At 49.0% G+C, this 121,896-nt stretch overlaps 3 protein-coding genes across 6 annotated transcripts; all 3 read left to right on the forward strand.

Moving 5' to 3' along the window:
* Positions 1 to 63,278: 63,278 nt before the first annotated feature.
* Positions 63,279 to 77,521, forward strand: CSF3R (colony stimulating factor 3 receptor). Of its 3 annotated transcripts, none has more exons than XM_027537805.1 (17): positions 63,279 to 63,428; positions 64,688 to 64,742; positions 66,462 to 66,662; positions 69,022 to 69,318; positions 70,477 to 70,600; positions 70,754 to 70,941; positions 71,715 to 71,884; positions 72,002 to 72,155; positions 72,248 to 72,327; positions 72,726 to 72,939; positions 74,026 to 74,214; positions 74,586 to 74,687; positions 75,265 to 75,411; positions 75,524 to 75,664; positions 75,904 to 75,997; positions 76,241 to 76,322; positions 76,742 to 77,521. In XM_027537805.1, the coding sequence occupies exons 3-17, from the start codon at positions 66,599 to 66,601 to the stop codon at positions 77,219 to 77,221; spliced, it is 2,526 nt and encodes an 841-aa protein (XP_027393606.1). In that variant the 5' UTR covers positions 63,279 to 63,428; positions 64,688 to 64,742; positions 66,462 to 66,598; the 3' UTR covers positions 77,222 to 77,521. The 3 variants fall into 3 exon arrangements, with proteins under 3 accessions (XP_027393606.1, XP_027393605.1, XP_027393607.1); XM_027537804.1 differs by having other exon boundaries at positions 66,579 to 66,662; XM_027537806.1 differs by having other exon boundaries at positions 66,579 to 66,662; positions 76,244 to 76,322.
* A 2,155-nt stretch (positions 77,522 to 79,676) lies between these two features.
* MRPS15 (mitochondrial ribosomal protein S15) lies at positions 79,677 to 85,476 on the forward strand. Its single transcript, XM_027537807.1, has 8 exons — positions 79,677 to 79,914; positions 80,208 to 80,252; positions 81,183 to 81,258; positions 82,045 to 82,093; positions 82,563 to 82,647; positions 83,581 to 83,639; positions 84,884 to 85,075; positions 85,324 to 85,476. Exons 1-8 carry the CDS (start codon positions 79,779 to 79,781, stop codon positions 85,459 to 85,461), a joined length of 780 nt encoding a protein of 259 aa, XP_027393608.1. The 5' UTR covers positions 79,677 to 79,778; the 3' UTR covers positions 85,462 to 85,476.
* A 5,182-nt stretch (positions 85,477 to 90,658) lies between these two features.
* Positions 90,659 to 121,399, forward strand: OSCP1 (organic solute carrier partner 1). Of its 2 annotated transcripts, XM_027537808.1 has the most exons (11): positions 90,659 to 90,888; positions 96,338 to 96,367; positions 101,294 to 101,448; positions 106,401 to 106,568; positions 107,107 to 107,187; positions 114,960 to 115,063; positions 115,984 to 116,112; positions 116,655 to 116,724; positions 118,223 to 118,362; positions 119,293 to 119,356; positions 119,603 to 121,399. In XM_027537808.1, exons 1-11 carry the CDS (start codon positions 90,777 to 90,779, stop codon positions 119,717 to 119,719), a joined length of 1,170 nt encoding a protein of 389 aa, XP_027393609.1. In that variant the 5' UTR covers positions 90,659 to 90,776; the 3' UTR covers positions 119,720 to 121,399. The 2 variants fall into 2 exon arrangements, with proteins under 2 accessions (XP_027393609.1, XP_027393610.1); XM_027537809.1 differs by lacking the exon at positions 96,338 to 96,367 and having other exon boundaries at positions 90,660 to 90,888.
* Positions 121,400 to 121,896: the final 497 nt, after the last annotated feature.

Genomic DNA, 121,896 nt, shown 5'->3' on the forward strand with positions numbered 1-121,896 from the left:
CCCCCTGGTGGTAATCATGGCAATCCAAAGCTTGGCGCCATAAAGCCTAGGCTGGAGAACACTTGGCCCAGAACAGGAAGAGAAAAGCCCAAGGCTCATCTGGCGCCGTGCACAATAGGAGATTTGAGGGGCTGACATTCATTTAGTGGGCCAGTGCCCACGAGAAAAGGTCATGCCCTGAGATGGTACAGGACTTGTCCACAGTCACACAGCGAGTAGATTGTACCTAGTGGCCAGAAGAGCACTCATTCATTCAGTCTGCTTCATTGAGTATATGCCGTATGTCGGGCACTCCTCTAAGTATAGACAACCCGAGAGTGACCAGGAGGAAGTCCCTGACCTCATGAAGCCTGCATTCTACCGAGGGAAAGTGATGATCAGCCCATGAACAAACAGAGATGCAGGGTGTCAGGAGGGAATAAGGTCTATGATGGAAAATAAAGCAGAATAAGAGGAGAAGCAGCAGGGTGCTCTCTTGGATCAGATATTCATGGAAGGGCTCTCTGAGGAGGCGATATCTGAGCTGAGATCCATGAAGAGATTGACACTAAATATCCAGGGGGAAGCATTCCAAGCAAAGAAAGAGTATTCTCTAAAGGAGGGGGGTCCTTGGCATGTTCTAGTAACTGAGGAGACAGGTGGCCAGAGTGCAGGGTGGAGTGAGCAAGGAAGAGAGGGGAGATGGGGTGAGAGAGGTGGTGGAGGTCATATCCTATAGGGTCCCGAGAACCACGATAAGGACTTTGGGCTTTATCCTAAGTTGTGTTAGAAAAACATTGGAGACTTTTGAACAGTCATGATGGGACTGGCATCTTTAAGGGCTCACTAGCTGCTGAGGGAAAAACAGACTGTAGAAGATGAGAAGTGAAAGCAGTTAGTTTGGAGTTGGGAAGCTACTGCAAGATTCCAGATGAGTAATGACAGCGGCTTTAATCAGTAGTGGGGATAATGGAAGGGTCTCAGAAATGAGACGCATTTTGGAGGTCAAGCCAAAATGAGTTTCTGAGGTACTGATAGAGGATGTGAGGGAAAGAGAAGGAAAAAGGATGAGATCAAGGCTTTTTTCCTGAACATCTGGGTGACTATTTGCCGGCATAAGGAAGTCAGGTAGGAGAGACTTGCGAGAGGAGAATCAAGAGTGCCATTTTGGACACGGTGAGTTTGAGGTGCTAACCATGACTATTTAAAACTCTGAAGTTCAGGGGGGAGTGTGGGAGCCATCAGCATATAGATGGTGTTGAAAAGCAGGGAGAAGCTTCTGCTTCCATCCGAGATGAAGAAACAGAGACCAGATTTATCCTTCTGCCTGAAACAACAAAAATAAATGATACAAAGTACATGGAACAATGGTTTTCAAGACACCAGACATCAGAAAACAAAATGCAGTATCCCTGAGAGACAGGAAGCAAACAAGGCAAGCCCTAAAATACTCTTATTTTACTGTTCTGGTAAGTTTCCAGATTGCAGCAGGAAAATAAAAAAAATGGGAATGAAGGTGGAACCTGGAAAACCCGAGGACTTGAGGAGACAGAGTTGAGAAACCAAGGAGACCGAGACAACCAGAGTTTGCAGGACAGAGTACTTGAGAGGAAAGACCTACTTAGAGAGAGAACCCTAGAGATGCAGAAAGGATCCCCCTTAAGTATTCACGAGAATACTGATCAGCACGTGTGTATAAGAAAAATACCTAAGGTCAGGCCAACAACAATTCAAAGGTATTAAAGGGAATAGCATCCAGGACTCACACAGGACCTGGAATAATATCTGTTCTCACCAAGACCGGAAAACCTCAAAATTCACGCAGCATTGGGTAGAACACTCAGAAGAATCTTCCCTCAACAGTCAGGAATAATTATCCTTAGCCTACTCTGGTCCCATCTAACAAATCTTAGAAGCAAAACTCAAACAGATCAAACTCTTCCTGCAAATAAATTGCATTCCAGAATAGAGTTCAGAACATTAATAGGAATACACAAACAACCAGTAATACAAAAACACCTAATGTGTGTGTAATTGGAGTACCCGAAGGGATACAAAAATGCTCAAAAAAGTTAAAATCACAATGTCTAGCAACTAATCAAAGATTACCAAGCATGCCAAGAATGAAGAGAAAATTCGAATGAAGAGAAACTGACCCAGAACTCACAGATATTAGCATTAGCAGACAGTGACATTAAAACTATTATTATAGCTGTAGTCCACAGATTTACATTGCTAAGTTGAGGCACTTAATATATTAAAAAGACCCAAATCAAACTTATAAACATGAAAACCACAATCTGAAGTAAAAAATACAGTGCGTGAGATTAATGGCAGATTAGACATTGCGGAAGAAAATAACGAATGAACTTGAAGACAGCAATGGAAACTACACAAAAGGAAACACAGAGAGAAAAACACAAAAATGTTAAGGTGGCATCAGTGACCTGGGAGACAGCCTCAAGCAGCCTGGCATGTGTGACGGTAGAGTTCAAAAGGAGGGATTAGCATGTGATTCCAAGTCCAGCAAAAATATCTTTCTAAACAAAGACTATTTCAGACCTACAAGAGCTTAAACAGTTCATCAATAACAGACGTCCATTGTAAGAAATAATAAAGGAAGCCCTTCAGTCAGAAGAAAATGATACCAGATAGAAATATGGATTCAAGAAAAACACCAGGAATGGTAACTACACGGGGAAACACATGAGTTTCAGTATTATTTAAACCACTTTTTAAAATAATTGATTATTTAAACAGGAATAATAACAATGTATACTGTGTGGTTTATAACATAAATAAGTTAAAGGTATGACAACACTAGAATAGTGGCTGAGAGGTGGGGAAGGGCCGCACACCCCACTGTAAGAGTCTTACACTTCACATAAGTAGTACAATTCATGTAAAGCAGACTCTTATGTTAAAGACATATACTATACACCCTAAAATAATGACTAAAATAATAATGAATAAAATAAAATTTCTAGCTAATAAATGAGATAAATTGGAGTCATTAAAAAATTCCAAAAGAAGAAAGAAAAACATTAAAAAGGAGACAAAGAACGGATGGTACAAATATAAAACAAGTAGCAGGATGGCAGACTTAAGCTTAACAACATGCAATCGCATTAAATGTAAATGACCCAAACACCCGCATTAAAAGGCAGAGACTGTTAAATTGGACAAGAAAGCAAGAACCAATTAAACACTGCCTCAAAAAAGACACATTTAATATAAAGATATACATATGTTATGCCATTTTTGTATAAAGAAAAGAAAGTTGGAGTAGCTGTATTAACATCAGACAAAGTAAATATCAGATCAAAACTATTACCAGAGATAAAGAAGTTCATTCCATAACAATAAAGGGGTCAATTCATACAGAGGACATAAAAAATCTAAAATGTTTATGCATCTAATAACAGGGCTTCAAAATACACGGTGCACAAAGGGATAGAGCTGCAAGGAGAAACAGACAGTCTACAATTATAGTTGGAGATTTCAGCATTCTCTCAACATTTGATAGACCCGAGTAGACAGAAAATCACTAAGGAGATGGAAGACTCGAACAACACTGTAAACAACTTAACTTAATTGACATTTATAGACACTCCACTCAACAATATTAGATCACGCGTTAGTTTCAAGTAGCCATGGAAATTTTAAAAGATAGAGTCATAAAACAAGTCTGTATAAATTTAAAAGGATTCAAGTTATACAAAGAATGTTCCCTGACCATAATGAAATTAAATTACAATCAATAATAGAAAGATATGAGGAAAATTACCAAATACTTGGAAACTAAATAACACACTTTTAATAACCCTTGAGTCAAAAAAAAGTAATCAAAAGGGAAATTATGAAGGATTTTGAACTGAATAAAAATGAAAACACAACACAAAGGAAAAACACAAAATTGGTAGCACTCCACTGTAATCATACGTAGGAGGAAATTTATAGCAGCAAATGCTGATATTAGAAAAGAAGAAAGGTCTCAGATCCTTGACTTTCTACCTTAAGAAACCGAGCGATAGAGGGAGATGTGAACGAAGAGAATCAAAAGGTACAAATTTCCAGCTGTGAAATAAACAAGTCCTGGGGATGTCACGTACAGCACGGTGACTATAGTTAATAAAACTGCTACATGTTTGAAAGTTATTAAGAGAGTAAATCCTAAAAGTTATCCAAAAAAACGTATAACTGTATATGGTGACAGACGTTAACTAGACTTACTGTGGTGATCATTTTGCAGTATATGCAAAACCCCAATCATTGTGATGTACCCTCGTAACTTGTTATTGCTGTTCAGTCACTAAGTCATGTCTGACTCTGCAATCCCACGGACTGCAGCACACCAGGCTCCTCTGTCCTCCACCATCTCCTGGAGTTTGCTCAAATTCATGTCCATTGAAACTAATATAACATTATATATAAATTATACCTCAGTTTTTAAAAGAAATAAAATAAAGTAATGGACAGGAGCAAATTAAGCCCAAAGTAAGCATTAGAAAGGAAATAAGATTAGAGCAGAAATCAATTTTAAAAAGCAGAAGCAAAACAGAGAAAGTCAATGAACCCAAAAGGTGGTTCTTTAAAAAAAAAATTAATAAATTTGATAAATTTCTAGCGAGACTGATAAGAAAAAAAGAGATAAGATACAAATTACCAACATCAGAAATGAGAGAAATGACATCACTACAGATTTTACCAATATTAAAAGAAATAAAGAAATATTATGAACAGGTTTCTGCAAATAAATTTGACAACGCAGATGAAACGGAGAAATTCCTTGAAACACAAACTACCAAAGCTCACTTGAAAAGAAACAGATCACCTGAAGAGCCCTATATCTCTTAAATAAATCAAACTTATGACCAAAAACCCTTCAACAGAAAGACAACAGGACCAAATGATTTCAGTGGAGAATTCTAGTAAACAGTTAAGGGAACTGTAATATCAGCAAAAACTCTTCCAGAAAACTAAAGAGGAAAAAATGCTTCCCAACTCATTCTGAGCGGCCAGCATTACTCTGATAACAAAGCCAAAGACATGACAAGAGAAGAAAACTCCAATACAGTATCCCTCGTAAATATAGATAAGAAATTCTAAACAAAATGTTAGCAAATTCAAACTAACAATCCTTAAAATGACTAATCTATCACAACCAAATGAGGTTTAGCGCAGGAATACAAGTTGGTTAAACATTAAAAAAGAAGCCAATGTATGGCATCATACTAACGAAAGCATTAGTGTTTTATTGCTGCTTTAATGAATTACCACAGCCTTTACGGCTTCCCCGGTGGTTCAGATGGTAAAGCGTCTGCCTGCAATGCGGGAGACCTGGGTTCAATCCCTGGGTCAGGAAGATCCCCTGAAGAAGGCAATGGCAACCCACTCCAGTACTCTTGCCTGGAAAATCCCATGGACAGCGGAGCCTGGTAGGCTACAGTCCATGGGGTCGCAAAGAGTCGGACACGACTGAGTCCGACTCTTCACTTCACTTCACTTTTGGTGGCTTAAGACAATACAAACTTGCTGTCTTACAGTTCTGGAGGTCAGAAGCAAAAAGCATTTCAGTAGACTAAAATCAAGATGACAGCAGGATTGTATTATTCTGCAGGCTTGAGGAAGAAAACACTTGCTTGCCTTCTATGGCTTCTGGAGCCAGCAGGCATCCCTCTCTCCCTTTCTCCATCTTCAAAGTCAACAGCAATCTCTCTCTCTCCTGTCCTCACATCTCTGACTTTTCTAAGGATCCTGATGATTACACTGGGCTCACTTAGATAATCTAAAATAATCTTATCTTAATCCTATCTGCAAAATCCCCTTTTTATGTAGAGTAACATATTCACAAGTTTCAAGCAGTAACATAGCCCCCAGAATGAACCCCTTCCTCCAAGGATGGTGGAAGGAGAGATCAGCAGGTTTCAGGGCTGGGTCACATGGTGACAAATTATGGGGAGACCTAGAGGAGTGTTAAGTGTTTCCCTGCCACAGAGGAACCCCAATGCCTCAGACACTGCTCAGGGCCCACTGTCCCCCACCCCACTCAGCCCCATCCCCACTCACCCTCTGGGGGAGCAGTAGAATGTCCTTTGTAACTTGCCCCTCCAGGGGCGGTGGGCTCCCATTGGAAGCCACTGGTGCAGAGAGAACTCTGGCTTCAGAGTCAACAGACCTGGGCTCAAGACCTGGGCTCAAGGATCAGCTCCTTCTCTCAGTAGGCTCCTGGGCAAGTCCTATTGCTACCCTCAGCCTCTGTTTCCTCTTCTGTAAAGTGAGGGGCTAATCCCATTCCCCCAGCACGGTGGTGAGGATGTCAGGAGATAATACACGTGCAGCTCCAGGCACACAGCAGGGCCCAAGCACGGGAGATGGATGGCAGAGCCTTAATCCTCTTCCTTCCAGCCTCCCCAAGGTTCTCCTCCCCTCCCTAACTCCCATCCTGGGTCCCCATTTGATCCCAGGGGTCTCCAGGCCCTCCCTGCTGCTGCCCTGATATGACAATGTCCCACCTTGCAGACCCAAACAGCAACCTCTGCCAAGGGCATGCCTGAGAGAAGAAGTCTCCCAGCTCCCCAGTGCCTCCAGGACCCCTGTAAGGGAGGGTGGGAGATTCAGGAGCCCCGCCCCAGGGGATGTTTAACAGAGTGGTTAAGACTCTCGCAGAACCCTCATTCAAATCTAGGTTTCCCATTTACTTGACCCTGGACAAGTGGCTTCACCTCCGTGAGCCTCGATTTCCTGTTCTGTAAAAGTGTCCACTTCAGAGCTTCAGGAGGATTCATTGAGATCATGCATGAAAGTGCTTCACCCCATGCCTGGCCCATCACTGTGGTTACTTGCTCCCTCCTAGCTCATCAGGAAGGTGGGTGCCCCCACCCACCTGCAGCCTGGGTCCTGTGAGCTTGAGTTCCGAGAGCCAGGACAGCACGAGGGTCCGATAATGCCCCTTCCCCTAACAATCACGCCCACCTCCCTCAGCTCAGCCACGGGCTTCACAATAGAGCCCCCTCATCCTGCTAATCCCTCCTCTAGTGCCTGGATTCACTCTGAGATCTCCAACCCGGCAGCTGCTTCTCTCCCAGCAGGGCCCCTGCCTCCTTGGCCCTGCTGCACCTGGCTTGTGAGCAGGCGGGGACCGAGCAGAGGAGCGGTGGGCTGAGTGCGGATTCTGGAGCCCAGCTGCCTGGCTCTGCCTCCTAGCTTTGTGACTTCAAGCAGGTCACTTGATCCGTCTGTGCCTTAGTTCCATGACCTATAAAACAGGGCTAAGAATGGTATCCCTTCAGAGGATTATTGTGTAGGTTAAGCCAGTTAATAAACATGAAGTGCTTGCAATGGTGCCTGGCCCCACTAAGTGCCACGTAAGTATTTGCTATTCTTATTATCGTGGTTATCTTTTTCCAGCATGTAGCCACACACACAGTGGGTTTCAGGGCATGCTTCTTGAATGAGTGGATAGATGGATGGATTAGTTAATGAACCAACCAACCTCTAAGGGTCCTCAGCTCACGGATAACTGATAACAGCAGCTATGGGTTTTGAGCGCCTAGCAGGTGCCAGGTGCTTCGTAACACTTGATCTGACTGAATCTTCACAACAACCCAAGGAGGCGGGTACCCTGGTGCCTGCTTCACAGATAAGGAAATCACGAGCCTTAGAGGTTAATGTATCCAAGATCACACAGTCATTTTTTTCCTCCCTTTAATTTTTAATTATACATAATACAAAATCACTGAAGAAAAAATTTAAATAGAGAGGCAAAATAAAACCAAGAAAGATTAAACCACCTGAGATTCCACACCCAGAAATTTCCATCGCTAAGTGCTTGCAGAGTATCATACAGACTTTTTTCATGCAAATATACATATTTTTTTTAACAAAGATGGGCTCACATTATGCATCCCTCTGCACTGCAACAGAATGTAGCTCTCTTTCTGTGTCAATAAATCCGTTCCACCGGCAGCAGCTAGTGCTCTATTGTAGAGCTGGATCACAATTTATTTAACCAATTTGCTGTTGTGGGATATTTAGGCTGATCCAATTTCTCACCATTTTGTGTGATGAATATCCTCTTTATCCATACAACTTTCTGAACTTGTCCAATTATTTCCTTAGGATAAATTCCTAGAAGTGAAATTTCTGAGTCAAAGACAATACACTTATTTAGGGCTTTTCATATATACACTCTGCCAAATTGTCTTCCAGAAAAGTTGTATTAATTTACATTCCCACTGGTGGCAAATGAGATATGGGCCACAATATTGAAGATGTACAAAACAGATCAAAAATGGTGCATTAGTCAGGAAAAGCTAAGCCAAGCTGCGTAACAAATTAACCCCAAATCTCCATGGCATAACACAACTAAGATTTACTGGTGGCCCACACTGCAGGCTTAGTCAGGATCAGCAGAAGGGGTGTCTCTGCTTGCACAGTGAAATTCAGGGCCCCAGGCTGACGGACACCATCCTATAGCTGCACCATTTGAAATACCTGGCCTCCACCGTTGCTCCAGAATTGGAACAGTAAGTATCCAGGTTCTTCAGTGCCTTGGCTCAGAAGTGATAGACATCACCTCCAATCATATTTCATTGGCAAGAACTATCATGTGGGATAGAGGGGCTGAAAGGGTTGTTTTCCATGTGTCCAGGAAAGAGGGGCAAACCTCTCCTCCATAAACACTAGTAACATCTGCTACAGATTGAAGGGGTAAAAGTCGTGGAAGGTTCCCTTTGACAAGAGAAATGTGAATTAATCCCCTTGTGATTTGAAAGGAAGGAAATGAATTGCTCAGTCGTGTCAGACTCTTTGCAACCCTATGGACTGTAGCCTGCCAGGCTCCTCTGTCCATGGGATTCTTCAGGCAAGAATACTGGAGTGGGTTGCCATGCCCTTCTCCGGGGATCTTCTCCACCCAGGGATCAAACCTGCGTCTCTTACGTCTCCTGCATTGTCAGCCAGGTTCTTTATCACCAGGGCCACCTGGGAAACCCATGTGTCCAGGAAAGAGAAGCAAACCTGATCTGTATAAACACTAGCAACATCTGCTACAGAAGGGAAGGGGCAAAGCCTTGGAAGTTTCCTTTAGCAGGTGAAATCTGAATTAAATCCCCTTGTGATTTGCCCTGGGCCCAATTCCACCACTCTGGTGTGGCTTTTCTTAGGAAAACATTGTTTCATCCCCATGTAATCAAGGGGGTGGGGGGCAGGGCCAGGCTAGTGAGCCAGAGAGTGAGCTGGTGACAACTCCCCTCACCCCTGCAAAGCAGTCCACCTCCAGCTTGTCCTGGGTTCCTCACCCCAAGCCGTGTAGATCCCAAGTCCCCTCCTCCTGCAAAGGCTATGGGAGACACAGGAGCAGGGTCCATGGGAACTTCTGCCCTTTGCAGCCCATTCAGCCAGCACCTGACTTGTCAGCAAGAGCAAGCACCTTGGGGTCAGCCCACCCCCATAAGTCAGATGCAAACAGGAAATCAGGAGACAAAGGCAGTAAAAATGAGGGTTCTGCACTGAGATTGCCTGGGTTTGTAAACCAGCTAAATCACTGATCACTTCTGTGAATTTCAGCAAGTTACTTAATTTCTCTGTGCCTCTGTTTCCCTCTAAATTAAGAGTAGCTACCTTCTAGGGCTTAATAAGTTAATATCTATTCCTTCAATTAACAAGCACACAGCAGAACCCCTGGTAGACACTGGGGATACAGAGATGGACAAAACAAAGCCCCTTCCTTAAAGGAGTTTATATTCTCTTAAGGAGACAGGCAACAAATACATCAATAAAAAATAACATTGCTTTTCAGGTGGTCATGAGTGCTATGAAGAAAAATTAAGCAGGGTAAGGCAAAGAGATGGTGATGGGGAATGCTATTTTATCCAAAGTTAATATCTCTGTAAAGTGACATTTGAGGAGGGATTTAAATGAGTAAAAGAGGGAGGCAGGTGGATATCAGGAGAGAAATGTTCAGACAATAGGAAAGCAAGTGCAAAGGCCCTGAAGCAAGAATGTGCCAGCAAAAAGGCATGTATGGCTGGAGCAAGTGAGCAGGAAGCCAGGAGATAAAATTAGAGAGGTCCACATGGTCATGATAAGGACTTCCAATGACCAAGATGATGATAATGATGGTGACCAAGGAAAGGCAGGGTGAAGGGCAGGTGCTGAACTCATATATACGAATAGCGATACAGTCAGGAATCTGAAAATACAAATACATAATTGTTTACATGAAATCAATCTCTCTCCTTCCGATCCCAGCCACACCCCCATACTGTCCTCCCTCCTAATCCCATTACCCTAAAGTAAGCCTCAGGATGGAAGGAAAATAAAATTATCTTCCAGGTATTAAAGGCTACTTGCAATGGAGAATCAAACAGTATTGAGAGTAGAGGCAGCCTCAGTCAATCCGGACACCAGGCAAGATGGAAGTTGCTGGCAATTCCATGCACCAGTTTCCCTTTGCCTTGTTTAGGGGATTTGAAGTGGGGGAGAAAGAAGAGGAAGTGGAGGGGTAAGAGGTGGAGAGAGAGGATGGGGTGAGCAGCGGTCTCGGGGAGGGGGCCCAGTGGCCCGGGGGGAGTCACCTAGAAAGCACCCAAGCTCAGTGGGGGGCCAAGGCTGTGTGACCTTCTCCAAGGTCATCCCGTTGATCTAAGCAGTCTCCTCCCAACCTCCCACCGCAGCTGTAGATGGGCGAGGGGGAGAGAAGGGCATTCCCTTCCATCTGCTCCTGCCCAACACCTGCATAGAGAACAGACATAGGGGGTCTGGGGATAGGATGAGGGTGTCTCCTTAATAAAGGTTCCTGCCCCTTCCCGCCCCCAGTTCTCTTTGAGCTACACACAGACACACACACACACACACACACACACACACGCAAAGCTCACACAGCCATACTTCACCTGAGAGACAATAGAGTCTGTTAGTGAAAAGCAAAGCCTCAGGAGCCAGACTGCCTGGGTTCACAGCCTGACTCTGCCTCTCACTGCTGCGTGATCTCAGACTAGTGACTTCCCTCTTTCTGACCCTCAGTTCCCTTGTCCTAGGGTGCTGTGAGGATTAAATGAGCTCCTCTGTATAGCAGCACCTAGAACTGTACCCAGCACGTCGTAAGAAATGTTAGCTGCGAGTATCGCACATATTTACACAGGCTCCCTAACCCCTTCAGTCTCACAGGTCTGCGGCCATTCACACGACACACAGACATAGAGCACCGGCACCCCCCAAAGCAAGAAGGAAGGGGGAGGCGTTCCTCCAGGGCCCAGCAGCAATCATCCCCTATCAGCCCTGGGGAGCCCCAGGCCACACAGCAACTCTCCCATGGCTCCCCCGCCACCAACACCACTGCCCAACCCCCACCCAAGAGCCCGCCCACCCACTTCCCTTCCACCTGCAGAATGCCTCCAGCCCAGCCCTCACACACGGGTTTAGTGGCACCCGGGGACCAGTATTCCAGCCTTGAGACCCTTGATCAAACTCTCCTCCACTCTTCCCGCAGCATCAGATGTGGCTTCTCCAGCTCTCCACTGCAACCCCATCACCTGCCTGCTCCAAAGCCTCCAGAAGCTCCCTAGAGAGTGGGGCATACAAGCCCAAATCTTTAATCTGCTACTGAAGGCCCTTCAGATCTGATCCCAACCCATCTCGCCGGCATCCGTGTCTTGGTACTTGTCATCATGGCCAGCGGACCCCAACACCCACCACCACTCCCACCTCCTGTTCCATCTGCCTGGAGTCACCTGTCATGTCTCCTCCCACCTTGATCAAACCAATCCCTTAAGTCGGGTTCAAAATCTGCTTGCTCTGTGGAGCTCTCTGTAAACGCCGCAGACAGAAGTGACCTTCTGATGCTCCACCCTGTAGACAGCTGCCTCTGTGCCCTGCCGGCCCAGCACATCACTTACTCCTCCACTGCCCACGGTCTGACGGTCTGTCACAGGTCTGTAAGGACAGAGACCTGGCTCTCTTCATCCCAGGACATCCAGCTGACAGCAGAGAAAAGGTCCAGAATCATGATTATTAAATATTAGTATGAGGAAGGAAAGAAGGAGAAAACAGGTGGAAAGAAAACAGTTCTGGACATGGTCAGAACCATGCCTGAGCCTCGAGAGTGATAAATGATGCTTATTGAGAATGTACCCGCCAGGCACTGCTCACACTGCCAGTCCTATGAAGTGGCTGCTGCTATTCTCTCTAGAATATAGAGGAGGAAACCGAGGCGCAGACCTGTCTGAAATCACACAGCTGGGGAGAGACAGAATTCAAACAGGGAATCTGGCAGGAGACTGTGCTGCCATCAGTGCTCTTGACCGCATCTGGAGAGGCAGGTTTCTTTCGAAAAGAGAAGTGAGACTTCCTGGCCCCTCAGGCAGCAGATCCATTCACTGGGGACCCACTCTGAGCTGAGCTGGTTTCCCAAAGGGATGCACGAATGAATGAGGGGCCTGAGCACAGAGCTGGAAGCTATGTCCCACCAGGCCCCAGAAGGCGGCGGTGCTCTGCCAGCCTGTCCCTCCTCCACCACAAAGTAGAAGCTGCTCAGCCTCTGTCTGGCTCACAGCTGTCCGATCTACAAGCGGGCAAACAGGGCAGAAGAAATGCAGCCAGAAGGGAGGAGAGATGGGAGCACAGACAGGAGGCACAGCTGGAGATGAGCTGCTGTCCCTGGGGCTAGAGGAATGATGTAGCCCCAGTGTCTGTGTGTGTGTGTGTGTGTGTGTGTGTGTGTGTGTGCGTGCCCGCACAAGCGCACACTGTCAACAGGAAGCCTTGAGCTTGGAACGGGCAGCGGTGTCCACATGCGGGGCCACAAGTACAGCTCCCCCATCCCAAAAGGATATGGATTCTAGAATCCACAGGCCAGGGCCCCCCTTCCTCAGCCCCACCAGCAGAACCAAGCCCTTGCACATCTGCTACCTGGCATTGACCCAGACCCTGTCTAGACCCATAAAGGGTGCTGGGGCCTCCCGAGAGGAGAGCCCACGGGTGTGACAGAGACCCAAAGACAGTGCTGATGGCCTGTCAACCAGGACAAACCAAATCCAAACAAGGATACAGTCAAGGTGTAGACCAGGCCTGGGGATGGGAGGGGGTGGGGGGAACCACAGAACGAGGGCTTTCCTTTAGAAGCTTTCGAGATGGAGAGCTGGGCCGGTGCAATGGCCATCTCTGCCATCTGGCTGGGATAAGCGAGGGTCCTCCAACATGGAGGTACAAGAACTCAGCTAAAGAATCCCCAGCTGAAGCGAGCCAGCCATCATCTAGTCTTCCCAGCTCCAGGCCAGGGATGGGACTCTAAAGTTTATGGTAAAAGGGCAGAGAATAAAATACGCAGCAAAAGATGATCCCACGGAGCCCTGTGGGAGCCTGGAAGAGAGAGAAGTTAATCCTGCAAAGCCCTAGCCAACTCCAGGGTGAATTATCAAAGTGCTGGACTGTGAGGACTGAGAGAAGGTTGATCCCATCTCAGTCAGACCTCCATTCGCTATTATGGAGTGACCCAGCCATCAAAGAAAGCTACAATCTCTGGGTATGTGGATTGCAGAGAGCTTTTTACACGACACCCCATGCTCTCCTCTGGGAACTAGATACACAAAGCAGAGGTGATGGAGAAAGGGGATCTTTGGTGACTGTTGAGTCAAGTGCCCTGTGCTTGGGTCAGGACGTGTGGCTGCAGCTTGAATACAGCCAGAGGAGGCACCCTGCTTCTATCTCCAGTCCAGAGGGAAAAGATGCAGAGACCAATGATACAGAGTGGCGGTGGCCTGAGAATCAGTGTCGGCTGTGATTGCCGTGTTCTAGGTGGGACCGCCAGTGTAGGACTCACAGAAGTCCCCAAGGGCCACGTTATCCTACATGGTGGGTTGAATTGTGGGCCCCCAAAGGATATGTCTGCCTAAGTCCTCAAGATGTGACCCTACTTAAAATAAGGGACTTTGCAGATATAAATGAGGTGAGGATCTCAAGATGAAATCATCTGGATTAGTGGGCCTTAAAGCCAACAACAAGTATCCTCAGAAAAGGATGACAGACTTAAGAAACAAGTACATTTGGTGACCCTGTCAGTTATCTACTGTTACATAACAAACTACACCCAAACCTTAGTGGTTTAAAACAATAACAATTTACTATTTCTGTCATTCTGTGGGCGAGAATTGGGACAGGAGTCATCTGGGTGGTTTCTCTGCTCTGTGCAGATTCAGCTGGAGTCCTGTACTGGCTGCATTCAGCTGGCAAACGGATCAGGCTGGAAAGCCCAAGATCTCACTCAGAGGTCTGGGGCCTCGGTGCTGCTCCACATGGTCTCTCCCACCACCACCACCACCGTTACCACCACCACCACCCCACCAGAATCCCACCACCACCATCACCACCATCACCACTGGCACTACCATCACCACCACAATCTCACCACCACCACCACCCCACCACCACCATCACCACCATCACTACCACCACAATCCCACCACCACTATCACCACCACCACCACCACCATCACCACCACCACAATCTCACCACCACCATCACCACCATCACCACCACCACAAGCCCACCACCACAATCCCACCACCACCACCACCATCACCACCATCACCACCCCACCACCACCATCACCACCACCACCCCACCACCACCATCACCACCGCCACCATCACCACCACCATTACCACCACCACCATCACCACCGCAAGCCCACCACCACCATCCCACCACCACCATCACCACCGCAATCTCACCACCACCACCACCACCATCACCACCACAATCCCACCACCACCATCCCACCACCACCATCACCACCGCAATCTCACCACCACCCCACCACCATCACCACCACACCACCATCACCATCACCACCATCACCACCACAACCCCACCACCACCACCCCTCCACCACCATCACCACTGCCACCATCACCACCACCATTACCACCACTACCATCACCACCACCACCACCATCACCACCCCACCACCATCACCATCACAATCTCACCACCACCCCACCACCATCATCACCACCGCCACCACCATCACCATCGCCACCACCATCACCACCACCTCACCAACACCACCATCACCACCACCTCACCAACACCACCATCACCACCACCTCACCAACACCATCACCACCACCCCACCACCACCACCACCACCATCACCACCATCACCCCACCATCACTATTACCCCACCATCACCACTACCCCACCATCACCACCACCATTACCACCACCACCATCACCACCACCCCACCACCACCATCACCACCACCATCACCACCATCACCACCACCATCACCACCATCACCCCACCATCACTATTACCCCACCATCACCACTACCCCACCATCACCACCACCATTACCACCACCACCATCACCACCACCCCACCACCACCATCACCACCACCATCACCACCATCACCACCACCATCACCACCATCACCCCACCATCACTATTACCCCACCATCACCACTACCCCACCATCACCACTACCATCACCACCACCACCAGCATCACCACCACCACCACCAAAACCACCATCACCACCACCACCCCACCACCATCACCACTACCACCATCACTACCATCACCATCACTACCATCACCACAACCCCACCACCACCACAACCCCACCAGAATCCCACCACCACCACCACCACCATCACTGCCACCACCACCACACAACCCCCACCACCACCACCACCATCCCACCATCACTACCATCACCACCACAACCCCACCAACATCACCACCCCCATCACCACCCCACCACCACAACCCCACCACCACCATCACCACCGCCACCATCACCACCACCATTACCACCACCACCATCACCACCACAAGCCCACCACCACCATCGCCACCATCACCACCACCACAATCCCACCACCACCATCACCACCATTACCACCACCCCACCCCGTGTGGCTTGCTTGGGCTTCCTCACAATATGGCGGTCTCAGGATGTCAGGCTGTACATGGCAGCCTGTTTCCAAGACAGAGTATTATAAGCAACAAAAGTGGAATTTTCAGACCTTTTTACATGGCCTTGGAAGTTAGACAGTCTCACTTTTGATATTGGTAAAAGCTGTCAGATGCCAGCTTAAATTCAAAGAGAGAGAAAACATGCTCCAACTCTCAGTAGGAGGAATGGCAAAGAATGTGTGGTGTGGCCATATTTAACCACTATAGAGACCAAATCATTTGATGGAGCCACAGTCTAAGCCCCGAGTGGTTATTCAAAACCTCAGTCAGGGCTCTGGCAGGGAGGAGACTGCTCATTCAAATGACTCCAAGAGAAGGTTTAATGACTGGACTGTCTGCAGGGGTGCATGTAGGATTAAAGGAACCAACAGGCTGCCACCCAACAGAATTCTCCCATTGGCCAGACCCATTGGAAGTCTGAGGGGGTGAGCAGGTGATGCCCTCCAGAGAAGTTCTGCCTCCAGGGGGACTAAGGAGGGTGCAGGGTATTGGAGACAGGGTGGGAGGGGGTCAAACACCAGCAGGATCTAGAGAACCTCTGTTTGCAGAGCCCTCCTCCACTCTCCCTATTATGTGTACTTTGTGTATGATGTTGCCTCCTCCTGAGCTTTCCTAGACAGGAGACTGAAGCAGGCCAGGGTGGGCAAGCCTGGCTGGGAGCTGAGGGGTAAAGGAGGGCTCAGACCGAAGCAGGGTATCAAGGACTGAGGTTGGGGAGGCTCCTGACCCTGATGCCCAGAGAAGGAGGTGGGATCCCTGCACCCCTACTCCTCTGATGCCCACCCCCCTGCAGTCCTAGAACTCAGGACAGGGCACTCCTGCCCCTGGATCCCTGGCTCCTTCCCTCCCCTGGCCACGCCCCACCCTCACTGCCTTAATGAAGTTCCCTGGCTGACACTTCCTAATTCCCCAATGATTAACTTCCAGCGGATTAGAACCAGGACAGCTATTTAATTAACACGCATGTCTGAGATTACTCAGGACTCATTAAGACTCCATGATTGACTTGTTAACGTGCAGGAATTCAATTACTTGCCTGGCACTGAACTCCTGGCTAGGGCGGGAGAGGCGGGGGCAGCAGCAGGGGCTACAGTGCCCAGCCCAAGTGCCCTAGTCTGAAGGAAGAGTCAGACCCATCCAGGAGAGACCCAGCTGGAGGGGAGGAGACACAACTTGACCCAGGAAAACCCCAATCTGAGCAGGAAATCACAACCCTTGTCCCTGGAGAGCCCCAGACTGAGAGGGAAGAGACAGGCTCTACTCTGAGCATCCCCAAAGTAAAGGGAGAGACACATTTCTGACTCCCACGGAGCTTCCTGATGGGGAGACCCTACTCATGTCTGCAGAGGGCCCTGGTCTGGAGAGGCACAACTCTCTGGGCACCCCTATTCTGAAAGGGACAAGGCAACAGTCAGAACAGAGCAGCCTCACCCCTGTTCCAGCGGAGGGGAAAGACACCCATTATTGGGGGCCCCAGGCTGAAGGAGGAGATGTAGCCAAGGTAGGGGCAGGTGGGCACTGGTCTGAAGGAGGACACGTGGTCCCTTCTCAGGAGAGCCCCTGATCTACATAAGGACACAGGGCATAAAGCCAGTGTCTCCCTAGGAGAGGCCCAGAAACACAGAAACACTGAGCTGTCACAGGGTGAGGGAGGGGTGTGTCTGGAGCTACCCTCCTCCAGGAGGGACCAGGGAACCGGTGTCTCCTCGGGGGCTGATGGAAAGGAGTGGGCAGAGTGGGAGACAGGACAGAGCCAGGCCCCGGTTCCCCCTCTCCGGACCTGGCTGCTCCATTAAACCCTACACTGGAAGCCGCAAGGATGGGTACCAAAACTGTTGATCCTTCCAGCCATGGCATTGCCCTGCCCAGCCAAGGACCTGAACTGCTCCATCTGAGGAGGACTAATGGAGGAAACTGGGGCGAGAGAGGAGGATCCAGGGAACTAAAGTCTAACAAATGAGGTTGGAATGGCCATACTAATAAGGAATGGTAAATTTACTGAGTGTTCCACACGTGGGCTCAGTTATTCTCCCCACTTTACAGATGTGAAGACTGAGGTCCAGAGAGGTTAAGTAACTTGTCCAAGGTAATACAGCAGGAAGGCATGGAACCTGGTTGAAATCCTAGTGGTCTCATCCTTAATCTTTACTCTTAATCTCTCTGCCTTTAATCATTACTCTTTGCAACACTGTACCCAAGTCCTCCCAAGGACAACCACATGAACAGCCTTGGTTGTCCGTGGTTGGCTCACATCTGCTGCTGCAATTCCTATGAATTCCCACTCTACAAAGCTCCATTAAGGAAATTCACAAGGGTGGAGAAGCACAGGTGACCCATTGAGTAAATTCTCTGGAGCTGGTGAAAAAGAGACCCCACGAAGGAGCCTGGACCACTGTGCCAAGTAGGCCTAACAGGATAGCAGTGGTGCAGGGGCATAAGATTGGTGCCAATCCTTGGCAAAATTCCTCAGCACATTATTCAGCAGACGTGATACACTGGCAGTAAAGTGGGGAAGCCAAGAGCGGCCCCGGAAGCAAATAGACCCGGACTTTAAGCAGGGTTCTGCCCCCTGCAAGCTGTGTGGCCTTAGGCAAATTACTTCACATCTCTGAGACTGCTTCCTTACCTATAAGTTGGAGATGGTAATAGTACCTTCCTTATAAGGTTATTTGGGGGAGCAAATGACCTAAGGTATGTAGAGTCCATAACCATACCCAGTGGGTAGGCTGCTCACTGTGGTTTGTGATTAGTCATTTGTGAACATTTCAGGAAGAAAAGAGAAGTCACCAGGAGCCAACAATTCGCTTAAAAACGTATGTCCTGCAAACCTCCACATCGAATAGCAGTTCCAAGAGAAGACACTTTAGATCTTTCAGAAACACGTGCAATCCTCTCCTGGGAGAGCCGCATTGATTTCTGTAATATGTGGGCTGGGTAAAAATATTGTCGTGTGTTGATTGAAGCTGCGCTGAGTGTTGATTAAATGGTTCAGAGGCCACGTCACTGGGGAGGATCATTGCAAATACACCTGAAGATGACAAGGTGTCATAAAGCTGGAAGGGCCAACAGAAGAATGTCAACTGACCCTTATAGTCCAAAACAGTGCATTCGGGCCAAGAAAACAAAGTGTAACAGGAAAAGGTAAAATATCTGCTCTTTGAAAACGGATTGGTAAAAAAAAAAAAAAGAAAATGGATTGGTAAAGGGTTCCACTGTGTGCTGTTTAGCGAACAAAGCAGGTAAACAGAAACGAGGGTGGGAGACTTCCCTGGTGGTCCGGTAGCTAAGAATTCACCTGCGATCCCTGGTCTGTAAGAAAATTCCACGTCCCACGGAGCAACTGAGTCCGTGTGCCAGGAGTACTGACGCAGCACACCTACAGCCCGTGCCCCCTAACAAGAGAAGCCCACTGCAATGAGCCTGCGCGCTGCAGCCAGAGAGTAGCCCCTCCTCACCACAGTCGAGAAAGCCTGAGCACAGCCACAAAAAAACAAGTGCAAACAAACAAATAAAAATAAATCAACTACACTCCAATAAAAATTTTTTAAAAAATGAGGTTGGGGAGGGAAAAGCGTATGTGTGTGTGTATCTTTACAGAGCTTAAAATATCCTTTAAAATAGCCTGATATTATCTTTAAAAGATCTTAAAATAGCCTTCTATACCTTAAAATGTCCCTGGAAACTTGCATAAGAAATTAATAACTATTTTTCAGTCTGCGAGGAGGAGAACTAAGGTTAGAGGACAGGAGCGTGGGAGGGAAATTTTTCCCTGAATAATACTCTTTTATAATTTTTTAAATTTTGAACCCTGTGAATGTATTGCCTATTCAAAAATTAAATTAAAGGATGTTAACACCGGTTATCTCTGGTTGCTGGGGTGATGGGTGGTTTTACGTTCTTCTTTGTATTTTTCTGTATTGTCTGAATTTTTCTAACGACCATGTGTTACATTTTTAAATCAAGAAAAATAATAAAGCTATTAACATTTTCTTTAAAAGTCTGCCTCGCTTGTATAGGCTGAGGACCTGAATGCACCACAATTCAGCTAACAAAAGAAATATTGGAGGCTTGCTGTTCCCCAGGAAAACCATTTAGAAATGGAAGTGGGCTTGCTGACTGGCCATAGAGGGCAGAAGGAAGAAGCATGGGCAGAATGATACGCTGCTACTCAGGGCAGCACTCAGAAAGAACTTCCTATCAAGGTTGCTCTGGGAGGAAATCAGCTCCCCGTCACTGAAGGTATGCAAGAAAATCTGACAAGTGTAGACACAATCTCCTCAGCCATCAGTACAGAGCAGGAAGCCCACCTTAGAGATCTGGGCCAAGCCCATAGCCCCTGGCTGCCTGGACTTACTACTACTCATTACAGGCACAGAATCACTGATAATGCAGCAAATGTAAAACTCAATAATATATATTAATACTAAGAAATGACCACAAAACAGCCAGTATTTATTGAGCACTTACTGTGTGCCAGGAACTACCCTAAGAACTTCCAGAACAACCAGATTAACTGGTTGATTTTCACAACAACTCTACAGGGGAGATACAGTTACTATCCCCATCTTACAGATGAGGAAACTGAAGCAGAGTTGGTTCAAGGTGTTTTTTATAGAGAACATTGTGTTGGAGAGTTTCTCCCAGAGTTACAAGCTGAACTGTGTCCCCCAAAACTTCTGTGTTGACATTCTCATTCGCAGTATCTCAAATGTGACTGTTTTTGGAAAGAGGGTTTGTTTTGTTTGTTTGTTTGTTTTCTATTTTTTGGCTGCACCATGAGGCATGCAGGATCTTAGTTCCCCTACCAGGGATCAAACTCACAAACCCTGCAGTGTAAGTGCGGTGCCCCAACTACTGGACGGGCAGGGAAGTCCTGGAGAGTGAGTCCTTAAAGAGGTAATGAAGGTAAAATGAGGTCTTCAGGGTGGGCCCTCATCTGATGCATGTATGGCTGGTGTCCTTGTAAGACGGTTGACTAGGACACAGACGCACACAGAGACAAGACCACATGAGGACGCAGGGAGAAGACGGCCACCTACAAGCCAGAGAGGCCTCGGAGGAAACCACCCCTTTCAACACCTTGATCTCAAAATTCTAGCCTCCACAGTTGGGAAAATTAACTTCTGTGAAACCACCCAGTCTGTGGTGTGTTGTTAGAGCAGCGGCCCTGGAAAACTGACAAATCTGTTAGTGATGGACGGGCACCCAGGGATAGCACGTGGTTTAGCCTCTGTCAATTACGGGGCCAGGGAGTACCTGGGCTAGTGCACAGATGTGAGTGCGTGCATGAAACAGGGCCAGCGTGGGAGTGGGAGGGCGCATATACATCTGCATGGGGGGATGTGGGTAAGTGCACTGACCTGGGTGTGCATGTGTGAAACCACAGGTGTGGCCATGTGGGTGGTGTGTGTGTACACTCAGGTCCATGGGGGTGTCTGCACATAGGTGTGTATTCATTCAGCCCAGCCTGGAAACAGATTCAGAGAAAGACACTGCTGTGCACACACACCCACTCACACACACACATCCCCAACTACCTCCCCTCCTGAGTGCCCAGAACACCTCAGCTGGGAAGACACTTCGGCACCACCCTGGAGTCTAATGCCATCCCGGGAGGGCCCAGGGCCAGCTTCATTATCCCAGCACAAGGTAAGCACTCATTTAACACTGACCATGATTACCACGATCATTTCAGCACAGTTTTACAGATAAGGAAACAGGTACAACGGCCTGCTCAAGGTCACCCATAACAAGCATATGGTGGAAACAGCAACCAAACTCCCAGAACTCAGTTCTCAGTCAAGTGCTTTTGTCCTCCAGTCGGCTCTTAATACACAGACCTCAACAGGCCTGAGGGCCATCACACATGGACACACATGTGGGTGCCCATCACAAAGACACTCACGCACAGGTCATGAGTGAGGACACTCATGTGTCCCTCATAGCACACACATACACAGTGTCCATCACACACACACACGAGGGGTGTTGGTCTCACATACATACACACACACATATACAAACACCTGAGTGTAACAATATAGTGTGTGTGTGTGTGTGTGTGTGTGTGCACGCGCGCGCTGGCACATGTGCTCAGTCGTGTCTGACTCTTTGCAACCCCATGGACTGAAGCCCGCCAGGTTCCTCTGTCCATGGGATCTCCAGGCAAGAATATTGAAGTGGATTGTTTCCTCCTCCAGGGGATCTTCCTGACCTCCTGCACTGGCCGGCGGATTCTTTACTGCTGAGCCACCAGGGAAGCCCCGTAACAATATAGTAATAGTTACTGTTTTACTCCACAGCAGGCTTAGCACTTAACACTTAGTGTGCATAATTCCAATTCATACTCACAACACCCTGCAAAGAAAGTATCATTCTTTTCTTACAGATGAGGAAGCTGAGGCACGGAGTGGCTCGGGAACTTACGCGGGGCTGCCCTGCCGTTAGCAGGTGAGCCGAGCCTTGCGCTTCTGACCCTCCACACTCTGCCTGCCCATGCTCACCTTCTGTCTCTCACGTGATCTGTGGAGGGATGTAATTATTCCTTATACAATGGCCTGATATTAAAATGAAATTAGTAGCAACTAGGCGTGGGCAGACACTTTCAAACCCAGCTCCTTCCCCCATTCTCTTCCCAGGGAAAGCTAGAGCGGTGTTAAACGATCATACATCTGCATCACGGATTCCTTTGTTCTTTTTCTTCCTGACTAAATTGGCCAGAATCCACACCTCTATTAAACCCAGAGGCCTCCAACCTGGGTCTAATTACTGCCACCCGTAAACCTGGGTCACGGTTGGGAAAGGTAGAAACGTCCCTTTCTGTCTGACTGGGCTGCATAGTCTAGAATTCAGGAATTTTCAAGTTTGGCTGAGGGCACCAAGGAGTCAACTGTAGGCCAGTTTGGAAGGTTAAAAGTTGAGCTAAGAGCCTCCATGGGGTCACTAGGAGTCGGACACGACTGAGCGACTTCACTTTATTTTTTCACTTTCATGCATTGGAGAAGGAAATGGCAACCCACTCCAGTGTTCTTGCCTGGAGAATCCCAGGGACGGGGGATCCTGGGGGGCTGCCGTCTATGGGGTTGCACAGAGTCGGACACGACTGAAGCGACTTAGCAGCAGCAGCAGCAAGAGCCTCCAGGATGAAGAGCAAAATTCATAGCTGCAAATCATCTCTCCTGCCGGGGCCCAGATGTCTGGTTGAGATGGAGATGACATTGGGAGGAGAAGACATGGACGTTATAGTCCCTTTGGGACTCATAAAGCCTGTGGGAAACCCTTCTCTCCGGGTGAGGCTGCACCCAGGACCTTGCTGCCCCTCACCCTGTGGAACACGCTACCTGTCGACAAAACACCCTGAACATTCTAACAGCCAAGCAGTCTCAGTCAGCTGTCCTCATTCCATGAGCAGCACTGAAGCTACACCTACAGGAGAGTGGATCCTGGTGTCCGAACATGCTTGTGAAATGAATACTGAGCAGCTATTTATGTGCCAGGAGCTAAGAATGCCCCCGGGGAAGAAGCCACAGTTCAGGCCCTCATGGGGTTTGTGGTCTTCCCTCTGAGCAGGAGGCACCCTACTCCCCAGAGACAGGTCAGGGGAAGAGACGGCCTTACCTGGCCATGGCCCTCCCTAGGACTTGCTGCGGGAGACACTGGACAGGGGGCAAGAGCCTTTCCCCATGCATGGCCTCTATTCCCAGCCTGGGATCCCTCGTGCACAGAGAAAGGAAGAAGCAGGCAGGTTCCCAGGAAGGGCAGTAACCCCAGTGATGTCCCTGCAGGCGGTGGAGAGGACCCAGCTTGAGGGGAAGAGAGCTTCTGCACAGGCTTTATAGGCCTTGAAGGGACCATAACGTCCATGTCTCCTCCTCCCAGTGTCATCTCCATCTCAACCAAGCATCCCGGCCCCGGCAGGAGAGACGATCTGCAGCCATGACTTTTGCTCTTCATCCTGGAGGCTCTTAGCCCAACTTTTAATCTTCCAAACTGGCCTTCAGTCGACCCCTTGGTGCCCTCAGCCAAACTCTCACGTCCCCTCACTACCGAGTCCCTTCTTGTATTTCCAGCACTGCCTCCCTTCCGGAATCTCTCTGTGTCTCTCTCTCTCTCACACACACACGACCTCTGGTTCTAAGGACAGGTGGTCACCCCCAAAATAAAGAGGTGAAACGAAGAGACCAAAGTGTCCCCCACAGAGCTTTCAGGCCCAGACTCACCCTGACCCTCACGGCCACCCATCAGAGGTGGCGCTGCCCCCGCGGGTGCCCGCCCAGGGCCGGGCACTGAGCAAGTGCTTCCCACACCTGTCTCATTGGTCCTCCCCGTACCCAGATACCCACGGTCGCTGGTGTTGGGGGGTGAATTTTATCAAGGTCCCTCTTTAGGCTAAAGGATTAAAAAAAGGTGCTGTCCAGGAGGGCACGGGGTATGGTGAGCAGAAGGCCTCTTTGTGATTTAAAAAAAGGCATCTCCTACAGCCCATTGGCCAGGGCCCCAAGCAGCACCCTGGCTTTGCGCAAGCTGTTGCTCCCTCCATCTTCCCTGAGGGGTGCAGAGGAAGGGGAACCCACCTGAGGTCACAGCTAGTCAGTCACCACATGTGGGATTTGAACCCAGGTCTTGAAAACCTAGGTGAAACTTTGCTCTTCGGCTTCCAAAGGTTCATGCACTGGTGCGCCTTCAACCAGATGTGTATTCACAGTATGCGAGCTGGAGGGGACCTGGGGCAAGCCTAGGGATACTGACATTCTCTTGAAGGGTCTTCCAGTCTCAGAGGAAATGCCCCACCTTCAAGGAAGGGGGGAAGAACTGTGCCCTCTGGAGCTTCAGCCTGAGGAGGGAGATGTAGCCCACCTCAAGAAGATCAGTCTGAGGGGGGAGACAAGGCCTGTCCTCAGGGAGCCCAGTCTGAGGGGGGAGACTTGGCCTGTCCTCAGCAGAATCTGAGAGAGGAGACATGCCTGTCCTCAGGGAGCCCAGTCTGAGTGGGGAGACATAACCTGTCCTCAGAGAGCCCAGTCTGAGGGGGGAGACTTGGCCTGTCCTCAGAGAGCATAATCTGAGAGAGGAGACATGGCCTGTCCACAGGGAGCCCAGTCTGAGGGGAAACACTTGGTCTGCCCTCAGGGAGCAGAGTCTGAGTGGGGAGACATGCCCTGTCCACAGGGAGCCCAGTCTGAGTGGGGAGACATAACCTGTCCTCAGGGAGCCCAGTCTGAGAGGGGAGACATGGCCTGTCCACAAAGAGCCCAGATGAGGGCACAGCATGAGGGACTGGACGTACTTTGCATGCATTCAGCGGGAACATGGAGCCCTTTTCTGGGGCTGTCCAATTGAGTGGTGAGACAAACACGAAGCAAGGAAGCCCTGGCAGATCAACTCTGCCCTTCACCCTCCAAACAGCCATGGAGACGGGGCCCCAGTGCCCCGGCTGTGGGCCAGAACCAGCGGCGTCAGCCGGGCCACAAGGGGAGGGCCGGGTGGGGAGGCGGGAGTGGGGACAGGCTGTCACTCAGCCGCTGCAGCTCCCCAGGGAACACTTTACAACTTCACCTATTCCGTGTTGCCTGCTTGACGGAGCATCCAAAGCAATTCCAGGACTATATTTCATTGTCACATTTATTTGCAAGGGGTGTCAGTCAGGCCCGGAAGTGGGTTGCCCTGCTGCTCTTCGCTCTTCTTTACACACACACACACACACACACACACAAAACACACACACACACACACACACACATGTCCTGAGCACACACAAAGGACATCCAAAAACACACAATCGGGCACATGTCATGGACACACAGACTCGGGCTCCATGAATCGGGACCACCCCGTTGCACAACCCCAGGTCCGCCGTTCACACCACTGTTGCTCTCATATACGGTCTCTTATACCCACAGCACAAAGCACACAGGTTAGTGGCCTTGGTGTACACAGGCCCGTGAGCACATGAGCACCCACACACACAGAAGCACACCCTCAGACCCCCAGAGGGCCAGAGAACTCAGGCCAAGGGCACCACAACCAGGCCCTTCCTAGGCAGGCAGGCACACCACACACCAGCCTTCTGGAGCCTCAGGGGACATGGAGAGAGGGAAGAGCAAGGAGCTACAAAGCCCACATCCTCTCCCCAGGCGTTTCCAGAGCCGAGAAGGCCCTCCTCCACACACACACGTACCCACCATTCCCAACCCCCCACACATACAGCAGGAGCCTCTTCAGCTGCCAACCATTAGCACTAATTACCACACTTGTTGGGAAAGGGATTTAATTAACTATCTGCTGGGGCTGGAAGGGGAGCCAGGGCCCAGGGCAGGCCTGCCAGGCCTCTCTCCACTCCCTCAGGTGGCTTTTCAGGTGTGGGGGAAGGGCCTCCAGTGAGGGAGTGGAGTGGATTACATGTCTGGACACCTGAATATATACTGACACCTATCAGACACATTCAGATGTGCACGAGAGTACACAGACATCCTGGGGAGCATCCCAACATACACGTGACCCCACACTCAAAAACTGGTCATAGATGATACATAGATAATGAATGGATGGGTGGCAGGTTAGCTAGTGGTTGAATATATAGACAATAGATGGATGGATGGTGGATGGATGGATGGATAAACAGATAATAGATGGGTGGTGGAGGGGGAAGGCGGCAGGAGAGAGCGATGTAAGTGAGTAGCTGACTGGTGGAGGGACAGACGAGGGAACAGATGCAGCCAGGTACGCAAGGAACACACACACCACGGCTAGACACGGGGACAAATGTCATCACCACTCACATACTTACCGTGTGCACGATCTCCCTCCCTCGCCCTTCTCCCCTTTCTCTTTGCAATGAAAGGAGGCTTTGTAGCCGAGTGGTTGAGAAGTAGATCTGAATGTCTTGCCATTTCCTAGGTATGTGCACACGGACAAGTCTCTTCAGCTCTCTGGGCCTGTTCTTCCTCATCTATCAGATGGGTCTGTGTGAGGAATAAAGTAAATGGAAAGTCCTTAAAGTACAGTAAACCCCCTACATGTGAACAAGTTCGGAGAGCATGTTAGTAAGTCCAGTTTGTTCATAAGTCCAACAAATTGAGACTAGGTACCCATCTCACACAAACAGCTATATAGTACTGTAATAGGTTTATAATACTTTTCACCCAAATAATACATTAAAAACACACACGCAAAATAAAGGAAACGCTTAATCTTCCAATACAGTATCCTGAAAAGTACAATCATGCAGTACAGCAGCTGGCACACAGGGGCTGGCATCGAGGGAGCAGGCAAGAAGAGTTACTGGGGCGGGGAGAGGTAGGAGACGGCGGCGCTGAAGGGTCATCAGCGATAGGGGAGACTCACACGTGAACATGGATGTTTGTAAGTTTGAAAGTTCGCAACTTGAAGGTCCGTATGTGGAGGACTTATTACACATGAAAAGCGCTTGGAAGAGTACCTGGTACATAAGAAAGGCTCAATACACCTCAGCTATTAACACTGAAGTGGGTCTTTCTCCTACAGAGAATAATCTGAGGTCCCCGAAATATCTAGAACAGGTCCATGTCCCCAGGGAAGAAAGTTGAGGAGCTGTGGCTTCACCTCTTCTCCCCTCCCCCGGAGGACCCCCCACATACACAACCAGGAGACCAGGTCCCGGATGGACCCCAGAGAGGAAGATCCCCTGGGGGTGCCATGGGGTGCCCTCATTTGCCAAGATGGGCTGAGCCAGGTCTGAGTGGTCAGCCAGGGAAACTCAGACACCAGGGCCTCAGAGCCCCCAGCCCCAAACAATGATATATATTTTCAATTTTCTCAAAGATTATATTTTTTTCCCTCCAGACGTTCATCTTGTGCTTTTTGACCAGGATAAACTGAAAAATAATAGAATCCAGATGGGAAAGAGATAGTCATTCGTCCTACACAGATTGCAGTGCCAGCATCGGCCCCCACCCCCCTACCTCTGGGGTCCTCTGGGGAGCAAGTGGCCAGGCTGGAGCAGAATGAGGGGTTGGGCGGGAGGGTGGCTTGCAGCCAGAGGCCACTGCAGCCCCTGGTGGCCTTCTCACTAGGGTGTGACCTTAACTAAGCCACTTCCCTCTTCAAGACTCATTTGCCTCATCTGCAAAATGGGGACAATAATTCCTCAGTTGTCTACCCAAAGAGAGGCTGGGAAAATTAATGAGCTGCATACAGATTTTCAGGAGATGTGACCCCACCCACACAGCAGCATCTGCATCCCAAAGGGCCCTGGCTTCTCCCACCCACATGCTCTGAGCTCCAGGGTTGGGTCTAACAAATGGCCTCCTTATCTCCTCTGCAATTTGCCCTGTCAAGTCTCCCCAACTCTGGCACATCCCACTCCCAGTACCCTCGACCTCCATTGGACAGATTTCCATAACTCCAGCACCTTGTCTAGTTTAGAAAAGACTGCCAAGATGGTCCCTCTTGTTCTGAAAGAACATCAAAGAAGGCAAAAGCACAGACTCGAGAGTCTCTGTTAATGCTCATTTCTTTGGGAAGTCCTTCCCAGTGTCTAACTTGAATCCACTTTGCTGCAATATACTTGTTTACTCTTCCTGCGATGCCAATAGAATCAAAGGCCGATTGACCAAGGTTTGTCATTTTCCTCCAAACAGAATCTTTTCCAGAGTTCTGTTCATGGTGACAAGGTTGGGTAATGAATAAAAAAGACACTGGAGTTGAGAGTTCAAGGACCAGCTGTGTCATTTATTGGCTGTGTGACCTTGGACAAGTTACCTAACTTCTCTGAGCCCTGATCTTCACAGGTCTCAGAAATTTGCCTGCCTCCAAGGCTGCTGTGAGGAGATGTGGAGGCCCTGGGTAAACTGAAATAATCCCTGCAGATGTGAGTCATGCTGGCTTCTGGGGATTTGGCCCCTCCTCCACCACCCACCTGCCCCACCCACCCAGCTCCATCCTTCTTGCCAAGGGTGAGACTTTATCTCCCCGGAGCAGGAAGGAGGTGATGTGAAGGAGAGAAGCAGAGCTGCTCCCTCTCCGCCCCAGAGTAATTGGTGGTAATCCCGCAGCCAGCCTATCGCCTCACTCCCAGCTGCGGGGAAGCTGTGGCCTCACCATCCGTCATTAACCGGGGCTCTTCTGGCGGCTCAATTGTAGAACATGATTTTAATAACCCTGGCAGGAGGGGATCATTTTTCTCTTGTCACTTAACTCCGATTCTGCTGGAGAGAGACAGAGACACGGAAAGAGAGAAGGACGAGCTGACAGAGCAGCAGAGACAGAGGAAAAGAAAGAACTAAGGGGGAGAGAGTCAGGAGGGCGAGGCATCCAGAGAGCTGAGAACAGGAATGCAGTCAGGCAGAGGGAGAGGGACGGAAGGGGAGAAGCAGGTGAAGAAGCAGAGGGCTGGGAGAGCACCCTTTCTGCCTTGTGGTTCCCATGGCCGCTCCCTCACCTGACCCCCACCCTTTGCACCTGCAGCAGGCGTGGGGTACTCAGGATAAGATATGCCGACCAGGCAGGCCCACGCTGCTCTTCGAGGCTGTCCCTTCTCGCTCATCTTAGGACCTCATGTGGATGGACAAAGTCCCCCAGGATTAGGGTGGAGGAGGATGAAAGAAGGCTCCCACATTTGGAGCCCTTCACTTAAGATCAGTAACTCCTTCAGGACATGGCTACAGTCCAGTGCAAGAACACTGCTGTGGGTTAGACAGACGCCAGATTACAGGCCCGCGTGCTAGCTGAGTATCCTGTCCTGACGTTGATGTTCTCATCTGTGCAAGGGGTAGCTACCTCACGCAGTTGTGTGATGAATACGTGAGTTGATATGTGGGCTGCACCCCAGGCAGTGCACGGCACATAGAAGTATATGGGGAATGAAACACCCAGGCCCACAGAGAACAGACCGCCTGGGCAGTGAGAGGCCTATGGGGACAGCAAGGAGCAAGGGGCTTGCCATGAACTTGTGCTCAAACTTCTCAAGGCCTGGCTCTGCCAGCCCTGAGAGACGTCCCACTCCACCAGAAACCCTCAGCAGAGGCAGGAAGAGAGCCACAAAGGGACTTTGGCAGGATTCATGGAATCTTCCTGGGCTGCAACCCTGCCCCCAGCAGGGACAGAGCAGAATTTGCAGAGCAAGACTTGAGGTGGGCAGAGCTTGTGGCATAGTTCCCCCTGCTGGCCATTATGGGAACTACATAAGAGGCCGATGAGGAAGAGAGAAGACGCGCTTCTCCAGCCCTCAGGGGCACCAGCTTTGACCCTGAACTGGACCCCCGGGGTTCTTCTTCCTGGCTCAGGGACCACCCAGATCTTCCAGTGGTGACAACGGCACAGGACTCCAAGTTGGGGGTTACAGCGGAGGCAGCTTTCCCGCCAAGCCCCAGTGTATGGGCCCAGCACTGGGAAAGGAACATCTTCAACTCAAGTCTGCAAGGCTTTGCTGAGGACCTGGGTCTCAGAGAAGAGGAAATCCAGTTCCCGACTTGGGGGGCCATAGTCTGGCTGGTGTGAAGAGGGTAAAGCAGCACCTGCAGTGGGGAGGGCTTGGGACCCACAAGCCAAGGTCTGCAGGTAAGAAAGAGCCTGGGGAGTGTGGGGTGCAGCCGGGGGGTTCTGTAAGTGAGGGGAACCCCACCCAGACTCTCATTAGCGTGGTGAGATTCCAAGGGCCAGGCAGGTGGACAGGGTTGTTCCCAGCTCTGTCCAGTGACTGTAAATGTCACCCCTCTTTGGGTCTCTGTTTCCCTCTCTATGAAATGGGACAAGCAGGGGGCACCCAGGTCTGTATCCTGAGCTTAGGGCTCACAGCCCAGTGGTGCCACTTCTGATTTCTGCTTTCTCATGTCCAGGAGGAAGCCGTGCTATTTTGAGACCTGCTGGTAATTCCTCTTTCCCAGGAATGGCAGTAAAATCAGAAGCTGGGCAGGAAGAGGGGGCACCGATGTCAATCAGTCCAGAGTTTGAGCAGGAAAGGAAAGAATTGACCAGCATACCCTTAGGCCAGGACATAAACACTCACGGTCATCAGACCAGCAGGTCTGGTCTCTGTGATTGAGGAGCCCAGTCAGAGTGTCTGGGGACCCTGGAGAGCTTCCAGGACCAGCCCGATGGACAGGTCCGTGGCCTTCTGCGGCCTCTGTCCTCAGGCTCAGACTTGAGTGGGAAGCCTTGCCCTTATCAGATGGGGGCCCAGAGCTCCCAGGACTCCTCCATGCCCTCTACCTGGTATGGGGCTCCTCTGGGCTCACCCACATGCCCCTTGACTCCAGAGTTCTGACAGCCTGGAAGAGGGCAGGAGGCAGGCTCCAGGGCACCCCTGACCTCTAGCAGAGCCTGCTCACCCCTTGCCTCTGCCCGGAAGCCTTCTCTGAACCACAGCATGGTCTGCAATGTGGGGACTTGTCCCCAGAAAGCCCTCCTAGGGTGTGGCTGCCCGAGTCACGCTTGGGATCACTGTCATCTCTTCCTCCCACTGGAAAGAAAATGTGTCCCATGTTATGTGTCCCTGGTCACATCCAATCAGTGTCCAAGTCCTCATGATCCTTCCTCCTTGAAATCTCTCCAGCCCATGCTTTTCTCATATCCCCATGGCCTGGGCCACCTAAGACAGCGTCTGCATGACCCCAGGTCCTCCCCTGTATGGAAGGACTCAAGTTCCCTCATTTTCCCCAAACCTCTCGGTGAGTAATTCTCGAAGCAGAGCAGAATCCAATGCCCTGCCTGAGAAGTCGCTGCCCCCACAGAACAACCTGACTCTTGCTGGCTTATCCTCACCTCTTGTTCCCTGGAAAGTGGGGTCACAATCCTGGCGTTCAATCTACGGGTGCCCCTATTGCCTGCCATGATGGTCCACAACCACCCTGAGCTGCGCTGGGGAAAATTCTCATCCTCAGGGCAATCTGTCGCTTTTTCTGGGGTTCACCCCAGCCTGCCCCTTGAACACTGGCAAAATCCCAGGTCTCCTCACTTGCCATGAGGTAAGGGGCAGCTTCTGGGCCTGGTCTGCTTTATGCTTCCAGCCCCAGGTTGAGCTGAGACACCGTGTGCTGAGGACAGTCCAGCATCACCCAGGGCTTGCCCTGCTTACGATGCAGCAAATGGTACCCGCAGTCAACTTGTTCCATCCCTTAACCTACTCACTCCCAAGGCTGGTGGCCCTGCTAAGCCACCCCATCCCCCAGTGAAGGACAGCAGAAGAGGAAGCCGAGAGCAGCGGCCCCCAGGGAGCAACAGACAGACCAGCACAGGAGCCGAGAGCACATACTTCAAAGCTAGGCTGCCTGGGTGCTCATCCGTGTTCAGCCACTTTCTGGGCAACTCCACGTTGGCTCCTTAACCTCTCCTGTTCACCTCTAAAATAGCGATGTTGCTAGTACCTGCCTCATCGATTCTCATAAAGACTAAATGAGTTAGTACAAATAAAACGCTTAGAATAGTGACCGGAACAAAGCAAGCCATATATGAACACGACATGAATCCAAAATGCTTCCCTGGTTGTCCAGTGGTTAAGAATCTGCCTGCCAACAAGAGGGGAGTTTGGGGGAGAGTGGATACATGTGTGTGTGTGTGTGTATATATATATATATATATATATATATATATATATATATATATGGCTGAATCCCTTCACTGTTCACCTGAAACTCCAGTATGAAAATAAAAGTTAAAAAGAAAAGAATGGATAAACAACAAGGTCTTATTGTATAGCGCAGGGAACTATATTTAATATTCTGTAGTAAGATCAGATCAGATCAGTCGCTCAGTCATGTCCGACTCTTTACGACCCCATGAATCGCAGCACGCCAGGCCTCCCTGTCCATCACCAGCTCCCAGAGTTCACTCAGACTCACATCCATCGAGTCAGTGATGCCATCCAGCCATCTCATCCTCTGTCGTCCCCTTCTCCTCCTGCCCCCAATCCCTCCCAGCATCAGAGTCTTTTCCAATGAGTCAACTCTTCGCATGAGGTGGCCAAAGTACTGGAGTTTCAGCTTCAGCATCATTCCTTCCAAAGAAATCCCAGGGCTGATCTCCTTCAGAATGGACTGGTTGGATCTCCTTGCAGTCCAAGGGACTCTCAAGAGTCTTCTCCAACACCACAGTTCAAAAGCATCAATTCTTCGGCGCTCAGCCTTATTTACAGTCCAACTCTCACATCCATACATGACCACAGGAAAAACCACAGCCTTGACTAGAGGAACCTTTGTTGGCAAAGTAATGTCTCTGCTTTTGAATATGCTATCTAGGTTGGTCATAACTTTCCTTCCAAGGAGTAAGCGTCTTTTAATTTCATGGCTGCAGTCACCATCTGTAGTGATTTTGGAGCCCAGAAAACTAAAGTCTGACACTGTTTCCACTGTTTCCCCATCTATTTCCCATGAAGTGATGGGACCAGATGCCATGATCTTTGTTTTCTGAATGTTGAGCTTTAAGCCTACTTTTTCACTCTCCACTTTCACTTTCATCAAGAGGCTTTTTAGTTCCTCTTCATTTTCTGCCATAAGGGTGGTGTCATCTGCATATCTGAGGTGATTGATATTTCTCCCAGCAATCTTGATTCCAGCTTGTGTTTCTTCCAGTCCAGCGTTTCTCATGACGTACTCTGCATAGAAGTTAAATAAACAAGGTGACAATATACAGCCTTGACGTACTCCTTTTCCTATTTGGAACCAGTCTGTTGTTCCAACTGTTCTAACTGTTGCCTCCTGACCTGCATACAAATTTCTCAAGAGGCAGGTCAGGTGGTCTGGTATTCCCATCTCTTTCAGAATTTTCCAGTTTATTGTGATCCACACAGTCAAAGGCTTTGGCATAGTCAATAAAGCAGAAATAGATGTTTTTCTGGAACTCTCTTGCTTTTTCCATGATCCAGTGGATGTTGGCAATTTGATCTCTGGTTCCTCTGCCTTTTCTAAAACCAGCTTGAACATCAGGAAGTTCACGGTTCACATATTGCTGAAGCCTGGCTTGGAGAATTTTGAGCATTACTTTACTAGCGTGTGAGATGAGTGCAATTGTGCGGTAGTTTGAGCATTCTTTTGCATTGCCTTTCTTTGGGATAGGAATGAAAACTGACCTTTTCCAGTCCTGTGGCCACTGCTGAGTTTTTCAAATTTGCTGGCATATTGAGTGCAGCACTTTCACAGCATCATCTTTCAGGATTTGGAATAGCTCAACTGGAATTCCATCACCTCCACTAGTTTTGTTCATAGTGATGCTTTCTAAGGCCCACTTGACTTCACATTCCAGGATGTCTGGCTCTAGGTCAGTGATCACACCATCGTGATTATCTGGGTCGTGAAGATCTTTTGTGTATTCTTGCCATCTCTTCTTAATATCTTCTGCTTCTGTTAGGTCCATACCATTTCTGTCCTTTATCGAGCACATCTTTGCATGAAATGTTCCCTTGGTATCTCTGATTTTCTTGAAGAGATCCCTAGTCTTTCCCATTCTGTTGTTTTCCTCTATTTCTTTGCATTGATCGCTGAGGAAGGCTTTCTTACCTCTTCTTGTTATTTTTTGGAACTCTGCATTCAGATGCTTATATCTTTCCTTTTCTCCTTTGCTTTTCACTTCTCTTCTTTTCACAGCTATTTGTAAGGCCTCCCTAGACAGCCATTTTGCTTTTTTGCATTTCTTTTCCATGGGGATGGTCTTGATCCCTGTCTCCTGTACAATGTCACGAACCTCATTCCATAGTTCATCAGACACTCTATCTATCAGATCTAGGCCCTTAAATCTATTTCTCACTTCCACTGTATAATCATAAGGGATTTGATTTAGGTTGTACCTGAATGGTCTAGTGGTTTTCCCTACTTTCTTCAATTTAAGTCTGAATTTGGCAATAAGGAGTTCATGGTCTGAGCCACAGTCAGCTCCTGGTCTTGTTTTTGCTGACTGTATAGAGCTTCTCCATCTTTGGCTGCAAAGAATATAATCAATCTGTAGTAAACCATAACGGAAAAGAAAAAAATTCAACCTACTACAAATCGCAATAGATTCGAGGCTGTAAAGAGTGACTTTTCAGTAATGAAGTGTTACAGTAACTCGATTATTATTTTGGTAACCAGCTTGATACTATGTATGCTAAATAAAGAGCTAAAAAAAATTTTTAAATGCTGTCAGGGACTTCCTTGCTGGTCCAGTGGTTAAGAATCCACCTGCCAACCAGAGAGGAGTTTAGGGGAGAGTGGATACATGTACATGTATGGCTGAGTCTGTTTGCTGTCCATCTGAAACTATCACAACATTGTTAATCAGCTACACCCCAATAGAAAATAGAAGAGAAAAGATCCGCCATGCAAGGGACACGGTTCCATCCCTGGTCCAGGAAGATCCCACATGCTGCGGAGCAACTGAGCCCCAGTGCCTAGAGCCCGCGCTCCCCAACAAGAGAAACGACCACAGTGAAGAGCCCCCACTCACCGCAACTAGAGAAAGCCCATGTGCAGCAATAAAGACCCAGCACAGCCAAAAATAAATAAATTTTCTTTTAAAATGCTATCAATTGGTTCCCCTGTCCTGTTGCTCAAGTCAAGATATCTCCACATATGTATCCAGGTTCCATTAACCGCCACCTCCTGTTGACAGAGGTCCCCTTCCCCCAGATAAAACCCACGTGGCCCAACCTCACTTGGTCTGGGACATCACTATGCCCAGGCTCTGCAGTGTGGTGTGGCAGCTTCTGGGACTTCACTTGAAAGAAAGCTGGAGCTTGCCTTTTGCAGCCCATCACCCCATCCTCCAATCTGTTTCCTAAAACATGATCTGCCATCTCCAACCACGAGGATGAGAGCTACCCCTAGAGTAAGGAGCAATAACATGCAAGAAGCTTGTTCCATAAACACCCCAAGCCCCTCACCAGCCCTGGACCTCTAAATGACAAAGAAACGTCTCTCTTGTTTAAGCCCCCAAACAAATATACTTTCTCAGTTGTCATGTAGATGGAACTGGGTGCCCTGGACTTGGGTATTCCAAGTGGAGGAGCATTTCTCACAGTCAGCAGCCTTCATAAATCTCCCAGTTCAATTCCACAGGGAACCCACGTGCTGATGGATGCCTCCCTCACACCACCAAGGCCACCAGAGTGCCATGTGATCCCCACCCAGAAGGACAAGCCCGGGTGTTGTAGGAAGCTGATCAACTCCAACCAAGAGGTTTTTGACTCACAAACTTCTGAGGCTCCATGCCTGAAATGTTCTCTGATGAGTTTCTCATGTGGGCTTCTTCCATCAGAAATCAGGTTTGCCATTGGTCTTTGACATCCTCTGCCATCTTGGACCAGGGAAAAACAAGCCCAGCTAGTTAGAGTTCTGCCCCTCACCAGGCAGTCAAAGCCATCCTGCAGGGCTCAGAAGAGCCAAGGGCAGTATTTAGGGGCAACCAGGTCTTTTCTGCTTGTTCCCACAGCCCTTGGCTGTGTTTCTCATCAGTGAGTTTCTCATCAGTGAGTTTGTCTATCCCAGTCCCCAGAGCAACATAGAGAAGCCATGGGGAGGGTCTCGCTCCTTCCAGTCAGGGGCCCTGTTCTTCCCTTTGACTCTCACTCTCATCCAGGGGCCTGATCAGCCCACTGCTCCTTCCTCCCTGAAGCTAGAAGGTGCAGATAAGGACCAGGGCACCACATGGTGAAAAGTTGCAGTTCCTCATCACCTCTGAAACCCCCACTCCTTCAAGAGTCCCATTTACCCAGGGAGTCACTTCAGTGGCCTGTAAACAAGTCCCACGAGACAAAGTATCCTCATTCCTGAATCTGCTTTGACATGTTTGAAGGCCCAGAGCTTGCTGGACATAGAACTGACCTCGGTCTCAGGCTGCCCATCATGTGAGTGGACCCATCACCCTTCCATGTTTTAAGACCTCACCCACCCATCATTCTAGACCTCTCCTGAGTGTAACCCACATTTGTCACATCTCTGCTTCTTAAGCTCTTTGGCTTCCCTAGAAGACACCCTGTGGTACTCCCTGGGGCTCTTAAAACCCTAAGGGTATTGGCAGCCACTTGGCAAGATGGTTATGGGGGAGTTTCCCCTGGATCCATCACTGGCCCCAGACTTGGGCTGTTGGTACACCTGAGCCAGGTGAGAGGCCTGGACCCATGTAAACTGCCATGAACATGCAGATCTTGCTGCAATCTCTGATCCTGCCCGTTAGCATCCCCAGCAGACCCAACAGCAGCTCTCTCATCCACCATAGTGATTGTAGCCAAATGACTGTGCCCTTCATCTTTCCAGAAAGCATTATGTTATAGAAAATTCCAAGCAGAAGGGTGGCAGCTCTTGTGTTCTCCCCGCTTCCATATTTCTCTGGACAAGTCCCAGGGCTGAAGTTCCCCTCTTGTTCCACCTCCTTTCCCCAGACTCCTCCTCACCCGCTTTCTGCATGGCAGTGGTTCACAGTGGCCTCTCTGCTCAGGTCCCCTCTGACACCAGCTCTTTTTCTTCTCCCCTTTTGGCCAATCCCATAGCACCCAACCTCTGACCTAGCAATAACCCCTCTGATTGTTTTGTTCCCTATGTCACCTGTTGGAAAAATTCTGAGGCCTAAGTACCAGGGTTTGGCCCAAAGGGACACCTGACCTTGAGCTGGATTTATCAGTCCCCAGGAGGCCAGTCACAGACAGAACCGGCTGGTGCTGGCTTTCCTGGACCCATCCAGCCATCAGACCATGAGAGCCATTAGAAAGTTTCGGGCCTGGTAGTGAATGCCTCTGGCTGTCCCAGTGCTGCAGGGATATTAGCCGTATGGTGGGACCCGGGACAGTTGAAGCACAAGCAGAAAGACGGGGCCCCACCTTCTCTATTAGCCTTCAACTACCCCAACCCCATTAGCCTTCAACTACCCCAGCCCCATCACTGCCAGTAATCCTTGCAATAAACCAACTCCTGGGGGTCCCCATCCTCCAAACTCAGCCAGGTTTGCAGGGGACCTGCTCTGGGCCACACACATGGCGGGAAGGGAGGAGTGCTGTACTGGGGCCTCACCCCAAAGCGCCCTCAAAACAGAACAGCCGTCCCCATCACCCACAGGTTCTCTGTCCCTCTGTGTCAGGCGTGCACCATTCACCTTCATTCCACGCCCCCAGATCCCTTCCCACCTCTGAAATCTCCTCCACTGGATGGCTTCCTGGAAAAAGCAGCTCTGCTCTGCTGCCTCCCCTCCTCGCAACCCCCTAGACACTCAGGGGCTCAGCCTGTTGTCCCTGAGGCTTGTTCTTCCTGTGACTGCATGTCTGGCCCAGTTAGATTGCCCAGTGGTTGCCCTCAACAGCAATGGGCATCTTTCTCTCTCCAGACCTGCTTCCCCAGATCCATCCCATCCACTCTCACCTCCAGGTAGCTCAGAAACACCACTGAACAAGTTGTTGGTGACACCACCGAAGACCAGACCCAGGAAGAGATGAAGGGCGTGACTCTGGGTGGAGCCTCCATCCATAGGAGAGCCTGGAGAGAGAGACCTAGCCAGAGTGTGCAGCTCACTCCCAGTGCAGAGCACTCCCTCCACCCCACCAAGTAGGAAGTCCTGACTTCTCTCCTCCTCTTTCTCTCCCATCCTTCCCCACCCCAGAGGTCAGCCCCCTGACCTAGGAGTCCTCTTCTTCTCCTCCATGCCTGGAAATAGCCCTTGTCTTGATCCTCCTATGCTTGTCCTCAGAATTCTATGCATTTATTTTATGATGTAATACTGAGGCCCAGAGAGGGCTGCAACTAGTCGTGGGTCCCCTGGTTCATTAGCTGAAGAGCTGGGGTCCCCCAGACACTTGCACAGCCCCAGACAAAGGCTTTATCCATCAAGTGAGATGACGTGCCCACCTTCTGTCCCTCCAAATTCTCTCTCCCCTTGCCCTCTTTGGGCAGCGCTCCCTCGTTTCCCGCACCACAGCTGCACCTGCTCCGTCTGCTTCAGAGACCTTTCCTTGGGTCCCACCCAAGGGTCATGGATCCCCCCTCCTCTCCCCTCTGTCTCCCATAGATTTCATCCGCTTCCTTCCCTTCAGTCCCTCCCTCTTGGCTGCAGGGGAGAAGGAACCTCAGGGGCATCACACTGAGCCTGCCAGTCCCCAGGTCTGTCCCCAGGACTCACACTGGAGCTGAGAGCAGGTGTAAGGGTTATGAATGAAGCAATTGTCCCCAGGATTTCTGTGATTTGTGGGGACAGAGCAGGCTGACTTCAGCACCCAAAGTGTGACCCGGACCCAAGGTGAGGGCTGGAGTTGTTTCTTCTTCAAGGAGCTCAATATAACTTTGATGCCTTGAAGTCTGCAGGAATGCTGGCACTACTCAGGCTTTGGGGAGTGTCCAAAGGGAGCACCCATGTCTCAGCAGGTATAGGTGCCCCTCGGAGGGCCCTGGCAGCTGGCACGTGGTGAGGCAGCCTTGGGTGACCTCACAGATGGTGGACATCCAGGAGGCAGGAGCTAGAGGACATGAAGGAGGCCACAGGGTAACTCAAGCCGGTCGGTTCTTTCACGAACACCAAGCAAACCCCCCTGGAGGCTTCCAGAAATAACTGGACAAGAACTGCAGGCTTCTGGAAATCCTGGTGAACAGATGGGACTAGAAGCCAGCCAAGGACAGGTCGTGACTATTAAAGCGACCTCACTGAAACCTTCCCAGGCTTGGTGAGACCTTGAGGGACAAAGCACCAGGTGACTGTCAACATCCTGAGTCCCTTTAAACCAAACCCTTCTCTCAGTGAGGCTCTGGTCTTGTTTTCCAGCCACCCAGGCTCAGTGTCATCTTCAAAACTCTGTGCAATCTTCAAACTCACATATACTGAACATTTACTCTGGGGCAGACCCCATGCAATGGAGTTTGTAGGAGCTGGGTTCATTAATCCTCATGGTGACCTTTTAAAGTAGATACAATGAAGATCCCTAGTCACACCCGAGGAAATTCAGAAAAAAAAAACTGTAATTTGCATCAGAGTCCTGAGCAAGTGATTAGGAGAGCTAAGGTTCATATGGAGGCAGTCTGGCCCCAGAAGGCCCGCTCCTCACCAGCACCCAACATGGCTGGATTGATGGTCACTTCTTCTCCTGTTCCCCCACATCCTCATGTTGCTGCCACTGCTGCTGTCATAGTTTTGAAACTCACGTGTGCTTCACCTTTTTCTCAAAAGGACATGAGATGGCTGTATGACAGGAAAGATTAATTCATTCGGCAGATTCATATTGCTCAGGGGGGAGGGGGAGGGGAAGCCATCTTGAGGGTTGTCATAGGTGCTGTGATTGATCCTGAAATTTGACTTTGAGCTTCCTGGAAGCCAGGGCAAAACACAAAACATGAAGTTTTGACACACTTATTATCAGAAAGGAGGAAACAGACCAGTTCCTCCACAAGGACAACTATTTCCAGGAACTAATTCTGAAAGAGGTTTCTCATATGAGGCTTCATGTCTGGGACATGCATGGTGTGACATAATAAAAAAGCAATCTTCTAAATGATTCGATGGCAAGAGCAGATGGAGGACCCTCAGTGTGAACAGACAGGGCATGATGCAATTTTGGAAACAAACACGGTCCCCAGCATGTCAATTGCCTGTAGGCCAGCGCTTCCCTGGTGGCTCAGACAGCAAAGAATCTACCTGCAATGCAGGAGACCCAGGTTTGATCCCTGGGTTGGGAAGATCCCCTGGAGAAGGGAATGGCCACTGGCTCCAGTATTCTAGCCTGGAGAATTCCATGGACAGAGGGGCCTGGTGGGCTACAGTCCATGGGGTCACCAAGAGTCAAACATGACTGAGCAATTAACACTTCAACTCAGAGCTCCGAAAAAGCTAGAATATTCCCCCGTGTGTCTCAGTTATTGCTGTGTTTTGTTTTTCTTTTTTTTTTTTCAAACAGCCAGGTATTTCTTCAACAAAGGTGGGTTTATTCAAGATCAGCAAAGAATTGCAATTCAGGATCTGCAACCATGGACAAGCCACATGCAAATTCCTACACGGCAAGAAAGGGAGAACACAAGTTTTGTCTTTTGAGAACTGAAAGCTGTATTGATTTTCTGAAAGGTCCCAGAGCACTCTGGGGTGGGGGTGGGGCAGAGCCACAGGCTATGGAAACCAGAGTTGACCCAAGAAGGTAGTTCCGTTCTGAAAGCTGAGGCTTCGGGAACACATTCATTTATCAGATATTTTTTGTGTTCTTTTTGTGCCGGGTTTTGCACTAGGTGGAGCGAGAACCAATGAAATAAATAATACAGGGCTCCTGACCTCAAAGAATTCAATCATTAACGGAAAAAAGAACATTTTTTTTAGTATCTACTCTGTGTCAAATGGGCTTCCCAGGTGGCGCTGGTAGTAAAGAACCCACCTGCCAATGCAGGATATGAAAGAGACAAGAGTTCAATCCTGGGTCCAGAAGCCCTGGAGAAGGGCATGGCAACCCACTCCAGTATTCTTGCCTGAAGAAACCCATGGAGAGAGCAGCCTGGTGGGCTACAGTCCATAGTGTCGCAAAGAGTCAGACACAACTGAAGCGACTTAGCACGCACGCACACGTGTGTGTCAAGCGCTGAGATGAGTGCTTTGCATATAGGATATCATTTAGTATTTCTAACAAACCTATGCCGTAAGTTTTATTATTGTCACCGCTAGCACAGGACCAGACAGAAACTGAGCCCCTCAGTACTGGACCCCACACAATGGCATATGCCCAACAAGGAGGCCAAAGACCCAGCAGCCCCTGCATTTTCAAAAGACCTCATCTGGTTCAAGAACTTTCTTATTCCAAGCCCTGGCGGGGAGTCCCACATCAAAAACATTAAATGATGTCTTCACATATAAAAATGCTTATCATCAACAAGTAATTTCAGCAACATCCCTGGTGGTCCGGTGGCTAAGACTCGATGCTCCCAATGCAGGGGACCCGGGTTCAATCCCTGATCAGGGAACTAGATCCCACATGCCACAACTAAAGATCCCAAGTGCCACAACTAAGACCCAGCACAGACAAATAAATAAACAAAACTTTTTAAGTAATTTCAGGCACGAGAAATTTCAGGATGGGAAAAGGGACCTTTGTTTAATGCAACAAATGTTTATGGAGCAATTTCTCCAAGCCAGGACCTGTGCCAAGCAGTGCGAATACCCAAACAGTGAGAAGCCATGCCTGACCTCAAGAAGCAACCCCCAGTCCAGTGGAGAAGGAAATTTGTAAATGGTGACTTTCAACACGATTTTATGAGTGCTAAGAGTGAGGCAAGCCCAGGAGCTTTGGGAAGACAGCAGGGTCTTCCCTGGAGGACAGAAGAGTCCTCCAACACGGAAGAGGGTCAGGGAAGGCTTCTGGGAAAAGGAAGCACATGAGGTGAGTCTTATAGGATGAGTAAGATGTATCCAGGTGGGAAAAATAGTGGAGGGGAGACAACTGAAAGGGAATTTCAAGCAGTACAAAGAGCTTGGGCTCTTAGGAAAGGATATAGGCAAATAACACGGAAAGGGACTCGGGGAGAGGATAGAATCACAAAGAAGTTACTAGACCATACATTTTAAGGCTAGAAGCCATGAAGGTGAGAATGGAAAGACTTGAGGAGCTTAGTCTTTATCCTGGGGGCAGTGGGGATCGCTGGAAGGTTTTAACCAGGGAGGTGACTTCATCACATTTGTGCTCTGGGAACTACTCTCTAGCGTCAATATGGAGGACAGTTTAGTAACCTGGAAACAGGAAGAACAGACAGGCCACGCAGAGAGTAGGGAAAACCTCTTTCAGCAACACTATGGATACTGGACACTCACACTACCAATAAACTGCTCCTTGAAAGAAAGCGCCTTTTAAAAGCATTGCTAGGCTGTGTAACTGCTTCACTGTGCTGTACATTGAAATTAACATGACATCGTAAATCAACTATACTTCAGTAAACTTAAAAAAAAAATTAAGCACTGCTAAACTGCTGAGTTTTTCCCATGTGGATGCAAAAGGAGCTGTAAGAAAACAAGGAAGTAAGAGCAAATTCTACTGTCAGGAGACCAAGACTAGAATGGAGTCAACATGGGGGCCATCACCTTAACATTAACCCAGGAACTTCAGCAGAGGGTAAAGTAATCCCAGATCAGTGGGGTCCCTTGACCTCAGACAAAAGTAAAAACCCTCTCTGGAGGACAGCATCCTCAATTTAGGCATTCAGGATTCCCAAAGAATATACATATAAGCCCACAATTGAAAAATAAAATCAGATACTCAAGGAGGTGAGAGAGAACAGGAAAAAAACAAACAATAGGTTTGGATCCCTAAGAAACTATAATCGTTATAGTATATGAAATAACAGATTAACATTTTTAAGGAAATAAAGATGACATCAGAAGAGTAATTAAGAAGAGACAATTTTTAAATGACTAGTGAGACCTGGAAAAGAACAAGAATGGAACTTTCAGAAATGAAAATGACAACTGTCAAAACTGAAAAGGCAACGAATGAGTTAAACAGTATATTAGACGTGACTGAGTGAGCTAGAAGGTAGATCTGAAGAAATTACATAGATTTCAGCACAAAGACATGCCAGTGGAAAATCTGAAAGAAACTGAAACGTTACGATGGATTGAATGAAAGTCTCAGAGAGAAAAGGGGAAGTGAAGCAATATTTGAAGAGACAATGGCTGAGAATATTCCAGAACTGATGAAAGGCATGAGTCCACAGATATGGAGAGCACAACACATGTCTAACAAGCTCAGTAAAAAGAAATCCACATCTAGTCACAGTGTGTTGAAACTGCATTAAAACCAAAGACAAAGATCTTAAAAGCACCTGTGTAGAAAGACATATTAATACCACCTACAAAGGAAGGATAATTAGACAGCACACTTCAACAGCAACTGTGAAAACCAGAAGACAGGAAATACCTTCAAAGCACTGAAAGAAAATAACCAGAATTGTGAATTTAGAAAAATTATCTTTCAAGGCTGAGGATGAAATGGAGTTTGTGTGTGTGTGTGTGTTTGCAGATAAGCAGAAAGAGTTGGCCATCTACAAGTTTTCACTAAAGGGACCTCTGGAGGATGTGATATAAGAAAAAGAGAAATTATCCCAGAAGGAAGGTCTGGTGTACAAGAAAGAATGGTGGACAAAGAAATTGATAAACATGTAAGGGATAAGTCTACACAAATATTGTATAAAATAATAAGAACACATGGGAACAGAAAGAAAAGAACCAAAATACTGCACAGAAATATGTGTAAACCTGTAGGAGGTCAAAGTTGAAGGGTTCAAAGCTGTTTGCAAGGCTTGGAAAAGGGTTTAGAAATACTAACAATCCTAGACTTCATTAAGTACGTGAAATAGAATTTAAAAAGCAACCACCAGGGACTTCCCTCGTGATCTAGTGGTTAAAACTCTGTGCTTCCAATGCACTGGGTGTGGCTTGAGTCCCTGTTTGGGGAACTAAGATCCCACATGCTTTTTAAAAAAAAGCAACCACTAGAAACACTGTAGAATGTATAAACCCCAAATCAATAAAGAAGGTAGCAAAAGATAGAAAAATAAAATAAGCAAACTCAGTAAATCCAAAGTGGGGAGAAGCAAGAAAGGATGGGGAGAAAGCATAGGGGAAATAATAAGAAAACAAAAGTCAAAAGATATCAATAATCATGATAAACTTTAAAGTATTAAATGTACCATTTAAAAGACAAAGTGTTAGATTGGGTTTTAATCTAACTCTTTGTTGTTTAAACTGACACAGCTAAAACATAAGGAGATGGGTGGAAAGACCATACAAACGTGAAGCAAAAGAAAGCCAGGATAGCTGCAGTAAAATCAGGAGAAAAAAACAAACTTAAGATGAAAAACATTGTTAGGGATAGAAAAGGTCAGTACATAAAGATTAAAAATTCACTTTTCCTGGAAGACACAGCAATTTTAAACCTAATAAAAATAGCCTCAAAAAATAGAAAGCAAAAATTGATAGAACTCCAGGGGAAAACAGAAAAACCCACTATCATGGAGGTAGATTTTAATATTCATCTCTCCATGATCGGGAAGTCAAACACATATTATTGGTAATTCAAAGAGGTTGTGAACAATATAACAAGTTGGGTTTAATGCATCCAACTACACTTCTCAAGAGCTTCCCTGGAGGCTCATACGGTAAATAATCCACCTGCAGTGTGGGAGACCTGGGTTTGATTCCTGGAATGGGAAGATCCCCTGGAGGAGGGCCTGGCAACCCACTCCAGTATTCTAGCCTGGAGAATCCCCATAGACAGAGGAGCCTAGCGGGCTACAGTTCCTAGAGTTGCAAAGAATCAGACACGATTGAGCAAGTAAGCACAGCACGCTTCTCAAGCACACATTTTTAAAAATTATTTTAGGGACTTCCCTGGTGGTCCAGTGGCTAAGATTACATTCCCAAAGCAGAGGGCCAGGGTTCTATCAGGGAACAGATCCCACAGGCAGCAACTAAGAGCTCAAATACCGCAATTAAAGATGCTGCAACCAGAGATTCTGCGTGCCACAACAAGGACCCGGCACAGCCAAACAAATGAATGTTTTTAAAGGATTTTAACTGGTCACGTACTAGATTATAAAGCAGGTCTCAGTTCCAAAAGATCACCACCACACAAATCATTTAAAGGCAATGCCTTTAAATTAAAACTCAGTATAAAACAGAAAAAAATGTAACCCGCATACACTTGGAAATTTTAAAGTTTCCTTCCAAGCAATTTATAAGTCAAAGAAGAAATCATAATGGAAAATTTTAAGCACTTTAGAACAGAGCAATAGTGAAAATAGTGCCTATCAAAAATGTGGGACAGAACCAAAGTAATAATTCTAGTAAATAGTTCTAATAGAGTTCTAGTTCTAATAGAGAACCTTGAAAGTTTCTGTTAGAAAAGATGAAAAGCCAGACAATTAACAACCAAATTAAGAAGTTGTAAACAGAACCATAGAATAAACTCAAAGAAACCAAAACCCCCCAAAACAGTTATAATAAAGCTAAGAAGAGAAATAGGAATTAACCTGGTGGCTCAGACAGTAAAGCATCTGCCTGCAATGCGGGAGACCCCAGTTCGATCCCTGGCTTGGGAAGATCCCCTGGAGAAGGAAATGGCAACCCACTTCAGTATTCCTGCCTGGAGAATTCCATGGACAGAGGAGCCTTGTAGGCTACAATCCATGGGGTCGCAAAGAGTCGGACACGACTGAGCGGCTTCACTTCACTTCACTTCACTTTAAGAAGAGAAATTAACTGATTCAAAGCAAGGAAAATCAAATTAATGCAAAGCAAAGCCAAAAAAAAAAAAAAATCAACAACTGAAAATTGGTTTCCTGAAAAGACTAACAAAAAGACAAACTGCTGACTCAATGGACATGAATTTGAGCAAACTCCAGGAGACAGTGAAGGACAGAGGAATCTGGCTGCTATAGTCCGTGGGGTCACAAAGAGTCAGACAAGACTTAGTGACTGAAAAACAACAGCAGATAAAAGAGAGAAGTCACCAAAATTTTGTGCTGAAAAATGTTACAGATTAATCTTTCTGTACAGATTACAGAGAGAATGTGGACATCATGAAAAACTGTCAAGGAACAGACCATTCCAACGTATACAGATTTACAGAAGACAGAGCACTTTCAAGCTCATTCCAAAGGGACAGTAGAACCTTGAGTCCAAAACCCAAAAATGAGAGCATGAGGAAGGGATTCACTCAAGAGCACTGACACAAAAAATCGCAAACAAGGCTGTAACTTATGTGGCAGTGCATAAGAATGTTAATATCTAGGGCCCATTTGGGTTTATCCTAGAATTGCAAGGAGGCTTAATATTATAAATCTCTCTAAATACAGAGATCTGTCTAATTACTGTATGTATAGTAAATATATAAGAAAGTTAAGAGAGTAAATGCTAAGTTCTCATGACAAGAAGATAAATTTTCTCCTTGTTTCCTTTCTTTTCTTTGTATTATATGAGAAGATAAATATTACTTGAACATATTGTGGTAATCATTTCATAACATATAGAAATTAAACTGGCATATTGTATGCCTTAAACTTAAACAGCAATGTACGTCAATAATTTTTTAATAAAACTGGAAGAAAAAAGAGAAATCTTCCTTATAGCCCTAGTTTAAGAGTTTAAAAAAAATCATGAATAACTGTTAAATCATATCCAATGCTTCCTACACCGTCTATTGAAAACATAATGTAATTTTTTTATTAATTTGTTAATGTGATGAATAACATTTATAGATTTATGATGTTAAACCTCCTTTCAATTCTAGGATAAAACCAAGTTGGCCATAATATGTTAACAGTTTTCAGTTCAGTTCAGTCGCTCAGTCGTGTCCAACTCTTTGCGACCCCATGAATCGCAGCACGCCAGGCCTCCTTGTCCATCACCAACTCCCGGAGTTCACTCAGACTCACATCCATCGAGTCAGTGATGCCATCCAACCATCTCATCCTCTGTCATCCCCTTCTCCTCCTGCCCCCAATCCCTCCCAGCATCAGAGTCTTTTCCAATGAGTCAACTCTTCGCATGAGGTGGCCAAAGTACTGGAGTTTCAGCTTCAGCATCATTCCTTCCAAAGAAATCCCAGGGCTGATCTCCTTCAGAATGGACTGGTTGGATCTCCTTGCAGTCCAAGGGACTCTCAAGAGTCTTCTCCAACACCACAGTTCAAAAGCATCAATTCTTCGGCGCTCAGCATTCACATTCCAACTCTCACTTCCATACATGACCACAGGAAAAATCATAGCCTTGACTAGACGGACCTTTGTTGGCAAAATAATGTCTCTGCTTTTGAATATGCTATCTAGGTTGGTCATAACTTTCCTTCCAAGGAGTAAGCGTTTTTTAATTTCATGGCTGCAGTCACCATCTGCAGTGATTTTGGAGCCCCCAAAAATAAAGTCTGACATTGTTTCCACTGTTTCCCCATCTATTTCCCATTTTTATGTTAATGCTAAACATTTTTATGTTATGCTAGATTTAGGTTATTAAAGCCTTGTTTGTTTACACAGAAAATAAAAAATCTACAATAAAATGTTACAAAAAGAGATTTAACAAAGTTGCCAAATTTTTAAACAATATTTAAGAGGTAAAAAGAAAGATATCTTTTCCTACTGTGGGGAAGGGGGGAAATCAACTGCATTTGGAAGACATCATTTAAAAATACATATCATTTGGACACGACTGGGTGACTGATCTGATCTGATCATTTACAATTGCAACGAAAGCATACAGAAACAGGAATAAATCTAACAAAAGATGTGTAAGACCTAGATGGAAAGAACTGTAGAACTTGAAAACAGTAAATAAAAATTTTTAAACTTGTTATGGATAGGGAAGCTCAATACTTAAAGATAACAATTCCTTTTAAATCAATCTGTAAAATCAATGCAATTCCAATCAAAATTACAGCAGAATTTTTGCAGATCTAGACAAGCTAATTTTAAAATAACTTAGAAGTGCAATAGCCCAAGAATAGACACTGCTGACAGAGAAAAATAAGTTGAGGGTACTTGCTCTACCAAAAATGAAGACTTAACAAAGGTAAAGTAATTAGGATGGGATGGCATTGACATGGTGGTTTTAGTCACTAAGTTGTATCCAACTCTTGCAACCCCATGGACTATAGCCTGCCGGGGACCAGCCCCAGCTGATCCAGGGTATTCGAAGCGGGGACGGCATTGGTGACCTATTTATTTAAATATTTTATCAAAGATATAAAGAGTAATAGAATGAGGATAGCTCAGTGAGGAAATTCAGTGGAGAAAAGAGGCTGAGTAGCTTGGTTTACGCGGGAGGCCAATAAAACTTCAAGACAAGAAGTTTGCACCACTTACGTAGGCCGCAGGCGTCCTTCCGTTCTCCCGAAGGAGAGGAGACACTGAGGCCTCCCCCGTCGGATCTTAGAAGCCCAGGCATAATTAGTAAGCATGGTGGGTTCCACGCTCCAGATGGAGACTCAGCCAGAGTGAGAGAGAAAGCGACATGGGGAGACCAAGTTTCGGTGAACAAGGCCCGCACTTTATTTTCCAAAGTAGTTTTTATACCTTAAGTTATGCATAGAGGATAATGGGGGAAGGGGTAGAGTCATGCAGCAAGCCAGGCTTTCTTCCTGCAAACTTATCATATGCAAAAGCTTAGGTGATTTGCATCATCTTCTGGACCGGAGGCCTGTTAACATTTTAAGGAACTTATTTTTCTCTAAAGGTGATTATTCCAAAGTCAGGCACCAGCCTCCAAAAAAGCATTGGACAAAGCTGCATTCCTATAGGGCAAAGGTGAGGTGGGCTCAATCAAGAAAAGAATTAACTCAAGGGTCCAAGGTTACAAACATTGAGGCTACTACTTACATTTCTATACACCCATTATATCAATCAATACACTGCCAAGGACACAGTAGGTAAGGAGTATGGAGACTTAGCAGCAAACATTGGCCCAACAAGTGAAAAACCCTTCACCAATACAATTTCTAATCAATCTTTTAACTGCTCAAAGGAATCTGTATTTAGACAGTTTCGAACATCTCACGCCTCTCACAGTTGGGAGGCTCTGAGCAATCACATGTGGCCGGAAAAACCTATTCAGGTAGGCTAGAGGACTTCCAAAGGAGTTTGTAGGTTGAAACACTGTCACACCCAGGAATTATTAACTGGAGCTGTAAGCTAACTCTTTTTTCAGAGAGAGGTAGTGGGGGACAGCCCCCCGTAAAGTCAGAGGTGTAGGTGAAAGCACAAAGCAGAAAGTAGGCAGACTCTGGTTTTGGGGGTAGATGCTCGAGAATTTCCAGGGGGACTCTGAGGCTTGATCCCGCCTTTGCGTATGCTGAGCCTCCTTCCTCATGACCTTTGTCATGGGTGGAGCTCCTCACGCTGGCTCCCGGTAGTGATAGAATTCTAGTTGAGCTATTCCAGATCCTGAAAGATGATGCTGTGGAAAGTGCTGCACTCAATATGCAATATGCACTCAATATGCAATATGCCGGCTCCCGACAATAGCCCACCAGGCTCCTCTGTCCATGGGATTCTCCAGGCAGGAATACTGGAGTGGGTTGCCATTTCCTTCTCCAGGGGATCTTCCCAAACTAGGAATCAAATCCAGGTCTCCTGCATTGCAGGCAGATGATTTACTGACTGAGCTGTGAAGGAAGCCCAGCATTGACATATGGTACTGACATCAGTTCAGTTGACTCACTCAGTTGTGTCCAACTCTTTGTGACCCCATGAATGGCAGCACGCCAGGCCTCCCTGTCCATCACCAACTCCCGGAGTTCACTCAAACTCATGTCCATCAAGTTGGTGATGCCAACCAGCCATCTCATCCTCTGTCATCCCCTTCTCCTCCTGCCCTCAATCCCTCCCAGCATCAGAGTCTTTTCCAATGAGTCAACTCCTCGCATGAGGTGGCAAAAGTATTGGAGTTTCAGCTTTAGCATCAGCCCTTCCAAAGAACACCCAGGACTGATCACCTTTAGAATGGACTGGTTGGATCTCTTTACAGTCCAAGGGACTCTCAAGAGTCTTCTCCAACACCACAGTTCAAAAGCATCAATTCTTCGGCGCTCAGCTTTCTTCACAGTCCAACTCTCACATCCATACATGACCACTGGAAAAACCATAGCCTTGACTAGATGGACCTTTGTTGGCAAAGTAATGTCTCTGCTTTTGAATATGCTATCTAGGTTGGTCATAACTTTCCTTCCAAGGAGTAAGCGTCTTTTAATTTCATGGCTGCAATCACCATCTGCAGTGATTTTGGAGCCCCAAAAAATAAAGTCTGACACTGTTTCCACTGTTTCCCCATCTATTTCCCATAAAGTGACAGGACCAGATGCCATGATCTTCGTTTTCTGAATGTTGAGCTTTAAGCCAACTTTTTCACTCTCCTCTTTCACCTTCATCAAGAGGCTTTTTAGTTCCTCTTCACTTTCTGCCATAAGGGTGGTGTCATCTGCATATCTGAGGTTATTGATATTTCTCCTGGCAATCTTGATTCCAGCTTGTGCTTCTTCCAGCCCAGTGTTTCTCATGATGTACTCTGCATAGAAGTTAAATAAGCAGGATGACAATATACAGCCTTGATGTACTCCTTTTCCTATTTGGAATTAGTCTGTTGTTCCATGTCTAGTTCTAACTGTTGTTTCCTGATCTGCATATAGGTTTCTCAAGAGGCAGGTCAGGTGGTCTGGTATTCCCATCTCTTTCAGAATTTTTCACAGTTTATTGTGATCCACACAGTCAAAGGCTTTGGCATAGTCAATAAAGCAGAAATAGATGTTTTTCTGGAACTCTCTTGCTTTTTCCATGACGGGCTAGTCAAAAAGATCAATGGAATGAGACCAGGAGAATAGAAAGCCTCAAACCAAAAACACATGGAAATTTGATACATGACTTAGGTAGAAGTGGGCTTCCCTGACAGCTCAGTTGGTAAAGAATCCACCTGCAATGCAGGAGACCCTGGTTCGATTTCTGGATCAGGAAGACCCCTGGAGAAGGGAAAGGCTGCTGGCTCCAGCATTCTGGCCTAGAGAATTCCATGGACTATATAGTCCACAGCGTCACAAAGAACCTGACACGACTGAGCGACTTTCACTCACTCATAGACAGAAGTACCACTGCCAGTCACTGGGGAAAGGAAGAGCTACTCAATATGTGAGTAACTGAATTCAATATGTGAGTAATTTTTCTGTGTGGATACACAGAAAAAAAAATGAAATTGCATTCTATTCTCAAACCATAAATGATGAATCCCAAGAGAATTAAAGCTTTAAATCTGAACAGCAAAACTTTTCAACTGAAAGAAAATACAAGAGAATATCTTTATGGTCTCCAAACAAGACAGGTTTCCTTCAATAAGGTAAAAAGCACCAACAATAATGGAAAATATTCATAAATTAAATTACATTAAAATTAAGAACTTTCATCCATCAAGACATCACAAAGAAAATGAAAAGACAAGCCATCAACTGGGGGAAATTATTTGCAGCATACACAACTGTCAGCCCAGTTAAAAACATGAGCAAGAGACATGATCAGGCATTGCTCAAAAGTGTAACATGAAAGACTGATCAACGTGTGAAAAGAAGATCAATCTTATTAATAATCAGTAAAATGCAAATTAAGCCAACATGAGCTAAAATTTTACATCATGCTGGCAAAAAAGAAAAAGAAAAAGTCTGACACCACCAAGGGTTGGTAAGAATCTAGATCAAGAGAAATTTTTACCCTTGGCTGGTGGGAATGTAAATTAGCACAATCATATTGGAAAACAAGATGGTGCCGATTGTAAGTTTGAATATTTATATATCCTACTCATCAGCAACTCATCTAAAGAAACTTATGAACTTACACCTCAAGAAAGATATATAAGAGTATCCCTAGCAGGAAAAAAAAAATGGAAACTACCTCCACATCTAATAAGAAATAGATACAACTAATTTTGGTATAGCTACATAATAAACTGTTCAGAGATAAACATGAAAAAGCTTCAGTCATCCATAGCAATATGGCAGAAATATAATGTTGAGAGAAGAAAATCAAGTTACAGAGATGATAGCATTGGTACAAAGTTCAAAAGCAATCAAATGAAACAATATATTGTTTATTGAAACATACAGATATAATACTGTATTTTTATTTTTAATACTTTACTGGCTGCCGTCTATGGGGTCGCACAGGGTTGGACACAACTGAAGCGACTTAGCAGCAGCAGCAGCAGTATGCTCTTCCACAGGTTTTTTGTTATATTTTGTTTTGTTTTGATTCTTAGCCACCCTGCATGGAATGTGGGATCTTAGTTTCCTGAGCAAGGATGGAACCCATGCCCTCTGCAATGAAAGCATGAGGTCTTAACCAATGGACCACCAGAAAGTCCCAGGAATAACTACATCTTTAAATAGAATAGGAAGAGATTTTCATGTGGATGAAAATACATGGATAATGTCCTAGATCTGTGCTTTCTAATATAGAAATCATTAACTGCATGTGGCTATTTTGATTTGTTTTTAAATGAATTAAAATTCAATTTAATTCAAAATTCAGTTCTGCAAGTCATATCAGCCAAATTTCAAGTGCTAAATAGCCAGTGTGGCCAGTGGCTACTCTACTGGACAGCACAGACCTACAGAACATTTCCATCATCACACAAAGTTCTACTGGACACTTCTGTTCTAGACGAGAGTTTGGCAGACTTTTTGGTAAAAAGCCAGATGGTGGACTTTTCAGCTTTGCAGAACATAGGTCTCTGTCACAACTACTCAGCTCTGCTGTTGTACCTCAGAGGTGGCCACAGACAATATGTAAATAAGTAGATGTGACTGTGAGCCAACAAATCCTTATTAAACAGTGGAAACAGGGCTCCAAAATCACTGCAGATGGTGATCGCAGCCATGAAGTTAAAAGACGTTTACTCCTTGGAAGGAAAGTTATGACCAACCTAGACAGCATATTAAACAGCAGAGACATTACTTTGCTAACAAAGTTCTGTCTAGTCAAGGCTATGACTTTTCCAGTGGTCATGTATGGATGTGACAGTTGGACTATCAAGAAAGCTGAGTGCCGAAGAATTGATGCCTTTGAACTGTGGTGTTGGAGAAGACTCTTGAGAGTCCCTTGGACTGCAAGGAGATCCAACCAGTCCATCCTACAGGAGATCAGTCCTGACTGTTCATTGGAAGGACTGATGTTGAAGCTGAAACTCCAATACTTTGGCCACCTGATGGGAAGAGCTGACTCATTCGAAAAGACCCTGATGCTGGGAAAGATTGAGGGCAGGAGGAGAAGGGGACGACAGAGGATGAGATGGTTGGATGGCATCACTGACTCAATGGACATGGGTTTGGGTGGACTCTGGGAGTTGGTGATGGACAGGGAGGCCTGGCGTGCTGCAATTCATGGGGTCGCAAAGAGTCAGACATGACTGAGCGACTGAACTGAACTGAACTATCAAAACAGGCGGTGGGCTGAATTTAGCCTGCCAGCCATAACTTGTTGACCCCTGTTCTAGATCTTAGTTGTGTGACTGATTGGCAGATGATTATTTTATTAGTATATAATTTTCAAGCATTCTTACATGTCAAATTCTATAATACATTTTAGTATATATTATTGGAGAAGGCAATGGCACCCCACTCCAGTGCTCTTGCCTGGAAAATCCCATGGACGGAGGAGCCTGGAGGGCTGCAGTCCATGGGGTCGCTGAGGGTTGGACACGACTGAGCAACTTCCCTTTCACTTTTCACTTTCATGCATTGGAGAAGGAAATGGCAACCCACTCCAGTGTTCTTGCCTGGAGAATCCCAGGGACGGCGGAGCCTGGTGGGCTGCCGTCTATGGGGTCGCACAGAGTCGGACACGACTGAAGTGACTTAGCAGCAGCAGCAGCAGTATATATTATATATATACATATATAATACATTTGAAAGTATATATCTAGGCACAATTGGTGAAATCTGAATAAGAGCTATAGATTAGATAATATTATTGTAATGATGTTAATTTCCTGATGTTCATCATCATTCTATGATCAGGCAAGAGAATGTCCTTGCTTTTAGGAAATACACAGTGGACACACTTATGAGTAATGAATGACATGCAATTTACTCGCAAATGATTCAGAAAAAAATTACACATATATATATGCATGTATATGTATATATCACACTCACGTGTATGCATCAAAATACCACCAATCAGCTGGCTTAAACAATAGAAATCTACTATCCCATAGTTCTGGAAGCTGACAGTATAAGATCAATGTATCTGTAGGACTGGTTTCTTCTCAGGCCCCTCCCCTTGGCTCGCAGACAGCCACCTTCTCCCAGAGTCTTCACATGGTCTTTTCACTGTACTAAGCACCCTATATAGTTATTCTTCAATTAAAAGCTTACTTTTAAAAATCCACTAAATCAAAAGGAATAGGAGGCTGATGTGGGCAAATACAGCAGCAGAGCTGAGTCAGGAGAGAAACGGGAAGAACCTAATGATCAGAAGGCTGTGGGTGATCTGGAGAGAGACATTTCTATGGGGCGATGGAGTGGAAGCCAGGTTCGACTGGGCAGTATGGAAGTGGAAATAGCAAATGTGGACAACTCTTTACCATCATTTGAGTGTGAGTGGGAGGAGAAAGTGGAGAAGGGCATGGCAACCCACTCCAGTATTGTTGCCTGGAGAATCCCATGGACAGAGCAGCCTGGTGGGCTACAGTCCACAGGGTCCCAAAGAACTGGACACGACTGAGCAACTAACATGGGGGAGGAGAAAGGGTTGTACCAAAAAGAAATTATGTTGAAGGAATGGGAGAAACTGGACCCAGTGCAGTGCTTCTGGCAGAGCCATGCAGCAAGAAAAGCCCTGGAACAGCATAGCAGAGGCACAGTGGGCATGCGCACAGAATCTGGAGTCAAGTTTCCAGGCTCAGAACAAGACCTTAGCTCTGCCTCTGGCCTGCTCTCTCAGTTTTCCCACCTTTGGTATGGGGCAATGGTGATCAAAGACCCTGCCTCCCAGAACAGCCATAAAGATTAGATACATAAAAGAATGCAGAGCGTTTAAAGCAGAGCACAGCACCCAGGAAGCACTCGGCAGAGGAAGTTATGGTGTTATTATTAGCACAAAAGCAGAGGCAGAAATGGTGGTGAAGATCACTACAGAAGTGGGAGGAACTTGGAAGAAGGGTGGAAGGAGAAGTTGGTTTTGGACCATGGGAGAGATGCCTCGTTTTGGAAAAAGGCCAGGACAGGCATGTTTGGGGGTCAGAAAATCAAGGTGAGGCTCTCTTACTGGCCAATCGAGAATTGGTGGGAGGGAACTCTTGAAAAGGGCCTTCAAGTGCCTCAAAAAGCATTGAAAGGAGAGTTTGGGGACACAGGACAAGAATACAGCTTCATGGACAGTTGAGAGCCCAGGAGAAACTGGAGCCAGGACCAGGCCCTTGTCTCGTCTTCCATGAGGGGTCTTCACAGGCCCCACGCCAGGACAGGGTGGGCTGGGGAGGGGGAGACAGGCAGTGACAGCATGATCCATGAGGCTCTTCTAGCCAGAGAGGAGAGAGGATAGGGCTGCAAAGGTACCCCAGGTCTCCAGTCAGAAGTCATCAGTGAGTCGTCACTGGCCCCCCCAGGGAGAAGGAAAGGAAGAAAGGCGAGGAGGAGGTTGACAGATGAGGAAGCCGAGGCCTGAACTCTCTGAGCTGAGAGTGTAGGAGCTGTGCAGGAGGCGTGAGAGCTAGATGAAGGGAGAGATGTGGGCAAAGAGATGGGCGTTGGAGTGTGAGGTTTGAGAGGTTGAGTAGTTCCAGGTGATGCTGAGGTCCATAGTGTGACCACAGCTCTGGCGGCTAAAGTGGAAAAGCCATGAGGTGACTGGTCAAGGAAATGAAGAACCCGGATGGGGGGGCACCATCCACGTGGCCAGTAAGATGCCCCCAGATGGTGGCAGGATGGCAGTGGAGAGGAAGACCATGAGGCAGGAACACAAATCAAGAGCGAGTGAGGCCAGAAGACGTGTACCAGGGAAAGGTTGAGGGCGACACAGCTCCATGGCAAGGCCTTCAGATGAGGACCCAGGAGCCACATCTGGATACAACCTTGCGATCAACAGGAAATCCCACCATAGTCCTCGTTCCTGTCATACCTGGAACTTGGGAGGAGCTGCCTCCTTTCATAAGGGCCTCAGGGAGGTAGGATGGGAGGGATGGGAGGCGGCCAGAGGTTGCATGAAGAGCTTATGTGTGTGGAAGGTTTACACCCACAGAAAACATTTGCTGAATTGATGAGGGCTGGGCCGACAGGTGAGTGCACGGGTGGCAATGTGATGGATTGACGGTGGATGCGTGGATGAGGGGGTGTGGATGCGTGGACAGATGAGTGAGCAGATGGGTAGATGGATGTGTGGATGGACCAGTGAGTGAGAGGGTGAATGGGAAAAGTGAGATGGAGGGATATGCAGGCAGGGGAAGGGGAGCGAGGTGAATAAATGAGAGAGTGAACTGAATGAACCGGACATTCCAGCAAACACAGGAGAAGCCTGGGCGGTCAGAGAGGTGACAGAGCTAATAGGCCAGGCCTTGCCCCAGCAGTCTACACCACTCATCAGAACAGCTGTAACCACAGGAGGTGGCGAAAGCCGCCATCCCTCTGCTTCTTCCTGGGGGCCCCCAGCCCAAAGGCTCACCTATGGGCAAAAGCCCCCATCTGTGGCCCTGGCTCCAGACTAGACGGACAGAGGACATAGGACCAAGGGAACAGACTGGCAAAGCCTGATGACCCCTCTTCCTCTCAGGATCCAGGCCAGGCACCCCAGGGAGCAGCAGAAAAAATGCAGATTCCAGGTTCTCATCTAGGAAGTTATGGGCCTGCCTTCACCCCTCTCTTGTCTTAACCAGGTTATTTGACTTCTCCTGGCTACTCTTCCGGGCAGGATTTTTAGGAAAAATGCCCCTATCTTCTCTCTCCCTTCCACCTGCCCACCCCAGTGCACGGGGATATGAACCAGCTGCCTGGATCCAGCTCCCTCACTGAAGGAAATCCATGATCAGAGCAGAAGCTGGCCCGGCCTAGAGACTCTCTGCCAGCCACAGGGTTGCAGACCAGATAGGCTTCTTCCTCCAAGCCAAGATAAGCATCTGAGCTTTATCTCACCTCACCCTCTGATTCCCCCACCACCACCATCTCCAGGACCATACCCCCCGCCAGCCACACCATGGCAGGCCAAGGCCAGGGGAAGCACAGATAAGGCCCTCCTGGCCAGCAGACCACAGCAGGAGACGGGGTCGGGGGCGGGGGTGTGTTCTTCCTTTTATCCACCCGAAGCCAGAATTCTGCTTCCTTCCCTAGAAGCAGGCCCCAAGAGAGCATCTGGGCAGCCCTCTCAGCTACTTAGGTTGGGGCCCTGCATTTGGCCCTCTAGCATTCAGCATTTATTATGTCCTAACCGATTTACCTCTCATTTTGGGAGCCAATCAAAGGCAGAAAACCCTGTCAATCTGAGCACCAGGGAAGCAGGAGAGTACAGTGTGGGCGGCCACTGCATAGGAAGGACTCTTCCAGATTTCTCAGCAGGTAAACTGACGGCCACTGGGAATCTCTTGAGCCTGACGACCAGGGCCCACATCCAAACTGCTAAGCACTCTTTCACAGACACCTCCTCCCTGCCAGGCCCATGTTGCATACTGGGGTCACAGATCCAGGCCCAGCTGTCGCAGAGCACCTGGGAACCCAAATGAGCAGCACATAACCGAGCCTGGGAAATCCAGGGAGACTTCACAGAGGAGGTGACATTTCATCTGAATTTATATATATATGCATGTATATATAATTTTTCTATTTACTTTTGGCTGTGCTGGGTCTTCACTGCCGCATGGTTTTTCTCTAGCTGCAGCGAGCGGGGGCTACTCTCCAGTGGTGGAGCAGGCTTCTCACTGCGGAGGCTTCACTTGGTGCGGACCACGGGCTCTAGGGACACGGGCTTCATAGTTGGGGCACGCGGGCTCAGTGACTACAGGGCTCAGCTCTACAGCACAGGCTCAATAGTTGTGGCGCACGGGCTTAGCTGCTACATGGCATGTGAGATCTTCCCAGATCAGGATCGAACCCATGTCTCCTGTAATGGCAGGCAGATTCTTTACCACTGAGCCACCGGGGAGGCCCCTCAGCTGAATTTTAAAGGATAAAAGGGATTTCTTCAGACACAAAGATAAAACGGATGAGCATCCCAAGCAAAGAGAACAGTGTGGCGAAGTCCTGGAGCCACAGGAAAAGCAGCACATGATTGCACAGTGATGGTAAATAGAACGGCTGGAGTCTCGGGCCTGGGAAAGGGAAGAGGAGGTTGGGAAGGGGAGTGTGGGGAGATGAGACTCTAGCACTGGGGAGGATTAGGGGTTGGGGGTGATGGCCTCAAAGGCCATGAGGGTGACTCGGAACGTTATCACACGGGCAGCGAAGAACCAATGGAGGATTTGGGTTGGTGAGTGGCATGCTGGGACTTGTGTTTTGGAAGAAGCCCTCCAGCTGAGCAGGGCATTATTCCAGGCATGAAGGCAGCGAGACCAGGAGGAGGTCACTGCCATCATCCCGAAGAGCAATAATGGTAGCCTGACTCCTGCCATGGCGGTGAGGAGGGGGAGAAGGGGAAGGACCCACAGGAAGGGGCCACAGGCTGGATGTGGGTGTGAGGGGCAGGGAGGAGTCAGGGCCACGTCCAGGTATCCAGATGCCGCTCACCAGGACTGAAAAGAAGGTGGTCAGGAGAAAAGGTAGCAGAGACCAGGTGAGGGCGTGTCTAGCTGGGGTACCTGCAGAGTACTAGGGGGAGGCAGGGGCCTGTGAAGCAGGACTGTGAGGTGCTACCCAAGGTCGCAGAGTTAATGTCGTCTCTGAGTCTAGGATGCAGCCCTACGCCTACCCCATCTCCCCCGTTCCCAGGCCCTTGCAACCTCTTCCTACCTCTTATGGCCTCCACACACACTCTTCCCATTCCAGCCTCCACACCTCTGCTCCTGCTATTCCCCAGCCCTGAATACCCTTCCCTCCTCTGTGCAAATCCCACCATCCCTCAAATTCCAGCTGGAGTTACATCACAACCCGGGGTCAGGAGGCAAAATCCAGGGTCAGAAGAGGGGTGAGGCTGAAAGAGAGGCAGTGAGTGTGGCAGGAAGTGCAGAGACCTGATTTAGAGCACAGCTCTGTAGAGAACTAGCTGTGTGACATGGGGCTGGTCACCTTCCCTCTCTGTGCCTCAGTTGCTAACCTTTCAGAGGACAATAAGGAAAAGTTCTTGTTCTCAGGGGGCTCACAGTCCAGAAAGGGCCATCAGGTAAAAAAGTGACCTGTGATTTCAGAGAAATATCAAATGTCCTGAGTATGCAAATGAGGGGAAAGTTTATGGAGAAAGATTTACTGGCATTTTCTCTGAGCTCTGCAAAATGGGTACAATTTCAACAAGTAGAGATGGAGGCCGAGGAGGGAGGAGGGCACTCCAGGCAGAGAGAATGGCCCGAGCCAAGGCTGGGAGGCAGAAAGTTCAGGGTGTGTTCAAGAAAGAATGAGTGTCCAGATTCCGGTTCCTTCTGAGTCAACAGCTCCGGCACTTTTTGTAAGCGGGCAGCCCAAGCTGGGCACCCTCCAGTAAACACCTGTTTGCACAATCGAGGTCACACACGGGGGTGTGTTTGCACAATGACCTGTTTGCACAATCTTAGCCGGCTGCTGTCTTCCAGACAAACCAGCCCCTGGCAGACAAGCAAAGCCTCTCCTTCCAGACCCTCACCAGGGCTAGCCCACCTGGCCTCCGCCCGGGACCCTCAGCAACAGGCAGCTCCTGGACCAACCCCACAGCCCACACCTCACAGGCAATAACAAACAGAAACCACCCAACCCTCAGTAGGGCTGCGGAGAATGGGGTTCCCCTCCCCACTTAAAAGGTTCCCTGACTGGGGTTTCCAGCCCACAGAGGCCACCCCGTCTGATGGAAGAGGGGGCGGGGCAGGATAGATGGAGGAGGAAGTGTCCTCAAAGCAGACACTAGGTGTGAGGGACGGGTGAGCCCACATCTGCCCCGTGCTTGCCAGCTCCTCAGAGTAAACATCTGTTGAGCATTTACTGTGAGCCTCACACACATTAGTTCCCTGATTTCGCTCAAGGATCCCCTGTGGTAAATACTAACCTCATCCCCATTTTAAAGATGATGAAACCGAGGCTCAGAGAGGTCAAACAACCTGCCCAGGGTCACACAGCCTTCAGAGGGAAATCTAAGCAGTCTACTCCTCAGCCCCTGCTCTTAACCTTTCTATATGCCAGTGCTTCTTACCTAAGGAGAGTTCTTCTTTAAGCCTAATTTTCACTTCGGTGGCTGCAGCTCCATTGCCTGGTACAGGTTCTCAGTGGAGAACGGAGCACAGGTGAGATCGGCCACACCCTGCTCTGACATGCTGAATGCCACAGGAAGCACTTTTCTTGAACACCTACTACGTGATCGTTATCCTGCTACATGATTGTGCGAGGCTCTGTACCTCCCATAGCTCCCTTAATCCTCACAACACCCCGTGGGAAGAGTTGTTATCCCTGTGGCAGACAAGGAAACCGAGGCTTGGAGAGGTAAACAGCTTCGCCAGGAGTCCGCAGCCCAGTAGACCTGCGCTGAGGTCTCTGTGCACCCGGGGCTGAGGCTGGAGGCAGAGAGGAGAAGTGGTTTCTGCCCTCAAGGAGTGCACAGTCTTAACGGAGGAGGCAGGCTGCCAGCAGCCACTGCCGCATTATAAGATCACCAAGGGGTGGTGTGCACCCAACCCAGCCTGGAGCGATGCTCAGGGCAGACAAGACGCAGGCAGCCAGAAGTGACGGGGGATCAGCCAGGCAGGGAGGCCGCAGGGTACCCAGGTGAAGACTGGGGGGATGTGACAAAGGCAGGGAGAAGAGATGGATTTCACAGCTCTTAACGAGCCTGAGAGGCACCATCATGCCCCTGCACCTGCTCTAGGAACATGCTTACTGAATGATGAACCAAAAGCCCACTCTCCTTCATTAGGAACTAACTGGAGGTGAGGGTGTGAGGGAGGGGTGTGAAGAATGACTCCCGGGTCCCTGCGTTGGGGGACTTGGGGTAGTGTCATTTAAAAAGATGAAGTATGCAGGGATTGGGGGCAGGTTTGGTGAAGTGGAGGGAAGGTGTATCCATTCAATCATTCATTCAACAAACCTGTATCGAGGACTCATCACATGACAGATGGGTTGAAGATCCTGGAGATGAGTTTTTAAGCAAAACAGACTAAAACTCTTGCTCTCATGGAACTTCCATTCTAGGCGGCAGGGACAGCCAGTGTCAGATGGTGAAGAGGTAATATTAAAGGGGAAAGAGAGCTAGGGAGTGAGGGGTGGTTGCAATTTTTAAAGGGTGGTCAGCAAGGGCTTCAATGAGAAAGTGACATTTGAGCAATCACTTTCTGCTCAAATGGAGGGGAAAGAGTGCCCCATATAGTCATTTGGGGGAAATTAGTCCAGGCAGAGGAAACAGCAAGGGCAAAGGCCGGGAGGCAGGAGGGAGCCCAAAAAGTAAAACAGGATGGCTGGAGCAGAGCAGCAAGGGGGAGAATAATCACAGAAGGGCCAGAGGGAACCCCTGGATGAAAAAGGGCTTTGTAGGTTGTTGAAAAGGCTTTGCCTTTGAGTGAGATGAGTGCCATTGGGAGTTGGGGCAGAGGATGACATGAACTGACTTCTGTTCGATCAGCATCACACTGACCACTGAAGGAACAATAGATGGGTGGGGGCAGGGGGCAGGACAAGGATGAATGGAAGGGGGAGGGGAAGGGGGGCCATTGCAGTGATCCAGGTAAGAGAAAGAATGGCTTAGAGCTGGCTGTTGTTGGTTTAAGGGATATTTATATGTTCCAACTTTTCATCAGGAAAATATCCAAACATGTGGCCAAGTTGAACTTTACAGTGAGTACCTACCTACTCAGGATTCTGGTTCTAATATTTTGAAAGAAGAGTCGATGGGATTTGCTGAGCATGTGGATCCTATGGGGCACCTCAGAGAGGTAGCTGCCGACAGATGGCTATTTCGAACTGGAACCAGAACCGGAACCCAAGTCTGCCCCCTCGAAACAGACTCAGAAGCTCACTTTTCCTAAAATGCGTCATATGGTGTGGACCCTCCGCTGGTGTGTTAGTACCTAATCTTTACTTAGTCATAAATCCAAGAAACTGTGAACACTCTAAACCCTCTTCAGAAAAATGAACAGAATATTATTCGTAAACAGCTGCAGGGTATTCGTGGATACAGACCACGAAAGACATAAAATGTAGCCTGTTTCACTCAATGAAAAAGCATTCAGTTTGGCAGAATTACTGTGAGTGAACATTATTAATGTCTCGTGAGCCTATGAAGACCGGAGCCTCATGAGTGACCCCTTCCTTGTGCCCAGAGTCCGTATTTCTCCCCAGAGTCCATATTTCTCCATCTGCAAGGCCTTCGGGCAGCAGGGGGAACATGCCATGCAGAGGGGAGCGGGGAGGAAGGTACCGTGTTCCAGAATTCCCTGTAACCTTAGAGGCCGCCCCTTGAATATTGCAAGGATCAGGGCCCCAAACCCAGTGCCAAAAAGAGGCTTAGGGCCAAGTGAGCCTTCGAGCCAGGGTCTGTCTCCAAGTGATGTTCCCCCAGGGCGTGGGGGCATAGGAATGGCACCCAGGCAGGTTGGAGCCTGGGCCCTGCCAGCCTCAAAGCTTTGAGTCAGGAAATCCGGAGGCAGAGGTGGGGGACGACGTTGCCACATCCCTCAGCCCCTTCAAGACCCCCGAGGCAGGAAGGCTGCCCAGGCCTCGCCGGCTTCCCTCCCAGGCTCCTTCCTGGGAGGAAGGGGCTGCCCGTGCCCGCGTCAACAATGCAAGGGAGGGAAGGAGTTGGGCAGGTGTTGCAATCGGCAGCCCCTGCGCCTGTCAGAGACGGAGCCATTAACGACAGGGTTGGGGACAGAAGCCCGCTGCGGCTGTTTTCAGGAACTTGCCTTGAAGAGGAGAGCAGAGACGGGAGGCCGGCGGGTGCCCAGCCGGCCGCAGGCTCCAGCGTGAGTAGGGGAGCCCCTGGGAGGGCTGGGCCTGGGAATGATGGGACCCTGGAGTCTCAGGTCCACTCCCCCCGCTCTGCCAAGGGCGTGCGCCCTTTGGTGACCTTGGACCAGCACTCCAGCCTTAAGAATTTACCCCTGGGAACCAGGAGCCCTCAACACTGAGTCTTTTTTCCCAAGGTGCCCCTACTTTTTTGAGAGGTGGGCACTGCATTTGGGAAGTCACAGACAGACAAATATCTCTTTGGGACACTGAGCTGGGCTCAAGAAAGGGCTGGATTCAGGGAAAGTTATACTCATTATTTGCCTCCAAGTCTCTCTGACAACCTGTGTCTTAACTGCTTCCAGTCTCCATGTAAATTTCACACCATGTAAATTTCTCTCTTTCCTCCTCAGCCCTTCTCTGGCTTGCTTGGCTCTGAGCTCCTGTCTGTCTGTCTCAGAGTCTCTCTATGCCTCTCTTTTTGTCTCTCAAGGGTCCTTTTGTCTCTTAAGTCTTAAACTCTCTTGAGTATCTGTTTCCTCTCAGCCTCCGGGTTCCGTGTCTCTGAGTACCACCATCCCTTGCCTCAGGCTCCTTTCTCTCCCCACCTCAGTCTGTCTCTCTGTGATCTCTCTCCAGCATTTCGGTTTGTGCACCCCACTTTCCTACTTTTTCCACCTGTCTTTCTCTGTCTGAACCACATCTAGGAAGTCCTCTCCCTTGTTTTGTCCCAGCCCCCTCCTCTCCCCAACCCTCTTCCCAAGGAAAGAATCTTCACGTGAAGGGGAGACAGAGGCGTGAACTGGAGAAGGGGGAGGCGAGAAGGCTGAGTGCGATGGGATGGAAAGAAGAGGAAAGAAGAAAGGTGGTGGGGAGCAGGGGTTGGTGATGCAGTGACCCCAGGGGACAACATAGCGTGCTGGGACTCCAGAGTCCAGAGAGTGAGCAGGGATGGCTGGAAGCAAAGGGGGAGACTGGGGGGCCAAGGAGCAGGGAACCCAGAAACGGGGCTTTGAAACATGAAATGTGACACAGACAAAAGCAAGGTGGCAGTCCTAGAAGGCGGAGACCACACAGTTGGTAAGCAGGGGAGAGAGGTACTAAACCGTGCTGATTCCATGAGGTGGTATCCTGCTTTATGGCACATGAAAATTACATGGTCATGGAGTGCTTCCTCTATGCAAGCTCCGTGCTAAGTGCCTTTATCACGGACCATCTCACTTCATCCTCACCCCAAACCGGAGATGCGGGAGCTGTTGTTATCCTTCCTTCACAGATGGGGTAACCGAGGCTCAGAAAGGTGGAATAATCTGCCCAAGGTCGCCAAGCTGGTAAGTGGTGGACCTGGAGTTCAGACCAGGTGGTCTGACTCAAAGCTGGGCCCCCAGAAAGTGACACCATGCTCCACCTGGTCCCAGATCCCGCTCGGCGGGGGTGGGGAACATCCAAGGCTGCCATGGGTGGACCAGGGACTGATGCCAAATGTGCCAACCCCTGGCAACCCAGGGAGAAGATGCCTGGGCCCTTGGGATTTGGGGTTGGGTTGCCCACTGGGAGCCAGTGGAGAGGGATGAAGCGGTACCTCACCGGGCAGGAGGGCTAGGATATGATCAAAAATACACAGGAACGGGCACAAGTGTCCCGAAATCTGAGCCAAGGAGACGAAATCTTCCCCAACAAGTGTGCGTTGGTGGATAGTCAGATGCCAGAGGAACAAGGGTGCCAACCGCTAACTGGTAGACTGGGGTCCTCTGAACAATTGTGCGCGTTTCTCACTGCACAAAGCTGCCCAGAAAGTAGAGGCTGAAATCCAGCCTGTTCTCTAGTTGCCAGGTCCTTGTGTGGAGCTGCATTTGTCCAGAGGAAGGGATGCTTTTTTCCTGATGTGCAAAAAGATGACTCAGGGGCTAGCATGCACCTGGTATCCCGATCCTGCAACATATAATAAGGAGGGACCAGGGATTTAAGTAAGACCCCTGCAGGCAGAAACAGCTTTGGGTATCTGCAGTTGTTATTCACTCCTCTGTCTTGGAGAGAAAGAAGCTTAATCTTTTCTGAGCACCGGGGATCGGCTGGGACACCACCTACATGTATGTGTTCATGTATGTACATACAAAAGCTGGTCAACGATTCCCACTGATCTGCCACCCAGATGTCAGTTAGTGCTGGAGGACCAGGTGTCTGGCCCCAAGACCCCAATGGGAGCAGAATGGAAAGGCTGGAAGCCACCCCAGCAATAGAAACCTTTGCTTACTTCCTGAGATTAATGTACTAATGCTCCCTCCATCTGGGCACTGTCGCCATGACCACAGGATATCTGGTCCCAGAAGGCCTCCAGAGGTCTGTGCCCAGAATTGGGGTATCCTCTCAACCCACCCTTCCCTTTAGCCATTGCTGGGGAAGCCAGCTTTTCAAGGTGCAGCCTGTCCTCAGCTGTTCTGTGGAGTTGTCCCTTTCTGCCAGGCAGTGAGCGTCTCTGACTCTTGGAGCATGGCTCACCTTGGGGGACCTGCCCGGTACTCAGACATGTGCAATGTGACACGTGCCAGGGAGTTAACACCCCAAGGAACAGTCCTTGACCAACAAGGGGCAGGAACTGGTGGACAATGTTCCCATCCTGTCTGCCAGCCAAGTTCTGAGGCATGTTCAGCGTGGCTCCTTGCAAGATTCCAGCAGGATTGAGCCCCAGCTGTCCTCAGTTTGATGATGCACCCTTGTGTTGGCTTTCCTTCTTACCCGTTTCATTCTCTCCACTCCCTTACTCTGTTCCTGGAGTCTTCCCCCAAATAAACTACCTGTAGGCAAGCCTTCATCTCAGACTTTGCTTTCAGCGGGCTGGGAGACTGGCTAAAACAGAAGGGAACGGGAAGAATGGTGTTCCCCGTGGCTCCCTTCCCTGCTCTCTCCTTAAAGGCACATATAATAATAACAGTCATTTAAGAGTCATTTCCTATGCGCCAGGTACTGTGCGATGCCCTTGACTTGCATCATTTTGGGTCTTCCTCCCCAAACCCTATGCAACATAGGTTTTTGTTACCTTCATTTTGCAGAGCAACCAGGCTCAGAGAGGTCAAGTAACCTGTCTGAAGCCACACTGTAGCAGAGCAAAGACTAAGCTCAGCCCTGACTCCAAAGCCCATGACCTTCACCACCCCCTCTGCCTCCAGGTGAGGACCAAGCCAGCACGATGGTGGGGCTGGGAGCCTGGAGCCTGGTGGGAGCTGCTCTGATCATCCTCCTGCTCCCCAGAAGTGAGTGTGGTCAGGGATGAAGGTGCCATGGGGGGGTGGGGATCACAGGGAGAGATGCTGGGGGTGGAGGAGGGAGTCATTTCCCTGCATTGTCACAGTGCTCCTGGGGTTCCCAGAGAATCCCCAAAGAATCGACTGGGCCACAGATGCAGGGTAGCTGGGCTCCCACGCACAGACCTCTGCCGGCAAACCACCACCTCTGAGTAAAGGTGAGAGAACCTGGGCTAGCCAGCCTGGGGAAGGTGCACAAGACCAGGGTCTTATCTGCGAATCTCTACCAGGTTGTCAGAAGAAACCTCTGAGTCCTGTGCAGCCTTCATGGGCAGTAGAGGGATCAGGGTGGAAGCCGTGAGAAGGCAGCTTTAATCCTGAAGCAAAGAATCTCCAGGACTTCCCTGGCTTCCCTGGTGGAGTCCCTAGTGGTTAGGACTCTGTACTTGCACTGCAGGGAGCACGGTTCAATTCCTGGTCATGGAACTAAGATCCTACATGCTACATGGTACTGCCAAAAAAATAACAATAATGTTTTAAAAAAATATGAACCCCAGGCAGAGCTCTCCAGACTATGGAGACTATCTTGAGAGGTGTGGAGCCTCCTATCTCTGGGGGTATGCAAGCCAAGGCCCAGCAGAGGTCAGCAAACTTTGATGTAATTTTCAGCTTTGCAGGCCACATACAGTCTCTGTGGCATGTTCTTGCTTATCTGGTGTTTGGTTTGGTTTTTCACTCTCTAGAAATATAAAAAATGTTCTCAGCTGGCAAGCCATCAAAAACAGATCATCCTAGCCCCGTGGGTAGATGACTTGGTAGCCCCGTGGGTAGATGACTTGGTATTACGTGGAGTTTTGAAGTAAACAGTTGGCAAGAGTCCTTCTGGTCTGAAATTCTGAGTCTGTGATGTGATGGGAGGCCTATAAACTTGCTCTGTGACCCTGAACAAATTGCTCCTCCTCTTGGGGCTTCAGCATCCCCATCAGCAAAATGGGCTGCAGAACAGCTGGGAGAGGAGAGAAGGCATTGTGGGCAAGGTCCGGTGCTTGCTCTTATTCCACACATACTCACCAAGGGCCTGCTCGGCGCTAGGCTCTGGGAATGCAGTAGTGAGCGAAACAGCCAGGGATTCTGGCCTCGCAGAACCTACGGTCTAGCCGGGGGTACAGAGTAGCAAATCATCACGTGACTCTCTAATTACGAAAGATATGAGCTTTGGGAAAGTTCAGGGGGCTGTCATGGTCTGATTGGTCAGAACCCGGTCTGGTTCCTCGCAAGATGCCTGAATGTCATCCAGGTGAAAGAGGGGTGGCAGAAACGAAAAGGAGCACCTCCAAAAGGATCAACAGGTACGAAGATGGGGAGACTGGAGGGAGCGTGGCCTTTCCAGAGAATAGCATGTAGGCTAGAGGGACTGGAGCTGAGACACAATGGTCTGGGCTGGAACCAGGAGGGTTAGGCAGGGGCCAGGCCACAAGGGTTGTGAGAAGGATCTAAGTCTTGGGCTGTGAGACGAAGGATCTGAGTCTTTAACCTAATCATAGCAGGAAATACTTACGTGTCAGGCACTGTTCTGAGTGCCTTACGCATATTCTCACATCTAATCCTCCCAACATCACTAAGTTAAGGACTTTTTTATCTTCATGTCACAGATGAGAAAACCAGGGCACAGAAAGTCTGGGTAACATCAAGGTCACAAAATTACTAAGCAGACGGAGGTGCCTGGTGGGCTGCAGTCCATGGGGTCACTAAGAGTCAGACACGACTGAAGCGACTTAGCAGCAGCAGCAGAACCAGGTTCTAAATCTAGGCAGTCTAGTTCCAACATCCACGCTCTTATCCATCACAGCGTACTGCCTTTCAGAAGAATAACGTACCGTTGAAGTGCTGTGGTCATGATGGGGTAACAATCAGATATGAATTCTGGAAGGATTGCTGTGGCTGCGGGCTTCTTATCATTCTAACCATGGTGTCGCCATTGTTGGGGAGGGACTGGTCTCCATCCGGTGGCGTGTCGGAGTTGGCTTGCAAGCCCTGATTGTGTACCTCTCTTTCCAAGTTCACACTAAGTGATGTCAGCCTGGTAGCTTGAAATCAGCCATGGTAGGAATACTTACACCAGGGAAAGCAGCCCAGGCTACAAGCCAGGAGCCGTTTCCCTCTGTATAGCAGGTTGATAAACATTTACCCCCACACCACTATCTCCATCTCAACTCGAGAGCCTCTCCCAATCTCCGCACACATCCTTGCCATTCCAGCACCTGCCCCCACGAATCTTGGAGGGTAAAGCAAGGTAAAGGTACTGAGTCTAGGAGGCCAGCTCTGCTGGACAGAGGAGTCACTTACGACCCGTTCTCTTCCACCCCAGGCCTGGAGCAGTGTGGGCATATCCTCCTCTCAGCCCCCATCGTCCGCCTGGGAGATCAAGTCACGGCCTCCTGCATCATCAACCGGAACTGCAGCCACCTGGGCACCGACTGGCGAGTTGTATGGAAACTGGAACCGGAGCTTCATCCCAGGGAGAGGCGGCAGCACCTGCCGAACGGGACCCTGCAGTCCACCATCACCTTGCCCCACCTCAACCACTCTCGGGTCCTTCTCTCCTGCTGCCTGCACTGGGGCAACAGCCTGCAGATCCTGGACCAGGCTGAGCTACAGGCGGGCTGTGAGTTCCTGCGGCCATCCCCCCACTCTGCCTCCAATGCCCTCCTGCCAATACTAATAAGAGCTATTCTTTCTTGAGTTCTTGCTCAATAAGTACTTTATAAGCATGATATCACATTTTCCCTACCAGTGGGTAGTATTACATAGCCCCATTTCACAGATGAGGAAACTGAGGGTCAGGGAGGGTAAGTGGCATGCTGTGTGTGTGTTAGTTGCTCAGTTGTGTCCAACTCTTTGCGACCCTATGAGCTGTAGTCTGCTCTGTCCATGGTATTTTCCAGGCAAGAATACTGGAATGGGTTGCCATTTCCTTCTCCAGGGGATCTTCCTGACCCAGAGATAGAGCCCGTGTCTCTTATGTCTCCTGCATTGGCAGGTGGGTTCCTTACCATTAGCAAAGTTGCATACTAGAGGTCATAAATTAATAAGGATGGAATAAAGCTTTTTATTAAGCAGTGTGGCTCAAAAACCAGTAACCACTACTCCATATGGCTGCCGAGTAAGCCCAACTCCCCAGCCACAGGAAGGTGTCTCCAGGGAGGCCATTCTCAACAAGGTGGGCATGCTCCTAGATTCTACCCCTACCCCAGTCTCAGCCTTCTGCTCAAACTGAGGAAGGATGGATTTGTGCTGAGCCAATGCATAATGAAAAACAGAGACCAAGGTTCTTGTTTAAGAATCAATAATAGTGAAAGTTAAGATTTACAGAGCACTCATATATGCCAGGCATTGCTCTGAGCACTGTATACCTAGTAAGTCACTCAGCCCTCACAATAACCCTAAGTGGTAGGTATATTACCATTACCCCCATTTTACAGATGAGGAAACTGAGGCACAGAGCCATTAGGTGACTTCAAGATCACACCACTAATGAGTGGCAGAATCAGGATGAAAACCCAGACACTACACTGTTACTGTCAAAAAGGGCAGAGTTGAGAGGGTTGGAGGCTCTGTTTACTTGTCCATGTACATGTGGATAACTTAGCTTATCCCAGGGCTGCCCTTCTGGGATCACTCTGCATGGAGACAAAGGCATGGCAGGTGGGTTGGCAACCCACTTACCATGGAGACCCAGGGCAAGGAAATGCCCAACTGGTCCCAGTGGGAGCTTTCCGAGTGGTCTTACCTGAAGCCCTCACTCTCTCCACCCTACCCACAGACCCTCCCACTGCACCCTACAACCTATCCTGCATCATGAACCTCACAACCAACAGCCTCATCTGTCAGTGGGAGCCAGGCCCCAACACCCACCTGTCCACCAGCTTCACCCTGAAGAGCTTCAAGTGAGTAAGGGTCCTTATGCCAGCCCATTGCTTTGGGTTCTGGGACAGACCGCGGGTAGGACTGTTGGGGTGGAAAGCCAAGGCGGAGATAGGGAGGAGGAGGGAGCTTGGCTTTCTGCCCCCACTTTACATCCAAGCCTGGCCCATTGGCAGGAGCCAGGACAAATGCCAGACGCAGAAGGATTCCATCCCTGACTGCGTGCCGGAAGTCAGGCAGAGCCACTGCTCCATCCCCCGCAAACACCTGCAGCTGTACCAGAACATGAGCATCTGGGTGCAGGCCAGGAACGCGCTGGGGACCAGCGCTTCCCCAAAGCTCTGCCTGGCTCCCATGGACGTTGGTGGGTGACGCTGGGTGTGGGGGAGGAGAGAGGTCCCCACCATGAGCAGACTCAGAGAGGCACAGGGAGGGAAACACAGACCCAGGGACAGACAATAAGATGCTGAAAGACCTGGAGGAAGAGAAGGGAGAAAAATAATGTGGGATTCAATTGAAGCCAGAGCTTTGGAGATGCAGACAGGGATGTGGAAGAAACACAGGCAAGGAGACACACTCATTCATTCTTTCAGCAAATTTCCTGAAGCGCCCACTCTGCGCTAGGCACTGTTCTAGGGGCTGGGGATACAGCAGTAAACAACACAGCAAAAATCGTGCCCCCGAAATTTTGCCCACTTACATTCTGGTGGGCAAAGAATAATAACATGTCAGGTAATGGTATGTGTGATGAGGAAATGAAGCAGGGGATGGGGTAGGGACAGCTGGGGAGAAGGACGTCAGGGAAGGCCTCACTGAGAAGACGACATTTGAGAAGATCCTTGGAGGAAATGAGGGAGCAAGACACTGTATATTCGGAAGGTAAGTGCTCCAGACCGAGGGAACAACCAGTGCAAGAAGAGGAAACAGAGAGAGAAACAGGCTCATGGACAGAGACAGACCTGCAGAAACAGGACAACACAGAGATGAAGAGACACAGAGAGAGATGGGAAGATATAGAGGTCCCACGAATGGAGACCCAGAGAAGAAATGGAACCACAGACAGGAAGACAGGGGAAGCCAGAACAGAGCCCTGGAGGATGAAGCAGAGGAAGTGTCCGATAACCCCTCTCCTTGCAGTGAAACTGGAGCCCCCCACACTGTGGGCCCTGGAGCCCAGCCCTGCGGTGGCCCCGCCTCAGCCAGGCTGCCTGAGGCTGCGCTGGGAGACCTGGAGGCCAAGTCTGTACATAGAACAGAAGTGTGAGCTGCGCCACCAGCCTCGGCTTGGAGAAGCCGGCTGGGACCTGGTGAGGCAGAGGGCAACCTGAGGGGCCTGGGTTGGGGGTGGCTGAGGGGAGGGTAAACTGAGCTGGCCCCGAAGGGCACAGAGGTCCAGGCTGACAGCCATGCCTGTCTTCCACCAGGTGAGCGCCCTGCCCGCCAGGACCTCCCAGTATGAACTCTGCGGGCTCCTCCCATCCACAGCCTACACCCTGCAAATACGCTGCACCCGCTGGCGCCTGCCCGGCCACTGGAGCGAATGGAGCCCCAGCCTGGAGCTGACCACCGCACAACGGGGTGAGCAGGTGGTGAGGGGCTGGGAGCAGCCATCAGGATCCAGGCTGGCCTCCGGGGCCCTCCCTGACCCTCCCCTCCTGCTCGCTCCACAGCCCCCATCGTCAGACTGGACACGTGGTGGCGGCAGAGGCAGCTGGACCCCGAGACGGTGACCGTGCAGCTGTTCTGGAAGGTAACCCCCTCTGAAGGCCATCCCTCCACCTCTTCAGATTTAAACAGACCCCTGCAAGCTGGGGCTCAGGACTCCAGCAGGCCTGGCAGGCTTGGATGTGTACGTGATCTGCACACACTTTGCTGGGTAGTGCACCAGGAAGCTGGGCAGTGCCCTTCTGCAGAGACTACAATGCAGGACTCACCTTGTTAGGTGCCTGCTGCTCACACTGAGTTACTTTATCCTTTCCTCTCTTCTAGGACCTAGCACGGGGGAGAAGGCAGGGAGGGAGGGAAGAGGACTGACTCCCAGTCTGGGTGGCTCAGTTCCAGGGACACGGACACTCCATCTAGAAGCTCTCCCCTACTCAGGATGAGCTGCGCATCTCCTTATCTTTTTCCTCCTATGCCCACTAACAGCCAATAGCCCTGGAAGAAGACAGCGGACAGATCCAAGGTTACCTGGTTTCCTGGAGACCCTCAGACCAGGCTGGGGCAGAGCCAACCCTCTGTGACACCACGGAGCTGAACTGTACCTTCCAACTGCCTTCAGAAGCCCGGGAGGTGGTCCTTAAGGCCTATAACACAGCTGGGACCTCGCATCCCACCCCCGTGGTTTTCTTGGAAAGCAGAGGTAAAGAGGGCCCACAGCTAGTACAGTATGGTGGTTAAGCAAGTAAATTCAGAGGCTAGACTGCCTGGGTTCAAATCTAATCCTGTTACTTGTTAGCAATGAGATCTGGGCAAGTTACTTACCCTCCCTAGCCTCAGTTTACTCATCTCGCAAATGGGAATGGTACAGTGTCTAACTCAAAGCATTGCTGTGAAGATTACATGAGTTTAGACCTGTGCCTACACAAAGTAACTGTTCCGTATGTGTTAGCGACTATTATTATCACTAGCCAGAACCAAGTTAAGCTGGTGGCAGTGCCTACCCACACACACACACACACACACACACATAGAGTCTATTCTGCCAAGGAAATGGGAGACAAAGTTCTAATGTTTTCCAGCTAAAACATAGTCCCTAGGACTTCCCTGGCAGTCCAATGGCTAAGACTCCCAATGCAGGGGGCCCAGGTTTGATCCCTGGTCAGGGAACTAGATCCCACATGCCAGAACTAAAGATCCTGCAAGCTGCAACAAAGATCAAAGAGCCCCTATGCTTTAACCATGACCTAGCACAGCCAAATAAATAAATATTAAAAAAAAAAATAGTCCCTCAGTTAACTGTTCATTCTCAGGGGATCAGTCACTCTCACCCTCAGATGCCCCTGAACACGGGTCTTCATGAAGTGAGATTAACAATAACAAGAGCTAGTATTCCCATTTCCCAGCCATGTGACCCTAGACCAGTCCCTTAACCTCTCTGTCTCCATTTTCTTATTGCTAAGTTGGGGACAGTAGTCGAGCCCCCATTGGGACTGTTAGCAGACTCAGTGAATTAATACACACAGAGAACCACACAGGGTGAGCTTTCATCATTAATTACCACAGCAGGCCTGTTTCATGTACCATCTCACTTACTCTGCACCATGACCCTCCATGGTAACAACTTTATTATCATCCTTTCCACCTTACAGATGAGGAATCTGAGGCTCAGATATTGTCTTACCCAAGGTCACCCAGCTTGTAAGTTGCAAAGGCCAGACTTGAACCCAGGTTTCTAGCTCTAGGGCCTTTCTTCTCATCTTCACATCATCTCCTACTCTATCTCCAGGCCCACCCCTGGGCAGACTCCACACCACCGCTCGAGACCCTCATAGCCTCTGGGTGGGCTGGGAGCCCCCCAGTCCTCAACCTCAGGGCTATGTGATTGAGTGGGGCCTCAGTCCCCCCAGCCCCAACGGCAGTCCTATGACCTGGAGGATGGAGCATAACGGAAGCATTGCAGGGACCTTGCTGCAGGGTGAGACAGGCCTGGGGGCTGGGCAGATGGGCAGGGCTGGGGAGCAGGGGGAGCATTTTATCTGCCTGAACCACCCTAAAGATGTATATTGCCCTGTTCCTGCACCATTCTCATCGCACGTCCTCCGAATCTGGAAGTTCTTCCTGCAGTCTAACTGGAGCCTCTCTTTCTAGCCGTGACTCTGCCACCTTTCTAGCTCTCTCTCTCCCACTTGTGGCCCCTTACCCCCAAGCAAATGATCTGAAGAAGAGACTGCAGAGGCCAGACCTGAAGAACGAAGCTCAGGTTATCCCTGAAGTCTAAGGTTAGCCCCCAGCCATCATCAGAGGCTGGCCCCTAACCAGAGTGCCCACCCCATTTTCTCTCTACAGAGAACATCAGGCCCTTTCAGCTCTACGAGATCACTGTGACCCCCCTGTACCAGGACACCAAGGGACCCTCCCAGCATATCTATGCCTACTCCCAAGAGATGGGTTCGTTAGCCACTAAGTCTTTTTTTCAGAATCCCCTCCTCTCTCTCAAGGCCTCTCTAGGCCCCCCAAAATCTGGAATTAGGAGAGAACTTTTTCTCCCCGCCCCCCCTACCTCTGGCCCAGAAAACGGTCTCTCTCAATCCTAAGATTACCCCTGGCTTACACTAGACCCCTGCAGCTGGAAAGAACTCAGGTGGTGGGGTAATGGAAACTGGGAAGTAAGCTCAGCAGAATTCAAGGAGCAATTCTGGCAAAAACTGGACAGGTGTCACATGAGCGGCAGAAATCAAACAGTGAACCAGACAAAACCAGGCCTGGCAGAAATCAGGAAGCAAGGCTTCGAGTCAAAGAAAAGCAGGTTTAAATCTCAGCTCAGCAACTTATTAGCAGTCAATGGGATTCAGTGAAAGTTCCTGGGAAAACGAGGCTTGGATATGAGTCCCCCTGAACTTTCTTATACCACCCACCCCCACAAAGTGTCCCAGTTCTTGGGTCTGGGGAGCCACAAGAAGTCCAACTGGGTTCCCTCATCCCCACCCCACTCCCCATCAGCCCCTGCATCTCTCTCTTCCGGCAGCCCCCTCCCATGGCCCAGAGTTGCATCTCAGGCACATTGGCAAGACGTGGGCCCAGCTGGAGTGGGTGCCTGAGGCCCCTGAGCTGGGGAAGAGCCCCCTTACCCACTACACCATCTTCTGGACCAACACTCAGGACCAGTCCTTCTGTGAGTCTATCCTCAGCGACCCGCAGCCCCAGAAGGCCTGGGAGGGGGTGCTCAGAGGCCTTGGGGAGGTTCAGCAGCCAGGCCCAGGCTCACGAGTCTCCTCTACTCCCAGCCACTGTCCTGAATGCCTCCACCCACAGCTTTGTCCTCCGTGGCCTGGAGCCTTCTAGCTTGTACCATGTCCAACTCATGGCCGCCAGCCAGGTGTGGGCCGCCAACAGCACAAGCCTCACCCTGATGACCTTGACTCTAGGTAAGGGGAGAATGGGGACTGGTCAGGGAAAGCTGCTGGGAGGAGGCCTAACCCAAAAGACTGCCACTGTGAAACTAGATAAGCCTTGCCTGGGTCCCTGAGTGGGAAGAGCCAGCACTACCCTTGGATCTTAGTCTGAGGGCCGAGGCCCAGCCCTGCCCTTGGAGCCCAGTCTGAGGGCGGAGGCTCAGTCTCACCTGCACGCACTCTTACCTCTCTTGGCTTTCCCCTCACCACAGAGGAGTCTGAGCTGCACATCCTCCTGGGCCTGTTCGGCCTCCTGGTCTTGCTCATCTGCCTCTGTGGGGCTGCCCAGTTCTGCTGCAGACCCAGGTGAGTCCTTCTGAGAGACCTGACACCCAGGTAACCCTGCCGAAGGGAACTGAAGGCCCAGGTGAGCAAGGCTGGCTCCTCTCAGACTTGCCAGGCCACAGGGTTCAGGTCTGGGAGTCAGGCCCCCCTCCTTCTCCTCTCTGCACGAAGGGGTCATCCCTTCTGCTGCTGGGAGAAGGTGGGAGAAATGCTGGGAGGACGGGAGGGCATGCTGACCCAGCCTTCACCTGCCCTCTTCTCCAGCAGGAAGTATTCCCTCTGGCCGAGTGTCCCGGACCCAGCCCGCAGCAGCCTGGGTTCCTGGGTGCCAACCATCACGGCGGAGGTGAGAACACTGGAGGGAGAGGGAAATGGGTCTGAGGGTTAGGCTCCTACCCCAGGCTCAAAGTGAAGGGAAACTCCCCCAAGAATGAGTACTCAGGCCTTCCCATCACTTCACCTCTTTATAGAGCAAAGCAGACCTGAGTGTGAATCCCAGCTCCACCCATTTCAAAGCCTCAGTCACCTCATTGTGAAATGGGACAAATCACACACAAAAGCACTGGGGAGATTCACTGGGCTAAGTCTGAACAGCACATAGCACGTGTCCGGCACATATGAGGTGCTTTGCATCCCCTGAATAACCCTTTGTGTTCCAGCAAGGAACAGCAGGAATGTCCCCCCACCACCCCAGTGCAGGAAGGGACAGTGGCTGGAACAGACATCTGAAACAAACCAGGCCCTCACCACACATCTTTATGTCAGGATATCTTACAGCTGCCCAGCCTTCGGGACCCCGGCATGCCACCCATCACCAAGATCACGGTGCTGGAGGAGGAAGAGAAGAAGCCAGGGCCCTGGGAGTCCAATGCCAGCTCAGGGCCCGGTAGCCTCTCCACCCTTGTCCAGGCCTATGTGCTCCAGGGGGACCCAAGAGTGCCCTCCGCTCAGCCTCAGCCCCAGCCTGGCAACAGCGACCAGGTGCTTTACGTGCAGGTGCTGGGCAGCCCCACGGGCCCAGGGCCTGGGCACTACCTCCGCTGCGACTCAACTCAGCCCCTCTTGGAGGGCCTCTCCCCCAGTCCCAAGTCCTACGAGAACCTCTGGTTCCAGACCAGCTCTCCGGGGACCCCAGAGCCCCTAGTCCCACATCCGGAGGACGACAGTATCTTTGAGCCTCTGCTTGACTTCCCTCTACTACAAGGACTCCGGGTCAGTGGGGCGGAGGGTCTTGGGGGCTTCTAGGGCTTCCTGGGACTCCCCACCTGGGTCTGCTCCTTGATAAGCCTGGGCTATCCAGAGAAGAGAATGCCAGTAAGCCCATCACTAAAAAACCACTCAGCCCCAGGAAAAGCAGAAAGGCTCCCAGCCTCCCCCTGTCTTTGACCCTCAGCATCCCTCCTCTATCTTCCCAATCTCCATGGACTGGGTCTCCCACTTCAAAGGCCAGACAAGGCTTGGTCCACCCTGCTCACTAGCCTTTGTTTTGTATAATCGGTACTTGATTCCTATAATTTCAGTCTTTTAAAGTGGTTTATAGTCTGATTTGGTTTGGCTTGATTTTGAGCAACTGTTGAGTGTGCCTGAATCTATATTCTTTTTCTTTTCAGAGCCTATGCGATCGTAGGGGTGGGGTGCTCCTCAGAATCATTCATTTATTTATTCTTTCTTTAATTCCTTCATTCAACTAACACCTAGGCACTGTGCTGGCAGCAGGGTTCCAAAATGACTAGGCTTAGTCCATCCTCAAAGAGTTCCCATTCTAGTGATGGAGACCTGAAAAATGACCACCAGGGCACAGTGGCCATGGTTACCAAGAGAGTCACAGATAACTGGGGCCGTGGCAAACAGACCTCGGAAACAAGTAACCCCTGTAAAATAAATATAATTAAAAACAAAATCTCCCACCAGCCTAGAAAACCCGTCCATAAGGGTAGACAAGGAAGAAAAAAATTTTTTAATTGGGCGAGAATTAAACCAGAATGTCATGGGCAAGCAGCTCAAGAGTTTGCAAAGACGAAAAGAAGTCTTACACTTTTACACAGTGAAGCGGATACAACTCACTGCATACATTTTCTCAAGATAATCAATAACTACTTCTCAAGCAAGAGGACTTGACAGCACTATTTGTCACACAAGGGACATCCTAAATTCAGCTGGGAAATGGGGTAGCCAACCTGGGTTTGCTAACTGCCTTTATTCAAAGGAAAAATAAATTTCTCATATCTTTATAAGAGGAGGGAGGTTTGCAACTTGGAGCTGGAGACCAGCTCCTGCTCTTCCAAAGAAACTGGGAGACAAGGGCTCTATCTTTCTTAATAATTACATTTCAAACAGACCACTCCCAGGTCCTGAGAAAGACATCCCTGAGTGGTAAAACTGGCAAGAGGCCTATATAGCTTTAAAAAGATTTACATGCATCTCAAAAGGGCAGAAAAAGAATTCAGTTACATGTTTTCTAAAGTAAATGCTTTAAGAAAAGCAAAGAGGAGGAGAGTCTTTCTCTTTTTTGTACTGGGGGAAATTAAGGTATATTTTTCCTACTTTTAATTGGCATTTGTCCATGCCTGCATGCTCAGTGGCTCAGTCATGTCTGACTCTTTGCAACCCCATGGACTGTAGCCCACCAGGCTCCTCTGTCCACGGGCTTCTCCAGGCAAGACTACTGGAGTGGGTTGTCATTTCCTCCTCCAGGGTATCTGTCTCCTGCAACTCCAGCAGGCAGATTCTTTACCACTTAGCCATCTGTGAAGCTGGCATTTGTCCTTATACCCCTCATTTCACAAATATCAAAACTAATATTTCTTGAATACTTACTATATTCCTGGTGCTTTGCACACAACTGTCTCAGTTAACCCTCTAACAACCTAAAATAAAGATACTGTTATTACCACCCCCATATCATGGAGTAAGTACACTGGAGCCCAGAAAAGTTGAGTGACTTGCCCACAGTGGCACAGCCAGCAAACAGCTGAGCTAGGATTCCAGCTGTCCAAAATCACCGACCTCAGTCACCACGCTGCAATGCTGCCCGAGAAGAGGCTGAAACCCAGCAGTTCTTAGGGGCCCCATCCTGCACTCTCCGGGGAGAGGGAGAGAGGGGATGGAAATTCTAGGTCGGGGGAAGAAGACCACTGACAGGCCCACGGGAAGCCCTTAGGATAACTCGTCAGGAAACTGGAGTGGGATTAAGGGCAGGATGCATGATCAAGAAAAGGTGGCATTAGAGTTGATACAGCACCGCACGCCACTAACAGGGCCAGGCAACCAAGCCCCTCCAGTCTCGCGCTGCTGCAGCTGCTGCTGCTGCTGCTACTGCTGCTGCTACTGCTGCTGCTACTGCTGCTGCTAAGTCGCTTTAGTCGTGTCGGACTCTTAGCGACCCCATAGACGGCAGCCCACCAGGCTCCCCCGTCCCTGGGATTCTCTAGGCAAGAACACTGGAGTGGGTTGCCATTTCCTTCTCCAATGCATGAAAGTGAAAAGTGAAAGTGAAGTCGCTCAGTCCTGCCCGATTCTTAGCGACCCCATGGACTGCAGCCTACCAGGCTCCTCCGTCCACGGGATTTTCCAGGCAAGAGTACTGGAGCGCTATAGCTAACCAGACCTCTCCACTTGACCCAACTCCGCGTCATCACGGAGGCCTACCTGTCAATCCATCATCTCGGTCCTCATCTGCTCCGGTCTCGCAACTGCACTCGATTGGTCGAGCCGGAGCCAACATGGCGGCGCCCGTGTAACCCAGTCCGTACCGCGAAGGCGACGCGGCCGTGCGCGGGTCCATTGGGGGTCGGAAGTCACCATGCTGAGGGCGGCGTGGAGGGCGCTGAGTTCGATTCGAACCCAGGCAGTGACACAGCCCCCGGTCCTCGGGCTGCCGGGCGGAGGGTGCGCCAAGCTTCTCTCCGTCCAGCGGGACCTTCCCTCAAGTCCTGGAGGTGAGCTGAGAAGCCGGACAGCAAGAGTAGAGAAATAGGATTTGGAGGATATAGAGGGTATGAGGGGGAAGAGGCTACTGGGGGACGGTGTAGCGGCAGGAGAAAAAGTGGTGAGTGGGAAGAAGTGAAGTGAGGTGGGAGAGACATGGGGTATCCTGGTGCCGAAAAAATGCGGCGGCGGTTCGGCACAGAGGAAGGGTAATGCGACGGCCATAGACCAGAATCACGGCTGGACTGTTGAAGGAGACGGACCTAAGCCCCCCCGACCTTTTTTTTTTTTTTTTTTTGCGTAGGTCTCATCCTCCAGGCTGCCCGCGGATATGCCACCCAGAAACCAGGTAGGAACTGGATGCGACTTGAGGCGGAAGAGAGATTCAATTGCCTGGAAGGCTTGAGGTGGTTACTTAGAGCCACCCAGAGGCAGGCGTGGAGGGGTGATGGTGCAGAGGTCCTGCGAAGAAGCCCACATTCACCTTGCAACAAAGTCGTGGGCCTGGATCCTGCATGAAGGGCAGGAGAAGGGGAGGATGGGAGCAGGAGCTTTTAGAGTGGGCGTGAGTGGAAATGAACCATTGAGAGGCAGGGGCCTTACACTACCGAGGCTTACCTAAAATACAGCGCCTTGTGTCCGCCCTTCCCAGGTGGAGAGCCTGGTTTCCCATCCCCAGGCAGTCTGCATAGCTGTTCAGATTTCTCTTACTAGATCTTAATATTATTTGCTTAATATTATTAGTGTAATGGCAGAGCAGGGTCAGAGTGGAGAGGACAAGTGGATCTCTGCCTTGTCTCTCCCTTACCTGCAAGCACACACCAAGGCTGAGGCTTTCTTGTTATCTCTATCTGGTGTTTACCTTTCAGACATCTCCTTAAGTAAGCCCCTTATTTCATTCATGCAGTCAGCCAGCGAGTATTTGTAGAGTGCCTGTTCTGTGCTGAGCCACAGGACCAGACTGGGGGGGATTCAAAGGGAGTCAAACTCAGTCCGTCCGCAGGAGGACCCATCCTAGCGGGACATGATAACTGTAGAGCCAGACAGGTGTGTGAAAGGCACAGGCACAGTACAGGATCTTGGGAAAGGCTGTCTACTCCTAGCATGAAATATCAAGGCAGATGCCCACAAGATTTGCAGAGGAGAAACTGAACCCGGAGATACCAGTGCCTTGCTTGAGACCCTGGATGTCTCTGACAGAGGTGATGGGAAGAGCCAAGTCCGGGAGGATGGGCAGTGAGAGCTGACTCTGGGTGTTTTCCATCCTTGCACTTGACAGTCCAGCAAAGCCAAGAAGATGACCCGCCCCCTTCCATGCTGCTGAAGGACTACCAGAATGTCCCTGGAATTGAGAAGTAAGCAGGACGAAATCTCCTGAGGCAGAGAGCCCTGGGAGGATTGGCAAGGAGAGGGCTTCGAGGGAGATACCTGCTGGATCTGAAGCTTGACTGTGAAACAGGGCAGAGAAGCCCAGGCATGATGAGAGTGAGTGGGCAGGCGAGCCAGATGGAGCATACCTGCCTGCTGTTTTTATACTCTGGGTAAAGACCCTCTGCCATTAGATACCAAGGAGGCACCGTGCCTCACAGGTCTTTGTAGAAATCTTGCATCTCTCAATCCTGTGAGGGAAGACATGGTGTCCCCATTTTGTAGAGTATCAGACTCCCCAATGTCATACAGCTTCTAAGGGGAATCAGGGCTGAAAGACATCAAAACCAGGCCCCTGTGTGCAGCCTCTGTCCTGTGCAGTGGGAGCTGGGCAGTCCGTCCAGTCCCTCCCACAGTGCAGTGTGACAGGAGAAAGAAACAATGACTGTAGAATTGGCGTGTCTCAAGACAGACTGAGCCATATCCCAGCTAAAATGGAAATCCTCTTTTGCCCTCCCTGCAGTGAACCTGGAACACTCGAGCTGACAGCCCCAGTTTCCTGTTACCACATCATTGCATGTTCTCAGCCTAGCAGATCAGATCCATGCGGACTTTTAATTCCTGAGAAATGGCACCCCACTTCCAGAGAGGCTCCTGTTGTAAAAGAAATTTTTAACCATTCTTGCTTTTCAAACTAAAATGAAGACAGCATTGCTTCCCCTTCCCCCTTTCCCTCCACACCCGTCTCTCATTGCTGTGGTTTTTTCCCACAGGGTTGATGATGTTGTGAAAAGACTCATATCTTTGGAAATGGCCAACAAGGTGAGTGGCCTCTGCCAAGCTTTGACCTCTCTCTGTCCTCTGGAGACTCCCTCCTACCCTGCTAGCACCCCCAGCCCATGCTTCTCAAGTCAGAGTGCTTATCCCACTGTCATGCTGGAGCCACTTGTCAGTACCCCAGACTGAGCATCTCCAGGGCAAGGACTAAGGGTACAGCTTGTTCCTCGTTGTACTCTTAGCACCTGACAAACAGTAGGTACTCGATAAAAATCTGATGCCCGCATGAGTGAGCAACGTTCATCCAACATTCTTTGTCAGTGGCATTGGCCTTAGGCTCACCTAGGTGTGAGCAGCCATGCAGTTGGCCAGAGGCCATACCTGAGGAGCTGAGTGCAGTCAGTCCCTGAGCCTGTGGCCTGGTCGCTGTGACTGCAGCCCTGTACTTGGGGCCTGAGGACCAGTTCTTAGTGGGTGGCAGACCTCTCAGATTCTCTCTCTCTATCTTCAACAGAAGGAAATGCTAAAAATCAAGAAAGAGCAGCTTATGAGCAAGGTCGTGGAAAACCCGAAGGACACCAGCTCCCTGGAGGCTCAAAGTTGGTCGGGGGGGCCCTTGGGGAGTCGGGGTGCAGGATAGTCTGCTAGCTGGTACTTGGATTCAGGTCCCTCATCTGCATATACACTGGTATTAGATGTGGCTTAATAAAGGGAGAGACAGGAAGGACCAAGGAAAACTGGACTCTGTTTTCTGAGCTCTGTGATGTAGTCATATCTCTATATGAGCTCAGGTGACATTCCTAAGGAGCTTGTTCCTCTCTGTGCTCTGCAGCTAAGGTGATGTGAAAGGGCGCGTGGTCAGGGCCAATGTCCCCGCCGCACTCTCTGCAGTGCTCCCAGGACTCAGTGTACTGCACACGGGAAGGGCCTTCTGTAGTGACAACCTCTCCTTGGGGCCATCTTCTGCTTTTGCCTTTGTCCCTATCTCTGCAACACAGGCTTGAGCCAAACAAGAGGATACCTGAAGGAAGGATGTTCTGAGGCTTTAAGAGATGAATGGGGAGCTGATAATTCTGAAAACTCATTAGTGAAAACACAGAGATAAGGATGGCAGCTGGGGGAAAGAGGCAAGGAGGAGACCCTTGACAGTTTGGGGATCTTCAGTTATTGCCTTAGCAAGGACCTCGGGGGCTGTATTGAATCTGTAACCATGAGAGCAGGCATTCCAGACTAAGGCCTGAATTTAATAGGAATGCTCTAAAGTTTTACCATTAAGAATGCTGATTTGGGGGTTTGCGGTTTGGCAATGAGACCTTCATAAGATTAAGGCACTTCCTTTCCTCAGGCTTTGCATTCTAAAGGCAAGATATTCCAGACTTTTGAGCTCTTAAAATTCAGACTGCTCTGGGAATGGTGGAGAGCGGTACAAGAGCTTCGGTGATTGTTATTCCTTGAGGCCTTAGGACATAACCGAGGTCTGGCCCTTCCTTCCTCTGTGCCTGTCTCTCATCCTCTGCGGTTTGTGGTTTCAGTTGTTGCCTTGACTGTCAAGATCCGCAGTTACGAAGAACACATGCAGAAACATCAAAAGGTAACCCCTGGGCCTCACTCAGAGCTAAACGTCAGCAGCTGTGGGGAGAGGCGCCTGAGCACTGAGGGGCTCCGGGTCCGGAGAAACAACTTGAGCAGCCGGGTGGCCAGAGCAGCAGAGCACCCACCCCTCAGCTGCAGTGGGAAACGCACTTCCCTCCCGCCTCTGGGGGAGACAAGGGAGCCTTACAGGGCGGGCTGAGGTTTGTTAATGGTCAAGAAGAACACAAACGTCAGAGCAAGAGCACAGTGTGTGGCACACAGGGGCGCTCAGTAGTTGCTGAGTGTATGAGTGGGGTCAGATTGGCCTGGGTTCAAAACTCAGCTCTGCCACCGCCACTTGACTAGCTGTGGGTCTCAGGAAGTTACTTGTCCAAGCCTCAGTTCTCCTGTCTGTCAAATGGGGACTGAATTAGTACCTTCTGAGAGGATTGCAAGGACTGTATGAATATAATGGCAGCCAACCTGAGGCCTTATTTATAGGCCCCATACTAAATACTGTATGTGCACCAGTTCATTTAACCCTCATAACTCTTCTTTGTAGCACATTGTATGGACGAATAATCTAGGTGGGGCATGATTAAGTTACCCCTGCAGGCACACCACTAGGAAATGCTGTGCTGGGACTTGAAACTTGGTGGTCTTGCTGCAGACCCACATTCCTAACCGGTCTGCCAGATCTCAGCACAGTGTCGGATGCAGAGCTGCTGTAATGAAGCAATTGCTGGTATTTTTAATAAACACACAGTTGTTAACACAAACTGGTCTGGCTCCACACCTGGCACCTCTCTTCCCTGAAGCTAGTTGAGCTGTTCCATGAGCTCAGAGTTGGAGTATGGACACCAACCCAACTGAGGAAGCAGTGTTTGTCTGCGGGCAGGGGTCTTCCTTGGCCTTCCCTCCTCCCACCCCAGCTGACAGTGTGCTGAGCTGTGGAGAGGCTGAGTGGGTGGGTGGAGGGGAAAGAGCATGAGATGTGGAGTCTGACCACCAGACTTGGATTCCAGACTGACCTCACACAAGGTCCTGACCCAGCACAGTTCTGAAATCTTTAATGAATCAGTTAACATCTTTGAGCCTTTATTTTCCCATCTGTAAAATGGGAGTGACACTGCCTGGCTCAGAGTTGCACTGATATTTGCCTAAGATTGTTTCAGTGCCATGGTAAAATGATCATGCTTTGTTTCTGTGAAGTGGCACCCACTTATTTACATAATACTCAAAGTAGTACCAATTCTCATACAGGACAAAGCCCACAAGCGCTATCTGCTGATGAGCATTGACAAGAGGCAAAAGATGCTCAAAAACCTCCGCAAGACCAACTATCCTGTCTTTGAGAAGACATGTAAGGAGCTGGGGATTGAGTACACCTTTCCCCCTCCGTACCACCGGAAAATCCACCGACGCTTGGCAACTAAGAAGGCTCTGTGCATTCGGGTACGATTCAGAACTGCTGCTTTGGTTGGTCCCACTCTAGGACTGTGGTGGCGAGAGCAGAGGGAGGGGTCGTCTGAGTCTGAGCAAGGCGTGGAGCTGGGCCTGAGGCCTTGTGGTTCCCAGGTCACCAAGTCCATGGAGAAGGGCTGGGGTGACCATCTGAGGGAGTCATTCCCCACCCCAGCTGCTTCGAGTCTGCAGTTTTGCATAGTATTACAAAGGCTTATCCCATCCCCTCTTATCCCCAGGTTTTCCAAGAGGTTCAAAAGCTGAAGAAGCAAAAAAGGGCCTTAAAAACTGCAGCTGCAGCAGTCCAGAAACAAGGCCAGAGGAACCCAGAGAGCCCTTCTGAAGCCAGATCAGAGGCAATCAAAGAAACCCAATAAATGTTGATAAAGTCACGTCTTGCTCCCTTGAAGAATAACAGTAGAGAAGGTGGGGCTCCTTGTGGCCTGGGACAAGGAGGAATTCACTCATTCACGCAGCTCTGGGATTCTGGGGTGTCAGAGGCAGAGTCCCTGCCCTCAGGCACCACGGGACACATTCTGATCACACACCTCACACACACTCGGGTAAACAACCCCGTCTTCCAGGGGCCGTTCAGTGGAGGCGAGACCGAGTACACGGTGGCACAGAGGAGGCAAGGCTGCCTGGCCGCGGGGTGAGGAGGCCAGTGTCCGACCGCCTCTAAGCAGCTGCCTGAAGGATGAGGGGCCGTTCACCAGGCGGGAGTGGGGAGGGAGGGCGTCCCAGGCAGGAGGGATTGCAAGTGCAAAGACAAGTGTACGAGCGTGTGCGGCACTCAAAAGAGCAGCAGAACTGGACACACAGCCTGACAGGTAGGCTCCAGCCGGGCTCTGCGAGGCTTCATGTGCTGGCTGGGAAGGAGTGATGATAACAGTCTGTGTTTCCACTAGATCAACAGCAGCAGTGTAGAGCCGGACAGGACGAGGAGAGATCAGAGCGATTAACTGCGGGGAGGCAGGGGTGTTGGTGTTCAGACTGAGAATCTGATAAAAGTCTGTCCCTAAAACTGCACAGGTACAAAACATGGCTTATAAATTCTGGGGCATTACGGACAACTCCCCACAAAGCACACTCGTTTACACCAATTCAAGTGCCACGGCCTTGAAGCCTGAGTATGCTTAGTATGTTTGAAAAACCCAAAGAAGACAGTGTGACTAAAGCTGAGCCAGCAAAGAGAAGAGTAGGAAGAGATGAGGTCAGAGGAGTTAGCAGAAACCAGATAATACAGAGCTTTGGGGGTGTATTAGTCTGTTCAGGCTGCTGTTTTAAAGTACCGTAAACTGAGTGGCTTAACAGATTTATTTTCTGTTCTGGAGGCCAGCAATTCCAACACCCAGGTGCAGGCTGATTTGGTTTCTGATGAGGAATCTCTTCCAGGCTTGTAGATGGCCACATCCTGACTATGTCCTCACATGTGGAGGGAGGCAGGAAAGTGGGGAGAGAGAGAAGGAGAAGAGATTGCTTTTGCCCTTCTCAGTTCAGTTACTGAGTCGTGTCCAACTCTGCAACCCCGTGGACTGCAGCACGTCAGGCCTCCCTGTCCATCACCAACTCCCGGGAGTCCACTCAAACTCGTGTCCATTGAGTCGGTGATGCCATTCAACCATCTCACCCTCTGTCATCCCCCTCTCCTGCCTTCAATCTTTCCCAGCATCAGGGTCTTTTCAAATGAGTCACTTCTTTGCATCAGGAGGCTAAAGTATTGGAGTTTCAGCATCAGTCCTTCCAATGAATATTTAGGACTGATTTCCTTTAGGATGGACTGGTTGGGTCTCCTTGCAGTCCAAGGGATTCTCAAGAGTCTTCTCCAACACCACAGTTCAAAAGCATCAATTCTTTGGTGCTCAGCTTTCTTTATAGTCCAACTCTCACATCCATGCATGACTACTGGAAAAACCATAGCCTTGACTAGACGGACTTTTGTTGGCAAAGTAATGTCTCTGCTTTTTAATATGCTGTCCAGGTTGGTCATAACTTTTCTTCCAAGGAGAAGAAAAGTTATTCTAATAAGGGCATTAATCCCCTCATGAGGGCTCTACCCTCATGACCTCACTTCATGACCACCTAAAGACCCCATCTCCAAATACCATCACATTGAGGGGTAGGGTTAGGGTTTCAACCTTTGAATTTGGGAAGAACAAATATTCAGTCCATAACACTGGGGGAAAGACCAGATATCATGCTGAGCGAGAAAGGAAGCCAGAAAGAAAGGAAGGTGCATTATAGTGATGTCCAAAAGAGCAGCTGGAAACCAGAGCCAGGTTTTGGAGTTACTTTAAGGTGACTGAAGCCATGGGTGTGAGTGAAATTGCTCAGGGAGGGAATGTGAGTGAAGAAAACAGGACCGTGTCCAGATGGGAAGGATGATTTCTGAGGGCATATCCTGAGTCAGGAGGAACAGCTGAGGTCAAGGGGAAGGTGACATGAGGGTGGAACAGAGGGCCTGGGGTCCTGAGGAATCAGAAGTGAGATGAAAGGGTCAGATACCACCTCCAGGAATAGGAGAGAATGCCTGTTATGGGACAGGACGTGAGTAGACACAGCTACTTTGGAGATGCTATGCTGGAGAAGAAGGCAAGAAAAGAACACATTCACAGATTCATGGAACAGGTTCTACAGGAAAGGCATTGTTTTAAATGTTGCATTAGTCACATTAACTCATGTAATCTTTAAAGCCACCTTTACCAAACTTCCCCCCTGCCAACCCCACTGCCATATTGGCATAACTATCCTCATCTTACCATAAGAGAATTGAGACTCAGGCAATTTGTCCAAATTCACACAGCTAGTTAGAGACAGGCAAGAATTCAAGCCCGCATCTGTCTTGACTCGAAAGCCCATGTTCTGTTCATGATACCACACTGTCTACGGGGAAAAGTGGTCTGAGAAGCTCTGGGAGGAAACTACACTGAAACAAACTCAAATGCTTTTAGCAACCAGGCAGATAGCATAATACATGAAGGCCAAGAGTAAGATAATGATGCTAAGCTGCTCATTACAGTCCCATCCTAGTTATAGTCCCTTTTAAGACAGTGCACAGACCAGCCAAGATCAAATCAAAGCCCTGGGCTGCTAGCTTTCAATCACTGTATAGTATCCGCTGAGATGTCAGTTAAGCACCAAAAATTCTTCATGATGAAGCAGTTTCAGTGGAGTGGAGAGAGCTGAATCCAATGGCAATGAAGTGGGTGATTATGATGGGGGAAATTGAGGTTACAAGAGTAGACTATTCTCATAAAACCTCGGCTTTGAAAGGAAGGAAAGTGGACTCCAGAAGGTGTGGGAAAGACTTGAGCTTATATGTTAAGGGAAGACTTTGCAGTGGTGCGTGTGGTTATCAGTAAGAGGAGGTGATGCTCCAAAGAGAAGATGACGCTAATGAGTTTGAGTTCAACTGGATTACGAAGTATTAAGGGAGTGCAGAAGAGGTCTCTGGAAAGGCAGTTAGAGCCAGAGTGTACAGGCTTGAATGCCTCACAAAGGCATTTCACCTGTGTTCTGCCAAAGAGTAGAAAGCCACCAAAGGGATGTCATGCCGAAAGCCTGACAGGTGTCTTCTGAAATTTAGCCTAGCAGCCAGGCCTGTGGAAGTGAGAAAAGAGCAGTTAATATGGAGAAACACGGTAATGCAGACAAAAAGAAAGAAATGTGAGAACGATTTTGGTGGGAAAAGCAGAATTGGTGAATGATAGTAAGACCCAGGGGGAGGGACCTGGAAAACCACGCTCAGGTTTCAAGTCTGAGCGGCTGGAGGGGAAGATGATTAGTAGGTTTTAGAAGCACTGAAATTTACAGAAATGGTTGCTTATCAAAGTAAAAACATAAAAACAGCAGATGATGAGAAGGTGATCCCGGAGCTCCAGATGAAGATGAAGAACGTGGTCACGGCCCTCAAAACAGAGAAGTGGACGGTAGGCCTGCTTAACCGTGCGGGAGCTTTGGAGCGCACAGCATGCACCCTGAACAGGCCTGGCTTGCTTCCCGGTGCATGAAACAAGGGGCTTCATGCCATGTGGCTTTTAGGGAGGAAATGCAAATAATTCAAGGACCTCTGGTACATCCCCCACCTGAAAGTTACCATTTTGCTGAGGGCTTGCCTGGCATTTTGCATGATTTCAGTGATTCCTCTCCACAACATGGGGAGATGGCTGTCCCCTCCATTTTCCAGTGTGAGGAAGCCGAGGTTCAAAACAACTGCCCCAAGTCACACAGCAAGGAAACTGCAGAGCAGGGATTCAAACCCAGGTCAGCCTGGAGAAGAAAAGGTCAACCCACTCCAGTATTCTTGCCTGGAGAAACCCAGGGACAGAGGAGCCTGCTGGGCTACAGACTATGGGGTCGCAGGAGTAGGACGTGACTTGGCAACTAAACCACCAAACCACCACCTACAAAGGTGTTGCAGGAAGGGGGACCCCTTCCAGGGCCCAAAACTGGGCTCTTGTCTAACACTCGGAAATGAATTGTCCAAGGAGACACATGTGCTGACAAAGTAAGAGATTTTATTGGGAAAGGGCAGCCAGGTGGAGAGCAGTAGGGTAAGGGAATCCAGGAGAACAGCTCTGTCACATGGCTTGCAGTCTCGGGTTTTATGGTGATGGGATTAGTTTCCGGGTTGTCCTTAGCCAATCATTCTGACTCAGAGTCCTTCCTGGTGGCACATGCCTTGTTCAGCCAAGATGGATGCCAGAAAGATTCTGGGAAGTGGTCAGACAGATGGTGTCTCCTTTTGACCTTTCCTGAACTCTTTTGGTTGGTGGAGGCTTATTAGTTCCCTGTTCCTTACCAGGACCTCCTGCACAAAAACAACATGCAAATGGCTACCTGTGGTGCCTGGCCAGGGTGGGTGGTTTCAGTGCTTCCCATAACAAAGGTATAAAAGAATTGACTTCTAACCAAACTGAATCAAATGATTCTCATATTTGTCAGGATCACGAATCTGCCAATTCCTTTGAACTTACTGAGAAAGTCTATTAGAATGGAAAATCTGATTTAATTTGAAAATTGTGTTTTGGCTTTTGTTGGTAAAATTACATGATATAAATAATTTTGAAGCTAATGTGATGATCATATTAAAAATTACTTAACAACAACAGGCCTGTCTGCCCACAGTCTGCTCTAAAAGAGTTTGGCTTGGGTTTTGTGGATCAGAGGGTAAATCTGCCTGCAATGCAGGAGATCTGAGTTCGATCCGGATGGGAAAGATCCCTGGAGAAGGGACTGGCTACCCACTTCAGTATTCTTGCCTGGAAAAATCCCATGGACAGAGGAGCCTGGCGGGCTACAGTCCACAGGGTCACTAAGAGTCCGCCAGGAATGAGGCGGCAAACACTTTCATTTTCCTCCTTTAGGGGCACGTGAGCACTCCGCCCTGGCGGGGAAAGGGTGGCCACCCTGCCGATCCTCGCCCACCCTCCGGGTCTTAAGAAATTCAAAACCGGCGCTCAGGGCCATAGGCCGGCAGGGCTCCGTCCAATCAACCCCGTAGGTCTTCGCTGCCCCGCCCAGGACGCGCTCGCCCCCGGGTGCCTCCCAACAAACGGCCTGGTGATTGGCCTTCTTTGCCGCCTGCCGCGTCGCCTAGCAACCGGGCTTCGGGGACGCGGCTGCGGGACCTCCAGGCCTCTGGCTACTAAACCTGGAGGCTCTGTACCAGACGCGCTGGTTTTCCGGCACCATGTCCATGCGGACGCTACCGCTGCTCTTCCTGAACTTGGGCGGGGAGATGCTTTACATCCTGGACCAGCGGCTGCGGGCCCAGAACATTCCCGGAGACAAGGCCCGCAAAGGTGAGAGGCTCCCGGCCCGCACAGCCAGCCCCGACCCCCTCAGCCAGACCGCTATAGCCAAGCGCCTTTACAGATTGACCAGCACCCCTGCACTCTGCGCTCTCATAGCCGGGGACCTCTTTCATAACCCACAGCCCCATCCAGGCAGAACCCCTCGTCAGCACAGTCGCCAAAAGATCGTTTCACCACAGAGAGATTTAATACCCTCATTGAGTATTATGAGGGTACCTGACCTCCCCCCATTTACTCATCCCCTTAAACTGGAGATGGTTTCCCAATCTCTCTTGACAATTGATCCCTCCCAAATATGAGCGTCCCAGTGCCCCACCCCTGGTGGCACACTGCTAGTCGGAGCATCCTCTTTCCCCCCAGGGAACCTTCTGAGTCTCCATTCCTCTGTGCAGTATCCTCCTTCACAAACCGCAGGCCAGTCTTGCTAAGTTCAGAAGCTATTTCTAGAAAGGTGGGCATCTGAAATAACATGGATAAATAAGAAAATATAAGAAGGTTGTCTTTTTCCTTCACAATTGTTTGGAGAGAATGCAGTTGTGGAAATAATTATATGAGAGTTTCTAAAATGCAAAATCTGCCTCCCATACACACCACATCTAACCATAGAGAAATGGCCACCCAGAACTCTCTGCCACCCTTTTTCTCTCCTTCTCAACCAACAGCTGTTTTCACTAAGTTTCCTGGGATTAAGTATGAAGGAAATACTGTATTTGAAGATAGAGAAAGGAAAGTTGGTATAAAGGTAACTGACATCGCCGCTGATTCAAATATTTACTGTCTCCAGCAGTCTCCGTATGTCAATTGATGTTCAGCGTACAAATGCAGATGTTTACTGTTGTATCTGTTCAATTGAGTCCAAGTCCATGCATAAAGAGAAAGAGCTCCCTATAGCATACCCCCTCCATTAATTCTGTACGCTGCTGCCAGTGAGCATTCTAACATTTGAATCTGTCCGTACACCTTGCTATTTAAAACCCTTTGTCAGCTTCCCACTGCTGTCTGGATGGAGGCCAAGTCGTTGGCAGGGCGTTTCAGGGACCTTCCTGATCTGACCCCCTGTCCACCTCTGCAGTCCCAGCTTCCACCGCTGCCTGCCTCCTGCTGTGTATCTTAATACCAAACTGCTTGTAGGTCTCCATTTAAAGCATGCTCACTCATGTTTCCATGCTGGTAATTCCCATTCTACCCCAACGCTCCCATTTCCATGCTAGTCACTTCCCTTCCATCCTACATTATTCAGCTTAAGAATCATCTCCTCATCTCCACATGGGAAACGGCCTGCACATACTCCCATACCAGATCTGTGCCCCGCCTCAACCTTATCGCTAGCCATGTTATACTGCAATGGTCTGCATATGTGTCTGTCTCCCCAACGCGATTGTCTTATTCACCTTTGTACTCCAGCGCCTAGCATCATGCCTGCAACTGAATAAACTAGTGCTCAGTAAACGTTTGTTGAACTACTGTTTGATATTACATTGCCGTTTTTCCCTCAAGAGGGTTCTGTTTTCCTTGTGCTATGTTATGTGATTTCCTTTAGGCTTTTGGCACCAGTGAGCTGATAGGTAGTGCTTGGACTAGTGGTCTGCAGTCTTGGAAGGCAGGATACATTAGCACTCCAGCTGTCTGGAGTCATACAGATATGGTTCCCAATTCCAGCTTTGGCATTTAACTAGTTGTATGACCTTGGAGTGTAAACTCTGTATGCCTGTTTCTTTCTCCATAGAAGGGGAATAATAAAATATACCTCACAGTGACATTGTAAAGATCGAATGAGGTGATGAACTTAACATGTTTAACACAATGAGTCGCAGGTGTGGTCTTTCAAGAGGCGGTCTGGGCAAGACCCTGTGATTATACTAAGGGACTGGCTTCCTTTATGTTCAGGAGCTGCAGTCCTGGGTTTGCTTGGGACAGCCTCAGGGAGTTCCAGCCATCTTCCGTAATTCATGTTCACACACTTTCCCTCCACCGTCGACTTGTGTCAGATGCCATTGAGGTGCTGGGCAGAGCCTCATGCAGCCCTTCTGTGCATCCTCCGGAGGTAGGGCTTTTGATCAGTCTTTCCAGTAACTGATTCTAAACCTGGGGGATATGTCTTCCTGATGCAATAGCAACAAATACTTATTAAGCACTTAACCATGTACCATGGACTTCTCTGAACACCTTAATCCCCACAACTATCCTATCATGTAGGTAATACTATATCCCCGTTTTACAGATGGGGAAAGCAAGGTCCATTTGCCCAGGTTTACATAACTGGTAAGAAGGAAGAGTCATGGATTTGAACCCAGGTCATCAGGCTCTAGAGCTCATACTCTTCACCCACAACCTTCACGGCTGCTCTGTCCTTCCACACTCCAGGGGACTACATCAGAATCTTTGTGGAGGGAATGGGGTGGGGAGGGAGTTGGAAGGTTGGGAGGGAGAGGCTTGAAAAAAAAATCCAGGGTACCCACTGGTCTCATCAAAGAAATGACAGAAAGTAGTTGGTTGATGAGGACATGCAGAAAATAGAACGAGAAAACAGGGCAGAGGGTGTGAGATCCAAAGCAGTCAACTAGTCCTCACTGAAGCTCTGGATGGAAATCGTATTTCTTCTAGAAGTTTTCACTGTCTTAAACAACTAATTGGTCTCCTGGAGCCCATCCCACTCCCTTAAGTCCAGGGCCGATCTTGCAGTTTCTCCCCAGAAGGCAGCTCGCTCTAGTTTAGCCTTCAACAGAAAGGAAGTGCTCTGTCTGTGGGGCAACTTCTGACTGTTGCATACTGAATGAGGTCCCACGTTTAAGCAATTGCCAGAATAATAAAAAGTTGCCTTTGTCTCACTCCCGGAAGATCCCCTGGAGAAGGGAAAGGCTACCCACTCCAGTATTCTGCCCTGGAGAATTCCATCGACTGTATAGTCCATGGAGTTGCAAAGAGTCAGACACGACTGAGCAACTTTCACTCACTCACTCTTACAAATACTCACAAGCAAGGCCCTCTTACCATTTGTTTGCCTTCCTCATTTGACAGAAGGGGAAACTAAGGCATGGGGCTATTAAGTGATTTTCCCAAGATATGCAGATTACAGAGGAGTACTGAGCAACCGAGTGCTGTGAGATACTATATTTATTTTTATAGTTCCAATTTCACAGGAAGCTCTGGATAAGCCTTGAGCCTACCTCCCACTCAAAATATAAGTAAAGTGGAATTGTCACAAACACGTCATCCTTCTTCACCTTCCGGGATCCTCAGAAGGAAGAGGGCCAGGAGCACACACAGCTCGACAGCGACCTCTGCTGGAGCTGAACAACGCTGCCTGCAGGTGTTCCTGGTAGCCCTGGGCATGTTCGCCGGCTCTTTTTTTTTGGTTAGCAGCAGGTAATCACTCTCCCTTAGGGTTGGTGAGCCCCTGGCACCCCCTCTGTTGCCAAACACACCTTCAAAAGGGTTGCAGCTCTATCTCTGTGAATTCCCACGAGCCTATCAGGGAAGACCACCTGTAAAATAAATGCCCTGAAATGACAGATGTGGACATTATGCCAAAGCAGCCAGCATCTGCTCAAAGAAGGCGAGAGTCTTGGTGCTGCTTCCCCAGTGTTTTCTCTCCAGAACCCTGTAACTCTGTGGGAGAAAGATGGTGAATTTTCCCAGGGGAGTCTGACCCCGCAGTAGGAACCCTTTGTGGCTAGTCAGAACCCTTTGTGGCTAGTCAGGACATGGCACTCGCTGTGCTTTCAGGAGGGTCTCTTAGGAGCTGTGGGCATTGCGTACTGAAGGCACATATATGCTAATTCAGAGAAGGCGATGGCACCCCACTCCAGTGCTCTTGCCTGGAAAATCCCATGCACGGAGGAGCCTGGTAGGCTGCAGTCCATGGGGTCTCGAAGAGTTGGACATGACTGAGCGACTTCACTTTCATTTTTCACTTTCAAGCATTGGAGAAGGAAATGGCAACCCACTCCAGCGTTCTTGCCTGGAGAATCCCAGGAACGGCGGAACCTGGTGGGCTGCCGTCTATGGGGTCGCACAGAGTTGGACACGACTGAAGCGACTTAGCAGCAGCAGCAGCATGCATGTTATAACCTCAGGAGTCACTTCTCAAACAATTTAGTGCAAATGTTCCCAAAATACACCAAACTACAAAATGATTTTCAAATGTGGTTGTGGGTAGAACTCTGTTTATCCATGAGTGGTTTTAGATTGAAATCTCTCCCAAAAAATCAAGGAAAGAAAAAAAAAGGCTCATCACGAGCCTTTGTGGGTGGCGCCCAAAATTCTGAAGTAGAGAAAGCAGAACTAGGAGAGAAGTTGGATAAGTGTTTGATGTGTCTATTTTATCCCAACAATCTACTGGGTGGGTGCAATTATGATCCCCATTTCACAGATGAAGAAACTGAGATTACACAAGCTGCTTGAAGTTATACAGCCAGTAAACAGTAGAGCCAGGTCTCAGCCCATTAAAGGGTCATGATTCTCGCAGATTTCTCTGCCGCTGCTGCTAAGTCATGTCAGTCGTGTCCGACTCTGTGCGACCCCATAGACGGCAGCCCACCAGGCTCCCCTGTCCCTGGGATTCTCCAGGCAAGAACACTGGAGTGGGTTGCCATTTCCTTCTCCAATGCTTGAAAGTGAAAAGTTAAAGTGAAGTCGCTCAGTCATGTCCGACTGTTCGCGACCCCATGGACTGCAGCCTACCAGGCTCCTCTGTCCATGGGAGTTTCCAGGCAAGAGTACTGGAGTGGCTCGCCAGTGCCTTCTCCCTAGCCAAGTACATTTTTCCTTATTTGGTCTCTTCTTGGTATTTCCCTGTCTACCTTTGTCCTCAGGAGCTTTCTGTACAGTGGTCCCATCATTATTTCCCTCTTTTTACATGGAAGTCATACCTCTCTGTATAAAAGGTAAATCAGAAACAGTTTTTTTCTGTTAATTTATATTTCTAGTTTTTGTTTTTTTTTAATATGAGTAGTTCTGTAGGTAGTGAGTAGTTCTGAGTAGTTCTAGAAAGAGAACTCTTGCATTAATAAGAGAATCAGGTTGTAAAGAAAGAAAATTCTTTCTGTCCTGTTCTCAGGATTATTCTTCCTTGTGGAAGTTAGTGTTTTTAAAAGGCTTATTTTGAAAGATGTCTACTCTCAGAGCGTTAGAGTGGATGGCTTCTTGAACCTTTCAAGGTAAACCCCAGGTTATTTCATCCTCCTGAGCTTCCTCTCCTCCTGGACCACCCTCTATAAGATACAGCCTCCCTAGGGCTTTTTTGGAACTTGTCATTTATCCATCAGCCTTTAAAAAGCTTCAAATGGAAGGCAGAGTGTTTGCATTAAACATTAACCCAAACATGAAACAGAAAGCTTCGTAAGCCAGATTGTTGGAAGTGGTATTTTTAAAGCCTCGTTGAAAATAACATTCTTGCTTCATGAACTGGTGTTTTCTTTTTATATGCTTCGTGTAGATGAATGGACAGAGGTGGACAGAAAACGAGGTACGCTACCTTGGGGCTGCATGTCTTCAGTCTGCATCCGCAGGGTCACCCAGTCCTTCCTCAGTGGGGCTTAGAGTGGGACCACTCTAGACATTTCCAAGTAAAAGAATAGGCGTGAGTTTCTCTTTAGCTGAGATATTGGTTGTACAGTTGAATCTTTAAATACAGCATGAAAGATGAAAACCAAGCAAATATTAGTCAGAGAACCATATTGCACCCGAGGCATTGTCCCTTTTCACAGTTCCAAGCTTTGCAAGGACACCTGCGACAATAGCTGCATTTCCAGGTGGGCTGTCCTATTTAGTCGTCCTTAAACAATTCTGTGATAGCATCATGTAGCCAAAGAGCTGTTGAGCACACAGAGGTATCTATTGAGCAGCTGAGAAATGTGGAAGCGTGTGGCTGCATGGCCGTCAGGCTTGAGCACAGAAGGCATGACACGCATGCACTGTGGTCTTATCACGCCACATCTTCAGTTTCCCCTTCACCTACAGCCAACAGCACGCCTGAGAAAGCTGTTGAGTCCTCAGAATAAAACCGCTGCCTTTCTCACCTTTAAATGTCATTATCTGACCCTGGGTATAGCTTATGCATGTCATCAGCCATCAGCCTCGATGTTTTAAGTGCTCTCTCCACACTGAGTACGCAGAGGAGATAAAGTGTAGTATTTAAGAGCACAGGCACTAGAATCAAACAGCCCACTCTCTTTTCAGCTCCACCCCCTGCTGTGTGACCTTGGACTTTAACCTCTCGAAAACTCAGTTTTCTCCTTTGATACAGTAAGGTGATACTTCAGCAAATGCTTTGTCCAGCCCACCCCCACTAGCCTTTTGTGCTTGTTTGCTATCATTTCAGTTTCTTAAATTGGTTTATAGTCTGATTAGGTTTGCCTTGGTTTTGAGAAACTTGAGTATTCTTAAATCTCTGTTCTTTTCCTTTTCAAAGCCCTAGCAACTGGGGGTGAGGAGCGGGGTACCCTTCAAAATCATTTGATTATTTATTTATTTAAATAAGATAATGAATGGAAAGTTCTAAGCCCAAGACTTACAACATAATAAGGGTTCAAAACATGGTAACCACCCAGAAATAGTAGCTTCTCTTTTTTACCCTTGGTTTCAAGTTGTGTATTCCCATAAACAATAAAATTTACAGAAGTACTAGTTAAAAACACAGTTGCTTTCATCAAGAGAATTACTTCATCAGGCCAGGCTCGAAGACAACTCCAATCGAAGTGGTTGGTATAGTTTTATAATATTTCACAACCGTCTCTCACCACTTCTCAAGCAATTTTTGGCCCACCTTTTGATGCACTGCAGAATTTCAGGTGAAAAGTATGGATTTTGAAGACTTTTTGTGTAACTGAATCACTGGAATTTATCTTATATATCCAAAAATAATAAGCAGAAACTGACTTCATAATCCAAACCCAGGATTAGAAGCCCAATACGTTAAGAACTCAGTTACTGACCCTTCCAGCGCACCCATGAAAAACCACCCCTCCACACACCTGGCTTTAGTCTCCTGATGAAATCTGGCTTCTAGCACATTCCTGCCGCATGCAATTATGCCGAGCTCATGTGAGTGCCAAAAACGAACACCAAGACTAACTTACAGATCAGGTTAAAACTTCCCAGAGGACTTCGCTGGTGGTCCAGTGGTTAAGAGTCCACCTTGTAATGCAGGGGGTGTGGGTTCCATCCCCAGTCAGGGAACTAAGATCCCACGTGCCGCAGAGCAGCTCAGCCCACACGCCACAGCTACTGCGCCCGCCAAGTGCCACAACCAGGAGTCTGTGCACCACGATGACAGACCCTGCATGCTGCAACTAAGATGGAGCCAAATAAAATAAATATTATTTTTTTTAAAAAACTGCTGAGGTTTAGCATAAATAAGGTGTGGGCTGCTACTCTTGGGCAAGGATAACATTCGCTTCCTCTCTGCCCACACCACCCCCCCACGTCCGGCAGACAGTAGGCCCACGTCAGCAAGTGCCAGCTGAAGCACACTGTGAGGTGTAAGCATGTTCATTTGTGCCCCCATGCTCCTTCCAAAAAATTAAATCAAGGTGGGTGCCCTGGGTGCCAGGACCCAACTGCAAAACTGCCATCTCCCCTTGGGGGCATTTGTGTTCACTGCTCTGCCCATGGGGACAGAGCCTGCCATACTCTCTTCCCAGCAGGAGAACTTTCTGGAAGTTCTATGCAAGAAGCCACGGTGATACAGAGCTTATTCACTTCCCAAAGAAAAGGCTTCACTTTGCTTTTTACTTTGCCAGAGTGGCTGACAAATTACCTTGGGGCTTTCTTTCTTTTAAAACTGGCTTATTTAGGTCTAAGCTATTTTCCTAGATCTTGCTAAAGGCTCAAAGACCCTAGAGACGTGACTCAACACCTCAGTGCACGGGAGCTCTTTGTAATCATGAACATAATCAGAGCTGATGTGATTCTTTAATGTGAGTTCTTCCTCTTTGGCACTCCTCCCAGGCCTCCATAAACCTATGGAAAATTCTTCAAATTCCCTCTTTTTTGAGGCCTTATATGTGGCTTTCTGTGTGCAGCTATTTCATGCAACTCTACATTTATATAGGCTGCAGTAAGAAAGATATCAGAAAGTCCAATTTATTGCAGACCCTTGCTTGTTTTGGAGAGGGAAATGGCAACCCACTCCAGTATTCTTGCCCAGAGAATCCCAGGGACAGAGGAGCCTGGTGGGCTGCTGTCCATAGGGTCGCACAGAGTCGGACATGACTGAAGCGACTAAACATGCATGCATGCAGTGGAGAAGGAAATGGCAACCCACTCCAGTACTCTTGCCTGGAGAATCCCAGGGATAGAGGAGCCTGGTGGGCTGCCGTCTATGGGGTTGCACAGAGCTGGACACGACTGAAGTGACTTAGTAGCAGCAACAGCAGCAGCAGCTTGCTTGTTTAGGTCGAAGGCCAAAGGCCATGCTTGAGGCAAACCCAGAAGGGTTCCTGGGTCTCCAGGCTGTGCACAGTAGGGAGAGGTTAGTGCACTTTGAATGCACGCTGGCCTGGACTGAAACTGTCCCATATGAGGGATACCCTGTGTTGGTAATGGATCTGCTTCTTCCTCACTGACGGGATGGGGTCTAGAGTAAAATACAGAGGTCAAGTGTGAGTCCAGTACTTCCGAAAGCAGTCACACTCACTCAGTTTGTTCTTTCATGTCAGGGTGGGAGTGGGGAGAGGGGGTGTTTCCCTCCCCGCCTTGCTCTATAACCCTTCCATTTAAGATTTAAGTACAGCTAGCCCTCAGCTCCCCACTTCTCCCCAAAACTGCTCTTTGAGATGCTTTAAAATGCTGGCCTGAGCCCTCAGGGTACTTCTGTCGGTTACTTACAGGTAGAAAGAGTGTCTGAAATCATGACCTTGCTTCACTGTCTAAGATACAAGGGTGACCGTGGGTCACCTGCTGTGTCCTTTGTGTGGCAAGAGGAGAGATCTGTATCTTTCAGCAATAATCACTCACGTGATTTTGTGTCATTATTTTAAGTACCCAGTTTTCTTTCAGATTTTAATTACTATGAATGTATAGTCTCAGCATCCATATACAGTCACCTTTAGGCAGGAATATATCTGGATTAATTAAGAATAATCTGCATTCAACCATATCTGTTTCTATTTCTTGTACCAAATGGTTTTCCTAGCCCTCAAATGATGTTATTTGAGTACCACAAAATATCTAAATGAATGAGTGAATGAAGACCTAGAATTAGAGATACTTAGCTTCCCTGGTAGCTCAGCTGATAAAGAATCCGCTTGTAATGCAGGAAACCCCAGCTCAATTCCTGGGTCAGGAAGATACCCTGGAGAAGGGATAGGCTACTCACTCCAATATTCTTGCCTGGAGAGAACCCGCATGGACAGAGGAGCCTCGCAGGCTACAGTCCATGGGGTTGCAAAGAGCTGGACACAACTGAAGCAACTAAGCACACTAGGACCTTTTATTCTTGCCACCGGGACATTTTCCATCTGAACAACAGTATGGGACATATCACTACCGTATGATGTCAATATTATAGAGCATATAGAGAAATTAAGACATCCTTAAATGGTGTTATGGAGAAGGAAATGGCAACCCACTCCAGTACTCTTGCTTAGAAAATCCCACGGACAGAGGAGCCTGGTAGGCTGCAGTCCATAGGGTCGCGAAGAGTTGAAGAGTCGGGCATGACTAAGCGAATTCACTTTCACTTTTACTTTTCACTTTCATGCATTGGAGGAGGAAGTGGCAACCCACTCCAGTGTTCTTGCCTGGAGAATCCCAGGGATGGGGGAGCCTGGTAGGCTGCCGTCTATGGGGTTGCACAGAGTCGGACGCGATTGAAGTGACTTAGCAGCAGCAGCAGCAAATGGTGTTAATCTGAAGTACACATCTTGTAGAAACACTAGAAGGAATTTTAATCTCTAACCAGTGGGTAGGCCCTGTGTCTATTTTTGTAAACTGTTTTGAAGAAGAAAAAAAAAAAAGTCAATTACCATTATAGGTCCCATTTTATAAAATTTAAAGTAAAAATGATATAGACTTGCTAAACAAACAAAAAAGTGATGTTGTTTCTCATTTTGAGGTGGATATCTAATCTGCAATGCTAATAGAAGTCTTTTTTAAAGAAAGAATAAACATGTTCTCTATCATCAAGTGAAACGTTGTGTGTGAAGGTGGTTTGAACCACAGCACACTGCCACGTGTATGTTTGCCTTACGATGGGCTCAGAAGGCACTCTGGACCCTGCTTTCCACTGGGACACACGTGGGGTTTCTCCCCAAGAAGCAGGTCTCCAAGCACGCTGCATCCCCATACCACATAGGCCCTGCCCCTGCACTCCATCTGCACACAGGGAGCATTTCCTGAGGAAAGCTTCCACCAATGCTTTGCTCACCTGCATCCTCTCTTGTCTCGACAGTTATGAATGACATCATTTCAACCATGTTCAATCAAAAGTTCATGGACGAACTGTTCAAACCCCAAGAGCTCTACTCCAAGAAGGCCCTGAGGACCGTCTACGACCGCCTGGCTCACGCCTCGATCATGAGACTGAACCAGGCCAGCATGGATAAGGTAAGCAGCTGCCTCCGTCCCCAGGGCTGCGTTTCTTATGGATTACCACAGACTGGAGTCCCAGGAGATGATGTGCGCAGCGGTGCATGGCCCTGGGCTGCGTTTCTTGTGGATTACCACCGGCTGGAGTCCCAGGAGATGACGTGTGCAGTGGTGCATGGCAAAAGACAGGCACGTGTAACCATGGCTTATTCTTGAGTTTCAAGTTGGGAAGGACCCCAGAAGTCATCCGCACCAACCCCTCTGTTCAGTTCAGTTCAGTCTCTCAGCCATGTTCAACTCTTTGTGACCCCGTGGACTGCAGCACACCAGGCTTCCCTGTCCATCACCAACTCCTGGAGCTTGCTCAAACTCATATCCATCAAGTTGGTGATGCCATCCAATCATCTCATCCTCTGTCGTCCCCTTCTCCTCCAGCCTTCAACCTTTCCAAGCCTCAGGGTCTTTTCCAGTGAGTCAGTTCTTCGCATCAGGTGGCCAAATACTGGAGCTTCAAAGCCCTCTGTAGTTTATTAAGCCATTATATATATCACCCACCGAGACTGCGGGTCTGCATGTCCACATTTAGATTGTGAGGGACAGGGAGGCCTGACATGCTGCAATCCACGGGGTCACAAAGAGCCAGGCTCGACTGCGTAAACAATACCAATCCAATCCAAGCACCCAGCCCTGCTTAATTCTGCTTCCTTCTTAACAGATCTCGGCCCTGCACGCCAGGCATTTTTTAAAGAGCAAATTCAAAACCACTCAGTCTCTACTTCTAATGTAAACATGTCTGTTTCTTTGTAGAACAATTTTTTAGGGTACTGATTTTAAAAGGAATAATTCCAAATAAATAATGTCAGAGAACAGATAGATCTCCTGTTCATCAGAATTCCAGACACTTTATATACATGCCCCGCCCTCAGGGAGAGAGAGCAGAACTCCCCACTCCTTGAATGTGGCTGCGATTGGTGACTTCCTTCCAAGGAAGACAGTATGCAAAGCGGGGGAGGGGGACAACTAACTTCTCAGTGGAGAAACATGGCAAATATTACCTCAACCAGGAGGTAACATCAGCAGTGATAAGCCATGTGGCCGTACCCTGGTATGACAAGATGAGAATAACGCTTTGCCTCTGTGATCTTCCTCCCCAAAACCCACAACCCCAGGCTGATCATGAAGAAAAACAGCAGGCAAATACCATTCGGAGGTCATGTTAAAAAAATACCTGACCTGTCATCGAAATTGTCAAGGCCACCAAAAACAAGGAAAACTAGAGAAACCGTCACAGCCAAGAGGAGCCTAAGGAGCCATGATGACTTAAATAGAATGTGGGAAATGGAACTGAAATAGGACATTAGGAGAAACTAATCTGAATAACAAGGCTTCCCTGATAGCTCAATTGGTAAAGAATCCACCTGCAATGCAGGAGACCCCGCTTCGATTCCTGGGTCAGGGCAATCCCCTGGAAAAGGGATAGGCTACCCACTCCAGTATTCTCGGGCTTCCCTTGTGGCTCAGCTGGTAAAGAATCTTCCTGCAATGCGAAATAATGTTAATAAGAATCCCTTTTCAAGTCCCTTTATTATGTGAATTTCTATAAATCATGAGGACTGACAGTGGGTGCCAGGTGTGCAAAAAGCAACACTGTCTCAGTGCTGGCACCTGGAAACCTCAGGGAGACAGACTGCCTTCAACTGTGCCTTCTTCAGTTCAATTCAGTTCAGTTCAGTCACTCAATCGTGTCCGACTCTTTGCGACCCCATGAATCGCAGCACGCCAGGCCTCCCTGTCCATCACCAACTCCCGGAGTTCACTCAGACTCACGTCCATCGAGTCAGTGATGCCATCCAGCCATCTCATCCTCTGTCGTCCCCTTCTCCTCCTGCCCCCAATCCCTCCCAGCATCAGAGACTTTTCCAATGAGTCAACTCTTCGCATGAGGTGGCCAAAGTACTGGAGTTTCAGCTTCAGCATCATTCCCTCCAAAGAAATCCCAGAGCTGATCTCCTTGCTGTCCAAGGGACTTTCAAGAGTCTTCTCCAACGCCACAATTCAAAAGCATCAATTCTTCGGCACTCAGCCTTCTTCACAGTCCAACTCTCACATCCATACATGACCACTGGAAAAACCATAGCCTTGACTAGACGGACCTTTGTTGGCAGAGTAATGTCTCTGCTTTTGAATATGCTATCTAGGTTGGTCATAACTTTTCTTCCAAGGAGTAAGCGTCGCCCTCTTGCCTCCTGCCAATTACCTTTAGAAAGTTACTTTAGCTCCCTGAGCTTCCATCTTCTCATCTATAAAATGGGGATAATAAAAGCTGCTTCATTAGTTAGAGGGAGGATTAAGTGAGAAACATACATAATGACAGAAGAAAGATAAATGTTCAGTATCTTCTCCTCTCTGCTTCTTCATCTCCCTCTGCCTTTAAGAAAGTTTAGGTTTCCATTGAGATATGACACAGGATTTAGAAACAAAAAACCTGGGTTAGAGTCCTAGTTCTACCAATGGCATGCATGCATGCTAAGTCGCTTCAGTCGTGTCTGACTCTGTGCGACCCCATGGACAGCAGCCCACCAGGCTCCTCTGTCCACAGGATTCTCCAGGCAAGAGTACTGGAGTGGGTTGCCATTTCCTTCTCCACTACCAATGGCTATGAGACTCAATTCACTGAATAACTCTGAACTTTGATTTCTTCATCTTATACCTGTTTTTATACTTTATTCCTAGCACAGTGTCCTGTACACAACAGGTACTTAATGTTTGATGATGATGGCTGAGAGTCTCAAATCTACGTCTCTAGTATTAGACAAGCCTGCACACGCATGCACACACACACACACACACACACACACACACACACACACAGACCAAGACAGCTCCTGCTGTATGTCGCTTTCTCTTTTTTAATGTTATTATTGGATATAATTGCTTTACAGTGTTGCGTTAGTTTCTTCTGTACAACAAAGTGAGGCAGCATATGTTTACGTACATCTCCTCCCTTTTGAGCCTCTCTCCCGCCACCCCACCCCTCTATGTAGGCAGGCACTTTCTAAGTGAAATGTCTAGCTGCATGTTGGAGAAAGGAGATCACGGAGAGGGTTCTAGCAAGTGCTTCAGGATCCGACTGTCTTTAGTTTCAAATCTCACCCTGCTACTTTTTACCAGCTGTGTGAAATTGGGCACGTTTTTTCATTTTTAAACCTGGTATAATACCTACCTCGGTATTCTTGCCTGGAGAATCCCATGGACAGAGGAGCCTAGCAGGCTATAGGTCTATAGGGTCACAAAGAGTCGGACACGACTGAGCGACTGAACTGAACTGAACACACATGTAGAGTTCTTGTGAAATTAAATGGGATTAGTTGAGGCCATGCACATCCGTGTGCTCCGCAAAGCACTCGGGTGGTTTAACTTTCAGTCCTGCCTCAGACATGTCCGTACCTTCTCTCCCAAACTTGCCTCCAGCAGCAGCGTCACGTAGCATCATGCATCTCGCAGGCACCACGTTGAAAACGCTGTGGTCAATTTGGACAGCCCTCATCTTCGTCCCCCAGATCCAGTCAGGCAGTCAACGTGCACTAACAAACAGCTTTTCTCCTGAGTGTCACAGTCTCTTCTTTCCCCTGCCTCATCCTTCCCCGCCATCTTCCTTCCAGGCCTTCCATCCGGGTTTCTCCAACAAAATTTCTTTCTTTCATACGATCATGTTATTGCCACCCTCCTAGGAGCCAGGCACCAGCTGACTGCCCTCACTCCAGCTTCTCCCTTCTCGCACATCTCATCATGGCCAGACTCACTAATCTTGTTTAATTACCACTTTTATCACATCAGCGCAGAAAATTTCAGTAGCCCCCTAATTCCTACCTCATCTAGTCTAAATTATTTTGTGCATCTTTCAAAAACGTTTAATATTCTAACCTTGCCATAATTATCCAACTTTATTTCCCACCACCCCCAACACAAACCATCCCCTCCAGTCAGGCTGTTCTACTCTTTCTCCCAGGAAAACAGCACACCCACGGCTTGCCTCCGGACCCTCAAGCATACTGTTCCCTACCACCCGAATGCCTTTTTCCTCCCTTACCCAGTTGGAACCCTGCCTCAAGTCTGTATGAGGCCCACTTCTCCCACAAAGCCCATCGTGACCACTGTGGTCCTCGCCAGCGTCACCTCTGATCTTCATGAAAGGTCATACCATTCGTGGAGCTTGTTGATGTCCCATTAAGTTCCATTATTCATTTAATGCAGTCATAGAACCTCAGTCTTGCCATTTTGACATGTGTTTTCTCATTTACACCTCTCAGCAGTTCTGCAACGTTGAGGAATTAGGGCATACTTTTTACACATGAGAAAACTCAGGCTCAGAGAGGCAAAGAGACTTGGCCAGGGCCATCCAACAAACCTGAGCTTCCCAGGTGGCTCAGTAGGTAAAGAGTCTGCAATGGAGGAGATGCAGGTTCGATCCTTGGGTCAGGACAATCCCCTGGAGTAGGAAAGGGCAACCCACTCCAGTATTCTTGCCTGGAAAATCCCTTGGACCAGGGATCCTGGCGGGCTACAGCCCACACCGGGGGTTGCAGAGAATCAGACACAGCTGAGCGCAGCAGGGCAGCAGCACATCCACATCTGTGGCAAGGAGGGCTCAAACTGGGGCTTGTATTCTCCAAGCCCAGCACCCAGTCCCGGGCCCCACAGCTGCCCGTATTGTTTCATATTCGTTCCATCAGCACCACGCGTAAGCTGACCGGACACTCTGGTTTGCCCAGGAACGTCCCGATTCACTGCTGTTGCCCCAGCTTGTGACCGCCACCCCCTTTCGCTCTCATCAGTGTCTTGGTTTGCATGATGTGGTCACTGAGCTGCATGGTAAGCGCTGAATTGTTTCCGGTACTGAATCACTGTTGGAGGTTTGAGGCCTGCCTTTATATAAGGTCCGTTTCTTTTGTTCACGTGTGGGTTGGCAGCTCTATGACCTGATGACGATGGCTTTCAAGTATCAAGTGTTGCTGTGTCCTCGTCCCAAGGATGTGCTGCTGGTCACTTTGAATCACTTAGATGCCATCAAGGGACTCATCCAAGATTCCCCAACCATCCTTCATCAAGTGGACAAGACGTTTCGGCAGCTGACTGACGTAAGCGGGCTGTCGGCGCACCTCCTCTCAGCCCCCAGTACTCATTCCCATTCCCCTGTTAAGGACAGGCAGGTTCTATGCCAAAGGAAACAGGACAGGGAATGACCCAGCCGGCCACTGTCCCAGAAAGTTCCACAATCCACAGGAATCCATTTTGGTAACACAAGAGATGTTGTCATCTTATACCCTCTCACTGGGGCCTTCATACCCGGGAAAGCGGAGGCACAGAACATTGCAGTTCTTGCCTAACTTTTCTGAAGGGAGTCGGTAGTAGATATTCTGTGGAATCTTGGGGAACAGGAGAGGCAGAATGTGCCCCGCTCAGTGTGCTGCGGTGGGGTTTGCCCCTTGGGTGGATGGGGGGTAGGGTGGGGTGCGGGTGGTATTCCCCTCCTGCCCCTCCACCCCGCCCAGCAGCTGAGTCTTCTCCTTGCCCTCTGGCTCCATCTCTGGGCACCCACCACCCCCCGCTCCCCCCACCACAGTCTCCCATCTCACTTCTGAAAGCAGAATGCCTGTTTCTGCTTTGCCTGCACAGATATACGGGGGCCTCTCTGCAGGGGAGTTCCAGCTGATCCGACAGACACTCCTCATCTTCTTCCAGGACCTGCACATCCGGGTGAGTGAGTGGGTGACCCGGGAGTGCCCTGCACTGCCGCCCTTGCGAGACAGGGCGCAAGTCGTCAGGGCAGACCAAGACTGGGATTCCGCCCCATTAGCACATCCTCGGTGTTTGCTTCCGTGATGATCAACTGTCTGATGATAAATCTCAGCGGGTTTTCAAGGGACCGAGCAGGACAGTGATGCCACATTCCCTCCCAGTTACCTTCTGTATGTTTCTTTAGAATATGGCTTCTTCCCTTGCTTCTCCAGGCTCCCAGTCTGATCTCAACTCCAAAACCTTTTCCCGAGCCTTTATTGCCTTGACTTGTCCAGCATCTGAGCTGTCAGGAGGCGGCCCTCTTGCTCCAGGGAACAGTCCCCATCTCGGCCGGCCCTAACCTCTCCCATCTCTCCGTCTTTCAGTCCTTGCTCCCCTCCTTCTGTCTCCAAGCCTTTCCCCTTCTGGCTTTACCCACCCCCTGCTCTTGAATCACTTTCCCCCCCACTTTGGCTGCCAACTAACTCCTCTATCTGTGGTGACTCCTACTTCTAACCTCTGCACCCCCCTTACCCCAGCCCTGCCATCAAGACCCACATCGCCACCTGCTTCTAAAAAGTTCCCCCAGTGCCCACAGCCTCATGTGTGCAGCTAAACGAGTCTCCAGAATTCAAGTCCTGCCTAACTTCCTGGTTTCTTTTGAGAGGACCGCCATTCCCTCACTCATTTGGCTCAGCCCCAGACCATCACACCTTTGGTTTCCCTTCTCTGATCTTCATCTGATTGTGTCTGCAGCCCATCGAGTCTGCCTCTTCAATGTCCACGCCCTCCTGTCCACTCCGGTCGCTCAGCTCAGGCCTTCATACTTTTTGTTGGCCCTTGCCTCGCAGTTGACGCGACCACCTCTTCTCACACCTGCTCCAGACAGTTCTACACTCCAAGTTTGAAAACCCACATTCCTGAGCTTCTGACTTTGGGGCCGGTCTCTCTTGGCCAGGACTTTGTTCCTTCCCGTAATTTAGCACACTGATATGGGAAAGACACCCACAGTGAGCCAGGCACTAGAGTCAGGCACTCCCGTTTGAATCCCAGCTCCAGCACAGCTCCGTGACCTTGGGCAAATTACTTCCCTGAGGCTTTAGTTTCACCATCTAAAGTGACAGTGAAAGTGAAGTCGCTCAGTCGTGTCCGACTCTTTGCGACCCCATGGACTGTAGCCTATCAGGCTCCTCTGTCCATGGGATTTTCCAGGCAGTAGTACTGGAGTGGATTGCCATTTCCTTCTCCAGGGGATCTTCCTGACCCAGGGATCGAACCCGGGTCTTCCACAAAATTGTGGAAATGATAATACCTGATTTAGAGTTTGTCAGGGGGATTAAGTAAGGCATCACATGTAACATATGTATTTGCATATATACATGTTTGAGTGAACTCTGGGAGTTGGTGATAGACAGGAAGGCCTGGCGTGCTGCAATTCATGGGGTTGCAAAGAGTTGGACACAACTGAGCGACTGACCTGAACTGATGTGTGTGTATATATACACACACACTACCGAGTGCTTCTGGCAGGAGGGACAGGACCCTGGTCGTGGTGGTTGCCTCCTGGGGGCGGGGAAGTGCGTGGAGGACAGGGATGCAAAAGAGACCTACTTTCCCTTGTATACTCTTTGAACTTTTTTTTTTTTTTTGGCCACATTGTGAAGCTTACAGGATCTTAGTTTCCCCAACCGGGGATCAAACCCGTGCCCCCTGCAGTGGAAGCACAGTGTCCTAACCAGTGGGCCAGCAGGGAAGTCCCGCTCTTTGGACTTTTTGAATTTTGTACATGTTCATGTGTAACATATTCACAAACAGAAATATTTTTTTAAAAAAAGAGAAATAGGGACCACTGCAGAGGGTGCAGGTTCAACTCCAGATCGGGGAACTAAGATCCCCCATGCTGTGCAGTATGGCCAGAAAATAATAATAATATTAAATCCAAAAAAAAAGGAAATAAATAAAATATATTTAGAACCTTGTTATTTCCCTCCTATGAACAGGGAAAGATAAATTGATGACAATGCTGAGGCCAATTTTATTTTTAACCCTCATGAATAATTTCATTTGCTATGGATGGAGCAATAATAACATCAATGTAAATCAAGATCTCTAATAGTCATCAATTGAAATTAAAAATGTGAAAGTACAAATAAGATTAAGTTTTACATTACTTTAAAATATTGAAAACCCTGCTGTCAAGCCTGTGCATATTTGGACAATATTTTATGGATCGTTGTAATATAAGCAGCCATATTGATTTCTCAGTTCTGGCGAGATGAAATTCATTATGATGAGAAGACTCCTAATAATAAGTCTATAACAAAATCATTAAAACATATTAAACCACAAACTACATTAAGCTTTAATTGCTAAATGGACAGGCAATAAAACATCAGAATGTTCATCAAGAGAAATAGGAATCACATATCCTGACATTACTCAGCCACTGGTCTGTAACATCTGGCTGCTTTTCCAAATCTGGCCTTTAATGGTATTTCTGCTCAGCTGCTCTTTATGATTGCCTATACAGATTTTCTCTGTGTTCGAAACAGTCTTGGTAGTTTTTAGATTGTTTAGCAAAACCAACCAACTAAATCAAGAAAACACAGCTCTGACCTAACATTCCCTTGCTCATTGTTTAACCAAAGCAAATACAAGACTCCACATCCTAACGTCCAGAGCTTTCTGTGATATCACAAAGCAACCTGACTGGGACTGTCCTGGCAGTCCAGTGACCAATACTCTGCACTCCCAATGCAGGGGGCCCAGGTTCCATCCTCAGGGAACTAGATCGTGCACGCCACAGCTGAAGGTCCTATGTGCCACAGCTAAGACCCAGAGCAGCCAAATAAATGATAAGTAAAGATTTAAAAACAAAAGCAGCCTGAAGTGGCCTTAGTATGGTCCAGGCCCTGACCTGTGCCCTGGGCCCAAGAGGCTGCGCAGAGACTGATTCCATATGGAATCAGAGCAGTTATGTGCAGGCATCTCAAGTCCCAACCCCTTCAGCCCTCTGGAGCGCCTTCAGAGTTGCCTCCTACAGGGTAGACCCTCCGGTCACCCACCCTCTCCCGAACGCCCCTCCGCGTGCATGCATCTTCTATCACGGACTTTCCTCCTGTGCTTCCACTGTTCCAGTTGGCAAACATCACTCCATCTTCACCTCTTCACAGCCTGGTCCTCACATCTCCACTCCATTATCCACTCCACTTGGAAACACTGCATCCCTGGAAAACTAGTCTGTCTAACAAATATGTACTGAGTGCCTGCTCCACTCCAGGTCATTTTCAGTCCTGAGATATAGAAGTGAACAAGGCAGAGGCCCTGCCCTGAGAAGGCTCCATGCCAGTAGGAAGAAACCACGAGGACACGTTAAGTTGTGTTCCAGTTCTGATAATTCTCAGGAAGATGGCCTTATAGGAGGGAACTGGGATGGGATGTTGCTTCCGACCAGCTCTGTCCAACAGAGCTTCCTGTCATGATGGAAATGTTCTGTATCCATGCTGTCCACTGAGAGAGCCACTAGCCCCATAGGGCTGTTGGGTACTTGAAACATGGCTCATCAGACAGAGAAACTGAGCTGTTAATTTAATCTAAATTTAAATAGTCACACTTGACTAATAGCTACCTTACTGGACAATATATCCTTAGATGGTAGAGGCAAGGACAGCCTTTCTGAGGACAGACATTTCAGCTGAGAGTATAACTAACAAAGATCTCAGGGAAGAGCTTCTAGCCTGAAGGGACAGCGAGTTCAAAGACCATTAAGTGGGAAAAGCACGAAGCGCCCCATGGACAGAGAGAAAGGCTGTGTGAACAGAGCATGTCTAGGCGGGGGCAGTACTCAAATAAAGTTAACCACCTAGGTAGGGTGAGTGCTCACTGAGCAGGAGATGCCAGTCATGAATAAACTGGTTCTTACCTACCAGGTGACTTAGCTTTAGATTCTAGTAAGGACTTTATCCTAAGAGTAAAGAAAAGATCTGGAGGATTTTAAGATGAACTGATAACATGATCTGACTTGGATCTGGAAAATGAACTAAAAGAGGTAGGCCAGCAGTTACAAAATCTAGGTAAAAAATGAGATCCAGGTAAAAAAGGAAAGCACTTGGACTAGGTGTTTGCTCTGGAGATCATGAAAAATATTCACATACTCACCTTCAGGGCAGGGTCAATAAGATTTACTCAGAGATTGGATGTGGGGAATGAGGGAAAGAGGAATGAAGAACAGCTCCTAGGTTGCTGGTGCCATTTTCTGAGTTGGGGAAGGACGGAAGGGAAGGATATTTGAGTAGAAAAAATCGTTCTGTTTACGCTCGATTTGCTCTCTGAGTAGCAGAGTCAAGCAGGTAGCTGGATGTCTAAACCTGGAGCTCAGAGGGGAGAGGAAAGCCGGAGGCGTGACGTGGGCATCCTAGCATGCAGCAGAGAGGCTGTATGCAAAGTCTTCTCGCCACCTGAAGGCGGCCGGTCATTTCCTTCATCCACAGGCAGGCTGCAAGAAGCAGGGTTGGCATTCTACCAGCTTCCCCCTCCCTTTCAGATCATTATTTTCCTGCCTACACAAACTTAGCCCTCCTCTTATAAGGCCAGACCAGCAACCATCACACCGTCCAAAGCCCCACAGTCAGCCCTCACTGTTGAAACAAACTGTGAAGTCACTCACCCACATTCCCCAAGCATTTACATCCCTGGCTCACTTCCTCCCGGCCACCTGAATCCCGCCATCATGCTGGGGAGTGTGGGCACTCATGGAGCATTCAGCACGCTAGCCCCGCAGCTCCACAACCTTCATTCCCTCTTTCCATAGGAAACACGTGTCCTGCCCTCAGGACCTCCTCAGAGAAGGGAACGTGCACTAAGTGCCTTATGGATGTTTGATTCTGACCCAGAAAAGAGAGGACACTGTGGGGCATGGCCACCTCTACCTAAGAGCATCAGGGCGTCTGCACAGAGGATCCGAGAGCTTTAAAAGAAAGAGGTTTTCCCCAGGACCATGGGAAAACAAGAGGAGGGGTTAAGAGGACACCACCTTGCAAAGCACCTTCAGGTGACTACCCGGCGTGACGGGCAGTGCAGGGGTCAGAAGGCTGCCTCGGGCTCGAGGAGGAGCACGGCTGCAGAGAGGAGCATGGGCCAGCTGGACATCGTCGGGCAGGCGGCTAAGCCAGTGAACCAGGAGAGGAACACGGTCAGAGAGGAGTTGAGAAGATTCTCTGTAGCAGCAGAGTGGAGGACAGATCCAACACAGATGAGAGCAGAGGCAGGGAGACTCTGCAGTCCCCAGGCTAGAGGTGGTGAAGGTCCGAGCTAGGGAGCAGGGCAGAGAGGAGGGGCCGGACACAGAAATGATCACTGGATGAGCAGGGCCTGGCCACTGAATAGCCATGGGAAGGTGGTGGGCGGGGGACTCAGATTGCTGACGTGGTGACCTGGTGGTGTCATTCAGGGGGATCAGATTAGGGAAGACGGATGGAGCCCTGTTCTGAGCAGGGTGAATTGCAGGTGCTTCCCATGGATCCGTGGACATATTTAATAGGCAGTGGGATTAGACGGGTCAGATGCCCAGGAAAGAAGACTGAGTGGAGGCTCCAGACCTGGGAGCCATCAGCACTGAGGTGAACACCGGTGTATGGGAAGAGAGGAGATTACCTCGGAATAAAAAGGGTGGAGTGAGAGGAACAGGGCACAGGAGAGTCACAGCTAAGCTGAGTGTCAGCAGAGGGGCTGGGCAAGCAGGCAGACCAAACAGTCCCCTCCAGCCAAGGGCAGATCTTCAGGTCAAACCCAGACACACACTTGACTAAATTTGTACATTTCGGGTCTATGACATAGTCACCCCTGTTAGAATTAACTAACCAGAAAGTCCAAAACAGGCATAAAGTCTCACTTCTCTCAGAATTTTCTTTCTCCTTGCTTGTATTCATATCCCGTGGTCACAGAATCTCAAGGTTAAAATGTCCTTAAAGCCAAACCCTCCAACCAAACCAGTGTACACACTTCTCCCAAAACATGCCTTTTTGCCCACCCATTGTGGCTCAGCTGGTAAAGAATCCACCTGCGGTGCGGGAGACCTGGGTTCGATCCCTGGGTTGAGAAGATCCCCCTGGAGAAGGGAAAGGCAACCCCACTCCAGTATTCTGGCCTGGAGAATTCCATGGACTGTAGAGTCCATGGGGTCGCAAAGAGTCAGACACGACTGAGTGACTTTCACTTTCACTTTCTGTGTTTCTGAAGTGTCTTCACACCCAGCATCCCCAGGCCCAGCTCCACACCCACAGTGGCCCCTGCCCACCCGCTCTGCCTGTGGTCACTCTCTTTGGTGGGCTCCTTTGTGTGTGCAGCATACTGCTCTTGACAGTGTCATCGTTTCTGCACTCTATGCTGTGTCCTGCGTCCAATCAGACTGTGATACTGAGACTGTTAGCTACCTCTCATCGGGCACTTATGTGTCAGGCTCTGTGGAAAGGACTTCTTGTTCATTACCTGATTTAGTGCTCAACTAACCCATTCAATAGGTTCTGTTACTATCCTCAGACGACCAAAGAGAAAGGTAGCATAACTTACCAAAAAACTCAGAGCCAAGGAGAGGCCCAGCTGAGCTGTGCGCCTGGACAGTGTAACGTCGGCAGGCCACGCTGCCAGCGTACAAATCCTCAGCACTTTGCACTTTCGCTGCCTTGCGTGCAACAGATGCTTATTCTTGGCAATGTTACTGATATAATCTTGTGGAATTTTAGAGTTTGAAGGAACCTTCAAGTTTATCTCACTTTACAGATGAGGAAGAAACTGATTTTTTTTTTTTTGGCCATGCTGTACAACTTGTGGGATCTCAGTTCCCCAACCAGAGACTGAACCCAGGCCCCCTGCAGTGAAAGCACCCAGTCTTAACCACTGGACTGCCAGGAAACTCCCCAATAAAACTGATGGGATTTAATTCAACCAACACCTCAATACAAGAGTGCATGAAGCAAGGAGGAGAAATAAGCATAGTGTGGGGTTTTGACTCACGTAGTAGACTTTCAGACTCTATGCCCGCTGGACCCACCCGGCCGGCCCCTCCTCACCAGTCCAGCAGTGGCTGAGAGCTTGCAGTCAGAAACACAAGGGTGTGAATCCTCAGCTCTGCCCCTTATGAGCTGGTAGGCCTGGAGGGAGTGTCAACCTCTGAGGAGATAATGAGGGTCTTAACAGCTCCAGCCTCAGAGCTATATAGAGAGTTTATAAGGAACCAAGGAATGGACATGGAATCTGGAGTCATCCTTGATTTTGAATCCTTCTGGGCAAGTCGCTTCACTCTCTGAACCCCAACCTCCTCATCGTGAAGGCAGGGGTCGCGCTATCCATGGGCTTCCCTGGTAGCTCAGCTGGTAAAGAACCTGCCTGCAATGCAGGAGACCCCGGTTCGATCCCTGGGTTGGGAAGATCCCCTGGAGGAGGGCATGGCAACCCACTCCAGAATTCTACCCTGGAGAATCCCCATAAACAGAGGAGCCTGGCAGGCTGCAGTCCACAGGGACACATGAGTTGGACACGACTGAGCGACTAAGCACAGCACAGCAGCACTACCTCCCTGGGAGGTTTGTTATGTGGCTCAAAGAGGTTCTGTTTGTAAAAACACTATACTCCGCAGTTGTTTGTCATGGTGTGTTTTTCTCTCGTCTTAAGCCATTACACACTTCCCATTCTCAGAATGCATATGTCTGTGGAAATATGCCAAGAAAATGACACCAAGTATTTTTTCCCCCCAGGTGTCCATATTTCTAAAGGACAAAGTTCAGAATTCCAGTGGTCGCTTCGTGTTGCCAGTGTCCGGGCCAGTCCCCTGGGGAACTGAAGTCCCTGGACTCATCAGGTGAATGAATGCTCAACAGTAATTGTCAGACCAGTGTTCAGGGGGCCGGGAAAGCAATATGTGGGCCGCCACATAGACTGCAGCCATGCTCGGCCCCTCCCTTTCTCCAGTTAAGCACAGCAGAGAGGAGGTAAGGTTTAATCCCAGCTTGTCACCTAGCAGATACTCCAAGATTTATTTCTTCATCTATTGAATGTTTACTGTGAGGATGAATATGATAATACTGTAATGCTCTAAAGTGCTACACACCACCCAGTACATAGCATATACTCAATAAATATTATTATCATTATTATTGTCTTACTATCACCCAGCTGGCGTTAGCGGTAAAGAATCCACCTGCCAATGCGGGAGATGCAAGAGACGTGGATTTGATCCTGGGTCTGGGTCGGGAAGATCCCCTGGAGTAGGAAATGGCACCCTGCTTCAGTATTCTTGCCTGGAAAATTCGACAGACAAAGGAGCCTGGCGTGCTACCGTCCTTGGGGCTGCAAAGTCAGATGCGACTGAGCGCACAAACCCGCACACACACACACACAGTTACATCAGCTAGCATCTTTATTTTGAAGCAGCATGTAAATTCCCTCTGGTCCCATAGTACAAAGAATACTGAAGCCTCCGGGGCTCTCCAGGCTTGGAGAGCGTGGCGTCACGTCCTGCTTTGTCTTTTTTTTTTAGTATTTATTTATTTGGCTGCATCAGGTCTTAGCTGTGGCGCGTGGGATCGCTTGTTGAGACACGGGCTCTCTACTTGGCGCACAGAGCGTGCAGGCTTAGCAGCTGTAGCGTGCGGGCTTAGCTGCTCTGTGGCATATGGGATCTTAGTTCCCCAACCAAGATTCAGACCCATGCGTTGCGCGGTGAGTTCCTAACCACTAGACCACCAGGGAAATCCCATCATGTCCTACTTTGTCTCGTAGAACATTCAACAACAAAGGCAAAGAAGTGAAGAGGACAGAATTTAAGCACGGCGGGAGCTACGTCGCGGCCCCCAAAGAAGGGTCTCTTGAGCTCTATGGAGACCGAGTCCTGAAACTGGGAACTAATATGTAAGCAAATTCTTCCTTCCCCAAATGAATTCCAGTGCAGCAGAGGTCCCTTCATTTAAAACACTGGCTTGACTTCTGCAGTGAAAAACCCCTGCTGACAATTGAAGAAATTTCCCCTTAGAGACACGGCAGGCAGGGCCCCCGCATTTCCAAAGGGCACCTCGGATCTTCCACCAGAAGGTAGATTAACAGGTCAAAAAGATAAATAACTTAAAATAGCCATACAAGAGAACTAGCCAAAACCTTTTAATGCAGTAGAGACCCAAAAGGCCTTGGCCTTCATGTACCGATCATGTTTTTTTCCAGAAATACACATTACTTTGCAAGAGGAAATATTGCCATACAGCTTCCTAGGTATTTTGATTTGGGAAGAAGCAAAACTTGAGTGGTTGACACCCACTTAGTTATAGTCTGTATCCCCAGCACCTTTCTGGATGCTTTTTGATACCTCAGAGTAAAAGCTATGCACTATATTTACGAGTTAGAAGGAAGTCAGGGTAAGAGGCCTGGACAATGTTTTCGTGGTTTTCCGTTGCCACCAGGTATAGCGTGAACCGGCCCGTGGAAACCCACATGTCTGCAGCATCAAAGAACTTAGCTTCACAGACGCAGGTGAGCTTCTGCCTCCCGTGTTTACCTTCAGAGCTAATTTCTAGATACCAGAGTCTGGACAGGGAGAAGGGAGGGGTCTCTAGAGTTCAGAGCTGGCCAAGGCTCCCTCCTTGTTTGCAGTCTTCTCCATTCCGCCTTACCCAGTACGCAGGTTTTTAATTATAGTTTCTCATGGAGACTTCCAGTGATCTGACTAATTAGGTAATTTTAAGCTTGTCTCCACCACCATAATTAAGCAGGAACCACACATAAGGACATGTGAAATAGCATTGTACCAGTGCTGTGAGGTCCGTGGCTGCTGAGTTCAGCACTTGTGTGTATTCTGATCGTTAAAATATCCCCTTTCCCTGCTTCCCTGGGTGATGATGTGAAAGTTGGGTTCAAAATGGGGTTTGGGTTCTCTGAATTCTTTTGTACAAATTTTCACTGAACTAGCTGTCATCTAGCTATAGGCCCCATGGACTATTCAGTTATGCTATAAACATTTATTGAACTGTGTCTATGGGTGGGGGGGGGCGTTCCCAGGACACAGAGCTGGCTTAGATTTGGTCCCATCCTGAAGGGCCTTGTAATACGCTAGGCTTATAAAGACAGCAATAGAAACAAATAACTATAACCTGGCGGAAGACAGAAGGTGAACTCACTGAGCATTCTGAGCAAAGAACTATGTCAGAACACATATCCTGTCCAGGGGGGTGGGAAGGAGCCCCCTGGACAGGGAACAAGAAGGCTTTTCGGAGGAGGGGACATTCAAGTGGGGCTCTGGAGCGAGGCAGATGCTAAACAGCTCAGAAGGAGAAAAAGACACACAAACCAAGATGACAGGACGAGCAAAGGCACCAGAGGCACGCTCCTGGGGGGAAGCAGGCAGTCAGCGTCCCTCTCGTGTAGCTGGATCATAAGGCGATAGCAGCAGTGGCCAGAGACCCGCCCAGACAGGCACACGGGCCTGATTCCAGAGGCAAAGCAGGGGAAAAGCCGGGTTAGAGAGAGCCAGGTAGGAGGAGGGTGCAGGCTGCAGTGGGGCCAGGCCATGAGAGAAGGAGCCACGGGAGAGAAGGGATTCGAGGGTGTGCTCACCGGTCACCACCGGAGGGCAGTGTGGTCGCTCCTGTGGAAGGAGTGCCCTTGGACCTGGAGGCTTCACCCAGGCCGCGCGGGTAAAGGCTGGGGAACTAGACTGCCTGAAGAGGAAGCAGTGTTCTCCTTCGAGGAGGAAGGTGGTTTGAGGAGAACGAGGATCCCTGGGGCCTTCCACTCATCTTGAAAGTGTGAGAATCTCTGGCTTGTCGCCTTGCTAGAGTCTCTCTGCTTCTGACACGGGCTATTTCTCTTCTGATTCTATTTCCTATGCTTCGTGTGGACCCAGTGCTTCCCAGAAATCATTTAGACAGTTACTGTTTTGCCTTGTTTTGAAATACCACCCTGGGTCTCTGGGGTATCAGCAAGGAATTGAATCACCTTCACGTGGCTAAAAATTATGAAATTGATTTTGCAGGAAAGCATCGTTCCAAACCCTCTTGCTAAAGAAGAGCTGAATCTCTTGGCCAGGCTGATAGGAGGCATGGAGATTCAGAAACCCAGTGGCCCTGAGCCAGGATTCCGGTTGAATCTCTTCACCACTGATGAAGAGGAGGAGTATGTTTTCAACCTGTTTCTTTAAAGACCTATGTAAAAATCCTAAGTGTGGTAAGAACCAAAAAATGACCATCAGAGACCAAATAAGTGGTTCTTATCACTTATAAACACAGATGTAAATAAAGTTCAAAAATGAAAGATCAGCAAACTCAACAACCTTAGTTAAAGAAGAACCCACTAGTATTAAATGGCCTGAATCTTTTGGATTTGTTCAAAAAGTAGCTCTTAACATTTTATTTAGCTCAGTTCAAGAGAATTGGAAGTCAAGATAATCATATTTTTAAAAAGACTGTTAAGAAACCAGAAGGAGATTGGAGCATGACATCTTCAGGATGAGACAGTCTCCCCCAGAACCAATAGTGGAGGTAATTCACTGAGACTTAGACAGTGCTTTACAGTTTCCAGGGAACGTTTGCATTCATTATCTCATGCGACTGTTCTCACAGCCATGTATTTGGGGTGGGGGTGGGTGCCTTCTCTTTCTCTCTCCTTTGGAGTGGCAGGCCCTGGGGGAAGTGTAGGGACCCAAGGATGGCACGTAACACCTGGGGCCTGACCTCAGGTGCTCCCAGCGCGGCAGGAGCACGAACACACGCCCAAGTCCCTCCAGCGCCATGTCACACACGCTCCAGTGAGGACACGGGGACTGACTTGGCCCCAGCAGATTAAAGAGGTTGCCAACTGAGCAGGGTCTCGGAGTTTGCCAAGCAGAGGAAGGGGAAAAGTTATTCTTGGCAGACTTTAGTACGTGCAAAAGCAGAGATATAAAAGGACTTGACCTCCTGGAGCGTAGGGTGTACTGGTTGGGGAGAGGGCAGAAAGTTGAAGAGAGAGAAAAAAATAGGTTACCAGATTATCAAGGACCAATGTGCCACACTGGCAGGGAGAAAAATCCTAACCTTTGACCCGTTTCTCGACCCTCTTGTACAGACAAGCAGCGCTCACCAGGCCAGAAGAGTTATCCTACAAAGTTATCAACATCCAAGCTACTCAGGTGCGTGCAGGCGATTATACAAGTCAAATCTTATTCCCCCCCCCACCCCGTTCTTATAATAACAATGAACTTCAAAGGCCCTCCCTCCTCCTCCTGTCTAATCAGCATGTAACATAGTCCCTATCCTGACAAACAGGCAGGAACCGAAGTGCATCCCAGGGGTGGGAAATGCACCACTAGCTGCACAGAGAGGCCGGCGTGCCCACACGTTTCTTCATTCCCTCCCTCCTCTCACTCCTCTCACAGGACCAGCAGACGAACCAGGAGCTGGTGCGGATCATGGGGGAGTTTGAAATCACGGACCAGTCAAGGCAGAGCTCCAGCAAGGGCGACGACTGGCTCGCCATGATGGATGAATTATAGCCGTGCTGACCAGGCGCCCCTCCCCCTGGAGAGAGGCCGCTTGATGAGGACCCCGGGGGTGCCCCCCAGGGAACCACACGATGCTGCTAGTTTTCTACTAAGTGAAGCCCTTACCCGCTTGCTCCCATTTCCGTCCTGATAAACTGTGCAGATCTGCCTCGGGGAGCACACTGTTCGGAAGGCAACACACATATCCATATTTTCAGCAAAATATACTCTGGCTTTGAAATTGGACCCTTCCCCATTTCCTTCCTGGTTTTATGGCACTCAGAGCATCTGGAGCCCAGAATCAGCAAGACGGTGCCCCTGTTGCCACCTTCATGACAAGCCTGGCTCAGGGGGGCCTGCCGCTCACAGATGCCCGTGGATCGTCACAAAATTTCAGAGCTTCCGGGACGTCTTCTGCCTTGTGAGTCTGACATAGTGGAAAAGGCAATCGCCTCAAACCGTCGGGGCCCAGTTTATACAGCCTGACACACTGGAAGCTGTCACCTCAGACGCAGAGGAAGCAAGGCCGTGACAGGGGACTCCTCCCGCGGGCCCCGCGCAGAGCCTGTGGGCGTCTGTGGTTCTCCGCACGTCTCTCCATCCATATGTGGTGTGGGCTTATCCCATATGGAAATGTGTTTGATCTTTAGCGTGATACGTCCTCCTTACCCCCAGAGTCTTCCTCTGCCACTTAGCGTTCTTGCCTTCTAAAGGCGCCCAGCGTGAGTTGCCATGACAGCCGTCTCCTCTGCTTCACCTTAGCGACCAAGCAGAGCTGTAAGCTGGACGTGCGGGAGGCACGTGGTGTACCGCTTTCCCTTCTGTGCACCAGATGAGTTAGTCAATACTTCCCTTGGCAGGATGCCAAAGTCTAATTTGGATCCATGAGAAATGTCTCAGGCCAGGGCTGCCCTCATTGCTTCAGGAAGGAGGGTCAGCCCTCCACCTCGTGTTCATTCTGGCCGAGTAACTGGCAGCTCGAGGTCAGCCAACATCCAGAGGTCAAGGTCCATTCAGTCTCCTGGAAGCAATATCCGGAACGGCAAAGGGTGGGAGAGGAACTGAGCTGAGCTGGTCACTGCCTGAGATTGAGCCAACCAGGATCACTCGGGACCCCTGCACCCTAGTAAGAGTGGAGACAAACATATTTCTGGAAAGCAAGGGTCAGGGTACCCATCCTTAGCTTACCCAAGGCATAGGGTTTGGATTTGTTGTTGCTGTTATTTAGTTGTGTCTGACTCTTTGAGACCCCATGGACGTAGCCTGCCAGGCTCTTCTGTCCATGAGGATTCTCCAGGCAAGAATACTGGAGTGGGCAGCCATGCCCTCCTCTAGAGGATCTTCCCCACAAAGGGATGGAACCCACATCTCCTGACTTAGCAGGCGGGCTCTTTACCACTGAGCCACCTGGGGACCCCAGACTGCTTCTTACAGGCTTACAAAGTGCCTTCAGTTTTAGTCTCTTGTAAGCAGACGACGAGTGCAGGGGAAGGCCCTGACCTGGGTCTGGCTGCCACCGCACTGTGACAGACCTGAACGCCACCATCTGCTCCCAGCGTGTCCTGGGGCCTTGGACATGGGCCGCAGGTGGCCGAGAGGCAGCCTCCTCCCTCCACCTATCCCAGAGCCATGCTGATGATCTCAAACCTCCCTGTTGTCTCAATGAATAAACAAGATACAGATCTCTGGTAAGGCAGCCTGGTGATGAAGCAATCTTTGAGTTTCATGTCTCTAGTCTTACACAGATGTTGAGAAAAACAAGTTTATTTGCATTGTGGCTTAGGGCACCCAGAAAAAGCAGGGGAGTTGGGAAGGGGCAAAGGAAAAAGAAGATAAGGATTATTCTGGCAAGAATCTGGACTGAGTACTGACAAGGCATCATTGTTCATTTAACACCTGGCTTTGGGGTGTGAGGGCTTCCCTGGTGACTGCCATGCAGGAGACCCAGGTTCGATCCTTGGGTTGGGAGGATCCCCTGGAGGAGGGCATGGCAACCGCTCCAGTATTCTTGCCAGGAGAATTCCATGAAAAGAGGAACCGGGCGGGCTACAGTCCACAGGGTCGTAAAGAGTCAGACATGACTGAGTGACTAACCCTTTCACCTGGGTTCTGAGGCTGTTACACAGCACTGCCCAGTTCGCTCCAAGGGAAAGGGCACCAGGATCCCCATCCCTGCCCCGAATTTGCCA

Source organism: Bos indicus x Bos taurus, chromosome 3 (assembly GCF_003369695.1).
Source record: "Bos indicus x Bos taurus breed Angus x Brahman F1 hybrid chromosome 3, Bos_hybrid_MaternalHap_v2.0, whole genome shotgun sequence".
In the NCBI taxonomy this organism is placed as follows: Eukaryota; Metazoa; Chordata; class Mammalia; order Artiodactyla; family Bovidae; genus Bos; species Bos indicus x Bos taurus.

Bases quoted from the DNA above. Each gene is read 5' to 3' on its own strand.
- OSCP1 (XM_027537808.1), top strand. From the start codon at position 90,777: ATGTCCATGCGGACGCTACCGCTGCTCTTCCTGAACTTGGGCGGGGAG. The intron at 107,188-114,959 runs GTGAGTGAGTGG...TTTTCCCCCCAG, and splicing joins TCCAGGACCTGCACATCCGG to GTGTCCATATTTCTAAAGGA. The intron at 119,357-119,602 runs GTGCGTGCAGGC...CTCCTCTCACAG, and splicing joins TCAACATCCAAGCTACTCAG to GACCAGCAGACGAACCAGGA.
- CSF3R (XM_027537805.1), top strand. From the start codon at position 66,599: ATGGTGGGGCTGGGAGCCTGGAGCCTGGTGGGAGCTGCTCTGATCATC. The intron at 66,663-69,021 runs GTGAGTGTGGTC...CTTCCACCCCAG, and splicing joins CATCCTCCTGCTCCCCAGAA to GCCTGGAGCAGTGTGGGCAT. The intron at 74,688-75,264 runs GTTCGTTAGCCA...CTCTTCCGGCAG, and splicing joins TGCCTACTCCCAAGAGATGG to CCCCCTCCCATGGCCCAGAG.
- MRPS15 (XM_027537807.1), top strand. From the start codon at position 79,779: ATGCTGAGGGCGGCGTGGAGGGCGCTGAGTTCGATTCGAACCCAGGCA. The intron at 79,915-80,207 runs GTGAGCTGAGAA...TTTTTTGCGTAG, and splicing joins CCTTCCCTCAAGTCCTGGAG to GTCTCATCCTCCAGGCTGCC. The intron at 82,648-83,580 runs GTTGGTCGGGGG...TTGTGGTTTCAG, and splicing joins CAGCTCCCTGGAGGCTCAAA to TTGTTGCCTTGACTGTCAAG.